The 144,179-nt window shown below is 39.8% G+C and overlaps 1 protein-coding gene across 2 annotated transcripts; it reads left to right on the forward strand.

Annotated features, from left to right (window-relative positions):
• The first annotated feature begins 39,081 nt into the window (after positions 1-39,081).
• Positions 39,082-110,113, forward strand: PRRX1 (paired related homeobox 1). Of its 2 annotated transcripts, XM_065890218.1 has the most exons (5): positions 39,082-39,780; positions 95,416-95,591; positions 100,212-100,393; positions 104,171-104,242; positions 109,966-110,113. In XM_065890218.1, exons 1-4 carry the CDS (start codon positions 39,540-39,542, stop codon positions 104,223-104,225), a joined length of 654 nt encoding a protein of 217 aa, XP_065746290.1. In that variant the 5' UTR covers positions 39,082-39,539; the 3' UTR covers positions 104,226-104,242; positions 109,966-110,113. The 2 variants fall into 2 exon arrangements, with proteins under 2 accessions (XP_065746290.1, XP_065746281.1); XM_065890209.1 differs by lacking the exon at positions 104,171-104,242 and having other exon boundaries at positions 39,288-39,780.
• Positions 110,114-144,179: the final 34,066 nt, after the last annotated feature.

A 144,179-nucleotide genomic window follows, 5' to 3' on the forward strand; every position in this document is an offset into this window, starting at 1 on the left:
TACTCTGCCTGCAAAATCTAGCCACGTTTTCACTACCCAGGCTCCCATCTCTGTCTTCTCAACTCAGGGAGACTGCCATGCTCCACCTATACTCCTTCATCTGTGCCCTGATTGGAAACTTTTTCTGGGCTTTAAGTTGGAACAATTGTAGGGCTCACCTACTCTGTCTCCCATTTCTCAAAGATCAGTTTTCTTCATTGCCTTATGCCTAATGTCTTGAAAATCAATTTTTTATATATTTTCTTGGTTTCTTAGTTGTCTTATGTGGGAGGGTAATTTTTTTTGGATGGTAAGTAGAAGTCTCCATATCTTGATCAAAATCTCACAGTTGGTCTAAGCTACTGGTTTCTTTGGCAATGTAGTTCCTTAAAATCTTGGTTGGCTTAACACTTAAAAAATGTAGTAGGCTTTTCATCCACTTGCTCAGTTTCATGTGCCAGTAACCACACTGTAAATCTTATTGAGGCATAGTTTTCAGATCTGCTTTATGTCTTTGCTTTCTTATCTCTATGCTTGTCTTTCTCAACTTAATAATAGCTACCTAAAGGCTTTCAGGCTTAAAAGTGAGAAATCTGAATGTGATCACTTATGCCAACAAGGACCTTAATTTTTTTTTGTTACTATCTTACACTTTTTGAGGTTGATAAGCAATCAGTTTTTCCAACCTTGTATGATCCCAAATTTCTCATCTCTGTAATCCTTCTAACTTCTGCTTGAAAATTGGCCAATTTTTTTTCTGAGTTCATCACTTTCTTATAAGATTCTGACAAAAGCAATTAGCAGTAGCCAATATTCACTACTAATTGTTGTCTTTTCTAATCTCTTCTGCTATGCATGAGGTCTGGCCTAATGCCCAAGTTACCACGAGTGATCATTTTACCTTTTCTTTTTCTTTTTCTTGGGGGTGGGGGTGGGACACTGGATAACATCAATTTCTATCTTTCTTTCCTCTGATGTCAATTTTCTCACTGCTGGCTTCACACTAATATGAAGCATATATTTTAGATTTTTAATTTCAGCAACATCTCATCTCAAAATATTAATCACTAGATTAAGATAATGTAGCTACCATAAGAGAAAAATGCCAAAATCTCTAAGGCTTAACAAAATAAGTTTAATTTTCCTCATGCAAAGTTTAATGTAGATTGGCAGTCTTCCTCAGACTTGTAGCTATGCCATCTGGAACATGTAGCCTCCAAGTTTTCCAAGGCAAGGGAAGAGAGAAATGCAGGAAACACATCATTTCTGAACTGCCTCATTTTTCCTCTCAGTCCATTGGTCAAGATTGTCACGTGGCCCCAACCTAACTCCAAAGATAGTTAGGAAATGTTAGGAAACATAAGAAAGTAATTGGGAGAAACAAGGGGGACATAATGATTAAATAACTCTTCCACAGCATGCTAATAACTTTGTATTGTACCATTCACATTTTCTTTATGGTCACATCCTTCCAAATATAAATGTATTATATATAGAAGGATGTGCAATGATAGGATTATGTGTATATAATATATGATAGCTATAGTTATATACATATAATCTTATCATTGTATATGTGTACATAGATATAAAACCTTATCATTGTTTTCTAAAAATAGAATCATATTTGTGCTATTTTATCTTTCTTTTTGTTTAGAAATATCTACTGGAAATCTTTCCAAATTAACTTCTAGACCTGTAGTTCATTCATTTTAATGACTCTGTAATATTCCCTGGTGTGGTTGTACCATAATTTACTATTTCTATACTGAGGTATATTTACTTTATTAGCTCATTTTTTGTCAGTATCAACTGTGTTTTAGTATATTTAATCAAATGAAATTTATTTCTGGAAATTAATGGCTTTTCCCCTCTATTGGATAGATATTAAAGAGTGGGATTTAATGGGTTGAAGTGTACATGTTTTGTTAATTTTAGTACTTTGCCAGATTGGTGGTCATAAAGGCTGAAAATATTCACATTTTCATGTACAATATATAAGAGAACCCATGTCTCCATGAATGTGACAATAGATGTTTCAATACACTTTAGTTTTGTCAATTTAATGGGGAGTAAAGAGAATTAGGGAAATGCAAATTAAAGTAAGAATATCTTCATATATTAATTGGCCATTTGGTTGCCTCTTCATATTCTTTGCAATTGAGATTCACATCACATTTTTGTCAAGTAGTAAGAACTTTTCATTGTCGTAGTAAACATCTGGTGATCTTCTGAATTGCAAATATTTTTCCCAAATCAATTTTATAAATGTTTATAAAATTTTATAAACATTTTGGGTATATTTCTGCATAATATAAAATATTTAATATTAAACCATATGATATATGATATTTTGTCATTCAAATATTTAAAGTTTAAATTAAAATTTTAATTTTAAATTAAAAATAAAAGTTTAATTTTCGTATTACCAAAAAGTCTTTTATACTGCTGAGTCTCTTCTGCTCCTTGATTGTACTTGTTGTGTACTAGATTTTCTTGCCATATTTTATTTTTTTTTACTTATTTAAGGTTTTAATCCATATGGAATTAATTTTTTCATAAAATAGATTTCAGTTTTATTTTTTTTAGTTGGGTAGCTTTCTGTGCCAGCACTATTTATTAAATAATTCAGTATTTTTCTTCTTTTCATATATCAAATCATGTATTTTCTGGGACTCTTTATTTTGTTCTATTGATATATTTGTTTCTTCCTATTCCTATAACAATACTAATGCAATTTCAACTGTTTACTAATATATTCTGATAGTAAGGCAAGTCCCTATTCACTATTCACCTTTATCAAAATTTGCTTGGCTATTCTCAAAAATGTTTGCTTCCTTATAAACTTTTAAGTCTTTTTATCCATTTTCCCCAAGCCTCTGCAAGGATTAAAACCGAGATTATTTTACATTTAAACAATAATTTTTGGAAAATTGACACTTCTATTATATCAGATCTTTCCATCAAGGAATGTGGAAAACTTTCTAAAAATGGCTAGTTAAAAGTTAGTTATGGGGCTTCCCTGGTGGCGCAGTGGTTGAGAGTCCGCCTGCTGATGCAGGGGACACTGGTTCGTGCCCCGGTCCGGGAAGATCCCACGTGCCGCGGAGCGGCTGGGCCCGTGAGCCATGGCCGCTGAGCCTGTGCGTCCGGAGCCTGCGCTCCGCAACAGGAGAGGCCACAACAGTGAGAGGCCCGCGTACCGCAAAAAAAAAAAAAAAAAAAAAAAAAAGTTAGTTATGAATCCATCTGTTCCTGGTACTGTTTTTTATGGTAAGTCTTTAATCTTTCGACAGTCTCTTCTGTGGTAATTGATCCATTGCAGTTTTCCTGGGTCTTCTTTGATAATTTTGTTAGGAAATTCTTCCTTTCCTGACTTCAAATTTGTTGTTAAAAGTTTTATGTAATATTCTTTTATAAGTTTTTCATCTTTTATGAACCTGTGATGTCTCTTTTTAAATTCCTGCAGTTTTGTGAGAAATTTTAATCACAGTACTATTTTTTTTCTTTTTAAAAATCCTATCGGGTTTATGTCTTTTCTCATCAGTCCTTTTAATTGAAGATTAGACCTTTATTTGAACTTGAGGGAAATCTAATATTTGTTTCATTGCGATTTCTTCTTCTAGAACTTCTTTCATATATGGGACTCCTGCTCTATCATCCAAGTTTCTGTGTGTGTGTTTTCCATATTTATGAAATATTATGTTGTGCTTTAAGTTATTACTTTTATTTGACATCTCAGGCCACTAATTTGAGTCTACGTGGTAGCCAACAATTCCATCAACTCATTTACTGAATTGATTAGCTCAGAAATTATGGTTTCACATACAGGAAGTATTTCGGAACTGCATTTGAATCTTTATGAATTGTCGTCTGTCTCCTTCCGCAGCTGTGTGGGTGTTTTGTGCATTATGATCTATCTTCTTTTTGTAGATTGTTGGGCTGTCCTCAACTGATCACTTTTCATTATGAGCTCATATGAGCTCATTGTCTAGTTATTGGATTATCTCAAGTTGTCTATAGGTTCTTGCATTGTGGAAGGTGAAGCAGACTTTACAAACAAGAGGCTGGCTCTTATTGAAGGACTGTATGAAAATCTTCCTTCTTCCAGCTATCCTCTCTCTCTTCTAATCCCAGGTATAATGAGAGTTCAGCATTTTCTTTGCTTCTCCTTAGCTCTTCAAGGCCAGAAGACCAGGCACATTCACTGATACTAATGCCAAACTTCTTCCAAGGATCCATACTGTCTTAGAAACAGGTGCTTTCCAGGTTTCTCAGTCTTCATCCTGGAGATCTCCAGGCTTTCCAAGACCATATAGAAAAAGCCCTATACAACATTTCTCCTCTGGGTGTCCCATAGAGTTTGAGTTTCACTGGAACATGAGTATATACCAACCAGCTTCAGTGGTCTGGAGGCTCAGAAAGCAGACCAGACAAAGTTGAAATAACAGGGAAAAAAGATACATTCAGGGGGACTTCCCTGGTGGTCCAGTGGTTAAGACTCCATGCTTCTGGGCTTCCCTGGTGGCGCAGCGGTTGAGAATCTGCCTGCCAATGCAGGGGACACGGGTTCGAGCCCTGGTCTGGGAGGATCCCACATGCCGCGGAGCAACTGGGCCTGCGTGCCACAACTACTGAGCTTGCGCATCTGGAGCCTGTGCTCCACAACAAGGGAGGCCGCGATAATGAGAGTCCCGTGCACCGCGACAAAGAGTGGCCCCCGCTTGCCACAACTAGAGAAAGCCCTCGCACAGAAGCGAAGATCCAACACAGCCATAAATAAATAAATAAAAAGAGTCCATGCTTCCACAGCAGGGGGACACAGGTTCAATCTCTGGTCTGGGAACTAAGATCCTGCATGCCACAAGATCCCTCATGCTGCATGGCATGGCCAGAAAAAAAAAAAAAAAAGATACATTCAGGTTACCACCTTCCTAGAAACCTCCCACTATTTTCTATAGAAATTATGGAAATTGAGAGAACACAGTGACAGAGTGATGAGGACTGCGAAAAACTGGGCACTCCACTCAATTATTGCCAACTAGGAAAGAAAACCCTGTGTTGCCAAATCTCCCCATTTTTTTCAAAAGCAGTCATAAATTCAGAATTTTATGTAATATCTTCCCATTTCAAAATATCAATGACTTGTTAAAAGTTATTTTGTAAATACTTTGTGAGCCAAAACAAGTATGTCTGTAAGTTGAATTTAGCCTATAGCCTCCGAGGTTAGGATCTCTGGAGTAGATGGTACTCTGGACAACACATGGGTATCTCTGACTTTGAAGTTCTGCATCATGGAGGGAAACTGTCATGCCTTCTCTTGAGGCAAGCTCCTTGAGGCAGATCCACATTCTCTACTTAGTTTTGCATTCCCCAAGGTTCCAAGTACAGCATAAGGTATGCACAGGACATTTCATACATGTTTATGGAATGAAGAAAGACAACTCTCGATGCCATCGTCAGAGACTAATGGATCATTGCTCTGGCTTTTGTAAAAATAAACAGTACTGCAGTTACGGAAGCTGCTAATGTGACAACTGAAAACGTAAGAGGAATGAGGCATGGGGTCATGAAAAACAAATCCCCTGAAATTCCTTTTCAGGTAAGTTGGATGTGCAATCACAAGTTTTATACAAGACCAGAATATTTTCAACTGTCCAACTTTTCCATGTCAAAGAGTTAACTGGGCAATGCTTAATGAATAAGGAAGAAACTTTTGTCCCAACCATGTGGATGTGAAGATTTCATACAATCACCTTAATGCAAAGCTTTGTCTAGTAAGGCAGTCTGAGGATGAATTTAGAACACGGATTTTCATTATTTTTCTATTTGCCATGCTTCTCTATGAGACCTTTGTAAGGAAAGGAAAACAAGAAAATCATTGTTCTATATTATACAAGCATGGAGTCTGAATAATAGAATGCTGAAGAAATGGTTGTCTGAGATGGGAACTCAAACATGATTTTAAACTTGGAGGGAGAAAGGCCCCAAATCCAAGTTTTGAATTGCAAATCTACTTAATCTTTGATTGGGCTCTGATGGTCCACTCACAATAGTGCTTCTTCTATTAACCTGAGACCTATGCCCAATTACAACCTGCTTTTGGTGTTCCTGGATGACATCAAGAAGTGTGGGATGAATAGACAGTAACAGGCACACTGCGGAACAATTGTAGCAAAACACCGCATTCCCTCAAGAGCATGGAGGGTGATTTCCTGGGTCAAAATATTAATGTCTAGACTTCGAAGGCTGTTGTTATTATTCTGGAAAAAAAAAAAGCTTCATTCTACTGAGTCAACAGACCATCCTGGATTTATCATTGAACTCATCTCATTTTACTCTCTAATGTAAAATTTCTTTGTTTCTCTCTGACAGTTTGAAAACATACTACTATTAACCTCAAAGAGTATTGGGTCCACTTATACATGATAGAAATATACTGTGTATAACAATATTACACATTTATTTCTAATCTGTCTACTTTCAAAGAAAGGATTTGAGGTGGGCTATTCAGAGTAAATGAAAGAGATTCAATCAGCCCTTTCTGTCTGGGAATTTGAGAATCTAAGTGTACCCCAAAAATGCCAAATATAGCAGTTTTCTCCAGGACTGTCACATTGCCCTACTTCCAAAGATATGACACCCAAAGAGTTCACAGCTGCGCTGTCACCACAAGTTTAAATTTGACACTGGTGATATCAAAACCATGGAAAATAATTTTTAAAAAATATCACAGCTGAGTTTATGGATTACTTAAGTTGTCATTAAGAAATAAGCTCCACGGAGTTTGATAGAGACTACTGACATTAAAGGATGCTCAGGGCTTCCCTGGTGGTGCAGTGGTTGGGAGTCCGCCTGCCGATGCTGAGGACGCGGGTTCGTGCCCCGGTCCGGGAAGATCCCACGTGCTGCGGAGCGGCTGGGCCCGTGAGCCATGGCCACTGAGCCTGCGCGTCCGGAGCCTGTGCTCCGCAACGGGAGAGGCCACAACAGTGAGAGGCCGGCGTACTGCAAAAAAAAAAAAAGGGGGGGTTTCAGTGAAGGAAATTTATTAAAGAATCAGCTGTGTAAAATGCTGTGCTAGGCCTTCCACATCCATTATCTCATTTAACTTCATAATAACCCCATTAACTAAGTATTATTATTTTTCTTATTCTGTATATCAGCAACAAATTTCAAAGAGGTTAAATACCTTCCCCAACAGCTGGTAAGTGACAGAATGAGGAAGCTTACTCATGTCTACCTGATTCCAACGCTTCATGTGCTCTTTCCATTACAACTGTAATGTTTGGAATTCAGATTAAATTCCATTTTTGGCCTGGATTAAAGATCTGCTCTGTGGCATCTCTCAGGAGTCAAATATAATAGAGGCTAATGAAAACAGCTGATTCACCTAACAAAGCATAACACACCACAGAAGCAAGGGACAGGGTCTTACTCTTGGAACAAAATCATGGCAAGACTGAAAGCCTTCTCAGCCATTCCCTCTCAGAGAAGCCACGATAACTAAAAGTCTACTATGAGTGTTTCTTCCTTATGCCCTTTTTTTTTTTTTAAAAAAAGAACTACTTCTCTGGAATACAGGAAAGGTTTATACATGAAATAAATTCACATCCAGGTATTTTGTGACTAATCGGATATGCCTTCTTATGAGAGGAGAGAAAAGGCAGTCAACACATTTTTGGTGTGTGGAAGGCAGCAGGGCTGAAAAAAAGAATGGAAATCTGGAAATGAGAGAATGCTCCCTATTTTGTCTCCTGCTTAGTTCAAATGCTAGACATAGTACTTGGGAAAAAAGGAGAAAATAAGATTCTGGTGTATCTTTCTTGCATAATCTAGAAGCTTGCAATGGGCCTGAAATTTGTAGCCATGTTCTTAATGTGAAGGAAGTCTGCCTGAAGATATTCATAAGTTTTTATTCTATTCTAGTGACCACTGATGATTTGTATCATTTTACAGGTCAAGAACTGGCATCAAGGTCTTTTCTGAACTATTTGCTTTTATAATTTTCATAATCCTATACATGAAAGGTACACTTTGAAAAAGTTAGGAAGAGATTTCTTTACCTTATCTTTGTGAATTTGACCTTTGATTATCATTAAGTTTGAACCACAAATTATGGATTTGACTAAGACCAGTCCTAGTTAGCAAATTGCGCAAAACCATAGAGAAAAAAAAAACTTAGTGATTTATTCTGTCTCATTGACTTTCCTGCTTGACTGAATATTAGAAAGTATAATGTAACTAAATATAGAATGTACCTCAGAACATAAGGGTTGAAAGACAAGAGCCAAACTCCAAGCACCGCCTATAGTTGGCAACACACAAAGTTCCGTTTTTAAACAACTTTTTTCAAAGCTTCTAAAAAATTATTCTGCTTTTTAGAAAACACTGCCTAGCCCTGTCACATTGAGACAAGCCTGTGGAGTTGGCAGCCATCTTGTGCAGTGAAAGACAAAGTATCTGGCTCTGAGCCAAGGAAAGCCAAAGTGATCAATATTACATTCTGAAAGCACCAATGGACCCTTTGTCCCAGGACTAACTCTTCTGGGAGATGTGCCAGAAGATTCACGTGTGCACATATGTGCACACATGCAGTAACATGATGATTCAGGAAATCTAGTCATATGGGAAGATCAAAAGCACAGCAAGATATTCCTGTGACTCTGGCATTGGTCAGCAATACTTCAATGTCCACATCCAAATATGAAGGCAGCTTAAAGAGTCTACAGATGGAAGATTAACAGAAACTTGAAAAAATGTACTAAGGCAGCTTATTTTTTTTCCCGTTGTCCTTCCACCTACCATGAGCAGCCCTGGTACATTGTCAATCACTCCCTCACACCGCTTTGAAGTATGACTCTGTCCCTGAATCCTACAGAGTAGATGCCAGCCTGGCCTCATCTCACCTCTTTAAGCCTCTGCCCTTCAGCACACTCACAAGTGTTTGGAACATATATTGGGGATGGAAAGGAATATGATCCCAACCCCAAGTCCAGACGGCTACTAGAACACGTCATGTGTCTGGCACTGAAAAAGATCACATTGCCAATTTAAAACTAGAGAAATGATCTCAGTTTTGAGGGGAAAGAAAAAAGAAAGTCCATGTGGCTGATGAGAGAACAATGAAAAGATACCTCACACACACAAAGATCATTTATCTAAAAATCAAGGCCATATTTGGGATCAGAAAAAAATAGACTTAGTGGATAACATTAATAGAAGGGCCTAATGAGGCACTCTTGCTACTGTTGTCCTTACAAATAAATTTTAAGAACACATTGAGCCAGGGAGGAAATTGGTATTCAATTTAGAACTTTTTCATACGTTTAATATCTGCCTCTCTCATCATGTTTGCAATTTTTACAGTCTTTGTTATGAATAGCTTCTCATCACATTTCTATGAGGGAGATCATCATAATTACAACCTTATGTTACGGGAGAGCAGAAAGAAGTGACTTGGCAAAGGTCATGTGGCAATGCAGTGTCCTAGACAGGAAGGGAACTGATATATCTGGAAACCATTGTGAGTTGTGCATTCCAGTGTGCCTGGCAGAAAACAAGGCTCAGGTTGCCCTAGCCAAAGCCCTGAGCTTATTCAGAGACATGCGTGCTTGATGTGGATGTGATGTCTCTAAGAAGAAGAAATCAAGCTTTACTAGTAATAAATTGAGCAAAATCATGTTGGAAGCAATTTCCAAAATTACTGTTACTGCTAGGAGTGCTGGGAGTAAGACAGGGAAAGAATGAGCTGCCTTTTAATACTGGAGCATTTGATTTGGCATTTAAATTGCTACAAAATATGCTCTTAGCTAACAACCCATCATTTGCAAAAGCATATTAATTCTTTTAAGGATGGTATCTCTTTCACGAGATGCTCCAGGAGGCTACGTCCTTGTGTTCTTGGATGGTCTTGTATAGCCCACGTGGCGATGGGACAAACCAACACTTCTATCCTAGGATGCTGCTTTGCAGTAGGAACTAGGTGTTTAAATAATTTTAGAAATAAAATATCATGAAGTTCATGATTTCTGAACTCTGAATGAGCCTTCTTTCAGAACTTATCCAAACCGATAACTGTTCTTTTTCCACCAGAGTTAAAAAAAAAACCTCCATCTCCCATTACAACATAGAAGAGAGTAAGACTGAAAACTCAAATGAGAGAAATGACAGAGTGTTGTAATCAGTATTTTTCAGAAACTGCCTATTACCAGGTAAGCAAATATCCTTCTGTAGTTGTTTTTAAAACACTGCACTTACTATGTGCACTTTGAAATAAATGGAGAAATTGAGAATTTTCTGTAATTAATATTGAAATTCTGATGTGTAGAAGTAAACATTTAAATCATAAGGTAAAGGACTAAAACTTCATTGGATACAGAAGAAGTCTATTAAATGAGAATATGACTCAAACTGGACAAGGACAGACACACATCCCACAGCCATATCTGAACAAGTGGCCTTCCCCAATTATTCCACAGAGAAATTAAATGTTAATATACCATATTTTTTATGTTTCAAATGTTTTAAAGTGATTATTAAATATTTTAAACAGCACAGATGAAATGGTATATTATCACCAGCTACATTTTTCAAACCTTACTCTCTTGTCATATTTGCTCCAGATCTAATTTTTTTACAAGGAGACATGGCAGGTACATTTGAAGCTCACAACGGAATACCACTCTCCACCCTCACCACTGCATTTAATTTCCTCTCCTCTGTCTGCACCAGTAATTGGAAACTGGTGTGTATTTGTGTTTGTTGTTGTTGTTTTCATACTGCATTATATGTGGTTATATCAAAACCCATTATGCAGCATAATTTTGCACATTTAAAATTTTTACCCAAATGGTATAATGTTGTTCACATTCTTTTCTACTTGTTTTCACCTTCCACATTGTTTTCAACATTTATTCAAGTTGATGTATATATATGTGTGTGTGTGTGTGTGTGTGTGTGTGTATGTAGTTTAATCATTATAATCACTAAAATTGGTCTACTTGTGTGTGTAAGTTGGGGAGAATACTATTTAAAAACAGTTCATTTCATTGATTTTCATTTTTATTGTACTTTTTTTTTTTTTTTTTTTTTTGCAGTACGCGGGCCTCTCACTGCTGTGGCCTCTCCCGTTGTGGGGCACAGGCTCCGGACGCGCAAGCCCAGCGGCCATGGCTCACGGGCCCAGCCACTCCCCGGCATGTGGGATCTTCCGGGACAGGGGCACGAACCCGTGTCCCCTGCATCAGCAGGCGGACTCTCAACCACTGCGCCACCAGGGAAGCCCTGTTGTTTTATTTTACATTTCTTTGGTTATAGTGAGATTGATCTCATTTTCTGTGGTATTCCTATTCATAGCCTTTGCTCATTTTCCCAGTGGGTTCTTTGACTTTTTAAATTAATTTGTAAGAGTTCTTAAAATGTTATAGATACTAATTCTTTGACAATTATATGCCTTGCAAATAATTTATATTATGCTTCTTTCTACAACTATTTATGTATTTCTGTATTTAATGTCATGCCCCATCTCTATTCTTTGACAGCTCCATTCACCATACACAGTTAATGACCCAAAAGAAATTTTACAGTAACTTCACTTTGCTTGCCTATCAACCCCATTCTTGTTCAATTCCAGATACAATTTGCTTCTGACACTTGACTCCGTTTCCTTTCATTGGCCCCAAATCTGATCTTTTGTATGACATTTAAACTTAGAGGTTTTGATATTCTGTGCTCCCTTAAACTCTTGCCAAGCACTCAGCCTTGGTCATCTCAGCTGTTTTCTTCCTGATGCAGATTTTCTGGATTTGTATAACTCATGTACCATGTTCTCATGATGGTAGATCCTTTGGTCTAGCATTAAATTTCCTAACAAATGCTAAATCTTTATCAACCTGATTTGTTTTCTTCAGGCATATATCACTGTCCTAAATCATCTTGTCCATGTCCAGAATCAAAGCAATACCACTGCTTCTTTATTATCTGTTTCATGCCCTCTACCCTCCTACCACTATGTAAGCTCCATGGGATCAAGGATTTCATCTTTTCACCATAGTATTCTCAATACTTTTAGAATGAATGAATGAATCCAGGTGTTCTTTGCACAACCTCTGAACTTTGGAAAGCTAATTCTAGCACAAGTCTTTCTAATTAAAGTTCTATACCATTCTCACACCATAATATACAACTGAAGAGATGAATAAATGGATAGAAGAATGAATGAAGTAATTTCAAAACTGCTTTCCTCCCAATATTCCCTATTTTCAGAATGGAGTCGTCATCTCCTTTTATTTTTCTAGTCCAAGAACCTCAGAGTCATCCTAAATCTTTCTCTTCTCCTTGCTCTAGCATACCCAATTTTGTCAGTTCTACTTTCTGAATATTTGCCCTTCCTCCCCATCTCCATGACCATTGACCTAGTTTATCTCCATCCTCTTCATCTTCTACATGTCTATCAGAGGGATAATTCTAAACACAAGTGCTATCATGTTATACTTCTGCCCAGCTCTGCCACTGAGCTGCATGACCTTGGGCAAGTAACTTAACCATGTTGTACCTTACAGAGGATTGTCGTGGGGCTTAAATGAATTAATATAATGAATAATAATAACATTTAGAACAGAGCCTGGGCTATGGTGACAGTCAATATATGTTACTAAGTATTATTTTATTAGAACTTAGTATTCTTCAATGAACTTGCATTGCTGATAGGAAAACAAAAATATGTCACAGCACAAAACAACATTTTTGCCAGGCATGTAAGACATTTAATATTTGACCCTGCCCACTGCTCTCTATTCACTTCCCCCTCTTCTCACTCTAAATTCTAGTAATACCAAATCACTTTGCATTCTCTATACATAACATGCTTCTTTATAACATTACACACACTGGTGTCATCCTTTTCAAACTTCTCTTACCATTTAAGTCTCAGCTTTAATGCTGTGTCCTCTGATGAACCTTGCCAGACATATCTTGATAAAGTCAGGTGCTTCCCTGGAAGTACCACTTAGCTTTGTGTATATACCACTTACAGCTATCATCTTACTGTATTATTAAATTTTAAGTAGTATTTCTGAATCTTCAGTAAACTGTATACTTCTTTGGGGCAGAAATAGTTCATTTAATCTTTTTTTCCTTTTTCCTAGTACCAGGGTCTGGCATTTAGTACATATCCAACAATTATTTATTGAACAGATATATGAATTGCCTGGAATGGCCTCTATTATGGATAGGGGAATAACATTTTGAATAAAGGAAAACCCCACCATTATTATTCATGACTCTCTGCTGAGAAAAACTCCAGTTCTGCATATTTAGTGATTTAAGTATGTAAGCTCATCCTTTGAAGAATCTCATAGCTTGTGATCTATTTTACCTTCATATATTCCTTCTCTAACACTCTTCCTTTCTTTATGTAGATACAAGTTTCTGACTTGCATCATTTTCCTTCTTTCTGAAGAATTTCTTTAATATTTCTTGCAGTGCAGGTGTCCTGACAACAAATTCCCTCAATTTTTGTTTGTCTGAGAAAATCTTTATTTGTCTTTCACTTTTGAAGGATAATTTCACTGAATAAAGAATTCTATTTTGGTGGATTTTTCTTTCAACACATTAAGTATTTCACTCTACTCTTGCTTACATGACTTCTGAAAATAGGTCTGATGCAGTTTCTATCCTTGCTGTTCTGTAGGTAAGGTGTTTAAACTCTGGTTTCTTTCAAGATTTTTGTCTTTGATTGTCTGCCATTTCAATATTGTGTACCTATGTGTAGATTTCTTATTTTATCCTACTTGGTATTTTATGAGCTTTCTGGATCTGAGTTTGGTGTCTATCACTAATTTTAGAAAATTCCCAGTCATTATTGCTCCAAATATTTCATCTGTTCCTTTCTCTTTATTTTCTTTCTGATAGTCTCATTGTATGCATATTATACCTTTTGTAACTGTCCCAAAGTTCTTGAGTATTCTGTTTGGTATCATTCCATTCTTTTCATTCCTTTTTCTCTTTGCATTTCAGTTTAGAAGTTTCTATTAATGTTACTTCAAGCTCTCTGATTCTTTCTTCAGTTGTGTCCAGTCTATTGAGGAGCCCATCAGAGGCACCTTTCATTCCTGCTACAGTGTTTTTGATTCCTGGTATGCCCTTTTGATTCTTTCCTAGAATTTCCACCTCCCCGATTACATCACCCATCTGTTCTTGCAATCACCCACCTTCTTCTTTAGGGCATTTTTCTTAGCACATTAATCATAGTTGTTTTAAAGTTTCAGCCTAATAATTCCAACATTCATGTCATACATGACTCTGGTTCTGATGCTTGCTCTGTCTCTTCAAACTGTACTTTTTGTCTTTTAGTATGCCTTATAACTTTTTATTGAAAGCTAGAAATGGTGTACTGGGTAAAAGAAACTGAGGAAAGTAGGCCTTTTTGTGAGGTTTTATGTTTATCATACTAGGAGTTAGGCTGTGTTTACTGTTTGCTGTAGCTGTAGATGTCAGAGGCTAAAATTTCCTATGGTGGACTAACAGTTGTCTTCCCTGTTGTCTTTGAGTTTCCTTAGAGATATCAATTTTTTTTTAATGTCTACTGCTTCTCAGTAGAACTACAAGGAATATGCTGATACTTCCAAGAAGAAATGGCTGAGTGGTGCACAGGTAATCTCACCAAGAAAGGGTTCCATGCTCCAAATATGTATGGAGGAATCTACTGGTATTGAAAGGGTCATGCAGCCAGCAGACATTTAAATGGCTATCAATGTGGCAGAAAGACTGAAGACCACATGCCCCCTACCCAATATCTTCACCCTATGTAAAATCTACAAACTGTGACATAACCCAGGATGGAGAAGTCCAGGAAAACCTAATGCTTATGTTTTCTGCCTTGTGGGTTGAAGGCTTAAAATATTAATTACATTAATTTATGATTGGGAAAACCCATTTATGGTTAAACACTCTTCAGAAAGTGGATAGAGAGGGAACATACCCCCAACATAATAAGAGTCATATATGACAAACCCACAGCTAACGTTATAGTCAATGGTGAAAAGCTGAAAGCATATCCTCTAAGATCAGGAAAAAGACAAGGATGTGCACTCTTGCCATTATTATTTAACATAGTTTTGGAAGTCCTAGCCATGGCAATCAGAGGAGAAAAAGAAATAAAAGGAATCCAAATTGGAAAAGAAGAAGTAAAACTGTCACTGTTTGCAGATGAAATAATACTATACATAGAAAATCCTAAAGATGGTACCAGAAAACAACTAGACTTCATCAGTGAATTCAGTAAAGTTGCAGGATACAAAATTAATACACAGAAATATGTTGCATTTCTATACACTAACCATGAAAGATCAGAGAGAGAAATTAAGGAAACAATCCCATTTACCATTGCATCAGAAAGAATAAAATACCTAGAAATAAACCTGGGAGGCAAAAGACCTGTACTCCAAAAACTATAAGGTGCTGATGAAAGAAATAGAAGATGACACAAACAGAAGGAAGGATATACCATGTTCATGGACTGGAAGAATCAATATTGTCAAAGTGACTATACCACCCAAGGTAATCTACGGATTCAATGCAATCCTTATCAAATTACCAATGGCATTTTTTGCAGATGTAGAACAAAAAAAAAATCTTAAAATTTGTATGGAAATACAAAAGACTCTGAATAGCCAAAGCAATCTTGAGGAAAAAAAAAAAAAAAAAGGAGCTGGGGGAGTAAGGCTCCCTGACTTCAGATTATACTTTAAAGCTATAGTAATCAAAGCAGTATGGTACTGGCACAAAGACAGATTTATAGATCAATGAAACAGGATAGAAAGCCCAGAAATAAACCCATACACGTATGGCCAATTAATCTATGACAAAGGAGGCAAGAATATACAGTGGAGAAAAGAGAGTCTCTTCAATAAGTGGTGCTGGGAAAAATGGACAGCCATATGTAAAAGAATGAAATTAGAACATTCTCTAACACCATACACAAAAATAAACTCAAAATGGATTAAAGACCTCAATGTAAGACCAGATACTATAAAATTCTTAGAGAAAAACATAGAACACTCTTTGACATAAATTTCAGCAATACTTTTTTGGATCCACCTCCTAGAGTAATGAAAACAAAAATAAACAAATGGGACCTAATTAAACGTAAAAGCTTTTGCACAGCAAAGGAAACTATAAACAACAAAAAGACAACCCACAGAATGGGGGAAAATATTTGTGAACAATGTGACCAACAAGGGATTAATCTCCAAAATATACAAACAGCTCATGCAGCTCAATATCAAAAAACAAACAACCCAATCAAACAATGGGCAGATCTAAATAGACATTTCTCCATAGAAGACATACAGAAGGCCAAGAGGCACATGAAAATATGCTCAATATCACTAATTATTAGAGAAATGCAAATCAAAACTACAATGAGGTATCACCTCACACCAGTCAGAATGGCTTTCATCAAAAAGTCTACAAACAATAAATGCTGTAGAGGGTGTGGAGAAAAGAGAACCCTCCTACATTGCTGGTAGGAATGTAAATTGGCATAGCTACTATGGAGAACAGTATGGAGTTTCCTTAAAAACACTAAAAATAGAGCTACCGTATAATCCAGCAATCCCACTCCTGGGCACATATGTGGAGAAAGCCATAACTCAAAAAGATACATGCACCCCATGTTCATTGCAGTGCTATTTACAATAGCCAAGACATGGAAGCAACTTAAATGTTCATTGACAAAGGAATGGATAAAAAAGATGTGGTACCTATATACAATGGAATATTACTCAGCCATTAAAAAGAATAAAATAATGCCAGTTGCGGGAAAATGGATGGACCTAGAGATTATCATACTAAGTGATGTAAATCAGACAAAGACAAATATCATATGATATCACTTACATGTGGAATCTAAAAAATGATACAAATGAACTTATTTACAAAAAAGAAACAGACTCACAGACTTAAAAAACAAACTTATGGTTACCAAGGCTGAAAGATGGGGGGGAGAGATAAATTAGGAGGTTGGAATTAACATATACATACTACTATATATAAAATAGATAATCAATAAGGATCTACTGTATAGCACAGGGAACTCTACTCAATACTCTATAATAATCTATATGGGAAAAGAATCTGAAAAAGAATAGATATGTATATGTAAAATTGAATCACTCTGCTGTACACCTGAAACTAACACAACATTGTAAATCAACTATACTCCAATATGAAATGAAAATTAAATTTAACAACTTTTTTTAAAATTTACAATGGGGGGGCTTCCCTGGTGGCGCAGTGGTTGAGGGTCCGCCTGCCGATGCAGGGGACACGGGTTCATGCCCCAGTCCAGGAGGATCCCACATGCCGCAGAGCGGCTGGGCCTGTGAGCCATGGCCGCTGAGCCTGCACGTCCGGAGCCTGTGCTCCGCAACGGGAGGGGCCACAGCAGTGAGAGGCCTGTGTACCACAAAAAAAAATTTACAATGGAGAAAACATTTCTTTCCAACCTGAATTTGTAGACATATTCACATTTTTATTAGATCCCTATGCTCTTCTTTAAAACAGAGGGTACATACCTACATTCAAATGATTTCAGAAAGTTTCTCCAATTCTCTTTTAATAGGATTCATCTTCCAGAAAATTAATAAATATGGAACACAGAAGACTTAGGCAAACTAGACTTTATTGCTGTAAAAACCACTTTGGATTAAACCCAATCTAAATAACTCAGTATGAAACTAAACAGGAACAAGATAGAACAACAAAATTACAACAAATAAGAAACTCAGAAGGGTCAAAAATGCTAATATTTACCAGTATTATGAGCTCCTAATTATTAATTGTGTCACAACTTAGCCTTGTGACACCTCATTACTACTGTAGTCCTCTTACTGTCCAATGTTCCTGCCCCTTCAAATTCTCTTGTCCCAAACATTACAGCTGCTATGGGCATCACATAAAAATTTGCTGCAATCATTGGCACTTCAGCTTAGTAATTATTCTAACTTTTTTCTATCATCCTGGACTCTTTGAACTCCCTCACAAATTGGTTCTCTTAAATCTCCAGTCTCCCTTGCCTTTGGATCTGGGATTGCTCATCTGTTGATAACCCAACCTCAGACCATCCTGATTGTTATGGGTTAATTTTATTTCTCTGCTTCCCCTCCCCACCAAAGATATGTTGGAGTCCTATCCCCCAGTACTCAGACTATGACCTTATTTGGAGATAGAGTCTTAACAGAGGTAATCAAGTCAAAATGACTGGCGTTCAATATGACTGGTGTCCCTATAAAAAAGGGAGATCTGGATGCAGAGACAGAAACATACAGAAAGATGATGTGAAGAGACACAGGGAGAAGATGGCCATTTCTAAGCCAAAGAGAAAGCCCTGGAACAGATCCTTCCTCACAGCCCTTGAAAGGAATCAATCATGATGACACCTTGAGTTCAGACTTCTAGCCTCTAGAACTGCGAGATGACAAATTTCTGTTGTTTAAGCCACCCAATTTGTGGTACTTTATTATGGCAGCCCTAGCAAACTGATACACTGATCCTCCTCATCTGACATCACTTTGGAATGCTGCTTCTGATCATTGTTCTTTGGCTCCAGGCACAGAAACCAAGTGCAGGATGTCCCACCGCATAAAACACAGCAGCAAAACAATATTCCTTATGCTCCCTATCAGGAGAAGTAAACATAGCCACACCTTGAGCTTCAAGAACATTTTTCTTTATGCCTATATATGAGTAATAATTATCAGTCTCTTTCAAAACACATAATTCACTGTTGTATTTACTAGCCAATGTTGTTAAAGATGTTGTTCACCACATCACCCATATCCTTACATGGAATCCTATGTGAGAAACTTGTTCTGAAATTCAGTGTTTCACAATTTGGCAATATCTATGAAAATTAGAAATGTAATGATAATCTATGACTAAGAAATTCCACAAGGCCCTGAAGGTGGATACAAGCTTGGATTGTCTAAAGATCAGGAAAAAGGCCGGTCTTAATCTTTAGGTGCTTCAAGATGTGGATCTTTCTGAGACAGTTTGTTCTTCAACTTAGTGAATAATCAAGAGTAGAATAGAGTGAGAAATATCCCTAAAACATCAAATATTTTCTGTTTGACCCTCTTGGATCCTTGGAATTTGGGACATTTAGAATGAGGATTTCAGTTCATCATAGATCTTGCCCATACCATGTAGCTGTGACTGTTCACTTTGTAGATCCTCAGACACAGATCCTCAGAGTAAGAATAATGATATTGATACGAATCAGGTTACAGAGCCACAATACCCATCAGGTGTATCTTTTAAAGTAGCTCTATAGCGGAGCTAAGACAGCACTCAAACTGTACATAAAACAGTAATGATAGACTGCTTATAAAGTATTAATACGAAAGCTTAGAAACCTTATATGCTCAGAAGAAACAAACACTTTGCACCTGCTCCTGTAATCCTTACATAAGGGAAGGAAGAGCTGTAATTTAGACTGTTTTGTGGTTTCTTTGTCTTCTATCTGCCCCAAAGAAAACAAATACACACACAGCTGTTATAGCACTTGCTTTCTGCTCCAGAAGAGCATAAGTATGGAGTAGAAATCTTGACTGCTTGCAGACATTGCCTAATAACTAAAAAGTGACAAACACAGCAGGTCTCTCCTGGTTCCAGTAAGGAGGCAGTAATTTATTATAAAAGCAACTCTGCAGCTGCAGTGATGGCTGTTTTATGCTCATTTGTGCACCAGAGTCGGTCCACGCATAACTGTGTAAGTTTAAAGCTGAGGAAGTAACATCACTACTGTGGGCCTGGAGGTAGAAAGCACTATGATGATCCCAGATCAAAAGAGGAAAGTGACCAGTCCTACTGAGATAGAACCAGTTTCCCAAGCTTGGTCCCATCAAGGCCAAGAATGACTCCAGTTGAGAGGTAGTGACCTGAGATTAAGTCAGTGCAGTTTTTAAAAATATACATTTTATTTTTTACATTTCACAAACAAAAAATTTGTGAATTCCAGACCATGTACAACTTAAACCTTTTCAAAGGGCCATGAAGTTGCAATACAGTAAGGTGCTTTGCTGAGGTTGGTGATGTCAGTGAATTTGACCCTTATTTTTGACTATTATTTCCTGTAGTAGTTATCTGTGGTATTGGTCAAAGATGTTATTTTTCAAAATCCCATTGATTATAGAGAGATGGAATGTCCTTCAAAGTTCCCTTCGGAAAGCTCTTACTTTTTCTTCCTACTATAAAGTAAATAATCTTGTGATAATTTTTAAGAAGAATCATTTGGCATAATATGAAGATATCAATCACAAGTGCTTTGAAGCATTTCAGAAAAGCTTACTCATTCATTAATTCATCCAACCAGCTCTGATTAATTGCTGAGGTGACTTTGAAACTGACAGCTGAAGAAAGAGCAAAAGCTAATCTTAAGCAAAGTAGGTGTGATGACCATTATAGACAAGGAAATGGCCTAGGTGAAGAGAGGGGTAGGAGGTAAAGTTAATCCAGTTAATGAAAGGAAGTGTGCTAAACCTTGGGAGAATAGAGATAAGGACAAATCCCAGTGGGAGCTTATGTTCCAGTAGAGGGAAATAGATATGTGAACTAATAAAAGTAATAGAATGTGATCAATTTTATGATAAGGTGAACATGGTTCAGCAGGGTCCAAAGATAATAGTGGTTAACTCTACCAGGCTTTCTATAATGCTTGAGCTGAGTCATGAAATATGGCGATATACTCCCCAGACTTTTCAGAGAATGACAAATGCTCTAGACAGAGAAAACTGAAAATGTGAAGGCAGAAGTTGAAATAGCTTGATACATTCAGGTTGCTGAAGCTTGCTCCATTTGGAATAAGGGTTCATTCATATACTCATTCGTTAAACAAGTTCCTTAGAATAGTGGACGAGATGTGTTCAGCCTATGCCTGCATGGAGACTACTTTATAGTGATGGAGGCAGATTTTTAAAGTACGATGTAAATAAATATATAATTACAAATTTTAAGTGTTTATAAAGAAAAAAGTGAGAGCTAAGATAGATATAGAGAAAGAGACATGAGGAGGAATAGAAATATTCTTTAAAGTCTAGGAAGTGCTCTTGTGAGAGGTGACTTTTAAAATGACATGGAAGAATGAACAAAAGCTAATCTTAAGCAAAGTAAGTGTGATGACCATTAGAGACAAGTAAATGGCATAGGTCCTGATATGTGAAGAGAAGGGTGGGAGGTAAGGTTAATCTAGTTAATGGAAGGAAGTGCATGCCATCACTATGCTAAGATGTCTAATCTCGCTCTTGTAGGCAATACAGAACCACTGGATAATGTTGAAAGAGACAAATACAATCATATTTACATTTTAAGAAATCTACTTTCTTGGCAGGGTAGACAGGTATTGTCCATAAAGTAACCAGTTAGGAAATTGCTACAGTGGTCCAGTCAACGGAAGAAGGATTTCTGGAAGTGAAGTTAAGGAAGGAAAATAGAAGGTGCATATAAAACAAGCCCACATTTACACAAATAGTAGTGAAATTCAGGAAATTTAAGGCAAAGGGAAGATCAGAAAACCAGAGGAAAACTCAGTGGATGTTGCTTTTCATGAGACTTCTTTAGGGCCTCCTTTCTGACTCCAAGTATTCTTTCTCCTTGGTTTCGAGTTTGCCTACTCAGCCTGCCTTGTTTACCAGAAGTCTATATAATTTTCTAAATATTTTGAAGTTATAGTTTTAATTATGCCTAGGTTATATATTTTAACAAATTTAAAATTTTAATTTTCTATTGTAGTTTATTTTCATACTTTTCAAAAGGTAATTTCTAACTTTATTATCTTATTGTCATAAAAGACTTGTTTTATTTCTGCTTCTCTGTGGCATTCTTTTTGTCATAAACTACAGCAATAATCGGCACTTGATTGTGATAACCACAATCAGTTCAACTCTTCTTTGTTTAATCAGTCACAGAGGCCAATCTTTGACTGTCTAAGATTTATGTCTTCTGTTAACAGAATCCTGCACTCATTAACAAGTTAGTTCACTCCTGCCTGAGATACAGAGGCAACTAAATTCAGAAGATATAATATCAGGCAACATTGTGTCTCCCTTCAGTGTCTGTAAGTTTCAGCAAGTATATTTTGGGTACTCGAAGTTTTATCACTAGCATCAAAGAGAATTAAGAATTGTAACCTGACTCTATTCATTCAACAATGTTCTACCCTTAAACTTTATTAGTCAAACTTCTTTCAGCATACTATATAGTTGAGTTTCCTTCCACTTGGGAAAAGGGAGAACAGTGTCAGCTGGGCATAGGGTGAAATGTACAGGGTATCAATGACTGAATGGATCACCAAGCACTACCTGAAATATGCTTCTCTAGGCCTGTGTATGTGTGCATGTATTTGTGTGCACTTCCAAATATATTCCAAAGTATTCAATGTTAGTAATACTATTTAATTTGTACTGATTTTAAGGATGATAAAGCAACATTGTCCTACAGCCTCTAAAGATTCTTCTTTAATTAATAAATTGTATTATAGTTCCCCATCTGGTTTTCCTTCAGTCTGAATGGCTTATTGGAATAGACTCTACATTTTAGACATGTCCTTGGAAAACCTATGTTCTATCAGTGAAAATCCTGAGAAGTAATAATAGCAAGAAACCTGATTGTATCTCTTGCTTCAGTTTTCCAAAAGAAAGCCAATTATATCAATTTAATTATCTTTCTCGTTCTTTTACCCTAACATGTCTACGGTTGTGTGTTCCTTCTTGGTGTTTCCATTGTAGCTTATGCATCTAAAATAGGGATAATGAATTTTTAAATATTATGTAATAGTTTTATAATATGTTATAAAACTACAAATATATAATCTATTTTAAATGTCATAAGAAAATAAATACACATAATATATAATAAACATTAAAATAGAAACCTTTTTCCCCCTATTTCCATTAACTTTCTATTTATTTGGAAATATCCATCTGCTGGAAATGGCAAATAGAAATGGAAAATAAAAGAGTAGTGGATATTCAACTACTGACTACCAAAATGGGATTTTTGAGTCATTTTTTTATGACAGTGTTCTTAGAAGCCAAGCATTGTGGAAAGAAAAAATAAATCTCTAATTTTTTTCTACTCTTTTTAAAACATCAAGAAGCAGGACAGGCTGACCTGAATATCAAATTCCCATGGGTAGAGAGAATTCAGAAGACATATATCCTTTCCATACAGGAAAGTGAGCAAATTCTACTTCTTCTAGCCTAAAAGGTTGTGGGAAGAAAAGTTTAAAAGACATGGGAGGAGGTTCAGTTCCTCAGTCATTCTCCCCCACAAAGTACCCCCCCTCCATTTCCCACCAACTCCAAGAGATTTTCCCCCTTCTTCCTATTTGCAACTCTTGAAAGAGATGATCTCACAGGGTGCTGTCTTGTACCAAAACAAAAACAAAAATAAAGAACAAACAAACCACACACACAAAAACAAAAAACAATGGAAAGGCTTGGTTCGCTTATAAGACTTGAGCTAGCCCTCTAAATACTCCATCAACTCCTTTAGTGTGTGAAAAAGATCCAGAAATTTGCATGCAAGGGGAGGGGAGGTAAGGAAAGCAGTTGAGCCATTGGGCTTATATGGTATTGCTGTGACAAGAGATGAGAGGACTTAACCAAAAGGATCCTAATCCTAGGAATCTGAACACAGTGAGCTAAAACCGAGAGGGTTGTGCAATGCTAGAGTCAAACTGGAGCTTAATGAGCCAGGGGGGACCACTGCGGCCTAACCAGCTATGAGAAGCAAAAGCACACCTTCATCAATAATACCTGTGAAAGGGAGGCCAGGAATAAATTCCAACCAGAAGCTTTGTCATACAGGACCTAGAAATCAACACAGGGCCATAGATCTTATTTGTGGTTCTTAGACTCTCTCTTCCCAGCCTCTTTGAGACTTGAAACCCCTTCCTAACATTCTCAGATGCTAACCTAGAAGAAAGCCAGGGGAATGGAAAACAAGCTGAAAGATTGATCATTAACATCCTCAAGGATAACGAATTATCTTTGAGAAACTATTGAATCCCCAAGAGTCTGAGATACCATTACTTATTGAATTTAAGCTTTTCTTTTGGTCCTACTGGATGAAGGACTAGGGGAATAGATCAATTTTAGAAATTACTTTTTTCAGTTTGAAAAATATAGCGTTCAATCATCAACTCTGCCACACAAAACATTTTCTTAATATCTGTTTATCTCCCCTCTTAGATAGTGAGTGTATTGTGGGAAGACCTGTTTTGTTGTTTGGTCTTTTTAAATCTTCAGGGTTAGTAGGCACTCAGCACATGTTAAGTGAGTGAATTAGTGTATGAATGAGTATCTAGTGCAGAAAGGCCTGGGGGATTGTTTTACAAGTACCCATTTTCCTGATTAGGATTTGAGGTAAACAGGCATGAAAAGTGCAATGAAGACAGACATCTTGTTGAGAAGTGAAGTTCTGGATGAAGAGATGAATCTTCAAATATAGAAAATCAAGCCTTACAAGGGTTACTGTGTTGAATTCTATTTGACCTTTAATCCCAAATGCCATTGAAAGCAACGTAAGCAAAAAAAGAATGTTGGAATCTTCACTTCATGCGCTGTCTGACTCACTATTTATACTTTTTATTTGATCTTCAATAAGGCTCCCTTTACCTCATACATGAGTTATGGGTTCAAGGTTTTTATTAGTCTTCTTGCTGCAGCAGGGTGCAGTAGCTGAAATTCTTCTTCAACCTGTACAAGTACAGATTCATTTTTCAATTGAAGCTGTTATCTCCAGAAAGAACATATTTCGCCAACACAATCCAAGGGCAGAGTCATAATAACAAGTCTTCCCTATGGTCTAAGAATAGGAATCTGGCTCCTGGCAGCTGAAGGGCATGCTGATGACAATATACATCCTGATGTGACATGGCAAAGGAATCTTTCATTGCAAACAAAATCATGGCAACTTTCAAAAATGGGGTGGGTGTGAATGTAGAGAAAAAATAATCTAAGTACGACTATCCTTTGATTTGTAGGATATCTAAGCATACATTTCATAATTCTTTCTTTTCCATTGTTCTACCAAGAAAAATAGTAAGCCTGAATGCTACAATACAACTTCTCTCTTAACTCCATCCCCAGAAAAAAAAAGCAAAGACAGGGCCCTAAACATTCAGTGGTATCTTATTTGGGAATATGGACACTTTGGTGAGACAGGCAAAGGGACAGGCAAAGACTTTCTCTTCTTCCTCATGATATTTCTAGGTTTTCAGTTGCCACTGTGGTGTAGGGCGACTCAGGAGGGTAAGTTGAAGGCTAAAGGTAGGGAAACAGAGGGAGTCTTGGAACTAAATTTACACTAAATCTTACATTTACAGTTTCAGACCATTGAACTGGCATTTCTTTATGTCACTGATGCACACCTGCACAACACACCATTTAGCAAGGTAGTTAAGAGCACATGCCTGACTGTCAGAGAGAACCAGATACTAATCAAGTCTGGGTGACTCTCCTGGGAAAATTACTTAATTTTGGTTTCCTTATCTGTAAAAGGAGATAGTAAAACCTACCTTCCAGGGTTATTGTAAAGATTAAATGAGATAATGGGTACAAAACACTTTGCACAGTGTTTGGCACATAGTAAATATTCATGAAATAGTAGCAATTATTACTATTATTACAGTTCTGAGGTTATGAAGTTGAGATCATCATGAACACCTGTAGAGCTAGGGGAAAATTGTCATGTCCTTATATACTTCAGACATCTGTTTTCAGTGCTATATACTTGGTATATCATTCAATTGAACACGTAAAAGCATAGTTAAGATTTTGCTAAATATCAGAAGGCAATTTGTGAAAATATTTAATGCTTCTTAGACCAAGTGATATTTTAAGCATTTTTTTCTCATGCTGCTACTTATTCTTACAGAAATTCTCTGTGGAAGACAAATGGTAAATGAGTGGCAAGAAATGGGCCTCCAATTCCCTGCTTGAATTATAGTTTCTGTAAGAAACGTAATATGATATGTCTTCAGCTTGTGACATGGAAATGGAGGGAACCAACTTTTTAAAAAATGTATGGAACAAACTAAATGTGCTCTTTGTGGCTGGCATTTTTCCATCAACATTATATTTGTGGACCCATCCATATTGTTGCATGAAGTATTTAATTCTATAAATATAGCAATTTACTTATCCATGATATTGTTGTTGAGTATTTGGGTTATTTGCTCTTTGAGTCTGTCATAAATAGTACTGTTATACTTTTTAAAAATATTTCTTTGGGTACATGTTCATATGTTGAACCATCCTTGCATTCTAGGAATAAATCCCACTTGGTCCTCATGTACAATCCTTTTGATATGCTGCTGAATTTGATTTGCTAGTATTTTATTGAGAATTGTTTATTCATGTTCATAAGATATATTTGTCTGTAGTTTTCTCTTCTCATAGTATCTTTGTCTGGCTTTTGGTATGTTGTGTTTTCACTTTCATTCATCTCTATTTTCTAATTTCCCTTGTGGTTTTGTCTTTGATCCACTGTTTGTGATTCAAAGAGTGTGTTGTTTAATTTCCACGAATTTGTGAATTTTCAAGCCTTACTTCTGCTGTTGATTTCATCCTGTAGTAGTGAGAGAATATAATTTAAATAATATTTGTCTTTTTAAATCAATTGAAACTAACCTGAAAAATGCCCCAGGTGCACTTGAGGAGAATGCATATGCTGTTATAGTTAAGTAGAGTGTTCTGTATGTCTGTCAGATCTTGTTGGTTTATTGTGGTAAGTCCTCTATTTCCTTTCTTATCTTCTCTCTGGTTGTTCTATCTATTATTGAGAGTGGAATACTAAAGTATCCTCCTATTATTGTAGAGCTATCTGTTTCTCCCTTCAATTCCATCAGTTTTTGCTTCATATATTTTGCACGTCTGTAATTAGGTATGCAAATGTTTATAATATTTACATATTCTTGGTGTACTGAAACTTTCATTAATATATAGTGTTCTTCTTTGTCTCTTTTAACTTATTTTGATTTAAAGTCTATTTTTTCTGATATTAGTACAGCTACCCTTGCTGTCTTTTGGTTACTATTTGCATGGAATGTCCTTTTCCTTCCTTTCACTTTCAACCCATTTGTGTCTTTGGAAAGTGAGTCTCTTATAGATGGCATATAGCTGGATCATGTAGTTTTATCCTTTCTGTCAATCTCTGTCTTTTTATTAGAGTGTTTAGTACATTTACGTTTAAAGTAGTTACTGATAAGGAGGGGCTTACTTCTGTCACTTTGCTATTTGTTTTCTGTATTCCTTACGGCTTTTTTGTTCCTCATTTCCTGCATTACTGTTTTGTTTTGTGTTTAGTTGATATTTTGTAGTGAGACATTTAAATTTCTTTCTCATTTCCTTTTGTATATATTCTATAGTTATTTACTCTGTGGTGACCATGGGGATTGTATTTAACATCCTAAAGTTACAACACCTTAATTTGAATTTATACCAGCTTAAATTTGATAACATACAAAAACTCTGCTGTTTACAGCTCTGTCACTACCTGTTCCAGTTGCTGATGTCACGAAATTACATCTTTCATATTGTGTGCTCCAAAACCTAAACTAATAGTTCTTTCAAATGCATCCATCTCTTAAATTATGGATAAGGCAACATGTAGATTTACAAACCAAAGTTACAATAATACTAACTATTAGACAATAATTAAAAATATATTAGTCTCTTAAATCATGTGGAATAGAGAGTGGAGTTACAAACCATTGTTATAATACTACCTTTTATAATCGCCATGTATTTAACTTTATCAAGATCTTTATTTCTTCACATGGCTTCAATTTATTGTCTAATTTCCTTTCATTTCACTTTTCCTTTGAGCATTTCTCACAGGGAAGTTCCAGTGGTAAAGACATTTCTTAATTTTTATTTATCTGGGAATGTCTTAATGTATCCCTCACTATGAAGGACAGTTTTGCTGGATATAGGATTCTTGGTCGATAGTTCATTTTTCCTTTGAGTGCTTTGAATATATTGTCTTCTGGCCCCCAAAGTTTCTTATGAGAAAATCTTCTGATCATCTTATTGAGTATCCCTTGTATGTAATGAATCTCTTCTTGTTGTTTTCAATATTCTCTGTTTATCTTTGGCTTTCAAAAGTTTGATTATAATGTGCCTCAGTGTGGATCTCTTTGAGTTTATCTTACTTGGAGTTTGTTGAATTTCTTGGATGTTTATATTCATGTCTTTCATCAGATTTGGGAAGCTCTTTGCCATTATTTCTTCAAATATCCTCTCTGCCCATTTCTTTCTCTTCTCTTTCTGAAACTCTAACACTGAATAAATGGTCTGCTTGGTAGTGTCACTTAGGCTCTATTCAGTTTTCTTCAATCTTTTTTCATTCTATTGCTCACATTTGGTAATTTCCATTGTCCTGTCTTCAAGTTTGATGATTCTTTCTTCTGCCTGCTCAAATATGCCTTTGAATCCTTCTAGTGAATTTTTCATTTCAGTTATTATACTTTTCAGCTCCAGGATTTCTTTTTGGTTTCTTTTTGTTTTCTATCTCTTTATTGGTATTTTCATTTTGTTTATATATCATTTTCTTGAGCATATTTAAGACAGTTATTTTAATTTCTTTACCCAGGTAATCTTCCATCAGGTATTTTAAAGGAACACTTTCTGATTATTTATCTTTTACTTTGAATAGGCCATACTTTCTTGTTTCTTTGTTTGCTTTATGACTTTTTGTTGAAAACTTGATGTTTGAATCTAATAAGGTGAAAACTCTGGAAATCCGATTCTCCCTTTTCCCTAGGGTTTGCTGGTTTTCATGATTGTAGGTATGTATGTGTTTCTTTGTTTATTTATTTATTTATTTGGGGCAATCTCTGTTCCAAGGATCAGCCTGAGGTGTAAACCTAAAATCTCCTCAGGTCTTTTCTGAGCCTTCACCTTTCCCATGCATGGTCACTTTCTAATTTTCCCTGTGTGTGCACTTGCTTTTGAATGTCTTAGGCTTTAGTGTTTGTCTCCCAAAAGGGAAAAAAGAAAAAATGAAGTGGGGAGAAAGGGCACTGGCCATTTAATTCCCTTAGAATCACTTTCACTTGAGGGGAGGAGCTTGAACAATGGGGGAAATGTTACAACAATTACCATCCTCCTTTTTGCACTTCTGAGATCAGAATCAGTGATCAGCAATTAGAGCACTGATTCCTGATATTTGGAGAGTAGGGTCCTTTTTGCCTACCCTGGCTTCCACAAGTTGTGTGTTGTGTGTAGCTGCTCCAGCAATGTGTGCACAGCTGCGTGCCAGAGGGCTGAGGCTAAGGTATAAGTAGTAGCTGCTACTGTGCTAAGAGCTAAAATTGACTGAAATTAACCTCAATTTACTGTCCAAACCTTCCCCTGAAACTTGCAAGCCTTCAATATACTCCAGAGTTTTAAATTAATTATATTAGACAGATTCTGCCAGCAAAATTGTTGTCAAGGTGGAGAGACAGTTTCTTGGTGCTTTCTACTCCCCCATTTCCCCAGAATTCTCTCTGCTTCTCATTATTTTTCTCCTCCGTACTTCAGTCTGGATATTTTCTTCTGATCTATTTTTCAGCTATTTCTCACTTAAGCTGTATCAAATATCCAGTTAAACTCACCTACTGAATTTTTGAGTTCACCTGTTACATTTTTTAGTTCTATAAATTCCACTTGATTCTTATAGTTTCAGTAGTGGGATATTATATTGGTCATTGTTAATTTTAAGTCCATGTCTGCTATGTCCAATACCCGGGACACCTATTTCTGTTGCGCATGTTTTCTCTTGGCCTTGTTTCTTAATATGTCTGGGGTTTTTTTTGTTTTTGCGGTATGCGGGCCTCTCACTGTTGTGGCCTCTCCCGTTGCGGAGCACAGGCTCCGGCTGCGCAGGCCCAGCAGCCATGGCTCACGGGCCCAGCCGCTCCGCAGCATGTGGGATCTTCCCGGACCGGGGCACGAACCCGTGTCCCCTGCATCGGCAGGCAGACTCTCAACCACTGTGCCACCAGGGAAGCCCTGTTTTTTTTTTTTTAACTCAAATGCTGGGCATTTTATATGAAAATTATAGTGACTCTGTTATATTCTTCCAGAGAGGATTCAACCTATTTTAAAAGGCAAGAGAGAGGCAAATCAGCTCAATTTAATCTAGGACTGAAGTCAGTCTTTGGTAAGGTTCAGTCTTCATCTAAGTTTCTTGCATTCTTAGGGATGTAGCTTTCTATGTTTCCTAACAGAGGACCCGAAGTGTTCTTGTGGATTCTCCTCCGTGATATGTCATAAACTTCAATTTTGGTCTTCCTGGCCCTTTTGGGTTGCCAAAAATGCTGATCTGCTTTTTTTTTTTTTTTTTTTTTGCCGTACGCGGGCCTCTCACTGTTGTGGCCTCTCCCGTTGCGGAGCACAGGCTCCGGACGCGCAGGCTCAGCGGCCGTGGCTCACGGGCCCAGCCGCTCCGCGGCATGTGGGATCTTCCCGGACCGGGGCACGAACCCGTGTCCCCTGCATCGGCAGGCGGACTCTCAACCAGTGCGCCACCAGGGAAGCCCCTGATCTGCTTTTTATTCACGTCATGTTATACTGAGCCTTTTGCCTTGCGCAGCTTAATTAGCAAACACCTTGAGGGAAAAATGGTATTACTGTTCTTATTTGTCTCAGCCTCACTTTTCTATGAAATCTCAGCTGCCCCAAACTCTAATTTGTCTTTCTCCATGGCCATACAAATGCATAAAGCTCTGCTGGATTATCTATTTCTTAGCAGGTACATTTTTTTCCTTTTCTTTTCTTTTCTTTTTTAAGTCTCTTGGTCCAGTCCAAAATGTGGCAGAAAGTGGCAGACTACCCAACAATTAAGGAGGAATAGAGAAAGTTTGATTTACTTCCAAAAGCATTCTTCTCTGGAACACGATTTTCAAGTCCTGACTGCCTTGGAAGCTCTTTGATATTTGGGGTGAGGAGGATATAAATATTTCAGATTTTCTAGTTGCTCTTAGAGGGAGCATTGCTGTTCTGCTACAAGCTACTATATAATAAACGAAAGTGGAAATTTTGAACTTTTATTGAGTATTTACTATTTGCCAAGCACTCTATTAGATCCTTACTATGTTATGCTACTTTTTTTTTTTTCAGCAGTACCTTAGATGCTGAGACTCAGATATTGAGACTCAAAGGGACTGCATAACTTGCTCAAAGTTTTTAAGAGGCAGACTCAAGAAATATACTTCCAAGGTTTTTAAAGCTTCTACTCTTTCCATCATAATAAACTCAACATGGAATATAATAGACTATCTGGTAATGGTTACAGGTTAATGGCAGACTCCTGCTTTATGCCATTTGGTCCAAAATAACATAAAATTGGATATCTGAAATCCTGTATCATAATTTTCATAAGGAAAGCAAGACACCCAACAGTAATGAAAATTAGAGAGATCACTAAATCTTACCCTTCAAATTTTGAAGGAAATAATTCAAACTTCTGGTTTAAAGGAGCAGAAGATGCTCAAAAGAAAAATTACAAAAAGAGGAAAAGATAAAAGGTGAGTGGCAAAAGGAAGTTTTGTTTCGTTTTTAAATCATGTATATTAGTGAGAAGTGGTTCTGGTGTTTTAAATGCAGAGCTGGACACCAGGTTTATGAAAAGCAAAGCTGTATTTGTATAAAAGAGGTGAATGGTGACTTAACAAAGTGTTGAAGTATTAGGTTCATGATCTGCAAAGTGTTGAAACACTACATTATTTTAGACATAAAAAAAATCAGTTTTCTAACTTCCATTATGTAAATACCTTCTTCTTATCTGTAGTGATGAAAAGCAAGAAAAGAATGGCAGGAAAATGTGACAACTGGAGGTAATAATCACTGCAACTGGTATTATACATACACATTATCTCACAGCATCCTTTTGAGGCAGGCAAGAAAAAAATGTCACTGCAATTTGTTACCACTGCTTACTGTGGAGCAAAACTTGAAGTAAGGCATATCTGGATGTGTTCAACATGACAGATAAAAAATTTTTATCTAACCAAACAATAATATACCTAACCAAACAAGTGTAAATAGACAATAGAAGGTACAACCAGCTTGGTTTTTGACCTATGAGCTAGTACTATAGGAAAAGTGGAGAACTGGGGGACAAGAAGTGAGAGAGCTGTTTAGAAAATTAGAGATTTATGGAAGGACTCAGGAGAGGAAAGCAGGGGGAGAATGGGTTGTGCTTGGCTCCAGATTTATGAGAGCAGCAAGTCCAAAAAGGTAATCCTAAGTGTCATGCCCACTGGGTAAGCACTAAAGTCAGCTGAAGAGCCTCATAAGTTTTAAATTGGCCAAATTTACCCAGGCCCAAGGCGTATTGTATCTATCCTGTAAGATTCCACCCCACTTTTGCTTGGCTTAGAAACAGAGCTCTAGGGGCCCAACGTTTAGGAACTTGCAGAGGCAATAAGCCAGCCTGGGACCTCAGCTCTGGTGTCTTACATAGGGCCAAGAATCCAATGAGCATGCAGGTTCTCTAACTATCAGAGTGTGGTAAAAAAAAAAAAAAAAAAAAAAAAAAATCCACCAGGCTTGAGCATTTCCAGCACAGTATTGAAGGGTCAGCAATGGTTTCCCTGGTAGCGCTGTGTGCTGCTGTTTGCCTAGAACCACTCCCAGTTTTATGCTTCTCAGTCACATGCATTTGCCCAGGATTTTTCTAAAATAGGAAAACAGCAAGAATTTAACATCCTATTTTTCCATGGAACTCAAAGGAATCTGTAACCAGGGCCATCTGAAGAAGGGAATTAACAGAGCAGAGGAAGGGAATTTACATTTGTTAAATGATGATCATGATAGGGCAATTTTTATGTTTTTTTTCTTTCTTAATCCTCCCAACAGCCATTTGTGGTTTGTCTGAATCTGCCTGGTGAGTAAGGCTTGAGTTCCTCAGGACAGAGAAGGTATGGCGTCTGCACATTCATATTTCCTCTGAGGGCATTTGGCAAGTCATCCTGACTACTAATTGTTATTATGTTAATATAATGTGAACACACTCTAATATTATAGCTACACACTCCCACGTAATGTTGCCTATTCATTTGCTCCAGTGTTAATTAATCTTCAGTTGCAATTCGACAAGCACTTATTGACTTAGTGACAGGATTGATGCTAGTTAGAGAACACAGGCAGAATTTAGTGGTTACCTGGATAAGCTGGAGGTCATGTCAAAGAGGGAGGAATTTGGGGTAACTCCTAGGTTTCCTACTGGGGAAAAAGGCGGAGCATGGGAAGATTAGGTTGAGTTCAGTTTTGGACATGCTGAGTTTAAGGTTCCTTAATGAAGTGCATGTCCATCAAGAAAATAGCTATTTTTTTTCCAGGGTTTACTGTACGGTAAGCACTGTGTTAATGGCTTGCATGCATTCTCATTTAGTTCTCATGAATATATGTGGTAGGAGCATGGTTTATCTCATTAGAAAGATGAGTAAACTGAGGCATAGGGAGGTAAGTAACTTGCCCAGTTTGCCCAAGGTGACAGTGAGTAGGTGGTAAAGCTTAAGATTTAGATATTAGACTCATTGATGAACAAGTGGTAGTTGACCCATGAAAGTATATGAGATCTTTTAGTAACGACCTGTTTACTGGAAAGGACAGTGAGGATGAGGGACAGAACTCTGGATAATATCAATATTTAAGGAGTAAGCTGATGAAAAGGAACACTCTACGAAGGCCAAGAAGAAGTGGTCATTGAAACAGAGAACCAGGAGAAGAAATTTCAAAAAGACAGTGCTCAATACTGTCAATTAGAGCAAAGGCACTTGGCAAAGGAAAGTCTGAGAGTACTCATTGCATTTGCCAATGTGCAGGTCCCCGGTGTCTTCAGTAGCACGTGCAAAGTCAGTGTCCAGTGGTTTGAGGAGGAGATAGCTCCAGTGCACTAGGTCCTACATGAATATGTTGGCCCTCCCAAACTGCAACAAAATGAACCTATTACCAGCTTGCTACCTGGAAATGTGTTTTTAGTCCTACTTCCTTTGATTACTGCAAAATCCCAAAATAATCCAATAGGGCTATTGGATGGAGGTGGGTGTGGGTAGAGAGCATTCACCCATGCATAGGAGAACTGTTCCTGAGATGCCACTTATGATAAGAAGAACCAGAACGGGGAGGGCAAAGGAGAGTCTTTTTCAAGTCTGGCATAAAATCTCCTCGGAAACACTAAAATATGAGAACCCTGAAGAATATATCTAGCATTTTACTCTTTTCCCCTTTTTTATTGCTAATGAATATATACTAGAATGTCAACCATGAGCAGGAAAGCATTTCCACCCCTATAGCATGTTATTTGCATGAGGGTGGTATTGTCTTGTTTACATGTCATGGAACCTACGACCTGTCACACGTGATTATCATGTCAGCTTATTAACATGTCAGAGAGTACAACTCCTGGCTTCCACCTCAGAGGGGAAACTGCTTAGGGTGTGTGCGGGGGGGCATTCTGCTAGCCAGATGAGGCAGAGTTCTGCTAGCTTCCAGTGCCAGGGAAATCCTGGACAATAATCAATACCAAACCTAACTATGAATAGGACCACACAAGGGCACATAACTGGGAACCAAACCTCCTTCCTACTTTGGTCTGATCTCTTGGCAAGTTTCCTTGCTAGTCCGAGCTTTGCTCCCACTTACTTGGGGAGGAATCTAGAAACAGGAGTTATTTTTAAAAAGGATAGGGCAGAAGGAAGGGTTGGAAAGCCACTCTCAGATCCTGGAGGGATCATGAAGAAGCGGGTTCTGGTTAATTACATGATCCAGGGCTTCACATTTTAATAATCATTGACTGATGGATGGAAGTCAAAGCAAAAGCCAGGGAAAGATCTACACATGTTTAGAGATTTTGAGTTAGAAATGCTCTCCTTCTAACTTTTCCCAAAAGGAAGTCACATGGTGAAAACAAAGTAGTGATTAGGTAACTAAACAGGCCACAGCATTCTCTGAGGACTTCTAAGTTCCCAGGCCAGGCCTGCCGCTTGCCTGGGAGATGAGCATGTGCTCCCAGCCACAGCTTCTCCTCCCCTGACATCTTTCTGCCAGATGGTCATTCTCTAATTCTAGAGGTGCCTGGCCCTCCTGGTTCCTGCAACCTGAGCCGAGAGAACTTTGATCCACCAATTTCCCCCTCCCTCCACCCCTCTGGCGAGCAGGGCCTGGCGCCTGGACGCAGGGAGAGGCCAGGCGTGGAGACCCTTGGCACTCTGAGAAGGAGCTCCGTGGCCCGCCTCTGTGTGCCCGAGGTACAGCGTCTGTGCTGGCTCCGAGGGTTCCGCTTCAGCCTTCTCCCGCCTGGCCAGCTAGCAGCACGAACCGACGCCTTTCACCATTTACCGGGTGAATGCGCTCCTTGCTCATGAATCTCCCTGTAGGGTTATCCAGCTGGTTTTTAATTACAGTCCAGAATCTCAACAAATTACAAATGTTTTGTGTAAACATAATAAGGGTGTGGATCCAATCCACTAGCAATTGTTAATAGAAAAAAATAAAAAACTCCACAAAGACCTAAACAAGAAAAAAATATCAATTCTGCAGGGTCTATGCCTCCAGGATTTGCTTTCTTGGGGACCCTCCCAGAGCGTCCTCCCAACTCACCCCGCCGCCCCAGCTCCCTGCGGTGAGAACTACGGATACCCTGGGAAGGAATGGCCTTCTGGAGCGGTGAAGAGTCCCCGGAGCCTTTTCCGCAGGATTCCAAAATAAGCATGCTGGGACTGCCAGAGGGGCCCTGCCGCCTGTCTCCAGACCCTGTCTCAAGCTGGCATCTCCCTTCCCTTGGACACCCCGGGAGTCTGACCCCTAGTTCCAACTTCTTCTGGGCTTGGAGGACACTCTGTCAGCCCTTCTCCTGCCACGTAGTCCTCAAATGCCACCCCTGGAGGGGGACTCCGGGGCCTCAGGACTAGCGCAGCGCCGAGAGCTGCGCTGTGGCAGCTGGGCCAACCTCACACAGTCTGCTGGTATTTGAACTCTCACTCCAGAAGACATTTTGGGAAAATATTGTGCATAGAAATTTATAGATGTATATATGTGTACATATACACACATATATATATGCATGTATATGTAATTTGGTCGACAAATGCTAAGCAAATGTGCCTGGTGTTTTTGTTGAAACCGTTAGCATCTTAGTTGGTATTGGTATAATTGGTTGATATTATTATGAGTATGACAAGTGGATGATGTAAAGGGAGCGCCCGATCCCCTTGGAAAACACAGCGGAACACAAGTGGAGACGTCTGATTGTTTCCAACTGCCCGTATCTCCCCTGTCGCTACCTCTCGGTCACCAACCAGGCTGACGGCACACTCTGGACAAGGCAACTTCCTCCGAAGGGCAACCTCCCCTCATATGACTGAGATCAGTGTGTCTTCAGGGGAAGCAGCAAGTCCTGGGGGTGTCAGAAGCCCCTAGTCCCTTATCCAGACCTTTGTCACAAAAGGCAGTTCGGTTGGTATCAAGGACGAAAAGAAACATTAAAATACAACTGTGTAATGAGGGTGGAGAAGGAGGGAAAGGCTAGGGCCTGCTCCATTTCTGAGAAGATTCGAAGAGGCTGACTCGGCTGCGGGGACATTCCCAGCCGTGCCTCGCGGGGCGTGGAGAGAAGGGAGAAACGGCCGGCCCCTCAGCCCTTTCACCTAAGCTCATGCAGCCGGACGCCGGCTGAAAACCTCTCTATGCGATTATGTCACGTCCATTCCAACCGGTGGCACTGACACATGTGCGCTCGGCTTAGGCGCGCGCAACCAACGGTTTTGGAAATCTCCGCGCAAGGCACCCGCCTGCAACGCTCCCACTCCGGCGGGCCCACCTGGGAGCTCGGCCGTCTCCCACCGGCATCCCGCTAGCCCTGCCGCGCAGCTCGCCCCAGCCCAGACGCGGACAGATGTTTACTGCTTAGAGCCCCGACCACTGGGGAGACTGAGCGACGGGCTCTGCGCACCATGCGGCGCTGGCTGGGCTCTGGGGCTCCCGGTCCGGGTGCGAGCGGGCCGCGGGGGAGGGCGAAGGGATGGAAAGAGGAGGGAGGGAGTGGGTGGGCTAATGATGAAAAAGTCTCCTCCATCCCGGCTCCTTAATTAAATGCATGGAAAGAACCGAGGCGAGCACATCTGGTTTCAATCTGCAGCCCTTTGATGGCATCAAATGTTCTTTTCCTAGATCAGGGCTGGAAGTTCTGGGCTAACTGTGGCCGTTTGGAGCCCAGAAGCCATTTACACACACTCGGACCCTTCTTTCTCTCCAGTCGAGCCTCTGGGCTATAGGAGAAAAAGGGAAAAAAAAAAAGTTTAGTAATCAAGGGAGTGAGGGAATATGTGTGTATGTGTGTGTGTGTTTAACGAACATAAAACGCCACAAATAAACACTTAATATTTTACTTACTAGTCATATAGTAACTCATTTCTAATGAGACTATTAAAGCTGTACCAAATTCCAACAGGTCATGAAAAAATCACTAAGCACCTCTCTGTCCTCTGTCAAGTTAGGGCTCAGCATTAGAACGACAAAGCATTATCCGTAGACTTAGATGGGGGTTCGTCCACCCCTCTCCGTTCTTCCTCCCTCCTCCACCCCCAGGGCAGCCGGACTGTACCCTGAACCTCCGCTGGAGCCTCCGCCCGCAGCTGGCTCTAGGAGTGCCCCTGCTTCCTCCTCATCTGGGCAGCGCGACCCTCTCGGCTTAGCGTCGTAGCCTGGGGAAGCGACCTTGGCTGCACCAAAGAGGTTACGAAATTGGCCAGCGTGGGGGGAAGGGGAGCAATTATGACAAACTCCTTGAGTCCTTTCTTCCAGCTAAATAAATATGTAAATTTCCTACTGCCTGGCCCCGGGATTCCTAGCGGCGCGGAAAGACTCGAATCGATTCAGTGCCTTCTAGATCTCCCCCAACCTGCCTTCAGTCCACGGAGGAAGCGTGGGAGAGCCTTCCATTATGATCACTCCTGTCATTTTATTACATTATTTAATAGGCTGCCTCTACAGGGCCAAATGCAGCCTTAATATGCTTGCTGTCTCCCTTGTTCTCAGACGCTCTTCCAGCCCCACCACCCAAAAATTGGTAGAACAGCAGGAAACGTTAAAAAAAAAGGCAGAGGGAGAAGAAAATTTGATTGAGATAGTTGTGGATTTTTTCCAACAAGTTTCCCCGCAGCTGTTATCAAAACATGCAAATGAGATTTTCCAGCAGGATCTTAAACAAATCTGGAGGAGTTAATGCCGAAGCAAAATAATCAGCCCGTTTGAAGTGACTATGGGTTTCAGTTTGTCTTTTCTCCCCGTGATACTATTGCAGGGGAATGATAATTAGACCTTTACTTAAAAAATCTGAAGGGGCTCTCTCGCTTTCTTTTCCCTCCCTTTTCTCCCCCTCCTCCCTCTCTCCCTCTCTCGCTCCCTCCCTCTCTCCTTCTCTCTTGCTCAGAAGTTGGCAAAGGGGGTTTTCTTAATCAGACTGTTTTTTTGGTCCGAGGGAAAGGAGGAAGAAGGAGATTGTGATGGAGAAAAGGGGTCTGTAAAACGTCAGGCACCACACAAAGGCTTTGCCACGTAATTACAGGCTCCTATTAAGTCGAGATCTGCCCTCCCAGGGGTCTCCAATTTTCTTGTATTCCCTACAAAGCCTCCTCTGCATGCCAGTTTGTGCCTTTTGAAGTGCCAGAGAGCTTCTTGATCCAACTGAGAAGGAAAAAGGAGCTCAGCAAGAAGAGGGGGAGAGGGAGAAGGGAACGGGGAAACCCACCACCACCCTCCTTCGGACTCTTGGAGCCTTTTTTTTTTTTTTTTTCCTTACGAAAAGTAAAGTGAGAATCCTGCTCTCCAATACATCTGCAAGACATCACCCTCTCCTCCTGAAACTTTAGTCACTCCTGAGAATCCACAGGAGTGCAGAGAGGGGGAACACGTTTTCTTGAAGATGTTTTAAAGCTGGAACAAGCCTTCTTCTGTTGGTGCTTGAACTCTTGCCTGGGAATAACTTTTTTAACCTTAAAAAAAAATCCCACTTTGATTCTTCTCTCCCACCCCTTCTTCTCTGTTCTTCTGTTTGCCTAACTCCCCCGCCCTGCTGGCCTCCCCTTTCCTCTCTCCCCCTTATTATTATTTTTAGTGTGTGCGCGTGGACGCTTTTGGAGAGCTGGAAGGGATTTTTTTCTCCTGACTTGAACATAGGGTGACTTTTAATTTTATTTTTTGGTGTGGATTATCTCTTTGGACCCCGCCGGACTTGGCCTCAGGAAGGCAACCGAGGCTGTCGAAGGCTGCTGGTGCAGAACGCTCTGCTCTACACAAGGGGGTCCCCCGCCCTCCTTCCACTTTTTTTTTTGTTCTTCCCCTCCTTCTCTCTCTCTCTCTCTCTCTCTCTCTCTCTCTCTCTCTCTCTCTCTCTCCACTCCCCCCCTCTCTTCCCCACTCTTCTCCTCTCCCCCCTCGCGCCCACAGCGTTTGGTGTTGATTCGAGCGGGAAGAGGGGGGTGGGTGGGATCGGAGGGGGAGACCATGACCTCCAGCTACGGGCACGTTCTGGAGCGGCAACCGGCGCTGGGCGGCCGCTTGGACAGCCCGGGCAACCTCGACACCCTGCAGGCGAAAAAGAACTTCTCTGTCAGTCACCTGCTAGACCTGGAGGAAGCCGGGGACATGGTGGCGGCGCAGGCGGACGAGAGCGTGGGCGAGGCCGGCAGGAGCCTACTGGAGTCGCCGGGACTCACCAGCGGCAGTGACACCCCGCAACAGGACAGTGAGTGACGGGCGCATGCCCGCGGGGGTGTGTGTCCCGGGTCGAGGGCGGGGGTCCGGGCTGGGCGGCTGGAGCCCGCCTGGGGACAGGGGGAGAAAGTCAGGAACCAGGAGGGGTTGGTGGCAGTGGCCGGAGGAATGGCCGGTCACAGACAGAGGGAAAAGGATGAGAAAAGGAGGGCTCCGCGGAGGACGGAGCCAGGGCGGACGCTGGAGGGAGGCCCTGCGATTGGGGTCAGGGACTCTGCCGGCCGCAGACTCTCGCCGAAGCCGACTGCGCTGCCTCTCCGTCCCGAACGAGTGCGGCTGCCGGATCTTCCCGCTTGCGGGGCGACGGGGCTGGGCTGGAAAAGGGTCCCAGAGCGGTGCAAATTCGGGGAGCCCGCCCTGTTTGGGAAAGCATTGGGTTAAAGATGCTGAGTCGAGTTCGGAGGGCTTCTTCCGGGTGGCGTAAGCGGGTTGGAGGGCCGACGGGACAGAGGTGGCAGAGGGCACCGCGTAAATCGAGCTAGACCCGCGCTGCTCTGGCTGGGCACCGCGCGCGGTCTCCGAAGGCCGGGTGTGCCGGAGAGGCGGCGCCGGAGCGCCCGGCTAGAAAGCCGGATCCGCTCTCTGTCCCCGGAGCCACTCTCTGTCCCCGGCTGTTGCGGACACCTGCATAAGGGTTTGAGACCCCCGGTAGAATGAAAGGCCTGAATGACACGGGGAGACTCAGGCGAAGCAAAGGTAGTGTCCTTTAGGGGTGAAACCCGAGCTGCCGCCCCGCATGAGCCCGCACGGGAGAGATGCGCTGGGGAAGCGCGGAGCACTGTGTCGCATTGAAGGAGCTCTCCCTACTGGCCCCAAAATTTCCAGAAAAGTCCATGTATAATCTCCCTTCCGCAACCTACCTGATTGGTATCGTGCCCCCAAGGAAATCTCACCTCGCGTTATTAGCTGTACCTCAAAAAAGTGACTCCAAGTGTATCCATACGTCCTGGAGTCTATAACAGACCTGTCACCTGGCTCATCACAGGTGACATGGGGTTGGATATTTCCTAAACAAGGTTGTTAGAGTCAGAACTTGGCTGGAAGGTTTTAAATGAGGCTGATCCCTTTCCATGCCATTATTTGCTGACTGCTATTTCGTCTTGGAACCTGGAGCCTGTGGAACCAGGGGGTCCACTGGAATTCTGTGCTTTTCCAAAAACAGTGCCAAGGTCAGATTCTCAGAAAACAGATAGCAAAGCAAACGGGACTTAGAAACACCTGGAAGCAAGGCCTGTGAAAAATGGTGGGAGGGCCAAGCTGAAACAGGCCGCAGGGAGAGCCCATCTCTACCGCAGGCTGCCTGCTGTTCGCCCTGCATCCTTGGTCCAGGCCTGGGCTCCCCTTATAGTTTTTTAGCCAAAAGCAAACTGGGGCCGATCCACCCTACGACGCGCAGAGGCAGAGGGTGATGGGGAATCTGACCTGGCCTGACACTAGGGAAAAACTGGGCAACTCTGAGGAGTGAAGACCCCGTGTCCCCAAGTCCCAGATAATGCCTAGGTGCAGAGGCCTCCTTGTTGAGGTTACTGGTTTCTGGGGAGCTTTCTGGGGAGCTGCTCAGGCCCAGCACAGCCAGGCAGCATGACTCAACCACCGAAGGTGTAAGCACTTGTAGCTCAAGAAAATGTACTGCAAAATAGTATTATTTTAAAACACTTTACTAGGGAATATTTAAACATACAAAGAGTAGGGCGAATAGTATTACGAATTTCCATGTGCCTATTACCCAGCTTCACTAATTCTGCAAATTCTGCCGTTTTTTTGTTTTGCCATGGCTAATTATTAATCACAACGTTTGTCACTATTCGGAGAACTGAAGGCTGGAGCCACAACAGAAAACAACATTGTGAAGAAACTGCTGTATAGAAAATCAGGGTGCGGCAAGGGAGATCAGCCAGGGCTGCTTTGCCCCAAAAGCAAGCGGAGGGCTGTGTAAAGCAGGCCCAGGGTCAGTGGCCGCAGCAAGCCCAGGGCCCACGCAGGCCAGGGCTGGAGAGATGCTGACGGTTCCTGTCGTTTGACTTTAAGTGGACACAAAGAGAGGGGAGTTCGACTTCATGGTGGCCTTCTAGTGGGTACAGAGCAAGACTGGGCTGAGGAGGCCAGCTGGGAAGCACCCCCAAGCTGAGGCTAGGCCACAGTGGTGCGGAGGCAGCCCAGGGTTGGCTCTTTCAAGACCCAGGCCTGGCGCAGCTAAGGCTGCGTTGAGCACGTGACTACCGCGGGATGGTTGGGGACAGGCAAAGGGCAGCAGGCAGAGTTGGGGACCGTTTGTCCTGAGGGAAAGGAATGACACCTGTGGGAACCTGCCTGCTTGATACTTGAGCACATCACAGAGTTTCTAGTAGTAAGGAGGCCTAGTGGGGAGTGACCCCAGAAAGGAAACAGATTCTGGGGGAGAGGGTGTTTGAGGAAGAATGGTAGACAAACAGTTCCAGAGGGAGGTCGCAGAATGCAGAGCGAGGTGATGGGAATGAGCTGATGGACAGACACCTGGGGCTGAGAAAGTAGCTGAGAAAACACACACACCCAACCCCCCCCACACACACATACACACACACACACACACACACACACACACACACACGCCACAGGCCTTGCTTTCTGGAGATGACCAGGGCCTATCCTAACAAATAGTAGTTGCTTTTATGAAGCAATGTTTTCCTCAACCTCCTTCCCCATCTCTGGGATGAGAATAAGAGGGTTTGGTAAGTTGAGTGATAGCAAGTGTCCAGGAGGACCTTTGTCCTTAGTCTTGGGCCCCAACCAGGAGATGCCAAGGAAACTGTCATGAGCTACCTAGAAGTCAGGACCAGTGGAGCCCTGCTGGGCCTCCAGTCCACTGTGGACAGTGAGGGTCAGACTGTGAATCAGAGAAGAGAGGAGTCTCCAGGCAGGGTGTTAGAGCTAGGCTGCCAGCGGCAAGGGACAGAGGAGGGCACCGAGAGTCAGGCGCTTTGAGCAGCCTGCTGGGAGTCTGCTCCAGAGTGAAAAATCATAATCTCCTTTGCAGAGATGAGGAACATTTAAAAGACACCTTTTCCTCTTAGAGCTATATAGAAACAGGTCCTTCCTAAATTTTCTGTTCAGCTGAAATAAGTAAAACAGACTCTACTTACACTTGCAACGTTAGATCATTAATACTGCAAATTTTTCTGAATTACAAACGGGACCCATCTTAGCAAAGAGGAGCCACGTACTGTCCAAAGTGAAGGCTTCCCGCTGATCTCCTGCACTCCACACCACAATTCTGTCTCCCCCCTTTTTTATTCACTTCACTTTCCTCTCTGTTGAAGGATTTCTTTCTCCTTTTACTGATACTCCCAGCCTAGCAAATTTCTCAAACTTCTCGGTTCAAATATCTTAAGTGCTTAAAGAAACAGTTGTCTAACGCGGTTAGAAATCCAGTGGCTAATGGGGGAGTGTGGAGTGAGAAGGGGGTGGTGGTAGAACAGGGGTAGTCAGGGAGAGGAAAGAGAAACAGGTCATAAAAATAGGCAGACCTACTTCTAGGAGGACGGTGCATCCCGCTGTCATTTCTTAATCTGAACTTCTGCAAACTCTTAAAAAAAAAAAAAAAAAAAGCGCCTGCCTTCCACGTTCCCAACCTCTAAATTAGTGAAACCAGATTGTCCTAATAAGACCTTTCGTTGGAAACACATGTAGTCATAAAAAGGTAGACGGAAAGTCAATTAGACACGCGTGTACACTAGCACACATTCACAAGGCTGTTCTAAGGGTGCACCGGGCGCAGCTGGACCGCGGGCCACGGCGGGATGCAAATGCAGAACAGCGGCGCGGGGAAATCGATTTGTCACAAAGGGAGAGGTGTAAACGCGGCGCGAAGGAATCACCCGCCCAATGCGCCTGCCACATTCCCGGGGGCCCATCTCTGCCGACTCTTCTAGGCCAGAGAAACGCCCAGGAGAGCGGGATCGTTCTCCAGGGCGCTCCCTGCTTGGAATTCACATCGGAACATCAATTCCACTGGAGTCTCAATATTTGCAACACCTACAGCGCCAAGAAATTTTCCTATGCGGCACGATCCTGGGGCCCAGGAGCCGGTGCCGCCACTCTGAATTTGGGCCTCAGTTATCTCGATTCAAGGGAGGGAGCGAACGAAATATACCGTTTTAAGCGTAGCCTGGAATTTTTTTCTCTTTAGAGGAGGCAGTAAAATCCAGGATCAAGGGAGGTCACTGAGTCCCCAAGGTTGAATGTCAAGTCCAGAAAAGAGGCTGAGAATCCTGTTTACCTTACATGCAGAAGCAAGGGGCTTAATGGCCTCCTCTTACCGTTTCGGAGAAATTGACCACCTATGACTCCCTCCCGCTTTGGAGCGAAGGGCGCTTGGAGTTTGAAGCTTCGGGGAGGGGAGCCTCTAAAGTCCGAGGCCCCGGCTGCCAATACTCCCTGGGGCTCCAGATCCCCCAGGTCTAGAAGACAGTGAGTCACTGGCTCCACCGTTCACTTCACTGAGGAGGCCCTGCCCAAGACTCCGGAGCGCCTTCCCCGCACCTTGGGCGTCGCGCAAACCTGCATTTTTGCTCGGCGACCTTAACCTTCCCCGGGCAAGCTCAGGTCAGAGCGTAGGGGCGTCAGACGGGGAGCAGTAGGTCACTCGGGTCCCTGCAGTTCCTTCGTCTTCCCAGGGGCGTCATTTTAGATTTTACAACACGAGTAAATAAATCATCTCCAAACCAACAAGATGTCACCCCCCTCCAGCCCCCTGCGAAAAAACCCCAGCAATTTCGGAGCCAAGGAGATCTTCCTATTCCACAGGCTCAGATCAGCTCAGATCCGAATTTTGAACGCCGCTCTGGTCAGCAGACACCTCCGGGAACCTTTTTCAGTTTTAAATAACATCTATAGATTTTCAACGATGAGGATCCCTAGACCCATTTGAATTTTCTTTTAAAAGATGTGTTTCTTTTACAGTTCCTCTCCCATATCCTGTTTACCTGCTCCCTCCTTCAGCAGGGCCGACAGTCAAAGCAGACCTCCACCTCCTGGAGAACCCCTCTCCTTCGCGGGGGCGCCAGGGACGCGGGTACGAGGAAGTTGCAAATCCGTGCGCGCCTGTGCGTGCGCGGCGAACCCCGCGTGCCTCTCGCTCCTGGCGGTGCGGACTTTCAATGGCTCTGAGAATATGTATTTATTTTTTACCCTTTAGGAGAGATGGAGTCAGCAAAAGCCATAAGAAGTACAATTTTTAGGAATCGGGGGAGTGTATTTGTAGAATAGGATATAAGGCTTCCTTTTTTCTTTTTTTTGTCCCCCTGAGGGTGGATAAGGGGCCAACTCCCTGTTGCCACTTCGTGTCCAAACATTTACAGAACTACCTGTGATTGCGCGCCATTGTAATCCGATTGGACGCTCTTTGTCGAATTCTGGGTTTTAATTTGAAGCGGGGCGAGTGCCACTCTCATAGTTTTGGTACACTTTTAACTCCCTTTTCAACAATTCAAAGAAGATGCATATGTCAACAGCATTATTATTTACCCACAAGAATTTGGATTCTTGTAAAATCCAATAGTTTGGTGAGCAGGCTAACAACACTCAGTTAAAAACCAACCATCTCAAAAAGTAATAATAATGTCAACAAACTGCCACGAACTCCTTTTCTCGAAATGCTGTTTGTTATTAAATCAGTAAATGCGGAGAAACATTGCTGAGACGTCTGAGGAGGGACAGTCATCGGTGTTTCAGGGTCAGTGGGTTTGTTTTCCAAACACACGTACGTTTCTGAGTAAGGAGTCTCCACCGTGGTCTGGATATTAGTAGATTCTTGGCATTGTCATTTGTCTAATTTAGTGAGGCAGCCTCAAGGAAGTAGTCGTACAGAGAATTATGGCCTATCAATTTTAGGTTTAAGACAAAAAAGAAAAATCACTACATTTCACTTGTCCTGGAAGCACTTTTCTTGGTGAAAAAAATATCTGGGAAGCCGATTACAGGGGCAAGCCACTTTAGGGGAGGGGAGGGGAACAAAGGCACAAATGGTGGTGGGTTAGGGAAATTTTATGAAAGAAAATAAAGAAAACACGTCAGAACAAATCAATCACAAACACAAGTGACTTCTCAGAAGAGTCTGAGTACGACTAGAATCAAGGATTCTGCTGTTCCCGGAGTTCTCAAATACAGGAATTTATATAGGTCTGAGTTAGGACCAGAATGCAGTTCTCGGGCACTGGATAGCCTAGTCGCTTTGCTACACCACGTAACGAGGGAGCTCTAATTCCCAAGAACTTTGGTCCTCATTTCTGCCATTATTGATTTCCCCAGACTCAGCTCCAAATGAGGAATGCATTTGAAAAATGTGTATTAATTTGAATCCCCAAGGCCCGAGTTATGAGAAAGGACAAGGACAGGTCCTCTGGTTCCTATTTTGTCTACTTTCAAGGAGTTATTTGCAAGCGATTGGAAATGCTCTTAACTGCCGCATGAGGAGAGACTACACCGAAACTCTCTTGCAGGAATGGCGGTCGCACCCGGCCAGAACCACAGGCTCTCTTCGACGCTCATCTATTTGGTGGAAGAGGGGCGGAAGACGTGGGGGAGGGAGTAGATTGGGCGAGGGAGAATTAATTCAGTAATTCAGTGAAGAATTTTAACTTGTAAAATAAAGACACAGTATCTTAGATTTTAATGTTCTCCATCTCTGCCGGCCGGGACGAAGATGCGAAAACCGCCATCCCACCTCCGCCCTTTTCCTCCCAGTTCCAGGGGCACTGGGGCGCAGCGCTCGGCGAGGTGGAACGCACTCGCGAGCCTTACCAGACGCGCCTCTCCTTGCTCTCTCTCGCCGAAAGGGGGCGCATTCCTCCCAGGTCGGGGCTGGAACTTAACCCCGGCCTTCAAAAACCCTTGGACTCCCGCAGGAGAGAGAGATGTGCTGGAAGACCCCTCTACACAAGTAGCAAAAGATGGGAAATATCAATAGCGTGAAGTCACTGCGGGGCCTGCGTAAATATATGCTACACATGCGTTTTAACGGAAACGTGGAAACAGCTGGTAGGCTTTGTGCCTTCCTCTACTTTGAAACGAGGGTGGTCAGTATTCCAGGGTTAGCAGGAAGGGACAGGAGAAGAGTGGGACTAGATGACCCTGGATAGGTGGGTGCTAGGGCTGATGCCTGGGTTCCAGTGGGAAGGAGAAGGTTTGTCCTTGTGGAGGTGGGTGAGACATTTCTGTAGACGAACTCCAAGTATTTAAAGAAAGAGGGGCAGTTCTGAGAGACGGAAAGCTGGCAGTGGTAGTGAGATGCTGCAAAACTGCCACAGAAACCCTCAGTACCTGAAGTCCTTGGATAGGGCAGAACATTGGCCACCTTAGAGTTAGGCCCTAGGGTTAGGGTAAGCCTCTTCCCCTCAAAGGAAGAACAATAGCTGCCCCCGCCATCTTTTGTGTGCCTGCAACTTGGGCACTCACAACCACTTCCAACCCCTGAATCTGACTCCTGGCCTCCACTGGTCCTCCCTTTTTGGGCAAGAGTTTCAAGAGACTTACAGGACAGATGAGGATACACCCTTGTACAACTTGGGATCTTCTACTTCTCTCTTGGTCTGTTTCTCACCCTGACATTGGAGGGTCAACAGGATAAGGCAATGCTGGGAACAACAAACTGACAGAATGAATATTTTGTCTTTGTAGCTTCGATGGTAGTTTATACACACCTTCCAAGATAATCTTGAGCTTGGGCGTTCACTAGAAACAGAAGCGTGAGGCCAGAACTGGAAGGGAAATTGCTTTCCCTCAAACGTTTGTCTGAGAGAACATTCACCCCATTCACTTAATTTCTCATCATCAGTATGTCATTATATTTTAAAGGACCTCACAGTGCTGGAAGGTGGTGTAGTTATAAATAAGCATAAAAACAGATAGGTACTCTTCCAGTACTCTGAATATACATGCGGAGGCCAAATCTATTCAAAGACGATTGAGATATACAACTTAAAGGCCAAGGGGCTCAACTCAATCAATTTTTGAGCCAGGATATGCTAAGTTCAATCAGCTTGACTATGGGCAAAGTGAAAGGCCTAGCCAGCACTTCAGATATATACAGAGAACACGTTTTCTCAAGTTTCCGTTGTACTTATCCACACAAATTCATGGTAGTCTGCAAAGGTCTTGGTAGAATTGGCTTGGGTCTGTTGAGTGATAGGGAGTCAGTGCCCCGGCCTCCTGAGCTTGTCCACCATCCTTTTCTTCTTTGCATTCATTCCCTGTGCCCCAACTGGCTGTCCAAGATCTGTTTGCTGTGGAGAAAACTGATGCTAAAGGCCACAGAAGCCTCTTAAATGCTGTTCTAGAATCCTCAGAAAGGGAGAGGGCTTTTGAGCAAAATATGTAATGTACTAGGTATTTTCACGTATTTGTCGTCTCTGATGATTCATTTTATAATAGCCAGTTAGAGACTTCTTGGGGATTGAGGTTTGGGAAACTGGTTACTATTCTGCTTCTTTTCCAAGTAACTCATAAATATATGAAGTTGAAAGTTCTAGTGGGAACAGGCATTGAATCTAAATCTTTATACCTGGACATTGACATACATCACCGTTAATCCAAACTGGGAGGTGACGCTAAATAATTATGTACATTGTGACTTTTCTTTCCATTTTCTACCAGTGCTACTTCCCTAAATACTGGTCTGGATTACAGCAGTCACATACCACTGGGACAGGTGCCAGACTGTTGTCTGTGCTCAGTAAAAGCTTAGTAAGTGATAGAATGAGCTCCCTAAGTTTAGTGGATCCCCTTTCTAACCTAGCATAAGTACTAGGCCCCCTCCCCTCCTCTTCCCACTCTAAACCCTTTGCCTTGGAGATCTCCTCTAGGCTCACCATTTTAGTAACCATCTATATACTAATGACTCCCAGGATATAGCTTCAAGGCCCCCCGCCTTGGAGCTGCAGATCTATATATGCATCTACCTATTGGACATTTCCATTTGAACAGCACAAAACGCTTCAACCTCAAAAACAACCTGAACATGGCACTAATGAGCTCCTTTTCCCAGTCTGATCCTCTCATAACTTTTTCTATTTTCCTGTATCAAAACACGTGGGTGCAACACTCAGAAACTTCAAACTCATCCTTGACTCCTTCCTTTATGCCTCTGTCCAACCCAACTCCAAATCCCAACAATTTTACCTTCTAAAATCACTTGAATTCATTTCCTTTTAAAATCTTTACAATATCTCACCTGCACTGCTAAGCCAGCCTCCTAACTAAATGGATCTGTCTGCATCCATGCTTATCCTCCTCTATGTGTACATGATGGCAGAGTGGATATAATAGGTCTTCAAAGAATATTGGTTGCATGAATGAGTGAATGCTAGTGCATTTTTTACAAATATATTTTTAAAAAAATCATGGCTCTCCTCTTCTTTAGAATTCACAATTGCTTTTCATTCTTTTCTATCTTGACCAAATTTTTGTCCTGTTCTTTTTTTAAAATCATTCTTTACTATATATATATATATATATATATATATATATTTTTTTTTTTTTTTTCCTCGGTACGCAGGCCTCTCACTGTTGTGGCCTCTCCCGTTGTGGAGCACAGGCTCCGGACGCGCAGGCTCAGCGGCCATGGCTCATGGGCCCAGCCGCTCCGCGGCATGTGGGATCTTCCCAGACCGGGGCATGAATCCGTGTCCCCTGCATCGGCAGGCGGACTCTCAACCACTGCGCCACCAGGGAAGCCCTACAATCTATCTATATATATATATATATATTTTTTTACAATCTATATTTTTATCGCTGCCCCAGCAACCTGCTCATTCACACACAAATGCTGATTCGAACCATTCCCCTACTTTTCCCTAGTATGCCAGTTAAGCTAGTACATGTGCTCTAGTCTCTTTTCTGCTTCTTTGATTCTGATCTGAAATGTCCTTGCTCCATGCCTCTTTTTTACAAACCTACCCATGCTACCTTTCAAGGTTCTGCTTCCATCACCTCCTTGTGACATCTTCTTTGTCTGCTTCTTTTAGACCAAGCAAATCCCTTTTCTCAATGCTTACTGTAGAAATAATCAGTTCCTCTACAAGTATTGCTTAATTCTTTTCTAAATATTTTAAATTAATTTACCTTGAGAATTTTCTTAAGATTAGAGACTTTTTGGGCGGGGTTTATTCCACAGTTGTGGTAAGCAAATAAATCAAATAGATAATTTTAGGGAGGTATTGTATGATTCTTCTGTTTATGCAATCTCTAATGCAAGTAATTTTTAAAATATGAGTAATACCAAAGTGCAATACATGCTTATTTTAGAGAATGTATTATTTTGCATTAAAAAGTTTAAATGGGAAAGTGAACTAAATTTCACCACCCTGAGGTAGACACAGGTAACAGTTAGATGTTAAAGTATTTCTTTTTTATTTTTTACACAATGTTTGTATTAATGTTCTTTTTTTTATATAAATTTATTTATTTTTATTTTTGGCTGCGTTGGGTCTTCTTTGCTGTGCGCGGGCTTTCTCTAGTTGAGGCGAGCGGGGGCTACTCTTCGTTGCAGTGTGCAGGCTTCTCAGTGAGGTGGCTTCTCTTGTGGAGCGTGGGCTTCAGTAGTTGTGACGCATGGGCTCAATAGTTGTGGCTCGCGGGCTCTAGAGCGCAAACTCAGTAGTTGTGGCACACGGACTTAGTTGCTCTGCGGCATTTGGGATCTTCCTGGACCAGGGTTCGTACCTGTGTCCCCTGCATTGGTAGGCAGATTCTTAACCACTGCGCCACCAGGCAAACCCATGTACAACATTCTTGATGGCTGATTTTTCTTAATTTTTCAAAGACTGTGTTTCCCCCAAATTACGAAAACACACACATGTTGAACCCACTTGCTCTCGTCAGAAAAGTTAAACAAACGCACAAACAACAAACAAAAGTTCTCCAAGAATGATGAGAGCTGTGACATCACAGTTATTTCCCAGCGTTCTCAAGTTCCAGTGGGTACATTTCCAGCAGTAAAGACCTTCAGAGTAAACAGTTTCTTTTTCTTTTCTGCTTGTTCTAGCTGGGAACCTTCCCTAGACATGAGCACATGTCTCCTTTTGAAATTGGAAAAGCCTGCATAATACCTAAAGGACATTCCAAGACCACAGTTGGAGAGCTACTGCTCAAAAAAAATCATTTTTACATGATTTAGTAAGAAAAGTGCCACAAAGCAAGTTGGGAAGAAAATATCTTAAGGGACTGAAAATTTTCTATTATTGTAGATCCCTGGATCTTGAATTTTCTTTTATTAAATATTTTAAGACTCATACAAGCTTTTGTAGAAAAAAGAGGAGGAAAATGATATATATTTCTCTGTACCCTGTAGAATGATGATCAGGTTGGATTAGCAACATGTTCCAGGACACGGTAGTGTTTTTTGGCAGAAGAAGAAGCACTTAGAAAAATCAAAGACAATGCATTTATCCAGATATGAAAGTCTGCAGTCCCCCAGCCCTTATTTAAAGTGATAATTGCAGAGAAAATATAAATTGTTATTATGAAGTCTATGTAAAAATCATTCCCAGGCAAAATGATGTTGAAACATTTGCCTGATGAATGCAAATATTTTCTTTAGGGAAAGTATTAACAAATGATATAACATCATGCAGGACAAAATTTTAAAATTATAAATTAGATATAGCTAAATAATTAATCTTTCTCTTTCTCATGAAAAAGGGGGAACAGGGAGAGTAATCATCATTTTTCAGGATTAAAAATCACTCTTCCCCAATAAAAGTTTCTGCAGTTTCCCACATTGCCTAGTTTTTAAGGAGAAAAGAAGGAGAACCACCCAGAGAGCTCTTTGCCTATAACCAGATGTGCTGTTCAGCTGCTCTAATCCTCAAGTTCGAGGGAAGAACACAGGATGAATCTTAACACATTTAAGAAATAAAACGTAATTTGGTTCATTAATCACGAAACTGAAATCTGCAGTTTCGCTACATATATTTCAAAGGCTGAATCCCTTTTGACAAGAGAAGAAGAAAATAATATCACTGCACGTTTGACTGTTATGCGTCTGTTCTAGCTTCCCTCAGGGAAGAAGAGATTTTTCCGTGCGTGATCATTTTTTACTCAGAATATATGAAGTGTTATTTAAATTTATATCTTTTTTTCCTTTACCCTAACATTCTCCTTTCTCAGGGTGATGAGAATATCTGTTGTCTGCACTGTTTTGGATTTCTCTTTTGTGTGTGTGTGTGTTTGAAGATTCAGGGCTACCTTGCACAGCCAGGAAATTCCAGCTGTGCTTGGGTAAAGCCTTAAAAGTACAATTGTTTAAACTGAATTAATATACTCAGGCTGCTGGTTTGCTTAATTCTTTTCCCTTATTACTTGTATAAATTGATGCCTTACTTGTCTTAAAGGATTAATAACATTAATAATAGGAATGATAAAGTGAGATAAAATACGAAACTGCTTCACAAACTCTAAGAACATGTACCAGTGCTATTATGTTTTATAAAGGCAGTTCTAAGAAGTAGGTAGGGGTGGCATAATTATTTTTGTTTTACAGATAAGAAAACTGTGGCTTGGAGAATTTTAGTGAGCTACTGTTGAGTGACTTGAATCTTGATCAGGAATCTCTCCTGATCCCATTAAAATTTTTTTCATTGTATCCCACCACCTTTGATGTCAACCAGATTCTTTTAGATACATTATTATCTAGAGAAACAACACTGAGTTAGGAAGAGGGACCCCAGCATGCCCCTTCATGACACACTGCCATGCTGCACAAATCTCTTTTAATTCCTCTGGTTCTTATTCTTCGTCATAAACTGGGCATATAACTTCATTATAAACTGCCCATCTTCCTCATGGGAATGTAGCAGGCCAAAGAGACATTGCATTTGTGAAAATATTTGAGAAATAAAGGGCTAAATTTATGTGCATTAGTATACCATAAGGAATCAAATGAAGGCTTTTCTAAATTAAGTTATCAAATAAAGATAAAAAACAAGAATGTATTTCAATACATTTATATCCAATTCTCAAAAGCAAGAATACTTAATTTAGATTTAGGGGCGCTAGGAGGTTCAAAGCATTTTACTTTGTTTTTAGACAAATCCATGTTAAATGATGGGTCTGCAATTTACTTACTGGTTGACTTTAGACACGTCTCCGGGTCTTGATTTTCTCATCTGAAAACCTGACACATTAATATCTATCACACAGGTTTATTGTTTGGAATGATGAGATGATGTAAACAAAGACCCTGAATGCTTGCCCTTTCCCTGTTCTCTAATTCTACAACCTCTCTGACAAGTTCAGGCTCAGTTATGTATTCAATACGGTTTCCCAATCCATGCTGGAGGTCATTTAATGTCACTGAAATTAGGAATATTCCCATCGTCCAAAGTCACAGTCTTAACAGCATGTCACTTACCGAGTGACTAGGGAGACAACCGTTTTTGATCAACAGTTCAGAGCTGATGCCTTAGGATTTTTAGTGACACTCCTAAGACCACACCATAAGTTCCTGGCAGAGCCAGGAGTCTGGCTCAGATGTTCCTGACTACGGTCACCTCTTTCAGGCCACCCTCCCCTTCTTTAGCATGAAACAGTATTGCACATCTTTTTAAACTTTGAGATGGGACCAACATTTCATATTTCCACGTGCTTCATCCATCACTGAAGACTTTATCATGACTGAAGCAGACAAACACCCATCCCCAATTTAGACACTGAATTGAATGGAGAATATATGACATATGCTTAGGCTACCAGCTGTCAAGACTTCTTATCCCAGACCTGACACAGCCAGTAAGTTTCCAGGAGACCAATCACGTTAAATTTTCTCTGTAGTATAATATCTCTAACATAGCACTGTCATACCACTCCTCTGAGATTTCTGTAGGGTTTACTTAATTTTTTTGTACATGAATAATACTAAGTTAAATGTGATTATATATAAAGTTGCCATTCTTTTGCCAACTTAGATTTCCTAACCAGTTGAGTAAGATAAACATTCTGTTCTCAGTTTGATATGTGACCTGCTTTCATATGTATGGCTTTGAAATCTGATGAACCTGGAAGACATACAGACTGCATTTCTATATCATGAAGCATCCAGGACTCTTTATTTATTTTTTGCCAAGCAATTAACGATGAAATCTTCCTGGCATTTTTCTGTAATAGAACAGCATGGCTAATGCTTGCGGTGCATGTGGAGAGAGTGGGTCACTGTGGGTGAGGCACTCTGAAGACGGTTTATTGCAAGACGTGTGCTAGTTGTCTAGAGAAGCAGGGTACCATGTACCTTCTACACATGATAGATGAGAGGCAGATCATCTCTTAAACACGCTCAGTGGGTTTTAGTCAGAGATTAGGAGCACAGCTTTGTTGGGAATATCAGTTCCGACATATGGAAAAGTGTTTGTGTGTTTGTTAAAAATGCTTTGTGGGCTTTACAGTGTTATGTAGTCTCTAATTGGAGGTGTAGATAACTGGGTTACTGCTTTCCTTTAGGGAGCATGGAGTCCTTCCTCATCCAGAAAAATTATCCTTTGGTCCTTATATTCTTCCTTTCTTTCTCCTCTATACATCTCTCCCATGTCCAGTTCATTTCTAATGATTTAGAGAAAAGGGATAAAGAGAAATAACAGGTAATCGGATTCTTTCTCTAATGCACTTGCAATCTAATCCTGGGTATCTTAAAGTGTGATCCCTAACTCACCCGCGTGTATCCCAAAGAAGAACCTTAAAATGCAGATTCCAAGGCCCCACCCACACCCAGTGAATCAGAATCTACCAATCGTGTACATTCTAAATATCCTGGATGATTTTTAGATACCGCAAAGTTTGAAAACACTGACGTACACCACTTTCTCTCATAGCAATTGGTTTTGAATGATGTTTCTTTGTGACATCCACTGTGTTTTATGTGTTCCGTTGTTATTTAACTCTCCCTAGGTGTCAATCTTATCTTTTCAACCAGGTGTATAAAGTTTTGAAGACAAGGGCAGAGAGGCAGGTATTTTCTAACTTCAGAGTGCTTGTCACGGTGCTTTTCATGTTGCAGATGGCTTAATAGAAAGCATTTATTAAATAAATGAATGCATGAACAAAGTGGGAGATAAAAAGAGCACACATAAAGCACTCACTAGGTGCCTGGCACTGTGTTAAATGCTTCACACAAAACAAAGAAAAACAGTTTGAGGCAATTATTGGGGGTTGTAAAAATCCTATGATAAATTTTCAGTGATTGTTATCTCAGCTCTTCTTCTAGAAGAAAAATGTTAAAGAAGGGGCAATCTATCACACAGATACTAATATTTGCAATTTCACTTTAGTTTTAAGTAAGTTTTCAGATGAAAGCATGCCACATTTAAAAAGTTATAGTTCAGTATTTTGTATCTTTTTTTTTTACAAAGTCCTTCCTTTCTGATGGTTGATAAAGTACAGTTTTTCTAATATTTATGCAATGTTGTGTACTTATCTTCTACATGGTCTGAGAAAGCCAAGTTTTAATTTACCCTTTTTTCAGACACTGACTGTGGGAAGGTTGTATTTTGAAATTTCAACATAACTTTTCCAGGTTTGCCATGTTTACAGACAAATTTATTCCATTAGTGGGCACATACATTAGCTTGGCACATACTAAAGTTACATCTCAAATATCTCCTTTTAAGGTGTGTTCCAGGGCTTTTGCCCTAAATGGATTTTTCTGCTAAATATCAGGCTTAGCTTTTTTCTACTGAAGTATATCTAATTCATAGCTTGCCGTTCAAAGAGTGTGGAGGAGATGTGGATAGCCTCTTAAATGACAGACCATTCAGCTAAAAAGGAACTGCATTTAGAAAGTCAGGGTTAGTGTGATTTTAGAAAGCTCAGAGGAAGAGAACAAGAAAGGAGGACCTTTGCAGAGATGAGAAGGGGCAAAAAACAAGGGGAAAGGCTTTCCTGGAGCCATATCTGCAGCAGAGACCACTGCTGGGTTACAGGCCTCTAAGCTCATCTGGGATCCTTTGGTGACCTAAACTTTGCTCTAGTGGTTTACGACATCACTGGCACCCCCTTAGTGGAATTACAACTTCATAATTTACAGTTAGCTGTTGTTTATTTTATATTTAGTCATTTGTGGAGCGTACTGGCAGTATACTCAGGGAAACTATGTGGTTGTGCTCCTGCAAATCTTGTTGCATAATTAAGTACGTAAGAAGTAATTCACCCAGTGTCATAACATCCCGTATTTCAGGTCTTGCAGATGCTGGCCTTGGTTGTGATCGTCCCGAAAGTTAGCCCTGATGACTCACCTTCTCAATGAATTTTTCTTTGGGCTGAACAGTTACCAAAGACAGCTGGGCTTCCTGGTTTAAATACAGTTTTCTAAGTAGCAAGCGTAATGCTTCCATAGAAAGATAATCCTCTATGTGATATCAACTTCTATGATGTAACTGTAAAATGTGTTTCTATTCCTATTAACCCAAAAGAATGTTAAATGTATCAATGATATAACAAAGAAGGTTCTTGAGTTAGCAAAGGGAATTTGGATTAGTCTCTATATTTCTCTGTGTTTGGCCCTGCGGCTCAGAGATGCTACCACTTATCTAATGTCTTTGGATCTTTCAATGGAGGAAGGGAGCTAAGGGAAAGAAATTAGGATTTATTGAGCACTTATCATGACCAGGTACTGTGCTGGGTGATCTATACTACTTAATACTGTTTCAATTTTCACAATAATGTTGAGTGGTAGATATTGTCATGCCCACTTTACAAATAGGGTTTTGAGACTCCGAAGGGGCAGAGCAACTTGCCTAAAGCCTCAGAGTTAATCCTGACAAAACCAGAACCTGTCTTGACCCCTCTGGTAACCCATATTCTGTTATCCTATCACTTATCCTCCAGTGGCTAGAAAAGTGGAAGAAGATGATTGAGTTGAATGGCTTTTCTGTGACGTTTAGTCCGTGGAACACAGGACTCCTGTAACTGGGGTACTGGACTGTTCACTGGGCTTACAAGTTAAAAAAATGCAAATAGTCCTTTAGAAAATTATAGTTTTGCGGAGAAAACCCCTCGTGTCACTGGATACTTCAATGACAGTGAAGCAGCAAAGTTGAGGCTAATTACAGGGCTCGGTGACCTTGACTGGAAGGGTGAAGATAGTACCAGAGAGAGATCAGGAGAGCCAGAGCGCTTTCCTCAAAATAAGGACTTGATTTTTTTTTTTTTTTTTTTTTTTTTCCTTTTTTGCGGTACGTGGGCCTCTCACTGTTGTGGCCTCTCCCGTTGCGGAGCACAGGCTCCGGACGTGCAGGCTCAGCGGCCATGGCTCACGGGCCCAGCCGCTCCGCGGCATGCGGGATCCTCCCGGACCGGGGCACGAACCCGTGTCCCCTGCATCGGCAGGCGGACTCCCAACCACTGCGCCACCAGGGAAGCCCAAGGACTTGATTTTGATCATGGCTCTGACCTTGAACATGCCACCCAGCCCCTCTGAGCTATAATCCTCTCAAATAGAAAACGTATCGGCATAGTTTTTACAAGTCCATTGAAGATTAAATCAGGTATATATGGATCTTCTTTACCTTATCTCACGAGTGGTACACATCTTTTAAATTGTGTCAGGTCTAATACTGGATTAAATACTGGATTAAAATATTGAAACAAAATGACAGGTCCAAAATTTCTGGTTATATTCTTTCCTGCTATGGAAATGATTTTTTTATATAGCAAAGAATAGGGTTTTATTTGAAAGAGTCAGTCTGATTTGGTTGTTTGGAATTGGAAATTCATTTTTTTCAGATGCAATGTTATAAGTGGTGATTAGGGTCCCAGGAAGCCTCCAACAGACTAGTAGAAGTATGATATAGATGAACAGTAGTGATGATGGAGGCATCCAGAGGGTTGTGTCCTGGAAGGAAGTGTCTCAGGGGCTCAATAGTGAGGAGGAAAGGGCTGTCTTTCCCTCTTTACTGGTATAGACCAGTGCTGGGAAAAGTTTACAACTGGATGAATTTTATCTCTAGCAGCCTTCTTTAGCACTTACCCTCTGACCACCAATGTATGAATTCAGCCCTTCTCTCCTGGTGCTCTCATGTCATTTATGGTGTGGTCTCTTTGCCCGGTTTCTTTAAGAATGCGACTGAGGTTTTGGTGCCTCAATCACCCTTCCTGCTCACCCCTCTTCTTTCTTAGTTCCCAGTGATAAACACACAGAACAGTAGTTTAATGGGAAATGATATACTGAATTTTCATCATCTGGACCAACACTCAATAAACCCCGGGCAGCCCAAGGCCCCATCTTCTGAGATTTGCTGATGAAACAAACTTGGAGGCCTAAGTTTAAGTCTGTCATGATTGTGGAACAGACTCCCATTCCATTGTCTTTTCTGTTCCTCTCACTCATTTTCTCATGTTTGACAACTATGTTTTGAGTACCTGCTGTGTACCAGTCACTATTCTAGGTTTTGGGGATGAAGCAGTGAAAAAGACAAATTGTTTCTTCTCATAAACCTTACATTCTCCTGGGAAAGAAAGGTGATAAACCTGTACATAAACGAACAACTAGATAAATGATTCAATTACACATGATGCTAAGTCCTATAAAGGAAATGAACAGGATTATACGAGCAAGGATATAATGAAAGGAAGGAGCTAACCATGAGGAGATGAGAGTAAAGAGCCTCTCAGGCAGTGGGAATAAACAGCAAGTGCAAAGGCCCTATGACAGGTACAAACTTGTTTTTTTTTTTTTTTGCGGTACGCGGGCCTCTCACCATTGCGGCGTCTCCCATTGCGGAGCGCAGGCTCCGGATGCGCAGGCTCCGGACGCGCAGACTCCGGACGCGCAGGCTCCGGACGCGCAGGCTCAGCGGCCATGGCTCACGGGCCCAGCCGCTCCGCGGCATGTGGGATCTTCGCGGACCGAGGCACAAACCCGCGTCCCCTGCATCGGCAGGCGGACTCTCAACCACTGCGCCACCAGGGAAGCCCAACAGGTACAAACTTGATGGGTCCAAGGAACAGAAAGGTCAGTGTGACTGGAAGATAGCAAATGATAGGAGTTTGGCAGATGAGATCATAGACATAGGTAGGGGCCAGGTGATAGTGACCTTGTCGGTCACAGTGAGGAGCTGGGCTTATATTCTACGTGTGATGGCAGTGGGAAGCCAGTGGAGAGATTTAAGCTGGGGAGTTTTGTAATCTGATTGATGAATTTAAGAGAACAATATGACTGCTATATGGAAAATAGATATTAGAGGGGAAAGGAGAAGCAATTAGGAGGTTATTGCAACAGGCCAGGTCGGGGGCGATGGCGTTTTGAACCAGCTGTATGGATGAAAAGCTGAGCATCGGTGGCATTCACCCAGACTGCGCTTACTATAGGGGAGTAGGAGGCTGATGGGAGCCAGCTGGTTTAGTAGATAAAAGAGGCCTTGCCTGGAGGACTGACCCCAGGTGCTTACTTTTCTTAGCCTCATCTTTTCTGTATTTCCTTACCCAGGTTTTCTCTCCAACTTGCAAGCCTTTTCTCAGGGAGCTCCCTGGAATCAGTTGACAAAGAAGAGGGAGTGGTTGGGTGCAGTGCAGTGTGAAATGTGGGCAATTTTTTTCTCGAGTTTGTTGATTTGAAAAGTTTGAGCCTGTAATTCAGGTACTGCCTGTAATTTTCCCAGAAAGGAAGGATTCTGTTTTAAGTTTAAGTTCAAAAGCAGCCTCTTTGTAATTTAACAAAACATCAGAATGTAGTGTGACTAACAGCCACAATTCAGATACCTGATAACTGAAATGCCTTGAGACGTTCTTTGTATTTCCTCCGTTGGAGTTCCTCCCCTGTAGTGTGTGTGCATTAATGCAGTCAAAGGTCAAAAGCCAGTGAGGTCTTTTCTCCAAGCAATGAAATAGTACGCAGAGTTCAGATGAGCTCAAATCAGAACATTTTACCTACCACTGGTCATCCAGCTAACAAGTATTTATTGTGTTCTGCACCACGTCAAGCACTTTGGAGGATACTGAAGATGCATGTGACATAAGCTTTTGCCAAAAAAAGCCAATCATCTCATTGGTGAGATGAATCTACTACTGGCCCTCACATAGCTCACCTTCAGTGTAATTTTAACACGTCCAATCCTGAGATCACCAGTCCTCCATACCTTTCCTCCTCTTTTCCCCATCACTCAAGGGTATCTCAGGCTACCAGGTGGTGCCAGCTCAAACTTTCAACAGCAACTGCAACTCCTTCCTGTCTTCTGTTCTACATGCCTGTCTCTCGGGGCAGACATCTTGTCTCACAGGGGCTTGATCAGATCTTTCCTTACAGTTCTTTACAGATGGAATTTTCTATGACCTGGAAGTGATTCTAAACTGGAGGAAGAATTTCAAACATGTAAGAAACCACGAGTTGGAAAGAAGAAACTTTGAATAGATACACCTTGCTTTTATTTATTTTTTATTTTTAAAAATTTTTATTGGAGTATAGTTGATTTACAATGTTGTGTTAGTTTCAGATGTACAGCAAAGTGAATCAGTTATACATATATCTACTCTTTTTTAGATTCTTTCCCATATAGGCCATTACAGAGTGTTGAGCAGAGTTCCCTGTGCTATACAGTAGGTCCTTATCAGTTATCTATTTTATATATAGTAGGGTGTATGTGTCAATCCTAATCTTCCAATTTATCCTCCCCCCACCTTACCCCCTGGTAACTACAGATACTACAAATATGTTTTCAATATCTCCTCTTGCTTTTAAAGAATATTTTGAACCTCCAGTACTTTAAGCATTGTACAGCTTATAGTACCACGAGAGTTAAGAAATGCCTCATTACCTCATCTTCCTCAGCATTCTAAACCTTCTAACACTTCTCATGATTTTCAAGTTATTTGGCAAATGATGTTATAGTCAGCATAAATGTACAAGTATGCAATCAATTAAACAGACCACACAGAAAAGTTCAGTAGTTGGAAAGAAAAACTGGACTTCATATAAACTGAACCTTGGAACAAGATGACAGTCCCTTAACTTTGAGACTAGAATTCAGAGACAGTTTATTAATTTCTTAACACAGGGAATTTAGACAATATTTTTCCTGAGGCGGAAATATTGGCTTTGCAACAAACAGGGCTTATTTGAGGTTTTATTAGGCTTCTCATTTCTTCTGAGCTTCCACTAATGTCTTTATTAATGATCTGAAAAAAGGAGCAGAGGAAATTGGGTCAGGATAAATCGTTTTACACCAGTGGTGGCTGGAACTAGCCCTGCACATCTCCTGATGCAGGGGGACACAGAGGTGGGGAAGCCCTGCAGCCTGACAAAGCTGGTCGTCGTCAGCTCAGACCTGGGAAGGCTGGTCAAAGGGTAATTCAAGTCCTGACTAGTAGCTGACTAGGGAACAACTCAGCAGTTCTCAGAAGGCTGATTCCAAGCCAGAGGATTTATGGAGGCAGTCTGCAAGACACAGTTAAGAGGGAAGATGATATGGGAATTACAGCGCTTTCATCCAGACTAGGAAGTTTAAAAAATATTTGTTTTGGCAGGTGAATATGGAATTTGAAATCAGAACATCTAGATTTCAGTCCTGCCTATGTGTGCCACTCTTGGCCTCTATTACCCATCTGTAAAATGGAATGATAATGCATGCTTGATTTGTCTTTTTTTTTTTTTTTATGGAGTCTTGAAGAGGGCACAACATGGACGAAAAGATGTATGTGAGAAGAAACTAACACAACATTGTAAACGAACTATACCCTAATAAAAATTAAAAGAAAAAAGATGTATGTGGTTTGAGGTCTGATCAGCACTACTATAAAACTCTAGTATAACAGAAGGGTAGCAAACTGCTAGGGAATCAGACGGTGGATTTTTCAAACTAGCAGGGATACATGAGGAAAGGCTTCCTGGAAAAAGCAGCATTTGAACGGGACTTGGGTGTAGTAGAATTTTTTTACAAGTTGGAACATTGTGAGTTAAGAACAATATAAGCACTAGGGAAGCAAATTTCAAATGGACATGGACCTGTTCGATCCCACAAGGACGCTTGCAAGCAGAAGGGTGAGGCCTGTGCATTTCCTTTGCAGTAGCTGACATTGCTTCACTCTGTTATAGTTAAAAATATAGACCCTCCGCCTCCAGGCTGTCAATCTAGGCACCTTTCACCAGCATTAAACTCACTTAAAAATGATTTGAAACAACATTACATTTAAAAAAAAAAAAAAAAAAAGAGCCTGGTAGATTTTTAGTCAAGGGTACAAAAAACAAGTTGCTGTTTGTGTTCCAGATACTTTTTTAAAAAATATGGTCTGGTGAGTGGAGAATGGCAGCTTGGAAAACATGCTGGCTTTTAGAGGACCAGAAAACCTAAGAGGGCAAAAGCGGGCAGCTCTGCATTTTATAACCCAGCTTTTCTTTAAAAGGAGCTATTGGAGACCCTGGAAAGGGGGGAAGGAGAGAAGTGGGGAAGAGAACACATTCAAATAATCCCATGGTTTTCAGCAAGGTCAAAAGTCTGAGAGTTCTGTGGTGCCTTGGGGAGTGGGACTAAGGAAAATGTGACTTGGCAAGGTCAGCAATTTCTGACACTCATTCAAATTCTAGCCTTAGGAGGGTAGCTATTTGATGAGAACAGGGGAAGAGGTGGTATGAATACATGACATTTAACATCGGTAGGAGACAGGCGGCTGCAGCAGCTTGTGTGCTCAATTCCAGGAGAGACATTTCCAGAGCAAACAGCCTCACCTCTTAATCGCCTGCATATGGATTTCTCACTTGGTGGATTCTTTTAATGTCGATGGTTGCTGTCTCTAACTTGCCCACTCCAGAGGTACTTCATTTCATTATCCCAGAGACTGCACGTTGAGAACCCAAAATCATCTGGAAACGAAACCTAGGCAAAACTTGTTAGAAATGTATACCTCCTAGGTAAACGAAAACAAAGAAACTATATAATATTTTTCAAGCGTAAATACAGAAGGCTTCTGGACTACCTTTTGTTTTGGGGAGTGGAACTAACATTCATTGAGTACCTTGTAAATGGTCATGGCTTGCTTCTCTCCATTAGTTAGAACAATCAATAATTGATTGGACACTTCCTCATCCCCACCCCAAATACAAGTCATTTAAGCGTTTTTTAATTAATACTAGGCTCTTTCCAGAGTAACACAAAGTTAAACAAAAAGCATAGTTTCTATGATATTAAGAGATTCTTTTAGAAAGGTCACCTTGACCACTTAGGATTCTCTTTTTTACAGGTCAGAATATTGTGAGTAAAGAACAATATAAACACTAAACAGGCAAATTTCAAGCTCCATACGTGAAAGCTGGTTTTTATTTATTTATTTTTAAGTAAATTTATTTATCTTATTTATTGTTTCTGGCTGTGTTGGGTCTTCGTTGCTGCGCGTGGGCTTTCTCTTGTTGCAGCGAGGGGGGAGCGACTCTTTGTTGCGGTGCGCGGGCTTCTCATTGTGGTGGCTTCTCTAGTTGCAGAGCGCGGGCTCTAGGTGCACAGGCTTCAATAATTGCGGCACGTGGGCTCGGTAGTTGTGGCTCACGGGCTTAGCTGCTCTGCGGCATGTGGGATCTTCCCAGACCAGGGCTCGAACCCGTGTCCCCTGCATTGGCAGGCAGATTCTTAACCACTGCGCAACCAGGGAAGCCCTGGTTTTTAAATAGTGAGAAAGTGTTGGTGTCATACATTTACAGTCTGTTGCTATATTTGGTCTGTAGGAACTGCTCATGGATATTAAGCAAGGAGGACTCTCGGTCTACAAACCTTCCTCTCTCACCTCTTAAAGGAAATTTATTTGGATGTTCAGGGATGCTCCACAACTTCTGTGAATTCTTTCCTCTGTATCCCGTGCTAAGCCAACAGGAGAGGAGCTTTGCTCTGAGAGAGAGGCAGGGCCCACCGGCTAAGAATGTGGACTTAGTATAGCAGCCCATTCCCTCACTTCATGTTCTGTGGTTACTCTCTGAGCCCCACCTTCCTCTTCTCCAAAACGAGGAGTACAGAACCTCCCATATAGGGCTATTGTGAGCATCCAGTGAGATAAGGTAGTGAGCGTGGTTAGTGCTGTGCCTGGCATGTAGCAAATACTTGCAGAATGGAAGTTATTTTATAATAAGCACTTGATCCTTATTTTACAATTGAGCAGACACTGTGGAGTCCTTTATCACTCAGCCATAAAAACTGTGTGAATATTTCCTTGAAATATTTGTAAACATCTGGAAACAATTTAGTCCGAGGACACTTTAGGTAACTAAAGGGACTCATTCTTAAAATGAATATATAGTCTCAGGAGACTCTGGGGTCAGAGAGCAAGTGACCGAATACTTCTACTCAATCCAGAAAGCTTTGTGGTGAGAGAGAGGGAAAAAGAAGGAGGGAGAAAGAGGACGGGTGGGAGAGAAATAGATTTTGCTTAAAGCTAAGGATCAAGCATATTTTGTTTGAGAAGCACCCTGTTGCTTACTCTATGATTTAAAAGCCAAAGCATCTAGGCTATATATCTATTTATTTGCTGAGTGACCTCTAAATCCAGTGGAGTACCTCTCTAAAAATTATTATTGTTATTATTATTATTAAATCTATTAACCTAGAGATCTTGGGAGATAAAGCCTAGAGCTGCCTGCTGAATCTGGACCTCGAAGCGGTGTAAAATCACTCAAGGGAAACATTAGCACTCAGAGTACAGCGTGGATCAGAAAAATGTAATGTCACACAGTGTAAAGAGATATCTGTGGAATCGGGCTATACTTGCAAAAATGGAGGTATTTGGGTTTTTTTCTACTTTTCTTAGACATTGCCTTTTTTTTTAACCTATCCATTTGAAAAAGCAATCGGATTTTTAAATTTTGCTCTTAAAGATAACACAAAGCCAGGTGTGTTTTGAGGGTTCCCAACTTTTAGCCCTTCAAAATTAATTTCAGATTCACGCTCGGGATAATCTAGACTTTAGAAATTTATTTAGTTGTAAAATTTTATTCAAAAAATTCTGGGCATTCTTATTTAGCCACGTAAGGACATTTATATAAACTTCCTACTCTTTTCTGACTATATCGTTTCATAAAGAAAAGGATACTGTAACACCAAAATAATAAAATGACTATAATCTCAGAATAAAACATATGGGTGCACTTAACTTACGAAGAAACTCGCTGCTTTGTACTTATTTCCTCCCCATTTTATATGGGAACCTTGAAAGCTTTGTTCTGAGGGCTGTTGACTAGGAATCTCTGATCTAGGTATTTTTTGCCTCCTATATCTTCACTATATAATTGCTGATTTTGTTATTGAAACTCATTTGATGATTTCGTGATGACCCTAGTTCAAGTAAAATTCATATTATTCTTTAGCTATGCATTTTCAGTTCTTAGTTCTGTGACAATAAAATTATCATCAATATGCCTTAACAACCAATTACATATTTAAAACCAGATGAAAGATAATCTGAATAAAAAGTAGACATTTGAGACTTTTTTTCAGGAATTATTGATTTGAAGCTGTACTCAATCCATCAGGATCTATTTTTTCCTTATCCACTGGTACCCAAGTTCAGATTCCCCAGCTTCTTAGGGACAGTGACAGGAAAACTTGACTAATTTTCAGTTATTTCAAAACACCTAATGAAAATATATGTTTACTCTCTACAGACAAAGAAAAAACTTTACGATTTCTTGATTGGATTGATATTAAGTTACTGTCACTCTGTGGAACATTGTATAGCTCTTAGAATACAGTAGGGACTTATTAAAGAGCTGATTGAATGCATAATGAATGATGATATTCCTGGCTATCACAGGCTAAATGACACCTTAGACTGACAATTTTGAGTTTACTTAATGAAAATAACAAATGATAGTTTATTTTCCGGTAAGGTTTTTTTTTTTTTTTTTTTTATGCGTTACGCGGGCCTCTCACTGTTGTGGCCTCTCCCGTTGCGGAGGACAGGCTCCGGACGCGCAGGCTCAGCGGCCATGGCTCACGGGCCCAGCCGCTCCGCGGCATGTGGGATCTTCCCAGACCGGGGCACGAACCCGTGTCCCCTGCATCGGCAGGCGGACTCTCAACCACTGCGCCACCAGGGAAGCCCTCCGGTAAGGTTTTTAAAACATGGACTCTATGGTGGGGGGAAGGTAGTCCATGGACCTGAAAAGATTGACAGCATTCTTTTCTTGTGTGAAGATGTGAGTGGAAACAGGCTGTGCTTTGAGGGAGTTTTGTGCACTTAATCTTTATGTTTGTGACCAGAAGTCTATGCCAAGAAGCATGTGATTTTTTAAAACTTTCAGTATATGATTCTAAGGTCCTGATATTTATCAGCTCAAAAAAAATCCTTTTCATTTCTTAGATATTTTTCTTGCTTTCGGACACCAGGTGGCGATATGAGGTGAGATGTGGGGAGCTTGGGGCCCTTAGGCTGGATTATGTCACAAGACAGATAAATTTAAAAAGGGAAGGCGTTTTAACGATTTGGCTGTATTTTGGCTGAGAAAGGCTAGGTTGGCATTCATCATCTGTATGAAACACTTTTCTCACCAGATTTCAGGCAATATTTCACTTGGAAAATTCAGGAGCTACCAGAAGGTCTGTAGCTTCTGCTAGCCTTTTTTTCTTTTTTTTTTTTGCGGTACGCGGGCCTCTCACTGCTGTACGCGGGCCTCTCACTGCTGTGGCCTCTCCCGTTGCGGAGCACAGGCTCCGGACGCGCAGGCTCAGCGGCCATGGCTCACGGGCCCAGCCGCTCTGCGGTATGTGGGATCTTCCCAGACCGGGGCACGAACCCGTGTCCCCTGCATCGGCAGGCGGACTCTCAACCACTGCGCCACCAGGGAAATCCTCTGCTAGCCATTTTTGATTAGTATTTCATAATATACAAGACCTGCCCTCCTCCCATCTCTCACATTCATTCAACATTTACAGAGTACCTACAGCGTTGCACGCACTGTTATAAGCACTAGAAATATTGTGTTGTATAATAAGGTCTGGGCCCTGCCCCCTAGGACCGCATAGTTTAGAAGAGGCAGACATATGAATCCTAAATCAGCAACATGTCATGGATTCTAGGATGGAGTCAGGATCAAGGCAGGATAAAGAAGAGTCACAAAGGATGAAGTCAACCAAATAAATGGCTAAGGAAGAACTACATGGAAGATACGAACTTTGGGCTGAATAATGAAAGATGAACAGATGTTAATCACTTAGAACGGATTGGGGGAAGGGAATTCCCTTTATACATAACAGTCCATTTTGCCACCACAGACAGTTCAAGTATGTGTGGTATGTACAAGAAAAGTTGGTTGGGTCTTAGCAGTTAGTCATAGTCATACCCAAAAGCAAACTTGGTAGTTAACATTAGTAACCTAGTTTTTGGACTTGAAAATGTGAGAGAATACACTGTTGGCAAAACCCGCCACCTCCTCCTATATATGAGAATTTTTGTGATAAGAGTAATTGTAATATAAATTGGGTTTAAACATTCAAATGTTTTTACGGGGTCAGGATGGTTTAAATATGGGCCACCTGGATTTTGTGTCAGAAAGGTCTGGACGTGTGATTCTTGGAAGAGTTTGAATTAAAAAAATTTAGAAACTATTCAGAGAGTCGGAAATTTCAGAAGATGTAAGAGCCTGGAGAGAGAATAGTAAGTTGGCTTGATGCAAGCACTGCCATTGGGGTCAGAACCAGGGACTGCAGGGATTGATCAGAGATAGTCCATTAGAAAAGGTTGGATCGCAGGGAGAAGGTACTAATGGTTTTGTCTGGGCAGACAGAAAGAATTTAGAGAGGATAATGTGATGAAAAAGATGCCTGCTTGACAAAATTTGGGGATGGATAATAGCACTAGTTTGGGTTTCAGATGGCTGTGGAGAGAGTCAGATAATCCGTTCAAGTGAGACATGTTTTGTTCGCCACTATTTTTCCAATGCCCATCACAGACCTGGGAAATTGTTCCTCAAAAAGCATTTGTTGAATAAATGAAATAAAGCAGATGGGTTGGGTGACAGCAAGCAGACTCAGATTGGGTTAAAAAATGTTTATTAGCCAATTTAGGCATGAAATATAAAGTAATGTCTGAGACATTGCCAATGGATTTAATCAGGTCAAATTTAACCCAAGTAATGAGAACCAACTTGTTTTTATAGAGTTGCCATTCAAATGAATTCTGACTTCGAGAAGAAATTACATTCATTTCTTCCTTCTTTCTTCTTCCCTTCCTCCCTCTTTCCTTCCCTCCTTCCCTCCCTCCCTCCCTTCTTTCCTTTTTTTTTCTTTCTCATGTTTTTGCTATTATTTCAGGTACATTGAATTATTTTGTTTTCCCCAGTTCCCATCTTTTCTTCCTCTCTCCTTCTTTTTCTCTCCCTTTTCTTCTTTTTCTCCCCCCTTTCTTCTGCATTCCCTCCCCCACCCTTCCTTTTCTCCTCCTTTCCTTCCTCCTTCCCCCTTCTCCTTCCTCTCCCTCTTTTTCCTCCCTTATTCTTGTGTGAGTGACAAACACAGAATTGAAAATAAATAAACTAAAGGAGCACAGCCCCAAGGGTTTAATGTAAAATGGAAATATTTTAACCCTTGTGCTCTGGTGGCTGACAGAGTTCTAGCTGCAGGTTTCAGCAGACCACTCGAACTTCTGTTGGGGTGGGGGAAGCAATGCCTTATTACAGCACTTAAACCTACCTTATTGCAACATTAATTCAAGAAATAGTTAATGCGCCAACATATGTACATGGTACTGTGTTAGCATTCTGAGAACACAAAGTGCTTTGTCCCTCAAGAAACTTGAGTTGATGGATGGGTCTAGAATCTAGGCTCTAGATTAGATAAACACAAAATAAATATAATATTAAATGGAAGTGATGTTACAAGAGAGGAACAAATTATTTGATACAGGAGTTATTTTTATCTTGGAAGTCCAAAATTGGAGTAGGATTTATATTTCTGGGAAAGAATATGCATTTATATTAATGATTGTCCAAGATCAGGAAGTTCTTCCTAATAACTGACAATTTTTATGGGTTAAAAATCTAATTATTCTTCCATAGTTTCAGTATTTCTGATTAAATTCTTAATTTGAAGGGTTTAACTCAAGAGAAGAGCCTTAAAAATCCCAATAAATGGTGTTAGTAAGACTGTTGGAATAGTCTTCCTTGATTCATTGTTGAATTAATTATATATTAGAATGTAGCTAACTTTCTAGAATGTAGTTAAAAGATAACCTTACATTATTATTATAACCCTACATTATAATGAGCATTATAACCTTATTATTAAGTTATGCATTACATGTATCTGATGAAAAATCAAACCGGTTTTTATTTCAGATCGCTAGTATTCTCTTATTATTTAAGAATTAGATTTGTCCTAGCTGTGGAATCACTTTTTTTCAAGATAAAAAATGAGAGTCTGTGACAAGTATTGAGGATTTAAATGGGTTCAGTAGAGAACTTTCATGGAAATAAGTTAAAGGAATCTTTAACTAATTAATTCCCCCCCCCAACACACACTCACCCCTACCTCTCTTACATTTTTCTGCATTTGGGGCTTTTGGAATTTGTATATCATCAAAAAGCCTTACCTTCTGCAGAAAGCCCTTGACCTTGAGGTACCTTGGGAAACTTTAGGAGCTTGCTTAATCCTATATATATTCCAGGCAAATGTTGACAGCCTTATTGCTTTTCATCATTTAGTGATCCTGGAACTTTTCTTAAACAGTTGGGCATATTAACACCAGCATCTTGATTCATTTCCAACCCAACCTTCAATTTATTTCACTTAGGCTAGTCATAGCATTCTTCCCTGCTCCTTCTGTGACCTAAGCCATTTGGGAGAACAGTGTGTGCTGTTAATACGTGGAGAGTTCTCAGGAGACAGAAGCAACAGAAAAGCCAAATAGCGTGGTTTTGTTATTATTACTGATCACGGGGCTCTACCTCAAAGGAACAAGGGTGAGAAAAGATGAAATAGCATTGATAAATGACTTGCACAATAAAATATGCTGTAGAAAAGTTCTAAATATTACTATAAAGAGTGGAGACAGCATGCAAATGTGATTAAGGAGGTGGGGCCAGAGGGCAAAAGCTGGAATATGGGTGCACTTAGGGTCAACAAGACTGAATTCTGCTACGATGTAACTTCCCGCACATACCAATCTCAGAGTCATGTTTTCAGGAAACAGGATATTTGATATGACAGCAGTGCCTTACTTACGAAGGGGACCAGGAAAGAACAACAGTTAACTTTCTTGCTGGGCTGTGATCCCCCTCTTCCCCTACCCCTAACCCCCACTAAATTCAACAATTACCATTGTAAATAATTTAAAAATTGGTGTTGCTAGGTAGAACTTGCTCAGCCAGACTCTTAAAAGGAGAACTTTTAGGAATGAGACGTTTGATAGTACAGTTGGTATGATGGAGGATGGGTAATGGGGTTGATGGAGTCATTTATTACCTGGAATTTCTTGGAAATTGAATTAAAAAGACGAGAAGATCAGACCTTGAATTGGACTAAATTTTGAGATGAGACAATCAGAAATCTGATCTAATTGGAGGAAAGTGAGATGTATCAGTAGTAGCAAAGAAACAAGTCTACACAGTATAAATTGCAGGTGAGTTTTTGTCTACAAAATAAAATGGTTGGGAGTAATAGTTCCATTTTATTTCAAACATTTGATTCCTAATTTCCATGTTTTCTGCCTGTGAGAAATGGGAATAGTATTGTTCACCACACATAGATACCATAGAGTTTTAGTTTTATATAGCACTTTGCAGGTTTTTTTGGAAGAAGGTTGCCGCCACAAAGGATGTTACTACCACATACTTTGGTTTCTAGGTGCAAATGTGTCCAAAATCCCAGGTGCAAATGTATCCAGATTTCAGCACCACAAGGTTTTAGTTTCTCACTTGTGTTTGTTGTAGTCCCTGCCAACAAATGAAACACAGTAAAAAGGTTGGGTCAATTTCTAAAATGAATTAAGGAGAAAACGGTAACTGACAGAATCTCTGAACTCACAGTTGAAAGAGAGTTTATAAGTGACTGAATCAAACCTATTCCGGGATCTGGAATTCCTCCTCTGTTATTCCTGGATTTAAAAAAATCCAGGGCTTGTTTAGTGGTTTTCACAGCTAAGGAGTGCACTATCTCACAGAACAGCTGTTTTCTTTGTGGGGTGGAAATTATCTTTATAAAATTTATATGAAAATTTTGTACATGTACATGCTTGTGTGCATGTATTATACATATGCCCATTTAGAAGAGGCATATTCCCTATATAACTTCATTTTCTTATTCGAAAGCTAGTCACATGGGCTAAAAAGTGTGAGCATATTTATGGGGAAAATAAGAGAACTGGAATAGTGCTTAAAAACTGGGAAATGTGCCCGCAGTATTTACCACTCTTTTAAGAAAGCATATTTAGGCTTTTAGTACCAAGCACATCTTTTTATTAACTCGGGAACTTCTACTATTTCACAATGAAAGCAGACTGTAAATAAAACGTTACTGATTTTCTTTTTTCCTTTTCCTGTAGTAACCAAATGCTTTCAGCCACTGGAGTCTAATGAATAACAGCTGTGCTTGAAGTGTTTCTATAGATAAAAAATTTTAAGTATGATAACATCTAAGGATTTTTTGTTGTTGTCAGAATAACAATAGATGCGGGAAACTAAGTGGTGACTAAGGGCATCAGTTCTTCTAATTTGTCATTCAGCCTCTTCATGAAGTAAATTAGGAACTGGCAGAGTCTAACAATGCAGTGCATTGGGAGAGAGGCCGGAGCTCTCTGAACCTGCGTGTAGTTGCAAGAATTTGCAATGGAAGAGTCTAGTTCACCCACTGGGATGTCTTTGGTGGCCTGATTTACAAGATATCTGATATTAGAATGGCTAAATGCAATAACTCTACCCCCATGGACGGTTAGAGCTACAAGGGTCTGGAGAGGGCGTCCTTCCAAACCTCTTATTTGCAAAATGAGGAATCTGAGGTGATTTACACAAGATCAGGTCGCTGGTGGCAGAACTGTGTCTGCAACTGGAGTGCCTGTTTAATGCCCATTAGGTTCCACCAGTGGCTTTTCCAAAGCTGCCTTCTGGTTGTAACCACTCAAAATAAGATGCTATATAAATACTACATACCTAAATATTCAATCAATTGTTGTCCCCCCCCACCCCGACCTTTTAGCAAAACCTTTCTGGAATATATTTGACGCTAGTGTCATGTGTCTGTTCACATACGCTTAGTGAAGGAATATTTGTCTTTGGGTGGAAAGGTCATTCTTTCATGCTGGGAATATGTACATGCATGAGATTCTCAGCCACAGTTAGATAGAGGAGAATATTTCCTTCTTCAGAGTCAGGATCAGAAGCCTTTATACTGCCAGCTGTGCTTGAGTTCTTTTCACTTGGACATTATCAACTCCCAGTCAATTATATTTCCTATTAGTTCAAATCATTTCCTATCATAATATTGTAATACTTATATTCAATACTACACAATATTGTAATACTTCAATTAAAAAATAAATAAAAATAAAAAACTCAAAAAGGAAAGTAGAGACTATTGCCACCAACATTTTTGGATTTGTATGCTGGCAAGAGTCAAACATCAAAGAAATTTTGCTGCAAAGCTTTTAGATTTGGATTGTGTTTAAAAAAAGAGCCACTGGAGTAGTGCTGGTTCGTTATTATAAAATATTAAATCTGCAACACATAATCAGTGATTTGATTAATAGTGGCTAATAATTATAGATGTGCTTTTTTGCTCTATTCAGTGAGGAATCATTTTTAAAGTCTTTATGTGTGAACTTATAGCCTCATATTGGCATTAGATATTATAAGAATAATAGTTACTGATAAATAATAAAAAGAAAACATAAAACTAGATGTATTTAAGGTCCTGAAACTATTTTATTTATTTGTTTATTTGATCTTTTATTTTTTTTAATAAAATGCATATATATTCAAGGTAAAAAGAAAAAAACTTCCCGTTAGTTCCTGTTAGAAAGTCACACCTCCAGTCAACAAGAAATCTATAAGAGGTATGAAATCACACCTTTCCCTCCAGCTATCCTAACTGCGTCTTCTCTTTTCACTTCTTTTTCTGGATATACTCTTTTTTGCTCTATTCTCTGGGCCCTGATCTGGAACCCCAGTTGATGTAATGTAGCATAGGCTTAGAGCTATTTAGGATGATTTTTCTGGGACCTTCCAGATGTTCAGTGTGGAGAAATAAAATATAGACGTGCTTCCCTCTAGACTTCAACATAAAAGGCTTGAGCTGTTAGCTTCCTCTCCCTATAGTGGTACGTGTCCAAAATCCAGCACAAAAGAGAGACGGAGAGCATCCACACCTCACATCTGCACGGGTCACTCATGCAAGGTGCCAGCTAGGCAGGAGCAAAGGAGAGAGTGACACATGAAAAGTCCCAGGGCCACATGACAGTAAGACCAGCCTGGCATGCTTTTCTAGAGCCATTTGGAAACTCAGTGGGTGTCACCCCTCCACAGCAGGAAGGGTGCTATATGCATTATTAGTCATGGCCAGCGGCGACCTGTCTGTATTAGAGAAAAAGAGGCAAACTTGGCTCTCAATATCATATTTTTTGTCTTACTTTGCCTGTTCCCTAGTGTGCAGTTCTCAGAGAGGAATGTGCCATAGTATTCCAATGGTTATGAAAAGATAGCATAAGTACAGCTGGCAGTCCAGAAAGGATGTGGTTAAGATATAAGCCACTTGAAGTTCTTTATAAGTATAAATACCTCACTTAATGGCTCTTTTTTGTTTTTTTAACATCTTTATTGGAGTATAATTGCTTTACAATGGTGTGTTAGTTTCTGCTTTATAACAAAGTGAATCAGTTATACATATACATATGTTCCCATATCTCTTCCCTCTTGCGTCTCCCTCCCTCCCACCCCTCTAGGTGGTCACAAAGCATGGAGCTGATCTCCCTGTGCTATGCGGCTGCTTCCCACTAGCTATCTGTTTTACTTTTGGTAGTGTATATATGTCCATGCCACTCTCTCACTTTGTCACAGCTTACCCTTCCCCCTCCCCATATCCTCAAGTCCATTCTCTAGTAGGTCTGTGTCTTTATTCCTGTCTTGCCCCTAGTTTCTTCAGAACCTTTTTTTTTTCTTTTTAGATACCATATACATGGGTTAGCACATAATATTTGTTTTTGTTTTTCTCACTTCACTCTGTATGACACACTCTAGGTCCATCCACCTCACTACAAATAACTCAATTTTATTTCTTTTTATGACTGAGTAATATTCTATTATATATATGTGCCACATCTTCTTTATCCAATCATCTGTTGATGGACACTTAGGTTGCTTCCATGTCCTGGCTATTGTAAATACATCTGCAATGAACAATTTGGTACATGACTCTTTTTGAATTATGGTTTTCTCAGGGTCTATGCCCAGTAGTGGGATTTCTGGGTCGTATGATAGTCCTATTTTTAGTTTTTTAAGGAACCTCCATACTGTTCTCCATAGTGGCTCTATCAATTTACATTCCCACCAACAGTGCAAGATTGTTCCCTTTTCTCCACACCCTCTCCAGCATTTATTGTTTCTAGATTTTTTGATGATGGCCATCCTGACTGGTGTGAGATGATATCTCATTGTAGTTTTGATTTGCATTCCTCTAATGATTAATGATGTTGAGTATTCTTTCATGTGTTTGTTGGCAATCTGTATATCTTCTTTGGAGAAATGTCTGTTTAAGTCTTCTGCCCATTTTTGGATTGGGTTGTTTGTTTTTTTGATATTGAGCTGCTCTTATGATTCAATTTTCCAGTTAAAAAAGGGCAAAGAACACATTTTGCCATTTGTGCTAGAGATTAGTATCTCTTTATTTACATGCAAATTACTTAAAAAACTAGGAAAACCTATAAAATCTTAAATATTCCACACCGGGGACTCAAACTAAGAGTCTTTGTCAAATAAAATGAATTCTCTGAGATCTGCTTTGAGCAACTTTCTTTGCATCTAAGCACAGCCTCTCTTAGAGGAAGGAAATAGTAAAGTTCTCACAGGGAGAGAAAACGTTTACCACTCAGTAAAAATCCTGGGGCCTCGCTGTATGAAAGCTTTAATTTAGCTCGGCTCACTCCTCCATGAGTTAATTTAGAGCACCAATAAAAGGAGATTATTTTTGGACTGAGAATCTGCCTGGTACATTCTTTGAACCTAATAGAGCTAAATAAAGCCATCCAAACTCCTGTGATTTTTGGAGGAGGTCACCCACAAGTGATAGCCCTGTGATAGTTTTTATGAACATAGCAGACCAAATGTGAAGGAACATGCTCTAATCTGGAGAGATTAGGAGCCTCGTATATGAATAGACCCGCTTCTTAAACCCACATTAACTGGGAAAGATATGGAATGTGAATGTGCAAGTGTGCCTGAGTGTGCACGCACACACGCACACACACGCGCACACACACACACACACACACAATCAGTGCAGGAGGCAGCAAGGAGAAAGGGAAAGCACATAGGCCTAGAAGTAGAATAAACCGTGTCTCAGCTTTGGCTGTGGTACCTACCCGGTTTCCATCGGGCAAATCACTTAATCTCTTTAAGACTCAGTTACTTTATTGTAAAAATGGGAACAGTCAAAAGGTTATCATATTGGATGTGAAAAGTATATACATACACAATCACCTTGCAAGCCTAATATTTTAGTTTTGATTTTTTTCCTTGCCTGTACCTTTTCTGTTTTTTTCTCATAATAAATGTAAGACAAGCTCATCATAGAAAATTAAAGAAGAGTATAGAAAAAAACAATATGAGAAAAATATCTATTATTGCATCACTCAGAGGTAAATACTCTTAACACTTTATCTCCTTCCAGTCTTTTTTTGCTGAGTATTGTTTCACACAGTTGAGAATATACCAGATGTATAACTTGAATTCGTATATATATGGATATATATGTTCACAAGCGTTCTTTCATAACATTAAAAAGGCTTTATAAACGCAAATCTTAATACTGCATATTCCCCCTCATCTTTATCAGCATTATTGCCAACAGCATCGTTATCTTCATTTACTGATCACTATATACTAAACAAAAAATAAGTGGTTTACATATATTCTGTTATTTTACTTCCTTCTGATAAAATACTGATGTTTGTATACTGAGACAAATATAGTCAATAAAAGCAAAATATTGGAGGGAATAATAATATTAATCTGTGAGCCTCTGAGAGAAACTCCAGGACCATTGAAATTAAATTAACTGGCAACAAGGTGATAGTAATACTGACAATGACCTCATACTTCTCTGGAAAGTTAAATCTAAATAAAGATATACACATATGTTTCTTGAAAAAGAGATGTTGTACCACATATATGCACTTGAGACTAAATTTTTTTCTAATTTTAAAGTCTGGAAAACAAAGCATCTCTTTGTTTTTCTGTTCCTAAGGAATGAAATCATTTAAAGATGGTTTAATGCCTCAGTGAAATGCAAAAAGGCTTCTTCCGAGAATACATAGGCACCATTCAGGGTTTGGGAGGGTGTTTTAGAATCACAGTAGAGGCCTTTTGCTTATTAAAATTGACTATTTTTCTGACCAGTTAGCCTCTAAATGAAGCAGCTGAGAGGAATAAGACCATATTATTTCTTTAGTTTTCAGAAACCAATCTTGTCATTTCCATTTTTATCAACAGAGCTCATTCAGAGCAGAATTGGAGCAAAGTTGCTGCTGACTTGATTTGGCCAAAGATTCTTAAGTAAGGCCTTTCACAACCATTGCATCTTTTTGCTGAAAGCTTGCTGGTGAAGGGAGAGAGTGCAAGAGATGGGAGAGTCAGCCTTTAAAAGTGAAGAGGGTGGGCGAGGAAGGGTCGAGGGGGGTCTCTGGGGAAGGGGCTCTTGGTGTTTAATGTTCTAATCCTCCCTTCAGAGTGGCCCACTGGCCGCCAAGGCTGGTGTTATCCTGTGTTCAGTGTTGATGGTCTGTAATCCTTTGTCAGAGTAATTGATGGTGAAGCCTGCACTTTTGCAGCTAATGATAAATAGGGCTTTTAAAGGTTATAATTTCTTGTTTAACTGATGCCAGTTGCAAATACTTTGTGCTGAGGAATAATTCCTCTCTGCCAAATAAAATACAGTGGAAGTCTGGGGCGTGTTTTTCAGCTTATTGTTAATCACAGCTTGCCTGACAGAGCACTTTCTATGCAGGAGATAAATGCTCAGGCCGTCTGGCTGCCAATTTCAGTACAGAAAGGACTTTTCTTGTGGAAAAAGCTTTTCTGTTTCTCCAGCAAACATTAATAAGGCTTGTTTATTTTTATTTTTTTTACTTCTGATTTTTATTCTTGTATAAAACACTTTCAGAGGGCTAAATGTTTAGTTCCTTGAAAAGAGAGGGATTCTTTGAGTTTCTGAATGTGTCTCACTTCTTTCTCTGTTCCATTCTGGGGCCGTGGTGTGCACATAGCTCCTCCAGATAAATGGCAAGAAGGCAACTTTCTCAATTCACAGAAAACTGAATTATGAGCAATGGGGTTGGGGGTGAGGATCTTGAGGGGGTCTGCCCATTTCAAGACTGAAGGAAAAGTTAGAGTAAAAAGGGCTGGAGAATGGCAAAGAGAAGAGAAATAAGGGTTCCTGTGGGCTCAGAAGGAGACAGGCTTGCTTGGATTTGAATCGCACAAAGCAACACAAAAATACGATGAGAAATGCCAGTTTGCCTCAGAGTACAAATGCATGCACTTCTGGGGTTTTCATATATATATAATTATACTTAAAATATACCAATAGAGTTAGCAATTTAAAAATACCCTGTGGTCAATATTTTGTCATATCTGATATTATATTTTTGGAAATTTTCTTTCTTTTTTTTTTAATAAATCAAATTGCTTAAAGTGAGACTCCTCAGGAGCCTGGGAAGTTCAGTAGGTCTCAGGTGGAATGTTGGAGGGTGGAGGCAATACCAGGTAGTATAGAGCCTTTGATGGTTCCTAGTGGAGGGGTGCGTGGACTTTTTGGATATACATTTGGACCATTTGGAAAGTCCTTCAGAGCTCTGCCATACAGTAAAAAATTTCACTTCTTCATGTCCTGAATTTGTACTTTGCATCTTTTGTAACTCAGATACACATATACTTAATAGATTGAAAGAAAGATGAGCAGGGAAGTTAAAAACAGGTACATACCGGAGAGGTAGTGAGAGATGATGGACAGAGATATTGTGGTGGAAGTTTAACAATCAGAGATGCCTAAAGCATCCTGAGCATTAAAAGCAGCGGGATGGGCCACATCATTAGTACTGACTTTTTGAATATATAAAGTGTCGATGTTTGCCTCACGCCCAGCCAAAACCACACTCTATGCAATTAGCAGGATGCTATCTGAAAGGCAAAACTGCTCCTGTCACCCATTCCCCTGCTGAAAAATTCATTACTGACTCCCCTGCGCTAAAGGATGAAGTCCAAATGCATGTTTTAGGAGGCCCTCCACCATCTGGCCCTGCTTTCCCTACAGCTCCATCTTTCTCCTCTTCTCAAAGATCCCAATGCTCAGCTTCAGCAACACAGGAAAGTCAAGATCATATCACTTGCCAGCCCTGCCTTCTTGAGATGTCTACTTTTCCGAAACTCTGAAATTAGGACAATGACATGCTCCTTCATGGGGCTGGAATGAGGAATAAATGAAGTGAAAATCCTCTATTAGGAATAAGTAATACTGCTTTCTATCACTTTGCTCCATCCATTACAAGCAGTCATCCCCCCTGGTCAAAGTGTAATTTTTTTCCTTGAAAATCCAGTGCAATTTGTTTCTCCTTTTCTGTGACTCTTTTTTTTTTTGCGGTACGCAGGCCTCTCACTGTTGTGGCCTCTCCCATTGCGGAGCACAGGCTCCGGACGCGCAGGCTCAGCGGCCATGGCTCATGGGCCCAGCCGCTCCGCGGCATGTGGGATCCTCCCGGACTGGGGCACGAACCCGTGTCCCCTGCATCTGCAGGCAGACCCTCGACCACTGCGCCACCAGGGAAGCCCTGTGACTCTTTTTTTTCATCTGTTAAGATGCAGTTGATCCCTCCTTTGTTCCACAGCTTTGCAATGTATGCCTCCGTTATTTTACTTAGCTCATTTTTTTTGAAGTTACCTGTTTATAGATCTGTTTTTCTCACTAACCTGTGAGCTCCTTGTGGGGGTGAAGGCCATCGACCTTTCATACTCACCAGCCCCTAGGTGTTCAGTAAACATATGTCACATTGAATAGAAAGAAAACACAAGATAGGAAACCTGAACTGATTCATCATTGCAACTTTATTTTAATTCCATGGTTTAAAGGCTCGTATACACCTTGGGCATGAACTCAGTTTAATTTGTGGGCTACTGATCATTCCATCTCTACTCAGGCCAAATGCTTTGCTTGCTTTGTTCAAGAGTTGCTCATCTGTCAGACTCCCCCTGTGGAGTTGGCCTGTGTGTGAGGTGCGTGTGAGGGAAAAGCAGAGGCACATTTCTGCTAACAAATGTAGTTTCCATCACAAAAGAACTAAAAAGAGAACTACCCAACTTAATTTCTTAGTGGGGCTCACCGGATCCTTAAATTGAGGTGCTTATCTACGTTCACATCAGATGATATTGAATTTTGCTGTTTTTTTCTCATGTTTTCCGTTCTATCTCATGAGCACCCTCTGAAGGATAAACACTTAAATTTTTAATTTTATTTTGATAGCACTTAAGACAAAGACAGTATAATATGGTTCTTCCATAAATGGCAATAGTAGAGTATTTCAAACAACGTGGGGATTCCAGAAAGCTGAGGTCGTGGCACTTCAGTGATTGATGATGCTGAGTGTAACGGATGGGTACTAGATCTATGCAATTATCTTGTTCCCACTGGCCTTGTGCATAATCGGATTTATGCTCCCATGATTCTGGGAAGAATTTGTAACTAGTTGATCAGGAGAAGAATAGAAACATCTTGTAGGCTGTAACTTCAATGTTTAACGTTTTGCCAAATCAAATGCTCAGAAGTGTTTCTCTGAAAGAAACACCTCTTATACAAATCATATGATTGCAACCCAATCATATATATCAAGAAGTTGGTGTATTTATTTATTTCAAATTCTGAGTTAAAATTATATCCAACATACGCTCACAAATTCCTATGCACTTCTTAAAAGTTCTTTCATTTTTTTGATAGTTTTAGGAAGGACATTTTATAACCTCTGCATTCTTTCAGGAAGGAATGCTGGTTCTATGAAAGACAAACAAGAGTAAAGAGTTTCAGAACTTGGGCTCTGTAGCCAAACTACTAAGAGTCAAGTGTCAGCTATGTGCCCCTGGTCAGGCTGCTCAATCCCTCTCAGCCTTGGTTTCTTCACTTGCAACACGAGCATAATAATAACATGACCTATTAAGGTAATGAAATATAAAATATTCCATGTAAAGTACTTAACAGTGATTCTTGGAAAATAGTAAGTACTCAGTAATTGTTCGTTATTAAGAAATATTAATTAAGTACTTACTTGGGAAATCATATTAACACAACATCGCATTAGATCCTGGAAAGTAGGTAAGGCGGTTACAAAATATTGTGTCTGCCTTCACAGAGTTTACAACAATAATGTCTTATTTGTATGCATAGTAGTTTTTAGAAAAAAAATCTTATTTGAACCTCACAACAATCCTTTAAGATTTTTTTTCATTTGTTAGTAAAGAAACTGGAGCATAGTTAAGGCTGCGAGTTTGTTGAATGACAGTGAGGGGCAGACACAGGTCGGGCACTCAAGGCTCTTGTCTTGAGTTAGTGTCATTTCCAATACACACCAGTCTCTCCCTTTGAGTAGCTATTGAGACTAAAATACATAGAAAACAAAGAAGACAATGTAACAGTGTATAACAGTGTGCTAAATTGTGTGAATCAAGCATTAGTGCAATTAGAGTTAAGAAAAGAGAATAACTCATATGATCTTGAGAAGTTGGGAAAAGTAAAATAAAATTTTTAATTAGAAATAAAAACAATGAACTCACCCATTAACCATTTTAAATTCTGAATGTTACTGAACATTGGTTTCTCTTGTACACTAAATTAAGTAAATGTTACTTTACTTAGTTTTGCTAAATTGTGTTAAATTATTAATATATTTTTCCTTAAAATTGTATTAAGTGCTCTTTTCTTATACTGTAAACACATTTGGAATATAAATGAAATAGCATATGTGAGGTGTTTTATGATCTTTGGAAGAAAGGCATCATAAAAATGCAACCTCTCAACCCTCAGAAGTTATGAATACAATTACATTGTCTCTCTCTAATGGAATTCTGTTCTCTCCAACTGCACTGAGAATAAAGTGGGGGACACAGATTTCTAGTTCTATTCCTGAGGTTTAAAAATCTCTAGGCTGTGGTTAACTTTTGGCTTGAGACCACAAAAAACACACTCCAAATATTTGTCATATCCAAAGGTTAAGTAGGGTACAAAGATGTAATTGATTTATTGGCCATTGGTCATTGGAGTCATTGTATAGGACTGTATGCAAACTCGCCTTCTTAGCTGTACTATATTCTTAAAGGCACCTTGAGAAGCAAGCTAGACTTGGGAAAGCTAGGGACATACATCTTCCTGTCTCCTGTCCTGAGCTCCCACAAGGGATGATCTTGGAGGAACTCGCCATCGTGATAGTCTTTGTTGAAACAAATAAAATGGTAGACAGATTTGCCCCAACAGATCTGCACCCCGTGTATAATAGACTATACACCAAACTCTTCTTAATCCTAAATGTCAGAGTTTTTCTTTCAGCCTGGGAAGTAAATTGTTTTTCTGAATGCTCTCCTTTTGGAAGAGGCATCAACTTGGAATCTAACTAACAGGCCTAAATTCTGTTGTTACTGGATCCTTTGCAACATTATTTTTCCAGCCCTGACAAGAAACTGCTTTTCTAGAGGGACCCATAAAATCTACCTAGCGGCTTTGGTCTGGATTTTGAAACATATACTGCAAATGGTTCCAAAGGCTTGCGTATTACTTGGGTCCTAGTGGGATAGTGTTAATGTATAAACACTCACAGTCTAATGGAAGAGCATCCTTAGTGATTCATCGTTAATGCACTCCTACTCCTTTTGTGCCACTTCCCCTCCTCTATGTCTGCATTATGCAACAATTTAAGACCCCACTGATATAGCACTTGGTTGTACCAACCAGCACAACTTGGCAATTGACTTACTTGGAACCTTACACACTCTGCCTTGGTTTATTTAAATTTAAAATTTTAAACATCTGAAATATCTATTTAAGATTTTTTTTTAGTTTACAGCTGAGTCCAGCTGGCACTGATATCACATAAGCCATTGTCGGGGAGCTCCTACCTAGAAACTAATATGTCAATGTGAGTTACCAGATATAGCTGACATGAGACTAGGTAATGATGATAGGTCTTAATAGTTTTAGTGGGCTACACAGAAAGCCCAAACAAGTAAAATCTTTCACAATGCCAAAGGTTGGTCCTTTCCACTGTGGGCAGTTGGATCTGCTTCTGGTTCTCATGTTTATAGCACTGTTGCAGTTCAACCCAGGATTCTCTGAGCTGTCACACACACACTCACACAGACACACACACCCATGCAGACACACACACCCACGCACATGCACACAGACTTTTTATAAAAAATATGTCCCCCACCTCTAAATGTCAGATTATTTTAAAATTCCAGAACTTTATAAAATGGTTTTTCATCTTTGCTCTCTTCTCAACTGTTTGAATACTTGCTAAATCTGAACATTTTCTTTAAAGTTTATCTAAAAGAAAATAAGCATCTATGCAATGCTGAAATAACCCTGATATCCACAAAGGTCATCAGTAATGTTATTTAAAACATCAAGAACACTGCAGATTTGACTGCAAAAATGTGTATCCGTGGAGTTATATAATATCTAGTTAGTCACAGATTCCAAAATTGGAGATAAGTAGTAAGTAAATATATTATTCTTTACTATATACCTCTTTGAGGGCACAGGTTTATTCATTGGTCAAGTATTTGAAGAAGAATTTATAATTTAAAATCAGGAAAAGATATTAAAAAATCTAATAACATGCCACATTTGATAACAACAGAAATGGAAACCCAGCTTGGCAAAGTTACATGCTTAAGATTACATGACTGGGAAAAAGATCACATGATTTTTAGTACCAGACAGGTCAAGAACCCAGGTTGTCTGACTTTTAATCCACTGGAGTACCTCCCCCACCCCTGCCCCCACCAATTATATAAAGTTGTCTTTATAATAAAATTCTATGAAAAGACATAAATATTGGATTGCTGGGGAAAGGTATAAAATCACTATCGTGAAAATCTGATCTGGGGCTATGACTAATTAGAGATAAAGTTTGATATAAAACTAGACTCTCTCAAGTCAAGAAGTTAATTATACTGATGTCATTCGGTGACCACCTAGGCTTAGTGGCAAAGAAAGTTAGTGCCCTTTTGGCTTCTGGGAAGATCTGAGACTGGTGCTAAAACTAGAAGTCTCCAGGAAAGAAAATCATGATAATCCTCTAGCCAAGGAGCTTTACTTCCAAACTGACAGACCTGTAGTAAAGAAGGAAGTTTAACTATGCTCTCAAGGGAGGTATGACCACTACTGGAAAACCTTAGTATGAAAACAACCAAACAGAACAAAGTGAAGGAGCCCAGCAGGGGTCTGCAAAACACAACTGGAGAGCAAGAAGGAAGTTGATTTCCTTGTAGGTAACTCCCTCTTTGGCTAGATAAAAAAGTATAAAACTGCAGCTTGGGATGGTCTCACTTTTCCCAGATCAGTTACCGTATGCACACTTCCTTCAACCAATTTATGGCAAACATTATGTTTATAAAATCTTATTTTCTAAAATCTCTTCTCCCACCTATACACCTAATCCATATTATGTCTTTTTTGTGAGTCACCTGAGTTCATAAAATCTTCCAGTTTATTCCTAAGATGCTTTATTTTAAAGGTGCTGCCTTCCCAGTAAGCTAACCACATTGTCAAACCCTGTGCCATTTTATCAACATTGCAGAGGAATAGAGAAGAAATAAGAAGAAAGCCAGCAAATGAAAGTTGAAGAATGGTTTTGTAGTGGAATTAAGCACTAGTTTTGTAGTGGAATTAAACACTAGTTTGTCCTGGTTTATCCTTCCTCTTGGTTCAACATATTGCTATCAGAGTCCTTTCTTGAAAATAACTTAAAGGTTGGAAAAAAATCTAAAGGTAGGGAAAATCTGTAAAAAGACGCAAGGATGTGGAAGGAAGAATGGCTGTATTGGCAATGGATGCACATTGGGAACAGGTGTCAAAGAAGAGAATGATTTAGGTGGTGACTAAAAAGCCATTGTTCTTACCCTTGGTTATTCTCCTTTTCTAGTTACCTTCTTTTTAATCAATAAAACTTGTTATTAGGTCTTTCCTCCATCCTGGCTTCTTCCTGTTATGAGCTGAGCAGTATAAAGTCTTCTCGCCAACTTTCAGATGATGCGGAGTTGGAAGTGGTGGCCATGACATGACTCACAGTGACACATAGATTACTCATAGGTTTCCACTCTAGGCAGACAGAATCACCTACTCACAAGGAGTTCTTTAGGGCTGTTCAACAGCAGGGGACATGATTCAGTGGAATAAGATTATCCCACATGGATTTTTGAGTGCTTCGCCCAAAACCTTTTTTCTCTCATATGACCTTAGTGCATCAGCTTTCTTACCGGTTAAAAGTCACATATCCCTGGAGAGGAAATCGCCATATAATTAAGGTTTAGGTGTGGTTGACAGACAGTAATGTTCTTGTATGTTGGCAAATGAATTAGTCATGCTTTTGCCCAAGCTCCTTTACCGGTGAAAAGGAACAGAAAACACAGAAATAACTAACTAGAAGAGAATACAACCTAAAGCTAAAACTGTATATTTTTGGAACAGAAATAACTGTATCAGGTCACAACTAAAATGTTCAATAATTCCATAATATGTCATCATTACCAAAGTCAAAGATTTAATGAGTGTTACTGAGATATATAGGGCTCTGTTCTACACACTTATTCACCTGCCTCAAGGCTCTCTTCTAACTGGGGTGATAATTACTGATGCAAAGTCATGTGCAAAGAAAGTGCATGAAAGACCTGGGTAACGCATGCTCCTGGAATTTATGTGCCTTGTAGAGATTGCAGTAACACTTCATAACAGGAAAGTTTCTGTGCCAAGACTTTATAGGAACTCATCCCTGAAAGGACTGTCAGGTTTGGTGGCTGAGTGTGAATCAACCAGGTGTACAGAATAGGCATTTTCACCAAGCACAGTTAACATATTCATTAGTCATTCAAAGAAAAGAGCCTCAAGTATGCCAGGCACTAATGCTAGAGGCTGGGATACTACAGTTAACAAGTCAGAAAAGGTTCCTGCCCCCACGAAACTCATATTCTAGTGTGTGAGCCAATCAACAGCAATAATGATTCGTCATAATTATTAGTTTGTCATAAGTTGCAAAGCCGATGGTTCATTCCGATTCTGGAAGGGGAATAGTTACAGGAAGGCTACTTCTGCTTGGTGATCAAAGAGGGTCCCTATGGAGAGCTGACAGGAGGAGGTTAACTATGGAGGTTGACTGAGACTTGGAGGAGGAGAAGGTGCCATCAATATAAAGAGTCAGTGGATAGGGGAAAGGCCTAGTATGTGTGGTTAGGCAAAGACAGACGAGGTCAAAGAAGAGTATGAATGACACATGAGGAAGGCATGATTTGTCACCATCATCAGCTGAACAACCAGAATGCGGTGAATGGAATGACAAGTCATAATGCAGCTGAGAAAAGGATGCTGAACTTCACATGTGACAGAGGGAGGCTCATGCTGACTGTGTCTTCTTACTTGCCACCCACTTTGGTGTCTCTGTCCTCCTCCCTCGCCCATTACTGGCTCTGATGGCCACCACATCTACTGGAATCTCTTTTCTCTGTTTTTACCTTACTTTTCAAGTGCTCATGGCTTCATTTCCCAGATCGATTATAAAGTTCCTTGAAGGTGGACTACATGTAATATTTGTCTATTTCTCAGAGCACCTACTTGCCTGGTGTGTAGTGGATGCACACTTAATATTTGTTCAAATGAATGAATAAGGTGATAGAGACAGGATGTGAAGGTCAAGAATAAGTGTGACCATTGTTAGTGGCACCAGTTTTGGGATTAGTCTAAAGTGGTCGACATAGACAGTGTTTTCAGCAAGTGTACTGTCACCCAACCCACAGTTAGGTGATCAAAGCTAGTAGAAGTAATAATAGAAATAGCAGTTATTCTCATTTCTGTTAAGTAAATTTAAATGTTAGAATAACTGTTTCTTAGAAACCTCTCAGGTTTCCTCTTTTTCTTGACTGCGATTATAGGTGAATTAATTTCTCTTAGAATAAAGATTCACATAAATTTCAGTTTGGAGACATATCTGCAGAGTACTCTGGACATAGAGGAATGGGTCAATCACTTCAGCTTCCTCCAGGCATGAGTAATTACAGAATAGTCTTCATCCAATATGTCATCTAGCCAAAGGTTTTCCAAAACATAGACAAGAACAAAACAAAGCAAAACCAAACACATAACAACAAAAACCAAAGGACATGACTCAGTCATTGCCTTAAGCAAACAGTTATTAAAAGTTTTCTATTGGGCTAGATACCGAAAATATAAAAACAATCCGAAAAACCCACAGTGCTGGATTTGAAAGAGATCTTAGTTGCCTAGTCCAACCTATAATTTTTCCAGTAAGAACACTAAGGCCAAACATCACATATTTGGTCAGCAATCCTGCTGAATTAGGATCTGAACCTCCTGATTGCCAATCTAACACCCTAATTGCCAATTTCCACAATTGCTCCATAACAGAATTTAAAGCAAAATAGAAGGAAATGTGTATATACCTAATTGTTATAATTTTTAAAAAACGTGTATTGTTTATGTCTTAAAGCAACCCCACTTTACAGATAAGAACGTTGAAATCCAGAGATGTTACAGTGTGATACATTTCTCAGAATATGTCAAGCTTTAAACCACCGTTTACACTTTGGCTTTTCTAATTCTTGAAAGAGAATTTTAATTTCCTTTCACTTAAACATTGTTTAAAGATACCAGGCTTCTTATGTTGACCATTTTGGCATATTTTAGTCTTTATATTAGTTTGATGTCAGAGGCCAGAGTAACACCTGAGAGGGGCTTTAATCTCCTCTTTAGCCCTCTTCATTTACTCTATACAGTGTTAACAGAGTTATCCTTGGCTCCATCTTTATTGTGATGAAAAGCTAATTCTCTGTTCTCTGTGGCTTTCTCTGCTATAGGCATCTGTCCTTTGAACTTGAGATGAAAAAGCATAAGGAAAGACTAGTCATGCTTCTATTCTCAAGTGTTCAAGCCTCATAATTGTCTTTTTATCCAAGTAAAAGAGCCTTGTTCCACCACTAGTGTCCTTTCAAGAGCTGAGCTGACTCATTAATCATGTACATCTCCTTCATTACTATCTGCTGCCAGCTATGTTTGTTTGTTTGTTTTTATAAAAAATGTATTTTTTACCATATTTTTCTTGAGGACATTAAAATTTATTACCCGAAAAATGAATCATTAAAAAAAATGACTTATAGCGGTTGCCTCCCATGGAGACACCAATTTCCACTGCTAACGTTAAGACTGATGTTGTGTCTTTTACAAAATAACAACAAGTCTTACTACAAAGGGAAAATGCTACCCAAAGAAGACAGGAGCTTATAACTCCTCTAGAGCTTTGTTTGTAATCCTACTGAAATACAGGGCACTTCCAAGGGGACCACACACCTGGAATACTGCAAGTTTAGCTCGGTGCTTTGTGACAGCCTGGAGGGGTGGGATAGGGAGAGTGGGAGGGAGGGAGACGCAAGAGGGAAGACATATGGGAACATATGTATATGTATAACTGATTCACTTTGTTATAAAGCAGAAACTATCACACCATTGTAAAGCAATTACACCCCAATAAAGATGTTTAAAAAAAAAAAAAAATCTCCATCAGAACTCACTCTTTTCCCAGAATTCGCTTTCCTTGGTTTCTTTTTATCCCTTTGGAATTCACCAAAATGCTCAGACATTTAGAAAAAAAAAGTCACTGAATAAATATTGAGTAGTATGACCCAACTTTTGTGTTTTTAGACACGTGGCAACCAAATTAGTCAACCCGAGGCAAACAGGCTGCGAAATCATTGAATTTTCATAGCCTGGGTTTAGCCCTTGGTTGTCTTCTTCCTTTCTCCTGTATTTTTTCTTTTTTTAAACTTGTTTCTAGTGAGATTACTTGTTAAAGGAGAAGGTTGCTGTCTTTGAGTCTTAGAATCTGCCTGCTTTCTGAAAGTTTCTTTTCAAAATTTTAATTGAGAAAGGAAAATTGATTGCCTGTTAGAAAGCCAGGAATTGACTAGCAGTAGAAAAGTGACCCAAACTGCACTGATTTCCATGTGCAATTTTGGGTCTATTGTCATGTTTCAGTTCTTTTTTAATTTATAAAGTTTTTACTCATTTTTCATGCTCCCTAGACCTCAACTATGCCCTCCATCAAACCTAACTAAGCCAGATCAACATATTTGAATGTTTTTCTATCTCCCCAGTTATGCGGTGATAGAGATCTTAGTGAATAGTTAGATATGAACAAACAGTAAGCAGAAGAAAAAAGGAAGAACAGCAGTGGTTTTGACAATCCACCTCCAAGGAGAAATTGCAGCAGCAGTGGTAGCTGTTAAAATCCACCACTTACAAAACAACTGCTATGTGCCAGACTATCTGCCTGCTCTGTGTTCATTATATTTTCAAGTGACCCAAGGAAGTAGGCAGTCTGACTTCCATTTTATTGTTTTGAAAATTGAGGCTCAGAGAAGTGAAGTGTCTTACTCAAGGCCACACAGCTACTAAAGTAGCAGGGCCTATAGGAGAACACAGGTCATTCTGATTGCCAAGCCAGTGAACTTTCCTCTCTACTCCACTGCACTCCCTCCTGATTATAGTGTAGTTGGCTCTGAGTAAAACATTCTCATTTTCCACTATTTTCGACATCCAGAAATGAATTGAAAAATGAGTAAATAAGTGATTCATCCGTACAGAATTGGGAGTAGGTTACATATCTGAAGCTGGAATTTTATGTCTTTATCGAAGAGAAGGTATTTTGTGCAGTAACTGAACTCCTATGATAATAATTCCAATATATGAATATTTTATGTCTGATTATTAATTTGTATTCACTGAGCATTGATAAGAGCTTCAATTAAATACACATGTAAACTTTGTATTCTGAAGTTATAGTCTAAAATAGACCCAGAGTCACATGGAAAAATGATAGCATGGGGAAAATTGTCAATATAGTCCCAGAAGAAAGCTAGGGTTCCAATATAGGGCTGCACTGGAGGGCTTGCTTTGTATCGGATATCCTCAAGGTTCTGGTCAGGAATCCTTTCAGAAAAATGTCTTACGAGAGTTAAAGTAGATAAGATGATATGGATCGTGTTGATATTTTTGACTGTATGGAAATGTATTGGTCCTACAGAGGTGAAAGCAAATATGTGAGATGAAGAAGTGAAAAGCAGTACAGACTGTATTATGATACCTCATATTCTCCAGTATTTTCTATTTCAAATGAGAGTTGGTTATATTCAGAGAGCTCAACTTTGAGCTGTATCTGCTTGAGACCACTGTAGCTTTACACAGAGCCATTGATCCATCTTTTGGGTGAAAACCATTCAAAATAACATTATTTCAAACTTTTTAGAGCATTTTATTCTCCAAAGAACATATATTCCCCCAACTGTTTAATGTGTTTTAATGCTATTTTCTAAGGTTTAAGACTCATACCTGACCAAAAATAAACCATGTCTATGCCAAGTTGACAGTAAAGGAAAAAATATACTCATCAAAAACCATCACGCAAAGTTCAGGTTCTGGCAGCCATGACCCTAAGGTGAGTAAGAGCTGTACAGCTGGGCATTTGTATTGGCTGAAACCTGGTCACTCTTGACAGTTGCTGGGATTCAGCAGTGGAGGATACCAGGTATGCTGCAGAGAAGATGCAGACGTGCTGCTGAATTTGGCTTCGGTCAGTGGGATGTGCTAAAGTCAGTCTGCACTCACCCCGGTGAGGACCTATGTGCCATTTATCGGAGCACTTATTAAAAGGATCTGTCCTAATTACAACTGGAGCTTAGTGTAACCAAAGAAACTCAAATGAATGCCATAGCTGTATTTCACTGCTTTTCATAAGCCTTGCAGTAAAAGCTAAACAGTTTTTAGTGGCTTTTACAATTATACTTCCCTTCAATTTTCCAAAGGTTACAGGGGCTGAACCACACAAATCCCATTAAAGTAAGTAGTTGTGCAATATAAGTTCCTTTGAAAACATTCTTCGATGCCCATAAAATGATCAACAGGCTGCTCTTTAGATCCGCTTGCCTGCCATGTTTTCAGCCAAAAGGCAGATGACAAGCTTTGATGTGATCGTTGGTTTCTGCTACTGAAGCTGGCGTTTTATCTTCTCGCATCAGATTTCTTCTCAAATTGATGTGACTCAGGCATACGAAACACATTTTTTTCTTCAGATTTTATTCCTAAAATATGTTTTTGCTGTACCTTTAAATTACATTTGGCTGACTGAGTTTGGAATCTCAAGTGTCCCACAAGGTACAGAGCAGGAGAGGGTAAGGGCCTCTGGGAGTTAACTGGAGCCTGCAGTGAGTGCAAACCTTAGTGAGGAGGAACAGCGGTGTGCTGTGTTCTCCTCACGCTTGAGGATGGCGCTCCTCCCTGTCTTCTCCACCCTCCCTTCAGTGCAACTTAAGCAGCCACGAGTGAAGTTCAGAGTGAATTTCAAGCTAGAGCCAAGGACAGAGCTATTGTTCTCTTTAACTTCTACTTGAAAGCCTGAGGGGTCTCCTCCCTACAATTTATGGCTTTCTTTCCTAAAGAAGTGCTTGATAAGTATTCTAACATCCTGTTCCATAGGAAACACCATTCTCTTTAGCAGCTCTTCCCCCTGGTGTTCCTGTTTGTTGAAATCATTCATTTATCTTAGATCTGCTTTTCTTGTAGGGACTAAAAAAGAAGGACCAGCTCCTTCATTTACGGAAGAGTCAGACCCACCCAGCTTTCTCCCATCTCTCTAAATCTGGTGGTGAACCTGTTTGAAAAAGAAACATGGTAAAAAGATTTTTTTCCTCCACAGGTAAAATTATCCAGGGACAAAAGATAATGTTAACCTAATTATTTACTATGCACTGTTAAAAATAATAATTGGAATCAGAAGTTATTCAGCCCTCCAAAACCTTACGTAAATCACCAAGGTTCTAATTTTCTGGGACTACTTCTATACCACAATACTACTATAACTCTTTCAAATTTTATTGTCATTTAATGTATCAAAAGACCTTATGTCTTTTATATAGGAATACTTGAGCGCAGCGAGGTGACAAAACATTTACATAAAGAGAAATGAACCATAATTTTTAAAAAGTATTTGATTATGTACTAAAATATGTTTAGGAATTTAGATATGGAGAAATCAATATGGATTGGCATTATCAGCAAAGTTTTATAGAGAAAGTAGGATTAAGATGTGTCATAGGAGACAGAGATTTTGAACTGTGTCCTAAAATGAAAGAAAGGGAAGTACTAATATGACTGTGAGTGTGAGGAGAAGATGGAAGGTGAGGGTTTACTACTGTGCTAAAGTAACCCTGCACACACTTAATTGATGAAGTAAGCACTTACAGAGGCCTTTGAAAAGTGAAATCCAAGGACATCTGGATCAAAGTTGCTGTCCTAGATGAGAATGGTTGCATTTTTTTTAATGGCTCTTCTGGCAGGAATAACAGCTTGTGATACACATGGACCCTCTTCCTGAGACCCTCTTTATACAGCTAGTTTGGTTAAACCTACCTTTCCCATAAAATTTTTTCCTGGGGTAGTGGTTTTTTATTTATATCTGTGGTGAGTCATTGCCCCTCTCCTGCACAGGGTGTATATTGTCATTGGCACTTAAAAGTAGAGTGGAATTAGAAGTCCTGGCTTCCACACTACTATATATAAAATAGGTAACAAACAAGGACCTACTGTATAGCACAGGGAACTATACTCAATATTTTGTAATAACCTATAAGGCAAAAGAATCTGAAAAAGAATAAATATATATTCTTTTATATATTTTATATATATATATATAAAATATATATCTGAATCACTTCACTGTTCACCTGAAACTAACACAACATTATAAATCAACTATACCTTAAATTAAAAAAAAAAAGAAGTCCTGGCTTCTAGCTCTGGCTCAGTCACAGCTTGTATTGTGATTTGAGGCAAATCACTTCATTCTTCTAAGCCTCATTTACCTCATCTGTAAAATAAAAGGGTTGAATTAGATAATTTCTCTGGTTTCATGTGGTACCAATATTTTATGACTCATGAATCCAAGTGAAAATTAACCTGCTAATAAGATCATTGTTCTTATTTTTATTAGAAAGCGTGGCAGTAACTGCATACTTACAATTTACTCAATCATTCATAACATACATAATCATCCATAAAATCTGTAAACACCTTGGATTTGAAACATGATTTTGATAAAAATGTATCCATGTACCCTGTGCTTATCCTGCAGTTTGGTGAATCCTACCCATTTCAGAATTCCAAAGAATTAGCTATGTCCTGATGGCCAGTTGGCTGTCAGCATCCTTGGACAGCATCTTTCAAAATCAACCTTTACAGTAGCTGTTTTTACAAGAAAGATGATATTCCAGCAATGATAAAAATACACTACTTTCTCTACCCTGTATTCAACCAGAGTTCAAAATCTGATAACAGTCCTTATCCCAGGTGTTTCAAAAACCCCACATTTGTAAACCCGTACGATGTTCACATTTTCTCTCATGCCGCTGATGAGATTGTACTGATCCTGTTCTGTGTTCTTGGGGGAAAACAGGGAGCTCATAGTTGGTGATTGGTGAGCAAAGACAGACGAGCCGGAGGGCTGCCGCTCAAGCTGTCTCTGTTGCCTCCTCACTGTCTATTTCTGTTATACTTGTGCTCTGAAGGACGTTTGCCAGATACACTCCTTGGACCCCTGTTATTTGTGTGTCTTTTCTCACCTTCAGCATGATCTGGACTGGTGTTTTCATTTGTTAAAAACAACAAGAACATTCACTGGGAAACTTTTGCTGGAATCATTTCAGGTCATCATAGCTATTTATTCTCTGTCATAAACTATAATTCTCCATTTCCCTTGCTCCCATGTCAGGGGAGTTGGTGGTTTATGGTGGACAGGCAGTGGAATTTGAGTGAAGAGGGGAAGATTTCAAAGAACTACAGAAAGGCTATGGAGCAGGTTGTAGTACTAACAACAAAACATAAAAAATTCTTGTTCTCTATCATAGTTTGGCAGTACAAGAAGAAATGGGCTTACCAAACAGCGTAAAGGATTTATAATTTGTGGTTATACCTGAGAAAGCATTTTCTTTGAGGAAAGAAAGCAAATCATGGGATTGGCTTAACAAGGGATTTCCTTTATATGATTAAAATAGCCTAGGGTCTAATTGATCTCAGTCTAGGGTTGGTATGGAAGCTAAATATTTTTGGCAGACTTCTGTTTAATAGGAGCATGAAATACAGGTGTGGTGCTGTCAAAAGGCCTGAATGACTGAGAGAGACCTGAAGTGCAAGACATAGAACTGTAAAAAGATTTAGAAAGAGAATGGGAGCAACAGGAGTGCCTTCAAATATTCAAATAGGAAGGAGCATACAAACGCAAGGCAACAGCTGAAAGATGTATGATCCTAGGTGTTTGAACTCTAGTGTTGACATTATTATAAACTAATTTTGCTAATAGCTAAATAGTGGTAAAATCAGGGTTGTTGGATGGAATATTCCAGGCGTTGACAGATCCCAGAAATCATGATAATTAAATTGGCTCCATTCTCAAGATGCCACTGATCTGACCTTCTTATTGAGAGTGTCACAAAACTGCCTTCAAAGCAGGGCTCCTTGTTGAGGTACCACAGTGGAAGAAACTAGAGAGGTGGTCAACTCCGAACACAACCGTAAAGCTGAGAGAATGGGTGTCAGCAGCTTCTTAGCTGGGGGAATGTGGTTGAGATCATACGGCTTTTTTTTTTTTTTTTTCCTACAGAAACAATTTTCTACAGACAGGAAAAGTTTCACATTTTCCCTGGACACAAATTCAACAAGCACTTACTATATCTAGGTGCTTTAACTGTCAGGGACGGATGAGCAGTCTCTCTTCTGAGCTCCAAGGGCACCACTGCTGAAGCAGTACTCATGAAGAAGGGGTCTCTCATCAAAAAGTCTTGGAGGCCTCAGTTAGGCACTGAGAGATCTGAGCTAGGAACTCCTAGATTTAAGTTGCACTTTGAATCCCCACCCAAATCTGGAACATGCCCTCAATTTGTAATAATACTACTATAGCTCAGGGGTGGGTCACTCTCCTCGGGGCATTAGAATTCATGTTAGTAATTTTTTGAGTATTTTGTGTGTTTATAGTCAGAGAGGATCAGGAGACTTTACATGTTGGAAAGAATGGCTGAGAGCTACTTTCTGTTGAATGTGGAGCTAGCGGCCATGCTCCTCTTTCTCTCCATCCTCACTCTCACTCCTCATATTTTTCTTTGAGCTGAGTGGGGAAAGTGATTGGAAGTGTGAGTTCAGTTCATCAGGCTAAGCATGTGACTTGGGCCTGAGCAGCTTGAGCTGTAAATCTCTGAGTGCTACACGGGCTCTGCAGTGGCTTGGGCGTCAGGGTGAGGGCTCGATGGTGGCGTTAGCACAACTGGTATTCCGCTCAGCTTCACACATCCATCATTCCTGTCTGGGCTGAAGGAGGGTGGCAGGACAGGAGCACACTACTCTCTGACTGCCATGGGCAACCTGGATGATCAGCTTGCCAGGGTGCCTTTGGGGGCACTCAGAGAAAACCAAGGAGGAATCTTGATAGGTGAAAACATGGGGAAATGATTCTCCGAAGGTTCCCAAGAGCTCAAAGCCTTAGAACTCAAATTTGGAGTGAAACTGTTTCAGAGATGTTTCAGGGCTGTTCTTGAGTTCTTAGAGGGTGAGTCTCAGGTCAGTGTCAGCTTTTGATGGTGTTATAGCACTAGCTCTGATCTAGGCTGAGGCCCCTGAAGCCTGCCTCAGCAACGGCATGGAGCCTTGAGCAAATACAGTTACGAGTTACTTGCTGTTTCCAGGAAAATGCATGGTAAAACAGAGATCCTTCTAATATTGTCTAAGACAAGTGAGGTACAAAGCAATCTACTTTCCTTCCCCCATCTCCAGAGAATATGGAGAGGAGTTAAATTTTCCTTTAGCCCTCTTTGACAAAACAGGCTTCAAAAGAATATGTTTTTTTCAGCATACAAAAAATATCCCTCTGACAGTTCAGGTCTGGTCCCAGATTTAGAAGCAAAAACCAAGCATCAGAACTGCTGCGTGCTCTTGGCAGGTGAACTTGATTGCACCAATGCCTGCATTTGCACACTGAAAGTGGCATTTGGCTATAGCACTTTGATAAGCGTGTGAGCCAAGGAAACAATCTCACCGTAGGTACACAGTAAAGAAGTGTAAACCGGGACCTCCAACGCGACTTTTTAGCTCCTTATCATCAATTTCTTCTATTCCAGATGATCAACTGAACTCAGAGGAAAAGAAAAAGAGAAAGCAGCGGAGGAACAGGACAACCTTCAACAGCAGTCAGCTGCAGGCTTTGGAGCGTGTCTTTGAGCGGACACACTACCCGGATGCTTTTGTGCGAGAAGACCTCGCCCGCCGGGTGAACCTCACCGAGGCCAGAGTGCAGGTAACCGGAGTATTCCCCTCCTTAGAGGCACATCTCTGAAGACTGTTGAAAAACACAACTTGTAGGTTTCAGACCAGAGCTGATACTAAAAAGAATTATAAATGGACAGCATGAGAACAGAATCAGTTTCTAATTGTGTTTCTTTTGGCAGCAGAGTATTTTTAAAAGTTGAAGCGCATGCCTTTCAGTAGGGCAGAAAATGCCTTGCTAGAGGTCTCATTCCTCCCAATGTTTCTCACCCTTCCAGATCCATGTTATAAACATTGTCCACTGGAGCATTTGACTTTGCACCCTCCCTCGTCCACACCCCAGCTTTCGGCTTGAGCTGTAGGGTGGCCGGAGAGATGAACTCTCTGTCCTCCATCTCAGTTTTCCTCCCCAGACTTTGGGAATATCTAAATCTTCAGGAAATGTATTATAAATACACACAATTATGGACATGGATGGGAGTGAGAAATGAACACACCAAAGACCTTGCCCATAGGAACTGCATTAAGAGCACATTCAAATAGATGATTTTGTGTTTCTATGAAGTAAAGAAGGATAAGGGCATGTAAGACAGGGGAAAGAGATCACATGTGTTTCTAATATGAATGCCATGAGACATCAACTACAAGCCAGACATCTAGAAATAATACCACCTGTGATTAGGAATGATAATGATGATAATCATAACTAATACTAGTTGAGCCCTTACATGCCAACTAGTGTTTGTAGTTACATAAACTAATCTGTCTAATCCTCGCAACAATTCACTGAGGTGGATAACATTATTCATCTTGCAGATGAGGAAACTGAGACTCAGAGGTTAAAGTAGTTTCCCGAATGTCACACAGCTAGGAAGTGGCTGAACTAGGATTTGAAGACAGATATGCAGATTCAGAGTTCATGATTTTAAGCACTACAATAAATTTTAAATAAGTAAGAGTCTTCTGGCTAAATGCTTTTTCAAGCAGTGCTTTGCTGTCTTTGCTGAGAGTCAAGATTTTATTATTTTCCATATTGCCAGTGGTAGGCTGCTCTTTTTTTTTTTTTTTTTTTTTTGTGGTACGCGGGCCTCTCACTGTTGTGGCCTCTCCCATTGCGGAGCACAGGCTCCGGATGCTCAGGCTCAGCGGCCATGGCTCACGGGCCCAGCCGCTCCGTGGCATGTGGGATCTTCCCGGACCGGGGCACGAACCCGTGTCCCCTGCATCGGTGTCCACTGCACCACCAGGGAAGCCCGAGTAGGCTGCTCTTTTGATAAAGAGGGGTTGTGGGCCAAATCTGTCTTGTCTTCCCGAATGAGTTATTGTTTGCATATCTGTGTTCAGTCTGGGCTTAAAGGGTTTCTTTCTGCAAATAATAACCCTCTTGATGGGGACTAGAGCTAGACTCAAAGGGTGTGGAGAGTAGGAACTGTATCTAGTACCCTATGCTATGAGAGACATTCGTTGAGTTGAGGGAGAGGGTCCTAGAGGTCCCTTCAGCCTGAAGAGAGTGTGCAAGAGTTTTCCCCATGGGAACTAGGGACTTCACCTAGAAGTGTTCCCCAGGAGAAAAAAAAATGTCATTGACAAAAGGGGAAAGTTGCCTGGGCACTGTGGTGCCCCCGAGGATAGGTGAGGAGAAGGCATACGTGAGGATGCGTATGTTACTGCGTGGCAGTCTCTCAGAGCTCAGATGAGAGTGATCCACAGGCACAAACTCAGTTCTGCTCTCTCCGTCCTGCAGTCCAAAGCAGAACTCGGAGGTCTGCCTTCCCACATCCTCTTCCCCCATGCTGCTCACCATAGTTCTCCAAACACGTTCTCTGTTTCTACTCTTAAATCCCTTCCTCTCCTTCAAAAACCCCATGTTTTACACCCCAGGCTTGGCCTGCAGTGGCCTAATAAATAATTTTAGGCCAATAACCCACAATTCCTGAAAGTACCATTTTTGCCATGGCGATCTGAATTTTAAATAAGGAAACCTGGACAGGGCAATGCTGGAAATTAAAAAAAAAAAATGTGGAAGAACAATTTTGGGTTGAGAGCTATTTTGGCCCCATCACAACAACGGGCAAATGACTTTCTTATATGCTGAAACTATTTTATCTTCCACCTTTTCCATCCTACTACGTTCTAATGTCTTTTAGAGCTGTGAACATTTCCCAGGACAGAATTCTCCCTCCGTGACTTTATTCTTCCTCCGTGAAGTCTTACCCTTTGCCAGTGTGAACCACTCCCTCTGACTCTGGCCTTCTTTATATTTATGGCTTTTATCGCAACATGACATGTATCATATTGAGTTGTATGTGGGCCAACTTCCCCAACTAGACTGTGAAGGCCTCTTGGATGGAAGCCATATCTTATCATCTTTGCAAAATTCACTTTTTTCCCTCCAATATTTATCGAGCATCTGTTATTCGCTTGGAACTGGTTTTGGTTTGCTGGGCATAAATAATACACTGGCCTCTCTCCTTAAAGCTGTTACAGACTGGGGGCAGAGAAGACAGATGTGCATATCATACTATTATCATAGAGTAAGATGATTCCTACACTAAAGGAATGTTCAAGAATGAGTGATAGACCAGAGGAGGGAATGATTAAATCTGCCTGGGGGAAAAGAGAATACATGAACATTAAGCAGCCATTCTGAGCCAAGTCTCACAACAACGTGTGAGTAGGTATAATTATCTTCATTTGATTGGGGGACAAGGAATCAGAGAAATTAAATAACTATCCAAGGACAAACCTTTAAAGTCATGGAGCCAGTGTTTTTATCCAACTCTGTTAGACTTTAAAGTTATGTTCTTTCCACTACAACATTTCACAAAGAAGGTGATATTAAAGTTAAATCTTAAAAAGCATGTCTTTGGCATGCGGACAAAAGGGAAGAATATCGCAGGCAGAGAGAACATTGAGTGTGAATACACGTAGGTGGGAAAATAACCAAATATATTTGGGAGCCTTAAGCCCAGGTAGGATTGGGAATGATGAAGGGCCAGTGCATGAGATTCAAGTGATACAGGATGTGGCTGACTTGGTGGACAGTGTGCTAATTCTTGAACAGTCTTTGTTCTATGGTAATACATTTTGATTTTAATCTGTGGGTGATGGAGAGTCAGAGGATGATATAAAGCTAAAGCGAAGCCCTGATACAATTATATTTGCATTTAAAATGATAACTCTAATAGCAATATGAAGGACACATTAGAAACAAAAGAGGTGAAGCCAGAAAAGATTCTGCCTCTACTGATTTGCACCCTGGTCTTCCATGGGGCACCAATCTCGTGGTATTTTATGTGAATGAAACCAACTAGAACTGTGAAATTGTCCCACTCCTCGCCACAGGATTTCTTTCTCCCACACCTGGTCATGCGTTTCCATAATTGCACTTAAAATTCTTGTAATTTTTCAAATTTACATGTCTATCTTCTTTTAATAGACTGTGAGCTGCTTATGAGCAGAGAATAAGTCTCACCTCTCCATTCCCAGTATTTAGGCCAGGGTCTAGAACACAGTCGCCATAAAGACTTCTTGAATGAGTAAATGAATGAATCAAATACCACAGCAGTCTGGAAGAGTTGTAGTTCTTAAGCTCAAAAACTCAGCCATTTATTACTTGTGAGAACTTTAACAGATTACTTAATCTCATTGAAACGGTTTCCTCAACTCTGAAATAGAAATAATAATACCTAATTGTGGAATTGTCATGATAACTAGAAATAATGTAGGTAATGTGCTTATATAAGTTCCTAGCCCTAATAGCACTTAATAAGTGGTAGGTTTATTATTAGCTGTAGTCGATGATATCAGTACTGCCCATTTCCTTGGAACCCTACAATTAAATATACTCCGGCCAACTTCCAATTTTCAGTATCTGCATTTCTGTTTCACAAGTTTCTTTCTAGAACTTCGGGAGTCACGCCAGAAGTGCTGGAACATTTATGATCAATGACTGACAGGAGCCAGTGTACAAATCCACAATTCTCTCACCCCTCCGGTGGGAGGTGTGTGCCCTGCATCAGTCCTTAGAGCCCCTTAAGGACTGAGCTCCCACAGAGGAAGCTGGTTCAGTAGCACAGTTAGAGGTTGCTTTTCTTCTGTTACTTCCTCCCTCTCTCACTGATATTCCTTGCACCTCCCAGATAAACTATTTGCTTCTTAAATCCTTGTCGCAGGGTCTACTTTTGGGAAGATGGAGAGTTTTCTTTCCATATCCAAAAAGTATTATGAAAGCAGTTGAAGTTTTTGCCTTTTGAAGAACTTTGAAAAAACTTCTTTTAAGATGCCATTGTATCTGTGCCGAAGTCTAACGAGATTTTTCTTTTTTTATTACAATTACAACAAGGAATATAATCCATATTTTGCTGTCACATGGGTTAGTCATGGATCGCATCTCCGGTGGCTTGATTATTGGAAGTACCTCATGGTCCTGTTCTAATAGTCTTTGTGCTTAATAGCCCTGGAACATGGCCCACCAGGGAAGGATTATGGCATGTTTTCTGTTGTTCTGGGAAGAATTCCATACTTAGCCTATATCTTCCATGGGAAGGTATTGCATGGTAAAAATCAACCGGGACTTTATTCATGGAACCTCTTCTTTGTTTTTTTCTCTCCCTCCTCATGCTCTTCTCTCCTCCCGACAATCTTCCAGGTGTGGTTTCAGAACCGAAGAGCCAAATTCCGCAGGAATGAGAGAGCCATGCTGGCCAATAAAAACGCTTCCCTCCTCAAATCCTACTCAGGAGATGTGACTGCTGTGGAGCAGCCCATCGTACCTCGTCCTGCCCCAAGACCCACTGATTATCTCTCCTGGGGAACTGCCTCTCCGTACAGGTGAATGACTGGCCCACTCTCCCTTGCTCCGCTTCCACACGTTTCTCAGCGGTTGGTCACGTTTAAAGCTGCTTGTGCAGCTGGCTGACATTTCTTACTGGGTTAACCTCTTCAGAGACATTCAACTTGCTGACATCCCCAGATTTTCACAGGAGATTACTAGTTGCCCCAGGAGCAGGGTTTGGGGCAGAAGAGAGAGGGGCAGGCCATCAGCAATCTCCTCTTGGACTCAGGAACTCTTGCAAAGGTTTCAAAGATGGGGAAGAATCTCAAAGAAAAGATCCTTAAGCTATGCCCAGAGTCCCTCTTGTAATCATTCTGGAACAAAACTTCACTCCATTTCCAAATCTGATAGATTGGTTTGATTATATGCAAGTAGGAATTTAACATGTAAGGCTCTAAGTGTAGGACCAAAGGCAAACTTCACAATAAAACTGATTTTGAATGAAAAGAAAAGAAGTAAGGAAGGGAAAAAAGAAGGAGCGAGACAGAGAAAGACAGAGAGAGAGAGAAGGGGGAAAAAACCCAAGATCATCCAGATCACTTTCATGGCCATAGTTCTTTGTTAGTAGGTGGGGATGTCTTATGATCCAAGATGCCTTCCTGATCTATTGCTAATTCTTGTCTACTTATCTGAAGTTCTTTGAGGGGTTAGTTTGTGTGCGTTTTTTTTTTAAATATATAAAAACAATGTATAATTTACACTAAATTTTTATATTTAAAAGGTGAAAAATATTAAGGAAGCAAATAACAGAGTATTATTTCAATGGCTTGGAAAGGCTTTTAACCTCCATTTCGTATGCTGTCCAGAAAATACAGATTAACGCCAGAGGGAAGCTGAGACACATGTGCCTAATGCACTGTCATCAGTCTAAAGTGTCTTTATTTGAACCTAAACCTGAGTATTCTTAGAAACCAGATCGAGGCTATGTGTCCTCTGGCCGATTGCAGTGGAGGAGGAAGTATTTACGAATTCATTTATTATGCTTCTGTTTACCTTTTTATTGCTAAGGTTAATTAAAAGTTTAAAGAGAGGTTTTAAACTAATTATAAGATTATCTCCCAGTTGATGCTGAAGCTACTGATGTGAAATGCAACATTAGTGAAATGCAGATACTTTCGAAAGTTGATCACTCTAATCAAAGCAAAAAAACCTCAACTAAATATTCTCTCTGTTCCAAATCAGTTCCTTGAAAGAAACACCATAAATGGATTTGAAAATTTCTTTTAAATTCCCCATTGTGAAATTAGCCTGAATTGCTTTGGTCTTAGTACATGGAGACTCTATGCATAGGAAACTGGAAATTTCTATTGCTCTCAGACATAGTATGCTTTGTTGATTTCAAAAGATTAGTCATATCTGTGTGTCTTATTTAAAATTTAGACTCCTCTCCCATAGGATTTACTAAAAACATATTTTGAAGACCATCGTGAAATCATATATTTAGTATTTTAAATAAGTGGAAGACTGCTTTGTTTTTCAGATAAATATTGATAGTTCATAGACTCATTAAATGGCTTGGGAAATGGATGTGGATCAGAGCTTGATGTTTCAAGGTCTCTGGTTTGAATTTGGTCACAACCAGGAAGTTCAGCTCCTTTTTCTTCCTGGATCCTAGTGAGGAAGTTTTCATACCAGCTGTAATAACCCAGATGGCTGTCACGCGGTCCTTACCAGTGAGAGGCGGAGGGCAGTACACTGCATGAGTGGGGATGAAATCTTCCCTGAATTAATGGCTAGATTACCTGGACCTCAGCAGAAGTTCAAATCCTGTGCCTGCATTATACATATTATGTATATGGGCATCTAATTGAAATTATTATGCAATTTATGTGTGCTATTTGGGGAAGTGTTCTATTTTATTTTGAATGATTATGTAGAAATACTAGATACACTTTAAAAAAACACTCATAATTCCACCATCTTGAGATAATTAGTGTTTATTTTTGCAATTAGAGTTCAGTATTTCATATAGTATAGACTTAGTATAAATACTATTTTGTATTCTGCTCCTTTCACTTAAAAAGCATATAACCTAGTACTTCTTACTCAATTCATGGTATACTTTTATATCATTTCTCTCTTAGACACAGAGTTTGTAAAAAATAATTAAAAATTTCATAGAATCTGAGTGTTCATATTCTGTATGAAGAATTAATTAATCTCCAGATTTAAGTAGAAAAATGATGGTTTAAGCAGTAATTTAAGCAATAGTAATGTTTTTTGACCCAATGTTGACTGAAGTGTTTATATTTTGATTAATTTCTAAAAGTGGCACAAAGCTATTTTGTTTCTTAGAGATTTTTCTGCTATGTTTAGAACCAAAATACATTATGATTTCACATTTTGAAGCTTGGTAGGAAATATAAGTCTTGTTAAGGAAATATAAAAGAAAACCAAGTGATGAAAAGCAGAGGAAATGATAGACCTTTTGTGTTATGGAAAATTAACTTGCTATTTCTGTTGGTACTATTATGTCAAATTAGTTATCTCACATGTGACATTCATTAAAAGGCATTTCTCTTGGTTAATCCTTGGATGCACCTGTGTGGCAGCTCTGTCCTTGATCTGGTTCCAAAGAACAGACCCAACACTTGCCCAAGTTTAAGCCTTCAGCAAGCAGAATTAGAGCGAGGGCTCGTGATCCCTGTTTCTGTCCAAAGTATTAGGCCACATAACCTTATTTTCATTCAAATTAAATCTTACACGACATTGAAAATAGTATAAGACTAGGAAACTACGTAAACATGCCTGTTTGATTCAGGGTTTGTCTCAGATCTGTGAAGCATGCCTGCGACTGAGGTCCACCTTCTGGGGTGTGTGGGTAACCCCTGGGATGAGTGAGGCAGCTTGGTCATGCAACCCAGGGACAGCGGAGCAGACAGTTTTGCCAAAGAGGACAGTTTGCTCACTTCCACAGCAAACTGTGGAAGAAGACAGGAGGAAAGCAAGACTCAAAGAAGATAGCGTGCATATGGTCAGAATGATGGGATGGGAAACAGCCAACATATTTTTTTCTGGGTGTCTTTTATATCTAGAGTGGTGGCTGTATAATTTATCATCCAAATGGGACACTTCTGAAGTAAAAGGGGAGTGCTATTAATAATGACACTAGGACAACAGGCATAAACTGGGATTGTCCCTGGCAAACTGAGACTTATGGTTCACTCTATTTATAGCATGTCATGACCTCCTTCATACCCTCGAGGGTGTTAGAGGTGATGCTATCAGGTAGGAAACTGAGTCACCAGAAGGAACAAAGCATTCCTTAACAGGACACTACTGTCCTGGCAGGTGTCTTCTTTATCTACCCCTAGACAGTTGAAAGAAGCTTGTCTTTGGCACACATGCTCACTGCTTAGCTAAGAACTGTTTCCTTATGCAAATGAAAGCACACACAAGCACTAGAGTTATTTAAGACTCATTAGCTTGTACTGCTTTGCCTTTCGGGTGGCAGTGATTTACCAAGTCCTGGACTTTTGACTGTTGTTCTAGATGAAGTAGTTAAGAAACCTTTCTGCAGAGACATCCCTTCCTATGAAAGATAGATAAAGAATGGCCTAGCTCTGCAGTGTTGGTCTGGAGTGCCATTTTCAGAGGGAGGGCTGGGCTTCAAAGAAAACTAATGACAAGTGAAAGAGAGGCCAGCGATCCTTATCCACAATTTCCCTCCCCCCACCTTCTCCTCCTCCCCTCATTTGATCGTGGTCACGGTGCTGCCTGACATCTGCTGAACGCATTTGGCTCATTTCTCCCTTTCACACTTTCAAAAATAGATCCTCGTCCCTCCCAAGATGTTGTTTACACGAGGGGCTTCATAACGGATTCTAACGGAAGACACTGAAAAGGTAACTTGTCAGAGGGGGAAGAGGGCGGCTGCTGGGGGTAGGGTTTAAATGGGAATCAAGTATATTCAAGAAAGTGGGGCTTAACAGTCCTAGAAATGAAAGCAGTGAGGTCCTCAAGTGGGGAACACCATTGGAAACCAAAACTGCAAGAAAATACGTCCATAGAGTTAAGGGTAGTCTGATAGCCTAGAGCAGGGCTCTGCAAAGATTACTGGGCGTATGAATCACCTGGAATCATGGTACGATGCAGAATGAGATTCAGTAAGTCTGGGGCAGGACCTGGGAAATGTACCTCTAACTTGCTCCCATGTGATGCCCATGCTGTTGACACTTGGTACACACTTTGAATAGTGAGGTTTTAGAGGAGATGGGACAGAGGTCAGAAGAACTATGTTCTTGTCCTGGCTCTTGTTGTTCTTCAGGCCAGTTGGGTCGTGAATCTACGTAACCTTGTATCTAAGCTTGAGCTAGTAATAGTTTCCCTATTATATATCACACAGGGGCGTTTGGAACCTACGTTAAGCAATGTGCATTTCAAAAAGAGAAACAAAAATCATTGAGACAACAGAAAGATGCAAGTCTTCATATATAAAACATTTCTAGAAAGAAAAGTTTAAAATGGTGGAAGCATCACTGCACATGCAGTGCAAACTGAAGGCTTAGTAATGAAATATGGCCCAAATGTGTCCACTTTAAGAGCTAAATGTACGTTTAAAAAAAATCAACTTCTCAGTTTTAAAAACAGAAGTTGGAAATGATTATTTAAATCACGAAAAGATCACTTCCAAAAGGATTTATCGGGTCTCTCTTTAAAAGTAAATTTTCCCTAGGAAAACTCATATTGAATTTTCTTAGATGAAGCAAGTATACCTCTGCTGTTCTTGCATTGACAAAAGAACAAACCAAAGAGATGATCTCCAACCTCTACACGTCACAGACAGAGTCATGAAGACCTCAAGCTCTACAGCCTTTCGAAAAATCCCAAGCTGGGAAGCCTTAGGATCTCAGGAAGACACATAGACTTCTTGGGCTGACAGATCTGTCTTTGGGGTGAAATTTTCCATAGCTTGTCATCATTTGTCCAAAAGGGCCAAATAGAAAACAAAGTTAGACTTGAAAACTGAGTCAGGTAGTATTTTTCCCCCAGCTCTCCTCAATTGTTTCGTGATTTGTGGGATTTACACTCCGGGTGATTAGAAAGCAGAGGGGGAGACGGTCATAAGTTTCCTGGCTTTAAAACCATACCATGTATAGTATTTTCCATACTTCCTTGGTGTTTGGCAGTCATTTTAACACACTATCCCTCACGACAACCTCTCAAGGTAGGTTGAAATTATCAAAAATGATTTGTCCCCAGTGAAAACAGAACTCTAACCCTGCTGGTGGTTAGCATTCTGCTGTCTGTGGCTGGGCTCCAACTGTTAGGAATCCCCAAATAAGGAGAGGGAAAAATGTCAAGCTTACTTAAATGTGTCAGCTCTGTGCAAGTCCCAGAGCAGATTTGCTGAATCAACAGATAGGATACGAGTATTTCTTTTTCATCTCTAATTCCTCAATGCCCTGTACACGGCAATATCGTTTCTTGGTCACAGACACAGAGAATTTTACATTCTTCAAAACTAAATAGAAATATTGCTTTGGCCAAACCCTATAAGCCCAGTCTTAGTACTCATCTCATGTCTGCCTCCTGTTAGAGGAATAGGCAGAAGGCAAGACCAATGGGCAGGATCTCTACGTGTTGGAAAGCAGGCTCTTGGTGTTATCATGTGCTTAATAAATTACCTAGTTTCAACCTCATCTTTTTAGCCCAGGAAGCTTAATCCTGTTTAGGAAGGAGAGGTCATTTTACATGGTGCGAATGGCCCCATTAATTTGGTTGAAAACAGCTTATTAACCTCACTGGTTTCTGTCTTGTGAGAAAACATTTCAGGGTTCTCGTTCTTTTCCTAACACAGAGCTTTAGAAGTTTTGGTGACATGGAAAACAGGTGGTCATGAACAATCTTTCAGATTGACAGCCACTCAAGGCTCTCTTGCATCTGTTGTCACTTTTGGAAGTGGGTCCTCTCCATCATACTTCTAAATGCCTTTTTAAAGCATGACTAAGCTACGCTTGGATTAATTTTGTCTTTTCTGACCTGTAACACGTCTTGCTGATTACTGGTATGTCAAAGGACTGGTCCCTACTTGCCTAAATGGTAGTTTTAGTTTAAGTTGAGAAACTAGATTTATGTCAAACTACTGGAGGGAACACAGACTCGTTTTCTTTAGTGTGTGCACACAATATCACTTTAGCCTCTACCTATAAAGTTATGTACTCTAAATGTTTGTTTAGAGGCTGTGAATTAAGATGGTCTCTGTTCTTTTATCCTATTTCTTATGGCTATGCGATGCTGAAATAAGTTAGACCGATTTTTGAAAGTTTATAGCTTTCCTAAACGTTTATAGAGTGAAAAGCTTATCACTTATCAAGTGTATAGGATATTGCAAAACTCATTCATTAATATCAACTGCTTTTTTATTCTCACATCCCTCTAACTTGAGAGCTACATATAAGTCATTGTCATGGTCTCACTCAGTGGTGTCCTTAGAACGGCACCACAGTACAATTAGACAAGGGTGTTGTTCTGAACTCTGCAAACACAGGTTGCTATTTAAGGAAAAATGTCTCAGTGAAAATCCAATCTCCTGTGTAAAATATAACTCTAATTTCATTAATTTGGTTTTGAGATGGGAAGTGGATCAACATTCATCTCATCTGGGATATTAACATCTGGCCTGCGTTAGAAAATCTCAGTGTTTCCAAGATATGTGTTACCATACTAAGTCTTCAGACTAGAAAACCAGATGATACTAGCAAATTATGAAGTAACTGCAGCAAAATGGTTATATAATAGATAAAATTGAAATCGCAAATACAGTAGACATTTCTAGAAAACAGTAACAGCATCTTTAGTAAACTAATTCTCCATAGTTCTAATTCCCTTTGTCTGCTAAGGAAACTGGCCACACCTTTGATCATCACAAAAAGAGAGAATCTCTATTAAATAGCACTTTACTTGTCCAGAATCTCAAAGGATGGAAAACATGTCCCCCAAGAAACTGGGCCAAATACATAAAAGCACAATACTCCATGACAATCTACAGTTTGCCATCAGAGAATATTTTTTTTTCTTTCGCTCTCTCATGAAGCTTTAGCCTCCTGTTTTCAGAAGCCATTTAATTTTATTCTCAGTATTTAAATAATACAGATAACTCAAAATCTCAGCTTCTCTCCTATGCATTTAAAATTGTACTATATACCATCTTTAGGACTTAATTCTCTCACAGAAATCTGGCTGAGAAAGGCTGATTTGGTTGATGTCATAATCTATAACTTAGGTACATTTCCCAAATCCAATTATCTTTTTTCTTAGCTACTTAGATCTTTTATTTCTTTGAAATCTTAGATTTCAGTATTATCCTAGAAATTTCTTGAGTATGGGATTTATGGATTTGCATATATTTCTGGTAGGGTCTTGAATGGAAGCATGTAATTCATACAGAACTTAAATGATAATATGTATATGGGTTTTGAAAATAAATGAGACTTCTTGGTATATTGTAACAAAGAAAAAAACTTGTCCCATTTTAACAGGTTGTTCTGATTATTTATCTCACTCCTAATTGAAACCTTCATGAATTGGGACTCTTTCTGTCTTTATCTTTTGGTAGACAGTAGTAGAAGTAATAGTCTATTCTGTAAGTCTAACCTGCACCAATATTTGTTCACTTTTTACTGTTAAAAGCTATATATGGTGGATTAAGAATATGCAATCATCAGTCTTGCTTTTGTCATGTCCCTTTTGATTTTGCACATTCGATTAAGACAGCAAAATTAACGGGAAGGACTGGTTCCTTAAAATAAAAGCATGTTGGTAAAATATTTTTAGAAATCATTACTCACAGCAGGATGACAGAGATCACTGATACTGAGCAGGAATCAGTTTAATCATACAGTATCTAGATATTTTTCAGTTACTTATCTATTCATTAAATACTTTCTTGAATGCCAAATATGTGCTAGATATGGTGCTAGCCCTACCTGGGGACACGGTGGTGAACAAGGCAGATGTGGTATCTCATCTATGGGGCTTATAGTATGAGGAATTAAAATAAGTCCTAAAAGGAAAAGTACAGGGTGCTATAGATAAATCTTTGTGTAGACAGTTAAGACCATGCACCCAGAAATGAGTAAGAGTGAAACACACAACAGTGAAATAGAAGAGTGTAGGGTTATTTTGGAACCCTTCTGAGTCTTCCCCCTGCCATAGGACACAACCACAGACACTCACACTCACACACATACCAGTGTTATAAGGGTCTTAAATTAAGGATCATATTTCTGGAAAGACCTAATTATACTTTTTAACCCAATTTTCCTGGGTTAATTGCTAGTAACTGAGCTGATATAGGCTATTGTGAGTCTTGACTATACGTCTTGACTGTAAATCTTGACTATGTGGTGTCCCAAATAAGTATTAATGATACAGTCTCTCTATTTGTAGAGTAGCTTTAGTTTTTTCTTTCTGGTCTGTCACTTGATCCCCAGAACCACAAACTCCTGTGTGGCTGACAAAATTGCATAGGAATGCAGGCACCAGAAGAGCACATGTCATTCCATTTATAAGTCTATCTCATTCCAGCCCTCAGTTGAAAGGTATTTTGCTAATCTTAGAAACAACTAGGAACATTTTCATTGAATTAAAATGAGTTCCCTTAGAGCTGTTTAGTATCAAGTAATGGATAATTTGCATCCAAGTCTAAGAAACCTTTACTTTTCCTTTAAAAGAAATTCATGGATACAAATTAACAGAAAACCACCAATTACAAATTTCTGCCCAGTGGTATTCCTAGGTCTTAATTACAGTCTCTGACAATGAAAAACAACTTTGGGTTTTTCTCAGCAATAAGAACAGTCAGAAACAGTTACCTCTGAGGTCAGGAATACTGAAACTGGAGCATTTGCTAGTTTATCTAAGAGATATAAACATTTCCAAAATAACTGACCTGAAAGACAGTGTAAGCTGCTCAAGTACTTTTGAATAAGTTATAAAATCAAGGCCAATTGGAGTGGAAACCTCTTGATTTGGCAGTGCTTGGTACTATCAACCAGTGGATCAACAAAGGCAGAGAAGTCATCTTAGATTATTTAACTGGTTCTCCAAGTACACTATTTAATAATGGTATTCAGTGATTATCTAAAATATGTTAGGATTAATGTCAGCTACCTAGAATGAGGAATGAAAAATGCCCCTTAGTTTCTTTTCAAATGCCTCCTTCTCTTCCTCCTCACTCCCACAAGCTGGTGATGTAGGCAGGACAAGATTAAACACTGTTTTAACTGGTCAACTGATGAAACACCTGTTATCCACCATAAGCAGCTTTCTTCTCTCACCCCAGAAATAAATCATTACTCACTGTATCCAACACAGAAAATACTTTTCCCCTCGTCTTGTTCCATGCTCCACTGCTTTTCCCTGCCCTTCAAAACACTGCCACCCTTTTCCAAGGGCCTTAGACTAATGGAATCTGGGGCTGTAAGGGACCTCAGAGGTCATGTAGTCCAACCCACCTGCCCCTACCTGCCCCCATCCTGAGACTTGTACCCATCTGGGGCACAGACTTGCAGCTTTATGAAACTAATGCCTGTTATTCTCCCTGCTCTCTCCTTTGTCCCTACAGCGCCATGGCTACTTATTCTGCCACATGTGCCAACAATAGCCCTGCACAGGGCATCAACATGGCCAACAGCATTGCCAACCTGAGACTGAAGGCCAAGGAATATAGTTTACAGAGGAACCAGGTGCCAACAGTCAACTGAGGAAAAAAATAATTAAACAGGCCTAAGAAGAAATCAAAAACCATAAGACACCTATCCTGCTCTGTCATTTCTACATCTGCTGGAAAAAAATAAAAACAAACAAACAAACACAGAAATAAACTATTGGGACCATGGCAGAGAAAAGCAGGAGAGGAGCAAAATGAAAATTAGTTAACAAATGTTCCTCCTCCCTCTGGGATACCACCACCACTTGTTTCTGTGTGTGTTAATTTTGTTTTTCCTTCTATTCATATGCTTTGCTTGATATACTCTGAGCTTCTTCAGTTAAGTTCAGCCCACCCACCCCCATGATTGTATGGGTTTTAAAAGAATCTACAGCAGCCAAAGAAACCATATATGTATATATATTCAGAATAATTGCCTATAGTCTCCTCATTGACCTGTTTGAACCTCAGTGTCTTACACTATCCTTCTTCCTAGTTCTCTGTACAGAAGCTCTAGGAACTTCTGAAAAGCCAAAGTCTTTCTGAAGAATCTGTGCCAGACATAATTCCCTTTCTCATTGTCTCCATCTCTGTTGGTCATGGTAAGCTTGTTCCATCAGCTACTGGAAAGAAAAAGCAATTGTATACAACATCTGGTCACTGGCCTGTCTGATCCAGTGTGACTGGCTATGTCTGGCTAATTCTAAGCTCTAAGTTCTAGATCTAAGCTCTAGATTTAAGCTCTAAACTATAGAGGATAATATTACCATCACTACCACCCCTCACCCCTATCCAATCAATCAGCCATCCTAAGTTAAAGATATTTGTTGTTTCTTGAATGATTTGCTGTCATAGGCTATTTGATAGAAGATACATTTTTCACTTGAGAGGGGGAGAGACATTTCTCTAGGAAAACAAAGACTAAGTTGTTGTGAAAGGCATGGCCTATATCTCTTTGGTGCCTTAAGGGTAGTCATATGCACACTTTATATATATACTGTATATATTTATATATTATATATATATAAAATATTCTTGCAAGCTTGAGTTTGCAGTTTCTCAAACACTACAAAGAGCAAATTTCACACCATCACCAGTGTCTTTATTTCTACGGTGATAAGACTTTTTATTAGGGATCTCATTTCCTTTCTTTCTCTACACAAAATTCTCATTATGGCCACAGAGCAATTGATAGGGCAGCTGTTTGAAAACAGGTCTAATTTTCACATTAGGGTTTTAAATAAATTAGAAACTATTTGAGGCTATGAAAATGTCCTTGAGTTTGGCACCTGAACTCTGGTGGAATGCTGATACATTCTGATAACGGGAATTACACTTAGAAGAGGGAAAGCCGTTTCGTCATCTGTCCTTTTTCCACTCAACAGAAATCTGAAAGATACGTCTTTAAGTGGAATACTTAAAGGTTTATCGAAATTCTAAAAATTTAAAAGGCAATTGTGGGCTATTTTTATCTTCTAATATATTGAAATAAAGTTTCGTGTCTAGGGCTGGGAGCCAGGATTGACCTTTTCTTTGTTTCTTTCTCTTTGTTTCTACCCGTGCTTTTGTAACTTGTCAGGTAAACTTGACCAAACCATGTTCATTCTGTGCCTTGGTTTACCTTTTTTGTAAAATGGGTTTAACAATACTTACCTACCTCACAGGGGTGTTGTGAGGCTCTAATCATTTGCTTTTTCATTCTTTCCTGTATTCTCTGTATGTCCAGCGCTTTGTAGCCATGGGAGGAAAGGGAATATAAAAGTATACCATGTTAATAGAAGGCTGCTGTACCCAGAAGCCTTGTTTTCTAGCAAGGAAATGCTACCTTGCTGTAAATACTTATAACCTTGTATTTGGAAATGAGAAATAGGTTTATATTTGCAGACCTCTCAAAAAAATCACATCATTTGACCAAAGAATAATTTAAGACGCACAGAACAGACATATCTTTGACTTATGTTTTCATTCTGACCAACTTGGATTTCTAATAATTTTTATCAGTAATTTGAAAAGGTTTAGATTGATTTTGGCCAAATATGCCAACTCTGAGTGACAGGCAAGGATTTGGGATTTAAGATGCACTTTCAGTACAGATTTTTTATTTTCCCTGGCATATCAGATTAAGCTAATGGTGGTATTTTTTCAGTCAAACAGCCACCAATCTGAAAATGTATTTCCTATGTTGATTTTGAACTTCTTTTATTAAGAAGGAAGCCCATCTTATGCATTTTGCTTTCATCAGCTGATTCTCTCTTAACATACTATTAAAACATTTCTTACTGAATGGTTTATGTAGGCTGGCTAAACAACACACATTACTTGCTTCCTAAAGTATTCTTCAACTAATTCTTTTGTCCCACTAGTTGCTGCAGATTATCGAGTTTCAAAGGAACAGTGTATCCTAACAGATTAAAACATTCTTTGTGAAATGAGTGCAGTCCAAGAAATTGGTGAACTTTTGGGGTTTGGAGAGAACAGCTGAAAGAGGATTTGGGTTATATAGTGCAGGGAAGAGACATCATAGGTGAAAAGATTTTGCTAAAAAGGGGGAAATCTTAGAAGAGGGAGTAAAGAGAGGATCATGTAAAACAAGGTCATTTGAAACTTGCATCCTGACATTCATTTCCAGTGGTGAAGAGAAAAGCCTGAACCCATAACCCCAGTGCTGGATGAAATTAGGCAATTTTACCCAACACCTGGGCAAGTGCTGTCCAGGAATATCATAGAGTAACCAATGCTGTCCGCCACAGGAGCTTTTATTGTTAGTGAATCAATACCACAGACACCTATTATGTAATGTACACAGGGTACAAGCACTCAATTTTGTTCATTCGTTATTGATTAAAAAAATAGAAGTTTGATATGTGATTTGGAGGAATAGCCTTCTGGCTCCTAAACCAGGTGTCAACAGAGGGCCTCAGGGACACAAAATTCAAAGGCATATCCCTGTTCCTTATCATCTATACACAGATAACAGATGAATACATATAAACTATCTGTCTGTGTCCCCAGTCCCCCCCACCACCAAAACAAGGCGCTGATTTGTAGGGTACTTGGCAGTTTAGATCAAGCAGGAAGAAGTGACCGGATAAAAAAGGGAATGACATTTAGGGTATAAAGATCTCATAAGAAATGTAATATGTAAATTATATCTTGCTTTATGATGTAAAATATACATTGTTTGCGCTAGAATAGAAATGATTCCTTTTCAATAAAAAGAAAGAAGGATACTACTATGTCTGCTGAGTCTGCTGGTTCTTTTTGACCTTCAGAAACACCTGCTAAGATCTAAGATTGCACTCAGAAAAGAGTGAAGGTAAGAGGGATTTATGAACAAGAGAACTTTTATCAGAGTGTAATAATATTTTCTAAAAAAGGGAAATAATCTATTGTTCTCACAAACAAAGACAAATGGTGGGAGAAAGAGGGGACTTTTTTTTAGTATAATGGATAAGTGTAAAGTGGATCTTTTAGGAGAGTTTTGCTATTTTTCATCCACATCTTTAGTATCCACAATAACAGATATCATTAGACAAAACAGATTTTTTATAAAGCACAGCCTTTTCTTTTAGAAAAAAGAAGTAACAAAGTAACATTTTTTAAGCACCTATTGTTATAGCATTGTGTGTGGTAACTGGTGGAGGCGTGATAGAAAAACTAAATAGGAATCGAGTTTTTTCATACAAACTGAAATCTGATTTAAAAGGCAACTACAGCATGAACAAATTTATGCAGTAGTTCAAGACAATAAATTAATGTTGTCAAAGAAATAGAGCAGATGGGAGTTCAGAAGAGGAAGCAAGAAAACACTGTGAACTGGAATGGGAGAGGGTTTCGCGGAGGAACTGGGACTTGAGTTTCATCAGCAAGGATTTGGTCAGGAGAAGGGAAAGTGATGGCTTTCAGGTAGGGGGAATGGTATGCATAAGAAAGGATGAAGGTAGGGATACGGGAATGAGGAATTTGTTTCAGGAGCACGGCAAGATGGGCCTTGTGACCGCCTGGAGGGGTGGGATATGGAGGGTGGGAGGGAGACGCAAGAGGGAAGAGATATGGGAACATATGTATAACTGATTCACTTTGTTATAAAGCAGAAACTAACACACCATTGTAAAGCAATTATACCCCAATAAAGATGTTAAAAAAAAAAAAAAAAGATGGGCCTAGATGGGATGGAGAGTTTATTTTCAAGTGGAGTAGAAGAAAACACTGAAGATTGAAGCTGAGTCTTCATCTTGCAAGGTATTATCTGTCAGACAAAAGAGTGTGGACTTTTCCTCAGGCCATAGAGATTCATTGAAAATTATAAAGCAGGAAAAAAAAATGCCATGCAAAAAGTACTTCTTTAGCAGGATTGTTGTGGTAAAAGAATAAAGGTAAACTAGCGCAGAACAGAAACTGGAAGCAGAACAGAGAGAAGGGGAACAAAAAACAAAGGATGAATAGGAAATATCTTGCAAGGAAAGAATCAATAGGACTTTATGATGGGAGAAAGAGAATGGACAAATCAAAGACAACCCTGATTTGAAACCTGGGGACTAGGGGGATGAATCACTGACAAAACTGACAAAAATCAACAAAAATGGGAGAGACCCAATTACAGGAGAAGATAATTGCAGTTTTAGATGTATTATATTATTGTACCATTTGAAAACTGAAATGTAGGGACTTCTCTGGCAGTCCGGTGGTTAAGACTCCACGCTTTCAATGCAGGGGGCATGGGTTTGGTCCCTACTCAGGGAACTAAGATCCCACATGCTGAGTGGCATGGACAAAAATACAAAACAAAAAACTGAAATATAAGTGTCCAGTAAGTGAAGAAGTAAGGCTTGGAACCAAGGTCAAGGATGATAGAAGTTTGGGATTCATCTTTAAGGAGGTGACACCTTGAGGTACAAGTGTGAATAAGTTCTCCGAGAAGAGAAAGTGTCATTGTGACTCAAATAAATATTTTAATAAGTGGCTTTTGGAAGTAGTTTAGCCCAGGGAGAAAGACAGGACTTTGAAGAACATCTCCAATTAGGGAGAGAGTTACTGAAAGCAATTTACAAGGAGCTTTTTGAGAAATAGGAGAGAGGTCAGCTTGTTTGTTATCCCAGAGTTAAGGAAAGAGAAGTTTTCAAAAAGAAGGGAATGCTTAATATACTCAAATGCTGTAGAGCAGACCAGCTAACTGGGGGTGGGGAAAAGGCCATTGGATTAGTGATTTTCTAGAGTACAGTGTACTAGAGTGCTGAAAGAAGAAGGTACATTTTGGCAAGTTATGGTAAGAAGAAGTGCTTTAAAAAATGGAAGCAGTGGCTATAGACCACTTGCTTGAGACTTTTGGCATTGAAAGTGTATTAATAAGGATCCTTTCAGTGGCAGGTGGCAGAAACCTATCGCACTAGTTCAAATTACAAAGAGCTTTACTTAAAGGTCACTAGGGTTGCCCACTGAACCCAGAACCCAGAAAAATACTGCTGGAGCCAGAGTAGCCCTTGGGATCCCAGACACTGTAATGAGGCCCATACCCTTAGACCTGGCAAAGTCCACACACCCTGCCTTGGGTCTCACTAGCACTCCTCTGACTGTGCAAATAGTCTATGGGGCCAGATGGATGTGCCCACCTGGAATCTGCACCATTCATTGTAGACCATCCTTCCGGCACTTGGGATTTGGAATTTCCTGTCAGAATGATCTGGAACCTGCTTTCAGGGTTTCCATAGGCCTCTTTTCCTGGGACCACTGTTTTTGGGGGATGGAGTTTGTATGTTGTCCTAGGATATGTGTGCTGCAGTTGCCACCTGTGTGCGCATGTCTACTTTTGGTGTGGGATGGGGCTGAGGTGAGAAGGGAAGTGGGTAGGCCACAGGCTGGGGGCTAGGTCCTGGCCCTTCCCTACACTGCCATGCTCTGAAAGAAATTACAAAGCAAACAAGTCTGAGAATTCTGGATGTGAACCTGGCTTTTCTGGTCATTATGGAGGGGTTCATTAATGGAGGAGAGTGGAACGTAATTGTTTAGCGGTTTGTTAGCCTGATTTATAATATAAGTGTGTGGATGTAAATATGCGGACCTTCATTTGTACTCTTGCCTGGGTATGGCTCTAGCACCCCCATGGATGAGATACCTGGCTTGGCTGCCTTTTGATTTAATTTCTGGAGACTCCATTAACTAGAAATCAGTGCCAGAAAGCTTTATGAGTCATAAATTTTGAATCTGAACCCATCCTGACCCCACTTTTTTATTTCTCTTAGAAATAGGACTCAGAGTTCTATGCATCTGTAGGACTTCAGCTTGAAGGCTTCTTTCAAATCTTCCTTGGGACAGGGTCACAGGAGAGTTCTGAACAGAGCTAATCTGCCCCCTATCAACCAACATCCCAATTTATTGTCATTTACATGGGTTGGGGTTTGATACCTTACATCAGGTCTATGGGGAGAGAAAACAGCAGAGAGCTTTGAGAAAGGGCCGAGAAGGGAGATTTCAGTTATCGCTTTAGCGCCTCTTAAGCCCATGTACTTTCCACTGTGTTTCAAACTTCCTGACTTTGCTTAAAAAGGGGAAATTTCTGTTACAGTTCACAGAGTTTGCTATGGTCTGACCCTCGGGAGTCTTGGAGATCTGGCAATGGGTTGAGATCCTCCTGGTTGTACAGAATACCTCAGGTCATGTAGTTCTAGATTTGAGGGCCTCTAATAAATGACACTCCTCTTTTACTTACCCATTTCTGTATTGTTAGGTACATTTCTGTTGCAAGTGGCAGAAACCCAAATGAAATTAGGTTGAGGCAGTTTAATTAGGGTGTTTATTAGATGGATGGGAGGTAGGCCAGAGGAAGAAAAGAGGAGCCATGAGAATCAGGGTAGCTCTGAGAAGCTCAGCTACCAGAAGAGACTTGACATCACCAGAACCCTCTGTCTCTCATCTCTGCAGGCAAATTTTCTCCATGGAGTAAGGAAAGTGACTGCTGGCAGAGGCAGACTTACATCCCTTCAGCTTTAGCAGAAAGATCTGAGAAACCAGCTCCTGTTATAAATATCCTGGGAGAGGACTTTAATGTCCTGGCTTGGTTTATGCACACTCATGACCCAATCATTGTGCCCTGGGGGTGGAGGTGTACTGAGCCTCCAGACCAGGGGTGTCTGCCTTTTTCAGGCACCACTTGAGCATCAGTGCAACTCCTCTTGTCCTCACTTCTACCTCTAGTCACTACTGAAACACTCAGTCTCCAGCATATTTCCAGAGTCTTATAGACAGAACATAAACTAAGCCAATGTATAAATGCTCCCCACTTTCATTTTCAGGCATACAATTATTGGACATCAGTCCCCATAGCAGTGGTGGCCACCTTGATAATGGATCCTTGTTTTGGTTTCCCTTTTTTCCTTTTTATTCCCTAAGCTCCTCAATCCTGCTACCTGGGATCATTTTCCAAATAAAATACCTGCATGTCAGCCATTACCTCCATCTGTGCTTTCTGGGGGGTGGGGTGGGGGGAGGGCTCTGACTAATACAAAGCTCTATTCTCTTTTGCTAGGGGCATCCTCCCCAAAACGATGTGGATTGAGTATTGGGGACCTGCTGTTACCAGATGAAAGAGAAGGAAATGAAATGTAGGCAGATAAAAATAACACAGGCAGGTTGTCCCGAGCAAGGAAGGAGAGAGAAACATTTTTGACTGTAAATTGCTTTCCATCTCAATTGGTATTAACTCTTTCTTCTCACTAATGTTGGCAAATGTTTGCTGCAAATACTTCAGTTAAAAATCATACCAATTCCCTTCCTCATTCTTGTAGAAGAGACAGCTAGCATTTCAACAAAGTCCATTTACCCTTCTTTCTGTGCACATGGGTAGGTCTCATTCCCCAGCATCCCTTGCAGTAAGGTGTGGTCTTGTGACTAATTTTCAGACAATGGAATGAGAGAAGTGGTATTTGACAACTTCAGTCCTGGCTCATAGCTCCCATCTATGCTTTCCTTTGCTCTTCTTCCCTCTGGCTACCTGATATGACAGCCTCTGATCAACACTGGAAACCACATTTTAAGGATGGTAAAGCAACAGTCAACCTGGGACTTGGAAAAGTGACTTCAGGAAGCAACGGTGCAACTCTCGCTGACCTGGAAACATTCTGGAGTGTTATATGGTGGGGAAACAAAGTTTTATTCTGTCAATCTATTACATGACAAGGTCTATTTGTTAACTGCAACTCAGCCCAACCTAATACCTCCTCCTCTTTTCTCCTCCCTTTCCATTCTTCCTTCCTTCAATATCACATGCATTTCAAGATCCTTGTAACTCACTGACTTACTGTTTTCCATGAGCACACATTCTTATTCTCCCATACTGGATATTTGAATATTATAATATATAGTTTTATAGCATCTTGTGCCCTTTGGATAATACCTAATTAATTGAATATTGTAGTAAATGAGTACACTAAATATCACTTCCAATAAATTAGTGCCGGACACTCTGGAGTTCCTGGAAAATATCTCAAAATGTTATTCTAGTTATAAAAAGGCAGCATTCTTGAAAGTAAGATAGCCAGGTCATCTACAAATTGAAGACATCTGAAAACTATTTCTTAGAGTCACATATTTATTTGCTTAGTGTGTCAGTCAGTTACTCAGAGGTAAAATAAGGCTAGCAATCCTGGACAGCTAGAGAAACTCACACATGTGCACAGAAAGATGTGAACAGAAATGTCCATTATAGCACGGTTTGCAATAATAAAATATTGGAAACAAGTAAAATGTCCATCAAAGAGAGAATAAACAAAACTGTGATATATTCAGACAATGGAATATTATTCAGAAATAAAAAATGAATAAATGAGAAATGGCTACACATATCTACTTGGGGACCTCTCAGAAACATAACTGTGGGAAGAAAAAATAAAAGTTGCAGAAGGATATATGACACTTTATATAAAGTTTAAAAATGCACACTAAAATCATATATTGTTTATAAACACAGATGCATGTGGTAAAAATACACATACATATAAATAAATAAAAAGATGAAATGAAAAACAATTTCAGAATACTATTTCAGAAAAGGCAATTTCTGAGTAAGGAGGTAAGGCATAGGATTGGAAGGGGCACACTGAGTGCTTCAAGTAAATCAGAACTACTTCATTTCTTAAAAAATATGAAGGTGTCTGCTCTTCTGGTGAAATGGGGCCGGGAGACGCTCTGCTCACCTTCTTGCCTGGGTTGGCATTCAGGCTCTAGGGCCGACAGAAAATCTCGTTTGAGGGTCCCACTGAGTTCCCCGGTCAGAGTGTTGTAGCTGAGGAGAGCGGCTGCTTGGGAATACTGCTCAGGCACTGTAGAAAGCCTTCTTGGAATCTGACATTTATCACTTTGGGACCGTTGGCCTGCTGCTCCTGCCTTGGCCACATGAAGGCTCAGACTGTCCCAGTCTCTGAACTGAAGAGAACCAACACTGTTAGCATATCTCTCACCACCATGAATGCAAGGTATTTCAAGGAAGAGTATCAGGAGGACATCTACAAATCCTAGACTGGCATGTACAAGTTCTGAGGAATGGTAGAATAACCCAATGTATCTGGGTACAATTTGGAGACAGCTGGGACAGAGCTACAACAGGGCAAGGGCTGACACCCAACTCACAGCCCACCTTCTCCAGCCATGTGGCTGTCAGGGTCTTGGTGCTCTGGCTGGCTGTCAGGCCTGAGCCTCTGAGGTGGGAGAGCTGAAATCAGGGCATTATCCACCACAGACCTCCAAGCCCCACATAATATCAATACGAGAGAGCTCTCCCAGAGATCTCCGTCTCAACGCTAAGACCCAGCTCCACTCAATGACCAGCAAGCTCCAGTGCTGGACACCCCATGCCAAATAACTAGCACGACAGGAACACAAACCCACCCATTAGCAGAGAGGCTACCTAAAATCATACTAAGTTCATAGACACCCCAAAACATACCACAAGAAATGGTCCTGCCCACCAGAAAGACAAGATCCAGCCTCATCCACCAGAACACAGGCATCAGTACCCTCGACCAGGAAGCCTACAAAACCCACTGAACCAAACTTACCCTCTGGGGGCAGACACGAAAAACAACAGGAGCTACGAAGTAGCAGCCTGTGAAAAGGAGACGCCAAACACAGTAAGTTAAGCAAAATGAGAAGACAGAGAAATACACAGCAGATGAAGGAACAAGGAAAAACTCACCAGACCAAACAAATGAAGAGGAAATAGGTAGTCTACCTGAAAAAGAATTCAGAGTAATGATAGCAAAGATAATCCCAAATCCTGGAAATAGAATAGAGAAAATAAATGTTTAATAAGGACCTAGAAGAACTAAAGTGCAAACAAACAATGATGAACAACACAATAAATGAAATTAAAATTTCTCTAGAAGGAATCAATAGCAGAATAACTGAGGCAGAAGAATGGATAAGTGACCTAGAAGATAAAATAATGGAAATCACTACCACAGACCAAAATAAAGAAAAAAGAATGAAAAGAATTGAGGACAGCCTCAGAAACCTCTGGGACAACATTAACCACACCAACATTCAAATTACAGAGGTCCCAGAAGAAGAAGAGAAAAAGAAAGGGACTGAGAAAATATTTGAAGAGATTATACTTGAAAACTTCTTTAATATGGGAATAGAAATAGTCATTCAAGTCCAGGAAGCACAGAAAGTCCCATACAGGATATATCTGAAGAGAAACACACCAAGACACATATTAATCAAACTATCAAAAATTAAATAAAAAGAAAAAACATTAAAAGCAGCAAGGGAAAAACAACAAATAACATACAAGGGAATCCCCATAAGGTTAACAGCTGATCTTTCAGCATAAACTCTGCAAGCCAGAAGGGAGTGGCAGGACATATTTAAAGTGATGAAAGGGAAAAACCTACAACCAAGATTACCCTACCCAGCAATGATCTCATTCTGATTCGACGGAGAAATTACAATTTTCACAGACAAGCGAAAGCTAAGAGAATTCAGCACCACCAAACCAGGTTTACAACAAATGCTAAAGGAACTTCTCTAGGCAGGAAACACAAGACAAGGAAAAGACCTACAATAACAAACCCAAAAATTAAGAAAATGGTAATAGGAACGTACATATAGAAAATTACATTAAATGTAAATAGATTAAATGCTCCAACCACAACACATAGCCTGGCTGAATGTCGACAAAAACAAGACTGTATATATGCTGTCTACAAGAGACCAACTTCAGACCTAGGGACATATACAGACTGAAAGTGAGGGGATGAAAACAGATATTCCATGCAAAAGGAAATCAAAAGAAATCTGGAGCAGCAATTCTCATATCGGACAAAATAGACCTAAACACAAAGACTATTACAAGAAACAAAGAAGGACACTACATAATGATCAAGGGATCAATCCAAGAAGATATAACAATTGTAAATATATAGGCACCCAAATAGGAGCACCTCAATATATAAGGCAAATGCTAACAGCCAAAAAAGGGGAAATCGACAGTAACACAATCATAGTAGGGGACTTTCCACTTTCAGCAATGGACAGATCATCCAAAATGAAAATACATAAGGGAACATAAGCTTTAATTGACACATTAAACAAGATGGACTTAATTGATATTTATAGAATATTCCATCCAAAACAACAGAATACACTTTCTTCTCAAGTGTTCATGGAACATTCTCCAGGATAGATCATATTTTGGGTCACAAATCAAGCCTTGGTAAATTTAAGAAAGTTGAAATAGTATCAAGTATCTTTTCTGACCACAATGCTATAAGACTAGGTATCAATTACAGGAAAAAATCTGTAAAAAATACAAACACATGGAGGCTAAACAATACACTATTAATAACCAAGAGATTACAGAAGAAATCAAAGAGGCAATCAAAAAATACCTAGAAACAAATGACAATGAAAACATGATGACCCAAAACCTATGGGATGCAGCAAAATCCATTCTAAGACGGAAGTTTATAGCAATAAAATCCTACCTCAGGAAACAAGAAAAATCTCAAATGAACAAACTAAACTTACACCTAAGCAATTAGGGAAGGAAGAACAAAAAAACCCCAAAGTTAGTAGAAGGGAGGAAATCATGAAGATCAGATCAGAAATCAATGAAAAAGAAAAGAAGGAAATGATAGCAAAGATCAAGAAAATTAAAAGCTAGTTCTTTGGGAAGATAAACAAAATTGATAAACCTTTAGCCAGACTCATCAAGAAAAAAAGGGAGAAGATTCAAATCAATAGAAATAGAAATGTAAAAGGAGAAGTAACAACTGACACTGAAGAAATACAAAGGATCATGAGGGATTACTACAAGCAACTATATGCCAATAAAATGGACACCCTGGAGGAAATGGAAAAATTCTTAGAAAAGCACAACCTACCGAGCCTGAACTGGGAAGAAATAGAAAATATAACCAGACAAATCACAGGCACTGAAATGGAAACTGTGATTAAAAGTCTTCCAAGAAACGAAAGCCCAGGATCAGATGCCTTCGCAGGCAAATTCTATCAAACATTTAGAGAAGAATTAACACCTATCCTTCTCAAACTCTTCCAAAATATAGCAGAGGGATGAACACTCCCAATTTCATTCTACGAGGACACCAGCACCCTGATACTAAAACCAGAAAAAGATGTCACAAAAAAAGAAAACTAGAGGTCAATATCACCGATGAACATTTACACAAAAATCCTCAACAAAATACTAGCAAACAGAATCCAACAGCACATTTTTTTTTTTTTTTTGGTATGTGGGCCTCTCACTGTTGTGGCCTCTCCCACTGCAGAGCACAGGCTCCAGACGCGCAGGCTCAGCGGCCATGGCTCACGGGCCCAGCCGCTCCACGGCATGTGGGATCCTCCCGGACCAGGGCACGATCCCGCGTCCCCTGCATCGGCAGGCAGATTCTCAACCACTGCACCACCAGGGAAGCCCCCAACAGCACATTAAAAGGATCATACACCATGATCAAGTGGGGTTTATCCCAGGAATACATGGATTCTTGAATATATGCAATTCAATCAATGTGATACACCAAATTAACAAATTGCAGGATAAAAACCATATGATCATCTCAATAGATGCAGAAAAACTTTTGACAAAATTCAACACCCATTTATTATAAAAACCCTAGAGAAAGTAGGCATAGAGGGAACTTACCTCAACATGATAAAGACCATATATGACAAACCCACAGCCAACATCATTCTCAATGGCAAAAAACTGAAACCATTCCCACTAAGATCAGGAACAAGACAAGGTTGCCCACTCTCACTACTATTATTCAACATAGTTTTGGAAGTTTTAGCCACAGCAATCAGAGAAGAAAACGAAATAAAAGGAATCCAAATCAGAAAGAAGAAGTTAAGCTATCACTGTTTGCAGATGACATGATACTATACATAGAGAATCCTAAAGATGCCACCAGAAAACTACTAGAGCTAACCAATGAATTTGGTAAAGTAGCAGGATACAAAATTAATGCACAGAAGTCTCTGGCATTCCTATACACTAATGATGAAAAATCTGAAAGAGAAATTCAGGACACACTCATATGTACTGTTGCAACAAAAAGAATAAAATACCAAGGAATAAACCTACCTAAGGAGACAAAACACCTGCATGCAGAAAACTATAAGACACTGATGAAAGAAATTAAAGATGATACAAACAGATGGAGAGATATACCATGTTCCTTGACTGGAAGAATCAACATTGTGAAAATGACTATACTACCCAAAGCAATCTACAGATTCAATGCAATCCCTATCAAACTACCAATGGCATTTTTCACAGAACTAGAAGCAAAAATTTAACAATTTATATAGAAACACAACAGACCCCGAATGGCCAAAGCAATCTTGAGAAAGAAAAACAGAGCTGGAGGAATCAGGCTCCCTGACTTCAGACTATACTACAAAGCTACAGTAATCAAGACAGTATGGTACAGAAATATAGCTCAATGGAACAAGGAAGAAAGCACAGGGATAAACCCACGCACATATGGTCACCTTATTTTTGAAAAAGGAGGCAAGAATATACAACGGAGAAAAGTCAGCCTCTTCAGTAAGTGGTGCTGGGAAAACTGGACAGCTACATGTAAAAGAATGAAATTAGAACACTCCCTAACATCATAGCCAAAAATAAACTCAAAATGGATGAAAGACCTAAATGTAAGGCCAGACACTATAAAACTCTTAGAGGAAAACATAAGCAGAACACTCTATGACATAAATCACAGCAAGATACTCTTTGACCCACCTCCTAGAGAAAGGGAAATAAAAACAAAAATAAACCAATGGTACCTAATGAAGCTTAAAAGCTTTTGCACAGTAAAGGAAACCATAAAGAAGACGTAAAGACAACCCTCAAATTGGGAGAAAATATTTGCAAATGAAAAAAAAGACAGGATTAATCTCCAAAATATACAAACACATGGAGCTCAATATAAAAATAACAAACAATCCAATCCAAAAATGGGCAGAAGACCTAAATAGACATTTCTCCAAAGGAGACATACAGATTGCCAACAAACACATGAAAGGATGCTCCACATAACTAATCATTAGAGAAATGCAAATCAAAACTAAAATGAGGTATCAACTCACACCAGTCTGAATGGCCATCATCAAAAAATCTACAAACAACAAATGCTGGAGAGGGTGTGGAGAAAAGGGAACCCTTTTGCACTGTTGGTGGGAATGTAAACTGATACAGCCACTATGGAGAACAGTGTGTAGGTTCCTTAAAAAATTAAAAATAGAACTACCATACGACCCAGCAATTCCACTACTGGGCATATACACTGAGAAAACCATAATTCAAAAAGAGTCATGTACCACAATGTTCACTGCAGCTCTATTTACAATAGCCAGGACACGGAAGCAACCTAAGTGTCCATCGACAGGTGAATGGATAAAGATGGGGCACATATATACAATGGAATGTCACCCAGCCATAAAAAGAAACGAAATTGAGATATTTGTAGTGAGGTGGATGGACCTAGAGTCTGTCATACAGAGTGAAGTAAGTCAGAAAGAAGAAAACAAATACCATATGCTAACACATATATATGGAATCTAAACATAAAAAAAAAAAAGTTCTGAAGAACCTAGGGGCAGAATAGGAATAAAAACGCCTACGTAGAGAATGGACTTGAGGATAAGGGGAGGGGTAAGGGTAAGCGGGGACGAAGTGAAAGAGTGGCATGGACTTATATATACTACCAAATGTAAAATAGATTGCTACTGGGAAGCAGCCACATAGCACAGGGAGATCAGCTCGGTGCTTTGTGACCACCTAGAGGGGTGGGATAGGGAGGGTGGGAGGGAGACGCAAGGGGGAGGAGATATGGGGATATACATATATGTATAGCTGATTCACTTTGTTATAAAGCAGAAACTTACACACCACTGTAAAGCGATTATACTCCAATACAGATATTTAAAAAAAATCTCTTAGAGGAAAACATTGGCTGAACAGTCTATGACATAAATCACAGCAATATCTTTTTTGACCCACCTACTAGAGCAAGGGAAATAAAAACAAAAATAAACAACTGGGACCTAATGAAGCTTAAAAGCTTTTGCACAGCATGGAAACTATAACCAAGACTAAAAGACAACCCTCAGAATGGGAGAAAATATTTGCAAACGAATCAATGGACAAATCATTAATCTCCAAAATATACAAGGAGCTCATGCTGCTCAATATCAAAAAACCAAACAACCTAATCAAAAAATGGGCAGAAGACCTAAATAGACATTTCTCCAAAGAATATATACAGATTGTCAACAAACACATGAAAGGATGCTCAACTTCACAAATCATTAGAGAAATGCAAATCAAAACTACAATGAGCTATCACCTCACACCAGTCACAAAGGCCATCATCAAAAAATCTACAAACAGGGCTTCCCTGGTGGCACAGTGGTTGAGAGTCCGCCTGCCGATGCAGGGGACACGGGTTCGTGCCCCGGTCCGGGAGGATCCCATATGCCGCGGAGCGGCTGGGCCCGTGATCCATGGCCGCTGAGCCTGCGCGTCCGGAGCCTGTGCTCCGCAATGGGAGAGGCCACAACAGTGAGAGGCCCGCGTACCACAAAAAAAAAAAAAAAAAAAAAAAATCTACAAACAATAAATGCTGGAGAGGGTGTGGAGGAAAGGGAGCCCTCTTGCACTGTTGGTGGGAATGTAAATTGATTACAGCCACTATGGAGAACCGTATGGAGGTTACTTAAAAACTAAAAATAGAACTACCATAGGACCCAGCAATCCCACAACTGGGCATATATCCTGAGAACACCGTAATTCGAAAAGAGACATGGGGCTTCCCTGGTGGGGCAGTGGTTGAGAGTCCGCCTGCCGATGCAGGGGACAGGGGTTTGTGCCCCGGTCCGGGAAGATCCCACATGCTGCAGAGCGGCTGTGCCTGTGAGCCATGGCTGCTGAGCCTGCGCGTATGGAGCCTGTTGCTCTGCAACAGGAGAGGCCACAACAATGAGAGGCCCGGATACCGCAAAAAAAAAAAAAAAAAAAAAAAAAAAAGACGTACCACAATGCTCATTGCAGCACTATTTACAATAGGCAGGACATGGAAGTAACCTAAGTGTCCATCAACAGATGAATGGGTAAAGAAGATGTGGCAGGTATATACAATGGAATATTACTCAGCCATAGAAAGAAACGAAATTGAGTTATTTGTAGTGAGGTGGATGGACCTAGCATGTGTCATACAGAGTGAAGCGAGAAAAACAAAAACAAATATTGTGTGCTAACCCATGTATATGGTATCTAAAAAAAAAAAAAAAGGTTCTGAAGAACCTAGGGGCAAGACAGGAATAAAGATGCACAGGTGGAGAGTGGACTTGAGGACACAGGGAGGGAGAGGGTTGGGCTGGGATGAGGTGAGAGAGTCGCATAGACATATATACACTACCAAATATAGAATGGATCGCAGGTGGGAAGCAGCTGCATAGCACAGGGAGATCAGCTGGCTGATTTTTTTTTTAACATCTTTATTGAAGTATAATTACTTTACAGTGGTGTGTTAGTTTCTGCTTTATAACAAAGTGAATCAGCTATGAATAAAGATATATCCCCATGTCTCTTTCCTCTTGTGTCTCCCTCCCACCCTCCCTATCCCACCTCTCTAGGTGGTCACAAAACACCAAGCTGATTTCCCTGTGCTATGCGGCTGCTTCCCACTAGCTATATATTTTACATCTGGTAGCATATATAAGTCCAGGCCACTCTCTCACTTCATCCCAGCTTACCCTTGCCCCTCCCCCTGTCCTCAAGTCCATTCTCTACATCTCCAACTTTATTCCTGTCCTGACCTTAGGTTCTTCGTAAGCATTTTTTTTTAAATTCCATATGTATATGTTAGCATATAGTATTTGTTTTTCTCTTTCTGACTTCACTCTGTATGACAGACTCTATGTCCACCCAACTCACTACAAATAATTCAATTTCTTTTCTTTTTATGGCTGAGTAATTTGTATATAATTGTATATATGTGCCATATCTTCTTTGTCCATTCATCTGTCGATGGACACTTAGGTTGCTTCCATGTCCTGGCTATTGTAAATAGAGCTGCAATGAACATTGTGGTACATGACTCTTTTTGAATTATGGTTTTCTCAGTGTATATGCCCAATAGTTGGATTGCTGGGTCCTATGGTAGTTCTATTTTTAGTTTTTAAGTAACCTCCATACGGTTCTCCATAGTGGTTGTATCAATTTACATTCCCACCAACAGTGCAAGAGGGCTCCCTTTCCTCCACACCCTCTCCAGCATTTATTGTTTGTAGATTTTTTGATCATGGCCATTGTGACTGGTGTGTGCTGATAGCTCATTGTAGTTTTGATTTGCATTTCTCTAATGATTTGTGAAGTTGATCATCCTTTCATGTATTTGTTGACAATCTGTATATCTTCTTCGGAGAAATGTCTATTTAGGTCTTCTGCCCGTTTTTGGTTTGGGCTGTTTGTTTTTTTGATATTGAGCTGCATGAGCTGCTTGTATATTTTGGAGATTAATCCTTCGTCAGTTGCTTCATCAGCAAATATTTTCTCCTATTCTGAGGGCTGTCTTTTAGTCTTGTTTATGGCTTCCTTTGCTGTGCAAAAGCTTTTAAGTTTCATTAGGTCCCATTTGTTTATCTTTGTTTTTATTTCCCTTTCTCTAGGATGTGGGTCAAAAAGGATGTTGCTGTGATTTATGTCATTTATGTCAAAACATTTATGCCTATGTTTTCCTTTAAGAGTTTTATAGTGTCTGGCCTTACATTTAGGTCTTTAATCCATTTTGAGTTTATTTCTGTGTACGGTGTTCTAATTTCATTCTTTGATGTTTAGCTGTCCAGTTTTCCCCATACCACTTATTGAAGAGGCTGTCTTTACTCCATTGTATATTCTTGCCTCCTTTGTCAAAAATAAGGTGACCATATGTGTGTGGGTTTATCCCTGGGTTTATCTATTCTGTTCCATTGATCTATATTTGTTTTTGTGCCTGTACCATACTGTCCTGATTACTGTAGCTTTGTAGCATTGTATGAAGTCATGGATCCCGATTCCTCCAGCTCCGTTTTTCTTTCTCAAGATTGCTTTGGCCATTCGGGTCTTTTGTGTTTCTACACAAATTGTGAAAATTTTTGTTCTACTTCTGTGAAAATGCCATTGGTAGTTTGATAGGGGTTGCATTGAATCTGTAGATTGCTTTGGGTAGTACAGTCATTTTCACAATGTTGATTCTTCCAATCCAAGAACATGGTATATCTCTCCATCTATTTGTATCATCTTTAATTTCTTTCATCAGTGTCTTATAATTTTCTGCATACAGGTCTTTTGTTTCCTTATGTAGTTTTATTCCTAGGTGTTTTATTCTCTTTGTTGCATTGGTAAATGGGAGTGTTTCCTCAATTTCTCTTTCAGATTTTTCATCATTAGTGTATAGGAATGCCAGAGATTTCTGTGCATTAATTTTGTATCCAGCCACTTTACTGAATTCATTGATTAACTCTAGTAGTTTTCTGGTAGTGTCTTTAGGATTCTCTATGTATAGTATCATGTCATCTGCAAACAGTGATAGCTTAACTTCTTCTTTTCTGATTTGGATTCCTTTTATTTCGTTTTCTTCTCTGATTGCTGTGCTTAAAACTTCCAAAATTATGTTGAATAATAGTGGTGAGAGTAGGCAACCTTGTCTTGTTCCTGAACTTAGTGGAAATGATTTCAGTTTTTCACCATTGAGAACGATGTTGGCTGTGGGTTTGTAATATATGGCCTTTATTATGTTGAGGTAAGTTCCCTCTATGCCTACTTTCTCTAGGGTTTTTATCATAAATGGGTGTTGAATTTTGTTGAAGGCTTTTTCTGCATCTTTTTTAGATGATCATTTGTTTTTTATTCTTCAATTTGTTAATATGGTGTATCACATTGATTGATTTATATATATTGAAGAATCCTTGCATTCCTGGGATAAACCCCATTTGATCATGGTGTATGATCCTTTTAATGTGCTGTTGGATTCTGTTTGCTAGTATTTTGTTGAGGATTTTTGCATCTATGTTCATCAGTGATATTGACCTCTAGTTTTCTCTCTTTGTGACATCTTTGTCTGGTTTTGGTTTCGGGTGATGGTGTCCTCGTAGAATGAGATTGGGAATGTTCCTCCCTCTGCTATATTTTGGAGCAGTTTGAGAAGGGTGGGTGTTAACTCTTCTCTTAATGTTTTTTACAATTAGCCTATGAAGCCATCTGGTCCCGGGCTTTTGTTTGTTGGAAAATTTTTAAACACAGATTCAATTTCAGTGCTTGTTTTTGGTCTGTTTATTATTTTCTATTTCTTCCTGATTCAGTCTCCGAAAGTTGTGCTTTTCTAAGAATTTGTCCATTTCTTCCAGGTTTTCCATAATATTGGCATATGGTTGCTTGTAGTAGTCTCTCTGATCCTTTGTATTTCTGCAGGGTCAGTTGTTATTTCTCTTTTTTCACTTCTAATTCTATTGATTTGAGTCTTCTCCCTTTTTTTCTCATGAGTCTGGCTAATGTTTTATCAATTTTATCTTCTCAAAGAACCAGCTTTTACTTTTATTGATCTTTGCTCTTGTTTCCTTCATTTTTTTTTCCATTTATTTCTGCTCTGATCTTTATGATTTTTTTTTCTTTTTCTTACTTTGGGTTTTTTTTTTGTTCTTCTTTCTGTAATTGCTTTAGGTGTAACATTATGTTATTTATCTGAGGTGTTTCTTGTTTCTTGAGGGAGGATTGTATTGCTATAAACTTCCCGCTTAGAACTGCTTTTGCTGCGTCCCATAGGTTTTGGGTTGTCGTGTTTTCATTGTCTTTTGTTTCCAGTATTTTTTGATTTCCTCTTTGATTTCCTCAGTGATGTTTGGTTATTAAATAGTGTGTTGTTTAGCGTCCATGTTTTTGTATTTTTACAGATTACTTTCCTGCAATTGATATGTAGTCTAGCATTGTGGTCAGAAAAAATATTTGATAGGATTTCAATTTTCTTAAATTTACCAAGACTTGGTTTTTTAACCATGATATAGTCTATCCTGGAGAATGTTCCATGAGCACTTGAGAAGAAAGTGTATTCTGTTGTTTTTGGATGGAATGTCCTTTAACTATCAATTAAGTCATCTTGTTTAATGTTGTCATTTAACCTGTTTCCTTATTAATGTTCTGTTTGGATGATCTGTCCATTGGTGAAAGTGGTGTTTTAAAGTCCCCTACTATGATTTTGTTACTGTCAATTTCCCCTTTTATAGCCATTAGCATGTACTTTATTTACTGAGATGCTCCTATGTTGCGTGCATAAATATTTAGAATTGTTATATCTTCTTTTGGGATTGATCCCTTGATCATTATGTAGTGTCCTGGTTTGTCTCCTGTAATATTCTTTATTTTAAAGTCTATTTTGTCTGATATGAGAATTGCTACTCCTGCTTTCTTTTGATTTCCATTTGCATGGAATATTTTTTCTATCCCCTCACTTTCAGTCTGTATGTGTCCCTAGGTCTGAAGTGGGGTCTTGTAGACAACATATATATGGGACTTGTTTTTGTATCCATTCAGCCAGTCTATGTCTTTTGGTTGGAGCATTTAATCCATTTACATTTAAGGTAATTATCAATATGTATGTTCCTATTACCGTTTTCTTAATTGTTTTGGGTTTGTTTTGTGAGTCTTTTTCTTCTCGTGTTTCCCACCTAGAGAAGTTTTTTTAGCAATTTTTCTAAAGCTGGCTTTGTGGTGCTGAATTCTGTTAGCTTTCACTTGTCTGTAAAGATAATAATTTCTCTGTCTAATCTGAACGGGATTCTTGCTGGGTATAGTAATCTTGGTTTTAGGTTTTTCCCTTTCATCACTTTAAATATGTCCTGCCATTCCCTTCTGTCTTGCAGAGTTTCTGCTGAAAGATTAGCTGTTAACCTTACGGGGATTCCCTTGTATGCTTTTTGTTGCTTTTCCCTTGCTGCTTTTAATATTTTTCTTTGTATTTAATTTTTGATAGTTTGATTAATATGTGTCTTGGCGTGTTTCTCCTTGGATTTATCCTGTATGGGAATCTCTGTGCTTTCTGGACTTGATTATTTCCTTTTCTGTAATAGGTAAGTTTTCAAGTATAATCTCTTCAAATATTTTCTCAGTCCCTTTCTTTTTCTATTCTTCTTTTGGGACCCCTCTAATTCGAATATTGGTGCCTTTAATTTGTCCCAGAGGTCTCTGAGACTGTCCTCAATTCTTTTCATTCTTTTTTCTTTATTCTGCTCTGTGGTAGTTATTTCCACTATTTTATCTTCCACGGCACTTATCCGTTCTTCTGCCTCAGTTATTGTGCTATTGATTCCTTCTAGAGAATTTTTAATTTCATTTATTGTGTTGTTCATCATTTTTTGTTTGCACTTTAGTTCTTCTAGGTCCTTGTTAAACGTTTCTTGTGTTTTCTCCATTCTATTTCCAAGATTTTGGATCATCTTTACTGTCATTACTCTGAATTCTTTTCCAGGTAGACTGCCTATTTCCTCTTCATTTGTTTGGTCTGGTGGGTTTTTACCTTGCTCCTTCATCTGCTGTGTGTGTTTCTCTGTCGTCTCATTTTGCTTAACTTACTGTGTTTGTGGTCTCCTTTTAGCAGGCTGCATGTTCTTAGTTCCTGTTGTTTTTTGTGTCTGCCCCTAGTGGCTAAGGTTGGTTCTGTGGGTGGCATAGGTTTCCTGGTGGAGGGGACTGGTGCCTGTGTTCTGGTGGATGAGGCTGGAACTTGTCTTTCTGGTGGGCAGGACAGTGTCTGGTGGTGTGTTTTGGGGTGTCTGTGACCTTAATATGATTTCAGGCAGCCTCTCTGCTAATGGGTGTGGTTGTGTTCCTGTCTTGCTAGTTGTTTGGCATAGGGTGTCCATCATTGTTGTTTGCTGGTCATTGAGTGGAGCTGGGTCTTGACGTTTAGATGGAGATCTCTAGGAGTGCTTTTATTTGACACTACATGGAGCTCTGAGGTCTCTGGTAAACCAATGTCCTGAACTCAGCTTTCCCACCTCAGAGACACAGGACTGACACCTGGCTGGAGCACCAAGACCCTATCAGCCACATGGTTCAGAAGAAAAGGAGAAAAATAAATAAAATAAAATAATTAAAATAAAATAATAAAATGTAATTATTGAAAAGAAAAAAAATTAAAAAGTAATAGAAAAAAGAAAAAGGAAGAGAGCAACCAAACTAAAAAACCAATCCATGAATGATAACAAGTGCTAAAAACTCTACTAAAACAAACAAACAAACAAAAAACAACAAAAGAAACGGACAGACAGAACCTGAGGACAAATGGTTAAAACAAAGCTATACAGACAAAATCACACAAAGAATCATACACATACACACTCACAAAAAAGAAAAAAATATGTATATGTCATTGCTCTCAAAGTCCACTTCCTCAATTTTGGGATGACTTGTTGTCTATTCAGGTATTCCACTGATGCAGTGTTTATTGTGGAGATTCAATCCGCTGCTCCTTAGGCTGCTGGGAGAAATTTCCCTTTCTCTTCCTTGTTTGCACAGCTCCTGGGGTTCAGCTTTGGATTTGGCCCTGCCTCTGTGTGTAGGTTGCCTGAGGGCTTCTGTTCTTCGCCCAGAAATGACGGGGTTAAAGGAGCAGCTGATCTGGGGGCTCTGGCTCACTCAGGCTGAGGGGCCAGGTGGAATACCAAATGCAGAGTGAGCCTGTGGCAGCAGAGGCCGGTGTGACGCTGTAACAGCCTGAGGCACGCTGTGTGTACTCTCAGCTCTGTGCTTTGTGACCACCTAGGTGGGTGGGTTAGGGAGGGTGAGAGGGAGACGCAAGAGGGAGGGGATATGGGGATATGTGTATACGTGTGGCTGATTCACTTTGTTATACAGCAGAAGCTAATGCACCATTGTAGAGCAATTATACTTCAACAAAGATGTTGAAAAAATAGGAGATGCAAATATGACAAATATTAAAGTTTGACAAAAGCTGGGTGGCAAGCACAGTATGTTCAAGATACTGATCTCTGTACTTTTCTGTGCTTATTATATTTCAAAATTTGTTAAATGTGGGAAAAAATAATGGGCATGTATATCTTACAACCTCAGCAGGGGGGCATGCAAGATTGTGGTGGGTGTGTTTGTGTAATCCTAGACTTTGCTCTAGCCAAGAGGGGGAGGAAAGATGCTATAATACATTTTAAAGAAGACTTAAAAAAAAAATCCTACATAGAACTTATCTCACCCAATCAAGCTTCTAGGCATGGAAGAGGCAATGCCCCTTAAAGATTTGTATCAAAAATATTTTCCTTGGATTTTACTGTAAACCTAAATTTCTGCCTTTATTGTTTGGGTTTCCAAGAGTCTCCCATTATCTGGGCTGTATGAAGTAACCCATACCTTGAAGTTATTATTAGCCATTATAACTCCTGCATGGTGTTGAAAGCATAGGGCATAGTTTTGATGTATGTGATGGGGGCAGTGGAGAAGTATGTGTGTGGGGTATGGGAATCCTGTTGCAGAATAGCAAACATTGATGGGAACTCTACGGAGGGGAATTTTAGCGGATAACATGATGTAATGGGAAAAGCATGGACCTTGTTTCCAGTCTCTACTAACTTATTTTCAGTGTAATCTTGGAAAGTTATTTATCCCCTATGAGCCTTTTCTCTTTGTTTGTAAAGTGATACCTACACCATTGGCTGGTGGAGGGATTAAACAAGGCAACATACATGAAGGATTAACATACTACTTGAATCACATTATAGATTTCCTTTTTCTTCCGTACTTCCAAGGGACAGCTCAGATTCAATGGAGAGAGTCATGATTTGTAGGCTAGGAGGCCCAGACTCTCTGTGTGGCAACATAGCAGAAGGGATTCAAAGATGGGAGAAGTGTGGTAACCAATGAGAGAAGGAAAAACATGGAAAGGAAAGGAGGGAGTGTACAGAATGTGTGTGACTGCCCTACTTTTCCCAGAAGTATATGCAAGACATTTCTCCTGTTGTCTAGCTACTCTTAAAATTGAAGTTGGCTTCCCCCACCTACTTTGGATACAAAAATGAAACTCAAAGTTTAGAAGCCTCAAAAAAAAAAAGAAAAGAAAAAGAAAAGTTTAGAAGCCTCTTTTCCCCACCCCTTTGGAAATTCTACAGAACAGTGAGTGAGGAGAGTTCTGATGAATTTCTTTTTTCTCTTTTGTAACACAAAATAGTGCAGCTCCAAAGTAGTAGTGCACAGAGCTAATTTTTGAGTGAAGACAAATTCCCTAAAGTATTTTGCTTCCATCCCCTTTCCCTACTGCTGCTTGTCTGTGCAATGCCCCTTTTTGTCAGGACTGGAATGTTTGATGCTGGTTAGCTGTGAACAACTTGTCTCATCCTGGACAGCACTCCCTATTCCTCCTGACCCCCAAACTTTCCATTCTTGTTTCCAGGTGAGTTTTCAAAGAGTTTTCTTGAAGTTAACTATTTTTGTGTCAGTGAGGAAAACAGCAGTCACCATGGATGCCTAAAAATGATTACAAAATTGTCCTTCTTCAAGCTTCAAAAAAATGAAGTCTGGAGCTTTCTCCCAAGTGCCCCTGCTGTCTCTGTTGCTAGGTACCTAACTCAGCCCCTGCCCTTGTAGGGAAAGAATGAAACTCCTTCCCTCACCCCAACACCATATAAATTGCTGATGGTCAGGTGGGATTAAAAATATACTGCAAATACGCTGTTGACAAGAGATGCACAAAACACAAGGATGTAATTTTGAAGAAAATATAAATCAGTTGAATACTAGGCCAAAGAAACCTGGTGTATACATATTAATGACAGATAATACAGACTTTGAGGCCAAGAGCACTATTAGGGATAGGGAGAATCATCACAACATGGTAAAAGAACAACATGAAACTTTAACGATGTAAAATAACACTTAACAACACTTAATGACACAGCCTTAAAATTTATAATCCATACATTGACAGAATTACAAAAAGTAATTTAGAAATTCACGATACCAATTGGAAATCTTAACATACTTCTCTCAGTAAATGATAAAGATTGAAAATTAGAAAGCTTATAGAAGAGTTGAACAAGAACAAGCTTCATCTTTTTACATATTGATAATATAAGATAGATTTTAAATCTCAAAGAACTCATATAAACTACCTTTTTATTGTAAATTAATTAAATGCTATATCATTAGCAAAAGAAATATAATGGGGAAAACATTATAGGCCATTTTTGAAATTCATAGACAGCAGACAGTATTCCAGAAGAGTAGGCTCAGGAAGATATTTCAACATTTTAAGGAAGGGAGATAACAGGCATTATACTTATATGGGTATAGGGGATAAGCCCTACAACCAGTCAAAGGTCCTGTTAGCTGGGCTCCTGGAGACATCAGAGCAATTGATCCTTGTACTGATCCCACTGTACTGAGTTCAGGGACATACCTGGACTAAACTCATGTTGGCCTACAGGGGTTGAGGGAGATGCTTGAATGTACTATATTGAACTGCTGTCAGTAATAATATTATATATTATATAACAATAAGTTTGATGATCTCAGGCATATATTCCGACTAGCCTACGCTCAGACTTCCTCTGGCCTGTATAAGACAGAATGCTGGGTTTCCTGAACAGTGATATTACCCTCATTCACTTAGACTTTATAATCCATAACTGCAGGATTTTAGGGTGTAGAAATTTGCCCTTCCATCTGTCCTGGAAAATGTGCTGTGTATCCTGACATCGCTAACTTCCTTAAGGATCCTTTAGAAAAATGAATCCAGCTTGATTTCCTAGAGCAATGTCTGTGTTTGATATTTTGTCAGTTTAAGCCCCCTAATAAGACTTAATAAGTCCTGTTTGACTTTGCTTCCCAGAAAACTACTGAGTGAATGCTTTTTCAGAAAAAGAAAAAAAGAGAGAGTATGGCCACAAGAGGACAGGATGTAGTCATGTACTTTATGCTTCTTTAAAATAGGCAGGATTTGTAGACTGGTAGTTTGGGATATTCCAAAGTACTTGTTCATCCTCATTTCTGGAAGCCTTTTAAAAATTAGGAAACTTATTATGGCAGGGCTTCTATACCTTTCACCTGATGACTTTATCCTCGGACTGGTAGCTAGAAAGTTGAAAATGTCCCAGAGAATTTTTGAGTAAGTTTCTCATTTTTCAACAGAAAAAATATAAAGAAATAAGAGATAGATAATGATATAGTAGAGTTGGATATAATTTTTGACTGGCTGAATAATTGTATCCAAAGATTGTGTTTTCTTCATTAGCACACTTCAGAAATTTGTTGTGGGTTCACCTTTGCTCAATATATTAAACAATTGCTAGTATAAAGGCAAGAAAAATGTTATGGTTAGCTAGCTGTTCTTTGGGTACACTGTGGAGTATGCCAGCTCTCAAGTTTGTTTGAGTTTCCAAACCTTTTGTGGCAAAGTTAGACTCAAAAAGGAGAAAAAACAACCCTCACGTATTTTGCTTGCTGGGCAGTCCTATCACACAGATTCAGAATAAAATCATTAGTGTTGATGAATTTTCCTAGTTATGCTTGAGAACTTAACACACAGTTTTGAGAGTTGCTTCATGTTGCACTGTCTAGCTTGAACTCTAAAAATTGTTCAGTTGCTAAACCAAACACGCCCCAGGTTTGCCAAGGAAAATAATCTATTTTCCTATTTCCTGTGCTCCATCAGGGTACCAAACACAGAATAAGCCAAAATTTCTCCACAGTAGGCTTGCAGTCTTAAGGAGACCATTATTTTCAACGCAGAAAGTCAAATATTTTTTCCAGAACCAATTTTCTTGCTGACCACGCTGAGCATTGAGAAATCAGTGAGCGCCTTCTTGGGAAAAACTGAATTGAAGAAGGAATTTGGCTTTAGAAAACAGGAAGTGGGTTTCTATTACTGTATAAGGCCAAGATAGAAGGACTTCTAGACCACATTGTCAAAGGTGTGTGAATAATCTCTAGAGGCAGTGACTATTCCTTTTGAGGCTTATCTAAACCAAAGCAAGGTTTATCCATTACTCCTCATTTAATGACAAAGCTAGGATAATACTGATGGACTTTTCTTTCTTTTCAAGGAGGGAGAGATCCAGTTGGGAAAGTCCAATTCAACACTTTTAAGAAGTATTTAGTACAAACATATTTCATCCATTAGGTTAATGTTTTTCTCAGGCTTGTCCAGGAATAAATCCCAATTTTCTCCCCTTAACATCCCAAAGGCACAGCTGATTTGTTTTTAGTTGGGGCAATGAAATGTTTAAATGGGAAACACATGTCCATTTGGTCTGGAGAGGACAAGCTAGGAGCTTCTTGTTTACGAGGCCCCCACTCAGCAATAATCTGACAGCCACAGAAAGACTAAACAAGCAACTAGCAATTAACTCCTAAATAATAGTTCTTCCTGGGAAGATAGTGGATTTTAAATCTATGTAGAACACTCAGTACCTAATTTAAGGTTTAAAAGGCTCTTTATTTCAAAAAGGAGGAGGTTCTGTTATAAATCTTACTTCGTTGTTGCCCTTCTCTTTCTCACAACACAAATAATTTGACCTAACTCTTCCACCCTAACGCTCATGATCCCGATCCCTGTGTCCTAGGTAGTGTTTCCAAGTGGATATTTCTTTCCAGCCTCTCTTTTACCTTTATATTCTTTTCTAAATTCTGTATCCCAAGCATAATCTGGGAAATGGGAAGAAAAATATTATCTCCTGAGAGAATTACACTGAATAAACAACATAGAGAAGTTGCTGAATCAAAGGAATCTCAGGAGATTGTGACATGCAGAGTGGAAGTTTAAGGTCAGCATTTTTGGTACCAGGATAGTAACACGTAGGAGAGATCACAGTCTAATCAGTCTTCCTTGTAGCTGTTACCGTGGCCCTGTGTGCTGCTAAGAGTGAGTCTTTCTTGTAAATAAAATAAATATAGTAAGTTTAATCACATGGAATATTTTATACAACTGGTATGACTAGTGTTTCTGGAAATAACAGGTTTTAGAAACAAAATAAGTCCTTAAATTGATAACGTTGACATGTGATTTTGTATACTGCCATTAACCTTGTTAGAAGATGTAAATGTTACATTATTTGAATCCCACCCGATAATGTTTTCTGGTGTTTTCCAGTGTTTGCATATTTGTTATAGACTGTAGTTTATTTTAGTACTATTAAACTTAATATCTATCTATGATTTATTAATAATGAAGATTAATAAAGTCATAATTAATGTATTTATAAACAAATGTGTTTTAGATATCCATAATAAGAAGTAAAGCGCGTACAGAGTACTAAAAGTCTTTTAAGAATAACTTAAAAGAATAACTTATGAATAACTTATGACTTATTCTCAAGAATTCCCAGGAATTCTAATTTCTTGTTCCCAAATCCTAAGATTAATACTAGTCGGGAATTTGAAGCACTAGTCCTTGGTGAACCTAGGAGGAAACATCATTCGCGAATAGAATACTGAATTCCAGTATTCAGTGCCTTAGCAAAGAGTGGTGAGAATGTTTTGAACTTGGTAATTAGAAGAGCTAGATTAAAAACCGTCTTTCAGAGGCTTGTCCTCTAGACAGCCTTGGGCAAGCCACTGGCAATATGGAAATACTAACGCTTTACTGGGTCGTTGATGAGCTCAAATAAGATTAAGAATTTCAATTTGTACCCTTTTACGCACTTCAGATAAATTCAGCCAATTTGGCAAGATTATTATCTTGCCAAAATTTGCGTGCTCCCTATAAAATTGGGAAGACCCAAAACTGGACTGCAAGACTGACTGGGAAATTGGTAGAAAGAGCTTTGTGGCTAGTTCCAAGTATTCTTCTCCTAATAATTTTCCCTATCTGCAAAACAGAATCAGGAATGGGTGTGGTGAATGGCTGATGGATTTTGAGATACTGGAGATTTCTGCTGACTGCCTCCAGCAAGGCTCCAGATTCAGTGTCCTTCCTTTTTCAATACTAGAAAAAGTCTAATGGGAAAAACACAAAAAAGGAATCAGCCAGAACAAAAATATCAAAGATCAAATGTGACCCAAGAGACTGACAGGTACACCCTGCTATATTTAAAATAGATAACCAATAGGGACCTACTGTAGAGCACAGGGAACTCTGCTCAGTATTCTGTAATAACGTTTAAAAATAAAGAAAAAAAATGTGACCCAAGAATGCTACCCAAATATTTAAGGTCATTAGGACACCTTAATCAACCAGTTTTTCCACTGTTTCCAACTTCAATCATTTAAGTACTATATTATACTTTCTACAACATCTGCATACCATCCGTACTCATTTCTTTAATATTTTTCTTTAATTTGGTCCATTTTTAACTTAGTCTTGTCCCAAACAATAATAAACATGAAATTATTGATTGATGTGCAAATTTTATTTCCCTAAAACACATTTGCATAACTATTACATATATCATAACACATTGGTACATAACTATTATGGTAAACAAATGGCCATCTGTGTACCATTTCAAATCATATTGCCTACCACTGGACCACAATTTGGGAAAGAGTTCTACAGACCATTTTCACTAAGTTTACTAACAAAGCCTAAGGAAAGGCATTTTGTCTTAAATGAGTAAATGGAAACAGGCCTGTGAAGTCACACAGGACCCCATGCTCAGAAGGGTCTCATGTTTGATTTAATACTCTGCTGACACCCTCCTAAAATTCTTAATAATTTTTAAAAAAATATTTATTTATTTTTGGCTGTTTTGGGTCTTCGTTGCTGCACGTGGGCTTTCTCTAGTTGTGGCTAACAGGGGCTACTCTTCATTGCAGTGTGAGGGCTTCTCACTGCAGTGGCTTCTCTTGTTGCACAGCATGGGTCCTAGGCACAGGCTCAGTAGTTGCGGCTTGCGGGCTGTAGAGCACAGGCTTGGTAGTTGTGGCGCACGGGCATAGTTGTTCCGCGGCAAGGGGGATCTTCCCAGACCAGGGCTCAAACCCGTGTCCCCCTGCATTAGCAGGCGGATTCTTAACTACTGTGCCACCAGAGAAGTCTCCTCTGAATAATTTTTAAACAAGAAGACCCACATTTTCAGTTTGCACCACGTGCTGCAATTTATATAGTCAGTCCCAAAGGGATAGAGGAATAAAAAAGGATTGGCATCAGAACATAGCTCAAATGTGACATTGAAATTTCATTAATTTCATTCATAATGTTTTTCATTAACAACTTTTTGCAATCAATCATTAAGTAGTTATTTACCCTAAAATTATGCAAGACATCCATGGAAGATTTTTAAAAGAAGCAAGATATTTGTTACCTTATAGTAGAGCTTGTAGTCAGGTTGGGGAGTTAATATGATATTCATTAATCAATTAGCTACTCCATAATGAAGAGCTAAGTTGAATATTGTGTATAACTGTAATAGTAGTTTAGAAAAGAAAGACATCTCAAAGTAGGAACAGTTGGAGAAGATGTGAAAGGGAAAGATTTGAGCCACTTATCTCAAATATCTAGTTTTAGAAATGTCTGTGCTAAACTGTCATGTAAAATCCTCTACAGTCTAGTCCCAACCTTTCTTTCCAGCTTCTTCTCTAACCTGTTTCCCCAAATACAGATCTGTCCCTAAAACTTAAAAAAACCCAGGTCAAAAGTATTAATGGAGGCTCACATACCATGTATTCAGATGTTTAAAATTTATAAGGCAAAGTAGTAAACTGTTAAATAATACCTGTCATAGTATCCTGCACTGATTATCCTATCTTTATGGCAATCTGGAAGGCTAGGTTCTAATTTAGGTTTCCTGGACTCCCGGGAGTTTCACTCTTGAGCTTGGTGGGGTGGGAACAGCTGGCTCCTAGCCTCAGGCTTGCAGCCTACTCCCCTTCTGTTACTGTATCCCATTTCCAGCCCACAATGTGAGGGGCCTCATACATACCATGTGGCCTCTAGCTCATACACCTAGGCTCATCCACACCTCCCCCCAGATACCTGTCTGCTGTCCTCACTTCAGTGTAGGTGAGTTCACATCAGCAGCATGATCTGCCTTGGGAAGATGAATTTGGGAAAAAGTCTGTGCAGGCCCTCAAGCAGGTTTGGGGCCATTTGGGCAAGGAATTCTGGATTCCAGGAAACCAGAGTGGGGTCTACAAAGGGCAGTGGTGGGAAGGAAGGTTATAGGGGGTGGGCATGGGCTCTGGGTGGGCATATCTTCTTGCTCATGGTCTTCTTGTTTCATGGAAGGTTTGTAGTTGAGGAGGGCTGAAGCCTGGTCCTGCAATACACAGAACCTCAGGAAGGTACAGCCAATATATCCTATGTACTACCCACTGCCTAATTTCTCCTTTTCCCTAAAAAGTGTTTTTAAGTATCTTTGTCTTTATACATACCACTCTGCCTTTCTTTTTCACCTAGAATACCCATACCCACTCTGTTGAGTATCATAAGAACTTGTTCATATGCCACCTCATCTTTGAAGCACTGCAAGCTCTGTTAGGCACAGATAGTTCATTTCTGCTTTGCGGTCCCTTGACATTTTATTTGTGTCTCTATGATGGCCTTTATTATCTTGCATTGTAATCACTATCTTCCTCCACTGGACTGTGAGTGCTTTGTCCATGTTTGGTCTCTGTACCAAAAGAGGAACTAGTGACACACAGTACTCTCTCTTACAAACATATTTACTGAGAGAATAAATGAATGAAATATACTCTTGTGGCCCCCAAATGTGCCATGCTATGTAAAAGTTTGTTTATCTTGGAGCATTACCGGTCTCTAAGAGTAGACCTGAGCATCTACATGGCACCATCCTGGTGAAAACTGGAAACATTCAGTCATCCAGATGTTAGGTGTCATATGGATAAATCCCCAGACGATTGACTGAACTTTTCCATTTTCATTGGAATGATTGGCATTGTGTATATAGGGCCTTGTGTTATCAGCCCTTGTACTCCCACCACAGTGGGTTCAAAAAGTTACTATTACAGACACAAATGCTCAGCAAGCTATTAATGGGATGCAGCATTCTTCATCATGTGCTACTCACGTGAAAGCTGACAAGTTCGGTGCCAAAGTGATTTCAGTTCATCAGTCCTCATTGTCATTAGCAGCTAGCATTTATTAGGCAGTCGCATGTGCAGAGCACATTTTCAAATGAAAGACATCATGACAAACATTAGCTGATGAGAGTTTTTTTTTAAGCCACAGAATCAGCTTTCCTGCCGCCTACCAAGCTATTTTATAAAAATTCTGCCTAAAGGATTCAGAGCATGTACTACGTTTTGATTTTTAAAATCGCGCTCATGTCATGGAAGTCCTCTGTTTCCCCAATTCTCTGCCCTTTGTTATGCCCTTGTCCTTGTCTTTTATCCCAAACTCTAATAATTGAGCATGCATTTGTTTGTTATATTCTGCCTCTTAGCGTGGCTAGACGAGGTACAGTGGAAACGCAACATATTAAGAATCAGAAGCCCAACTTCTACCTTGTCTCTGTCATTTGGGGATTTGAGGAAAATCACTGAAACTCTCAGAAGTTCAGTTTCCTGATTTGTAGTTAGTAATACCTGCCTTAGAGAGCTGCTGTGAGGGTGAATAAAATAATGTATGAGAAGCACTTTGAAAATTCCCAAGTAATATAAAAGTATTCAGGGTTATTATTCGTTGCCTTAAGTGCACCTTTCTATTTGATTTGAGGTTTTTGTCTCTTCAAAAACAAGCTTAGATGGTGTCTAAGCATTGGTCCTTGAGGGTGTCTAGATACAACAGCAAAGAAAAAAAAGTCAAATGAAGCGTAATAAACAGTAATGATAGTGATTGTGATGGGTAGGACGGATAATCTTTTAAGCACAGATGGGAAATTCAAGGCCTGGAATTTTCCAGAAGTTTCCAAAGAGATTCCATGACTTCTGATGCAAATTCCAAAGCTCAGTGTGCTCCTTCTACTGTACTGTCCTCCCCCAGTCATAGTTCTCCCTTAGGGAGTTATAAAGTGAGACCCAATTTTTCATGTGCTTTTATGTGGCTTTCATGATGGAAGAGCTGCAGAGCGTCAAAGAACTAGTTCTATCCAGTATGTCCAAGCGGTGCTATCTGTGCACAGGCCATGGGGGTCTCTCACAATGGGGGCCAAGCACTGCTATTCCGTGTGGTGCTGTGATAAAAGGTGGCAGCCAACAAATATAGAATTGTCGCTCCTCCTAGAAGCAATGACATGGGCAAATGTGCCTGGCAGGTTTTTCTGAACAAACACATTTGGCCACCCATTTCCCTCAGCTTCTAGAGGAATTTCAGAACATAGATATTTGAAAAGTCCTACATCACGGGGAGAATATAAATGGTTATTACAGAACTGACAGATAAGATTCAGGAAACATACTCTTTCGATTAGAACTAGTCCAGGGAAAGGCCAGATTGCTATAAGCAGCAGTTGTTTTAACTGCACAACGATACCACATGGTGGCTCCGGAAAGAACTGCACTGAGAAGACAAAATGTCTACAACCAGTTTTCCCCCCAGCAGCCTCTTTCTCCAAGGCATTGTGAGAATTTCACAAAACAGATGCAATTAAAAATAGGAAATTTGCTGAATATCAGAAATTGCTTCCTAAATATTTCAAAGAAGTATTTTAAACTATTCTGTTTCATGAAAACTTCTCTG

This window comes from Phocoena phocoena, chromosome 1 (assembly GCF_963924675.1).
Source record: "Phocoena phocoena chromosome 1, mPhoPho1.1, whole genome shotgun sequence".
Lineage (NCBI taxonomy): Eukaryota > Metazoa > Chordata > Mammalia > Artiodactyla > Phocoenidae > Phocoena > Phocoena phocoena.

Coding starts and splice junctions, on each gene's coding strand:
- PRRX1 (XM_065890209.1), top strand. CDS start 39,540: ATGACCTCCAGCTACGGGCACGTTCTGGAGCGGCAACCGGCGCTGGGC. Junction 39,781..95,415: donor TGACACCCCGCAACAGGACA/GTGAGTGACGGG, acceptor CTTCTATTCCAG/ATGATCAACTGAACTCAGAG. Junction 95,592..100,211: donor TCACCGAGGCCAGAGTGCAG/GTAACCGGAGTA, acceptor ACAATCTTCCAG/GTGTGGTTTCAGAACCGAAG.